Source organism: Hemiscyllium ocellatum, chromosome 5 (assembly GCF_020745735.1).
Source record: "Hemiscyllium ocellatum isolate sHemOce1 chromosome 5, sHemOce1.pat.X.cur, whole genome shotgun sequence".
NCBI lineage: Eukaryota > Metazoa > Chordata > Chondrichthyes > Orectolobiformes > Hemiscylliidae > Hemiscyllium > Hemiscyllium ocellatum.
Genome location: NC_083405.1, coordinates 118,258,031 through 118,402,209, shown reverse-complemented (window position 1 = coordinate 118,402,209; position 144,179 = coordinate 118,258,031). Strand labels below are relative to the sequence as shown.

General features: G+C 41.4%; 2 protein-coding genes across 3 annotated transcripts; one reads left to right on the top strand and one right to left on the bottom strand.

The window, feature by feature from the left end:
* The first annotated feature begins 41,445 nt into the window (after nt 1–41,445).
* LOC132816145 (homeobox protein engrailed-1-B-like) lies at nt 41,446–45,083 on the top strand. Its single transcript, XM_060825616.1, has 2 exons — nt 41,446–41,944; nt 44,767–45,083. The coding sequence occupies exons 1-2, from the start codon at nt 41,446–41,448 to the stop codon at nt 45,081–45,083; spliced, it is 816 nt and encodes a 271-aa protein (XP_060681599.1).
* Nucleotides 45,084–54,561: 9,478 nt separating this feature from the next.
* Nucleotides 54,562–143,701, bottom strand: cnpy1 (canopy FGF signaling regulator 1). 2 transcript variants are annotated; one of them, XM_060825614.1, is made up of 5 exons: nt 143,114–143,701; nt 99,241–99,356; nt 57,396–57,602; nt 56,947–57,043; nt 54,562–55,014 (listed from the first exon to the last, which is right to left on the bottom strand). In XM_060825614.1, exons 1-5 carry the CDS (start codon nt 143,217–143,219, stop codon nt 54,971–54,973), a joined length of 570 nt encoding a protein of 189 aa, XP_060681597.1. In that variant the 5' UTR covers nt 143,220–143,701; the 3' UTR covers nt 54,562–54,970. The 2 variants fall into 2 exon arrangements, with proteins under 2 accessions (XP_060681597.1, XP_060681598.1); XM_060825615.1 differs by lacking the exon at nt 143,114–143,701 and adding an exon at nt 142,963–143,085.
* Nucleotides 143,702–144,179: the final 478 nt, after the last annotated feature.

Sequence of the window (144,179 nt, the reverse complement as noted above, 5' to 3'; positions counted from 1 at the left end):
AATCCCTACAATATGGCTGTAGGCAATTCAGCCCATCAAGTCCACACTGACCATTGGAAGAGCCACCCAGACCTACTCCCCTTCCCTGCCCCTTTAACCTTGCATTTCCTGTGGCTAATCCATGCAGCCTGCACACCCCTGTACACTATGAAGCAACTTAGGTTGTATCACGTCTAGCTGATCTGCACATCTTTGGAGAACTGGAGAACCCAGAGGAAACCCAGGCAAGCACAGGAAGAATTTGCAAACTCCACTAGGACAGTCACTGAGGCTGAGGCAGTCACTGAACCTGGGTCACTGGTGCTGTGAGGCAGTAGTGTTAACCACTGAGCCACTATGTCATCCAGTTCAGCTTGTTTTGTTAATTCTTTCATGAAGTGTGAGTATCATTATCATTTTCCATCCCTAATTAGCAATGAACTGAGTAGCTTGTTCGGCCAGTTAAGAGTCAACTGCATTACATGGATTTGGATTCACATGTAGGACAGATCAGGGATGATAGATTTCCTTCCCCTCAAGCACATGAGTCAACCAACAATTCTTTTCTTTAACAAATATCGGTAGTGGTTTCTTGGTACCATCAATGAGTCTAGATTTATATTCAAAATTTATTTATTGAATTTACATTCCACCCCATTATCTTGGTTGAATTTAAACCTATGACTCCATCTCCTCCGACTGGTCACCCACTGGATATGACTAGTATGGAATTCAGTGATGGCAATGTCATTAAATATCAGGAGTGATGATTGGATTCTCTCTTGCTGGAGGTTGTCAGTGACATAAATGTTACTTGCTACTTATCCTCCTATTGTTCTGGTATCACTGCAATCAGAAATGAGAAGGCATGAAAGGTGCTGAACATTTTGTAATGATCTGCAAACAACCCATTTATGACTTAATGATGCAGGGAAGGTCATTGATGAAGCAGCTAAAGAGGGTTTGATTTGAGACATTACCCTGAGGAAGTCCTGCAGCTGAGATGCTAGGACTTCAACAACCATAACTACCCTTTTTTAGAATCTCTAGAATTAGAATTAGCATCCCGACAGTCCGGAAACAGGCCCTTCAGCCCAACAAGCCCATGCTGACCCTCCGAAGAATATCCCATGCAAACCCATTCCCCATTACTCAACATTTTTCCCCTGACAAACACATCTAACCTACATATCCCTGAATACTATGGATAATTTAGCATGGCCAATTCACCTGACCTGCATATCTCTGGATTGTGGGAGGAAACCGGAGCACCCGGAGGATACCCACGTAAACAAGGGGAGATATTCCACAAATACAGTTGCCTGAGGCTGGAATCGAAGCCGGGTCCCTGGCGCTGTGAGGCAGCAGTGCTAACCACTGAACCACTGTGCAACTGTATGTTCTTTGTTGTCAGAATGTATCTTGCCTATTTTCCCTGATAATTAACTCTAGATTTGCAAAAGCATTTTGATGCCAACCCCAATAAAATTATGTCTTGATGTCATCCTCATTTTCAAGTTCTGCTCTTTTATCCATACATGGGACAAAGTTGTAATGAGGTCAAGAGATGAATGGCCCTGACGAACCCAAATACAGCTTTGATAAACAGATCAATAGCATTATTAAGAATACCTTCTGTAACGTTACTGACGATTGAGAGTGGACTGATGGGGAGATAAAATGCCTCGTTTTGTGTACAAGCCATTCCTGGGCATGTTTCCACAATGTTGGGTAAATGCCAGTGTAGTAACTGCACTGGAATAGCTTGGTAGGGGTGTAGCAAGTTCTGAAGCACACGTCTTCAGGACTATGGCTGGTATGCTGTCAGCATTGCGGTATCCAGTACCGTCAGCTGTTTCTTGACGTCTCACACACAGGAAATTGAATTGGCTGAAGGCTGACTCCTGTGATGCTGGGGCCAAGAGGAGGAAGCTGAGAGGATCAGCATCTTGGCACTTCTGACTGAAGGTGGATGCAATTGCTGCATCCTCACCTTTTGCACCGATTAACTAAAATAGGTGCAGCAACCATTACCCAATCCAAACATCACATGTGATCCTGGCATAAATTCTCCATAGGAGAATTCTCCATCTCGGGCGTCTCAGACTCCTCCCTCCCCTTCCTAGACCTTTCCATTTCTATCTCGGGCAATCGGCGCTGCCTCGTGCTCCCATGAGGAGGTTGAACAGTTCATCCACTTTACCAACGCCTTCCACCCCGACCACAAATTCACCTGGGCTGTCTCAGACTCCTCCCTCCCCTTCCTAGACCTTTCCATTTCTATCTCAGGCGACCGAATCAACACGGACATTTACTATAAACCGACTGACTCCCACAGCTACCTAGACTACACCTCCTCCCACCCTGCCCCCCGTAAATACGCCATCCCATATGCCCAATTCCTTTGTCTCCGCCATATCTGCTCCCAGGAGGACCACTTCCAATACCGTACAACCCAGATGGCCTTCTTCTTCAAAGACCGTAATGTCCCCCCAGACGTGATTGACGATGCCCTCCACCGCATCTCCTCCACTTCCGGCTCCTCTGCCCTTGAGCCCCGCCCCTCCAACCGCCGCTAGGACAGAACCCCACTGGTTCTCACCTACCACCCCACCAACCTTCATATACAGCGTATCATCCAATGTCATTTCCGCCACCACCAAACGGACCCTACCACCAGGGATATATTTCCCTCCCCTCCCCTATCAGCATTCCGAAAAGACCACTGCCTCCATGACTCCCTCATCAGGTCCACACCCCCCACCAACCCAACCTCCACTCACGGCACCTTCCCCTGCAATCGCAAGAAATGCAAAACTTGCGTCCACACCTCCCCCCCTTACTTCCCTCCAAGGCCCCAAGGGATACTTCCAAATCCACCACAAATTCACCTGCACCTCCACACACATCATTTATTGCATCTGCTGCACCCGATGTGACCTCCTCTATATTGGGGAAACAGGCCGCCTACTTGCAGAATGTTTCAGAGAACACCTCTGGGACACCCGGACCAACCAACCCAACCACCCCGTGGCTCAACACTTCAACTCCCCCTCCCACTCCACCAAGGACATGCAGGTCCTTGGACTCCTCCATCGCCAGACCATAGCAACATGATGGTTGGAGGAAGAGCGCCTCATCGTCCGCCTGGGAACCCTCCAACCACAAGGGATGAACTCAGATTTCTCCAGTTTCCTCTTTTCCCCTCCCCCCACCTTGTCTCAGTCAAATCCCTTGAACTCAGCACCACCCTCCTAACCTGCAATCTTCTTCCTTTACTCTCTGCCCCCACCCCACTCTGGCCTATCACCCTCACCTTGACCTCCTTCCACCTATCGCATCTCCAATGCCCCTCCCCCAAGTCCCTCCTCCCTACCTTTTATCTTAGCCTGCTGGACACAATTTCCTCATTCCCGAGGAAGGGCTTATGCCTGAAACGTCGATTCTCCTGTTCCTTGGATGCTGCCTGACCTGCAGCAATTTTCCAGCAACACATTTTCAGGATAAATTCTCCATAAGTGAACACTATTTGGCGGTACACTTGCTGTGTCATTCATAAATGTCTGTGAAATGGTAAATTCTTATTGAAGGGACGTTCTCCTCACAAGGAAATGAAGATACATCATTCAGACAGTGTGCCAAACACTTGCTGTGCATCAAACTTTGTTCTGTTCTAAGAAGCATTGATGCAAGTGTTGGCTAGTGGAAAGAGAAAAATTGCTCCGCTTAAGATTCCAGACATGTATAAGCATCTTCCTTTCCTCTTTACACGCTCTCCCACCCCTGTCTTCAGCTAAAATACCACTTTTCCTAGTTGCTACTAAGTCTGAAGAAGGGTCGCCTGATTTGAAATGTCACTCTGTTTTCTCTCCACAGATGCTACCAGACCTGCTGAATTTATCCAGCAACTTCTGTCAATAACATACCTCTGGCAACCAATGTAGGAGCAGTATTCCAAAATCCAGGGATCACACTGCAATAACTGTGGCAACAAATACTGTATGGCACAGACTGATCCTGCATGGCACAGGAACATGATGCATGACGCAGGGAGTTATGGCATATACTTAGTACATGATAGTGGAGAAACTATGCAAAATGGGGAGAGAGGCAAAGGGCACAATTTAAAACCTTTGACCTTTCCCTTGGCTTTGTGGATAAAACCATGGCCCTGTTAACACAAAACCATAAATGACACAAACTAAATGATGCAGAATCCTGATCTGAACCAAGTTACTGGGCCTCAGCTGGTCAGCACTTGGCTTGGTGCAATCTGCCTTACCGAGTCGATAACTCTACGATATGTCCTCTTCGCAATTGTTATTCAGTGATTGTAATCTGTGAAAGTGACATGGTGGGAGAATGCAGTATTCAACTGTAAGACTCAAAATATTAAATATTCTGTTGATATTAATTGTTCTGGGTTGCTCATAAAGAATGGTGACTAGAGTTGAAGGATCTGTTTGTATCAAGGGTGAGATGAAATGACATTGGAACATAAGTAGGCCATTCAGCCCATACAGTCTGCTCTAACATCCTGCCTTCTCACTATGATTCCTGATTTCCTTCCAAATTAAAGATCTGCCTATTTTAGCCTTGAATATACTTAATGATCCAACCTTAACAGCCATCTGCAGTAAAGAAATCCACAGATTCACAATGCTCTGAGAGAAGAAACTCCTCCTTATCTCTGCCTTAAATTGTATTCCTCAGTCTGAGATTATGCTCCCCGGTCCTAGACTCTCGCACAAGGAGAAACAAACATCGATCCTCTTACGTCCCCCTGTGGAGCTTGTATGAATCTTGCATGTTTCATTAAAGTTGTCTCTCATTCTTCTAAATTCCAACAAGAACAGGAACAGCCCACTCAACCTTTATTCTTAAGACAGTCCCTCCATACCTGCTTTCAGTGCAGTGAATCTCATCTGGGCTATCTCCCAGTTATACACTATGAGTTACAAGTTACCACTTTGAAACTGTCCCCCTTATTTTAATTCTCTGTTTTCTATTAGTTAGCCAATCCTCCAGTGATGCTAATTTACTACTTCCAACACCATTGGCTTCATCTTATATTAAATAGCCTAATGAATGGTACCTTATAAAATGCTTTCTGAAAATCCAAGTACATTATACCAACTGCTTCCCCTTAATCTATCCTGCTTGCTACCTTCTTAAAGAATTCCAGTAAAATTGCTGGGCATGATTTTCCCTTCATTAAGTCTTGCTAACTCTATTTGATCATGTTATGTATTTCTAAATGCTATTACATCCTCAATAATAAACTTCACATTTTCCCAATAACAGACATTAAGCTAATTGGTTTATATTTACTTCTTTTGTGTCATTTCCTTTTTAAATAAAGCTGTTACACTGGTAGTTTTCCAAGCCTCTGGATGCTTCCAGAATGTAAGAATTCTTGGAATATTACTACCAGTGGATCCATTGTTACTGTAACTGCTTCCTTTAATATCTTAGGATGCCTTCTATCAAGTCCAGGTGACTTATCAGTCTTTAGAACTATTTGTTTCGTGAGCACTAGGTTCATAGGTCCTTGAAAGTGGAGTCGCAGGTAGATAGGATAGTGAAGAAGGCATTTGGTATGCTTTCCTTTACTGGTCAGAGCATTGAGTACAGGAGTTGGGAGGTCATGTTGTGGCTGTACAGGACATTGGTTAGGCCGCTGTTGGAATATTGCGTGCAATTCTGGTCTCCTTCCTATCGGAAAGATGTTGTGAAACTTGAATGTGTTCAGAAAAGATTTACAAGGATGTTGCCAGGGTTGGAGGATCTGAGCTACAGGGAGAGGCTGAACAGGCTGGGGCTGTTTTCCCTGGAGCGCCGGAGGCTGAGGGGTGACCTTATAGAGGTTTACAAAATTATAAGGGACATGGATAGGATAAATAGGCAAAGTCTTTTCCCTGGGGTTGGGGAGTCCAGAACTAGAGGGCCTAGATTTAGGGTGAGAGGGGAAAGATATAAAAGAGACCTAAGGGACAACTTTTTCATGCAGAGGATGGTATGTGTATGGAATGAGCTGCCAGAGGATGTGGTGGAGGCAGGTACAATTGCAACATTTAAGAGGCATTTGGATGGGTATATGATTAGGAAGGGTTTGGAGGGATATGGGCCAGGTGCTGGCAGGTGGGATTAGATTGGGTTGGGATATCTGGTCGGCATGAACGGGTTGGACCGAAGGGTCTGTTTCCATGCTGTACATCTCTATGACTCTATGAATCTAGTTATTGATAGTTAGACTATTGTATAGGATTTCCTCTCCTCCTTTTCCCGTTGATTATTCACTAATTTTGGAATGATTTTAGTGCCTTCTACTGTGAAGACTGATGAAGCACATTTATTCAATTCCTCTGCCATTTCCTTGTTCCACATTGTTATACTGCAGCCTCATTTTCTGAGGGAATGATATTCACTTTAGCCTCTCCCTTTCTTTTTATATATATTAAAAAAGTTCTTCTTGGCCATCTTGATATTACTCACAAGTTTACCATCAAATACTGTTTTCTGTCTCTTCTTTTTAGGTCATCTTTATTGGCTTTTTGAATTTTCTTAATCCTCTGGCTTCCTATAAGAATCTTTGCCACATTGTGCACTGTCTCTTTCAATTTAATGCTGTCTTTAACTTCCCAAGTTAGCCATGGTTGGCTCATCTCTTTTCTAGAATCCTTCTTCCTAATTGGAACATACTTCTTCTGTGAGCCATAAACTATTTTCTTAAATATCTACCATTACTCCTCAACCATATTTGTTGCGAAACTCATTTCCCAGTCCCCTCCAGCCAGAACTGCCCTTATTCCTTTTGAATGACCCTTATCTAAGTTTAGCACAGTTGATTCTGCCCAAAGTCAGAAGATGTTGTGAAACTTGAAAGGGTTCAGAAAAGATTTACAAGGATGTTGTCAGAGTTGAAGGTTTGAGCCAAAGGAAGAAGCTGAATAGGCTGGGGTTGTTTGCCCAGGAGCATCGGAGGGTGTCGGGTGACCTTGTAGAGGTTTATAAAATCATGAGGGGCGTGGATAGGGTAAACAGACGAGCTCTTTTCCCTGGGGTGAGGGAGTCCAGAACTAAACCGCATAGGTTTAAGGTGAGAGGGGGAAAAATTTAAAAGGAACCAAAGAGACAACTTTTTCACGCAGAGGGTGGAGCGTGTATGTAATGAGTTGCCAGAGGAAATGATAGAGGCTGGTGCAATTACAATATTTCAAAGGCATCTGGATGTGTATATGAATAGGAAGGATTTAGAGAGATGTGGGCCAAATGCTGGCAAATGGGACTTGATTGCTTTAGGTTAATTTAGGAACCAAAGTTGCTGTACAACTCTATGACTCCAAGTTACTGATGCCGTGTGGATCTTTCATTCTGACATCATTCAATCAAGCTGCCTCATTGCACATCTCAAGTTCCCAAATAGCCTGAATCCACTACATATTGTTTCAGAAAACAGTCTTAAATACACTCTATGAATTCTTCCTCATGGTTGTCTCTACTAATCTGACTATCCCAATCCACATGAGGATTAATAGCACTCTGATTACTGCACTGCCTTTGTCATCAGTCCTCACTATTTCCTGATTTATTTTCTGCCACACCATATTAGCTCCTGTTAGGGCTCCTGTAGGCTATTACCACCATTTTTGTCTGCAGCCCATTTTTATCTCTTAACTCCACTCATATGGATTCTGCACCTTTTAATCCAAGCTCATTTCTTGTGATTGCAATTATTCCATCTTGTACCAACAATGCTACCCCACCCTCACTTTCCTTTCTGTCTGTCCTGTTGAAAGGTCTGATACCCTGGAATATTTAATATTTAAAACCCAGTTTTGATATCATTGTGACCAAGTCTCTGTAATGACTATGTAACCACATACCCATTAATGTCTGTTCGTGCAGTTAATTCATTTATATTTTTCTGAACACAATACATTGTGTTCATTAATTTACAAAAAGCATTAATTTTGCCTTTTTGCTATTCTTTCTCTTTTGGCCCTGCTGTTTTTCAATGCCTATAAACTTTACCCCTTCCTGTCCCACTCTGGGTTTCATAACCCAAATAGCTGCCTTGTAATATTCTTATCCTCCTTCTTTGAAAGCTTATATTTCCCCATTTGCAATCCCTCCCCAACCCTTCTGATTAGTTTAAAGCCTTCTCTACAGCCCTCAATATTCAATTTGCAAGGACACTGGCCCCAGCTCTGTTCAAGTGAAGCCCTTCCTACCAGAACAGCATCCTTCTACCCCAGCACTGGCATCAGTATCCTTCTGAATTACAATAGTTTTCAATCCAGACAAATGTGAGGTGATGCATTTAGGCAAGACTAATTCTAGAGCGAATTATACAATGAATGGAAGAGCCTTGGGAAAAGTTGATGGGCAGAGAGATCTGGGACTGCAGGTCTGTTGTTCCCTGAAGGTTGCTGCACAGGTAGATAGAATGGTCAAGAAGGCAAATAGTATGCTTGCCTTCATTGGACGGGGTATTGAGTATAAGAGCTGGCAAGTCATGTTAAAGTTGTACAAGACATTTGCTCGGCCGCATTTTAGAATACTGTGTACAGTTCTGGTCGCCACATACCAAAAGGATGTGGACACTTTGGAGAGGGTGCAGAGAATTTTACACGGATGTAGCCTGGTATGGAAGATGCTATCTATGAAGAAAGTTTGAGTAGGTTAGGTTTATTTTTGGATTGAGGTTTACAAAATCATGAAGGGTATGGAAAAGATGGATAGAGACAAACTTTTTCCCAGGGTGAAGGATTCAGTAATAAGGTGTCACGCTTTCAAGGTGAAAGGTGGAAACTTCAAGGGGGGGTGCACACGGCAGAGGGTGGTGGGCATTTGGAATGTGTTGCCAGCAGAGGTAGTAGAGGCAGGCACGGTAGATTCATTTAAGATGCATATGGACAAATGCATGAATAGGTGGGAAGCAGAGGGATACAGATGCTTAGGAATTGACCGACAGATTTAGACAGTACATTTGGATCAGCTCAGGCTTAGAGGGCCGAAGGGCCTGTTCCTGGGCTGTAACTTTTCTTTGTTCTTTGTTCTCATACCCATTCTACTTGCACAATCTTTAAGCCATGCATTTAACTCCTTGACCTTACCTACACTAGCCATGGGTCAGGTAGCAATCCAGAGATTGTCACCTTGGAGGTTCTGCTTTATAATTTAGCTACTAAATGTTCAAAACTAATAGCAAGTTCTTCTTTATAGTCCTACCAATGTCATTGGTGCCAATGTAGATGTTCGGCTAAAGTGAAGACTATAGATGCTGGAGAATAGAGTCAAAAGTTTGGTGCTGGAAAAGCACAGCAGGTCAAGCAGCATCCGAGGAGCAGGAGAATCAAAGTTTTGGACAAAAGCCCTTCATCAGGAGGGCTTTTGCCCAAAACATCAACTCTCCTGCTCCTCCAATGCTGCCTGACATGCTTTGCTTTTCCAATGTAGATGTTGATAAATGGATCTCTCCCCTCTCTCTCCAGGTTCTTCTTAAACACAAAGGAGATGTCCTTAACCCTGGCACTGGGCTGACAATGCAGCCAGCGGGACTTCTGCTTATGGCTGCACAGAATAATATCTATGCCCCTAATTATATTGACCCTACCACATTCTTATTTCCTCTCTCCCTCAACTTGAATGGTTCCCTTTACCAAGGTGCCATGGTCAGTACACTCACCAGTCCTGCAGACCCACTCTTGTTCACACAACTTGCAAGAATCTCGCAACTGCTGGACAGTGAAGGGAGTTGGAAAATAAATTTTAAACATTGGACTAGTAAATGTGATTGTCAGTTCCTTAATATCAGGATGGACAGATTTTCGGCCCTTTATTATCCTTCCATCCAGTTTATGTGCTTAGTTTTATTCAATATGGTTTTGTGATGAAATTTCACCACCAGGTTTATTTTAATATCAGCTAAAATTATAATATTCTTTCATTGTGGTTTCTCAAGAAAAATGCATTAAGAATGTTTTTGTTACTGTAATGCGAGCATTGGTTATAGCTCAGAACAGAATCCGTACCTTAATTTATAGAATTTAATTACTGAAATTGGACACCATTATTCATTCATAATATGACATGTTGACATGGTGGTAGAAAAGTGGAAAACTGAAACTACTCCTTTCTACAATTCTCTGGGTAGCAAGCTCATCATCTTAGTTAAGTCTCCAAAGACAAATCTTATTCATGAGGAAGGGAGGGTCACTTAGCACTTTTTTACTTCCTCCCAGTTCATTGAATGCTTGTGGAGTTCTGTAAGTAATGTGCCCTCCCTGAATGGGTAGCACACGATATTGTGAAAAAAGGAAAATAGCCAAAAAGTGTTGGATCTATACTTTAAATTTCCGGTTGATATTCATGATTTGAAATACAATGACAGAATTAGATACCAGTCATGGTTCTCAATTTGTAGCAGCTAAACGCCTGTGTGGATTGAAGTCCATGTTAAAGATCTGAGCACATAATCCAGATTGACATTCCAGCATAATACGGCAGAAGTGTTATGTGGTTGAAGATGATGTCCCATCTTCCCTCTCCATGTAAATGGCCCTGAGTTATTATTTCAAAGGAGAGCTGGGCAATTCTCTAAATGGTTAGCAAAATTTATCCCTCAGACAATATTACTAAAACTGCTGATATAGTCATTACCACATTGCCAATGTCAGACTTTGCTGTGCACAAATTGACTGCTATGCCTCTTATATTGTAAGAATTAACTTGGATGTAAATTATTTTGGATCCAGTAGTGGAACAGGATTAATAATCTTAGAGTGAAGGATTCTCTGGGGGAGAGTGGTCATGCTATGATGGAATTTCATGTTATGTTTCCAAGTGATTTTTTTTGGCTAAGAGCAAAACAATGCTCTTAAATTTAATCAAAACTATATACGCTGAAATGAGCTGTGAGTTAAATGTGGTCATTTGAAAAATAAAATCAACAACATGATGGTAGAAAAAGAAAGGAAAGCATCCATTTAAAAGTCATAACCCCCAATGAGTATACATACAGGAGTAAAGACCTTACAGGAAAACATGATTAATTCTACTAGTCTAAAATGATTTAAAATTGAAATGCCAGGTTTACAATGTTGCTGTAAGGATTAATGAACTTGAATATTTGGAAAGTCTTAAAATCATCAGGAAATGACCACACTCCAATGAGGAAGTAAATGGAATATGAGAGTAAACTTTGAAGAATTTGAAAAAGTTATGAATGCTTTGATAGGATGAAGTAGTAAAAAATGAGGTCTGCAGATGCTGGAGATCACAGCTGCAAATGTGTTGCTGGTCAAAGCACAGCAGGTTAGACAGCATCTCAGGAATAGAGAATTCGACGTTTCGAGCATAGGATGAAGAAAGGAAGAGATTACCTTGTGTGAAAATGGGATATGTAGAGGTAGCAACAGGGGAATGAAAAGAACCTATTATAATAGAGAACAAAAAAGTACAATAATGTAATCATACAGCAGATGGGAATGGCAAACCAATATTTTTTATTTTTGTCTATGAAGAAAATGCAAATAGTGTATTGGAATTTGCAAGGAATCCAGGGTCTAATGAGAGAGAGAGAGACTTAAAATAATTATGGGTAATAAAGAAAGCTTATGAAACAAATTAATGGGACTCACGTCATGAATCCAACACCTAAATAGTTTAGTTTTAAAAGAGTTTGCTACACAGAAGGTGAGCACATTGGTTTCAATATCCTAGAATATCCTAGATTCTGGAGCAATCCTCATGGATTTGAAGATAGTGATTGTAACCCCACAGTTCAAAACAGAAAGAAGAGAGAAAGCAGAGAATTCCAATTCAGTGAGCTAGAAATCAGTAAAAAGGCAAATGTTAGAAACTATGGGCTGAATCTTTTCTTTTGGTTTTGTGTGAATCATATTGAATTTTTATGGAGGAATTCTTGCCGTGAGGCCCAGCATGGTTTCTTGCTGCATTTTACCAAACATGTCCCCCTAAACGACCTCTCCATCACAAGGCACCCCATATGTCTGACTCTATACCTATCTTATCCCACTCTGTTCCCAAAACAACCCACCACTTACTGGAGACGATGGCCAAGTGGTATTACCGCAGGACTATTAATCCAAAAACTCAGCTGTGGTTCTGGAGACCAAGGTTTGCATCCCACATTGGTAAATGGTGAAATTTGAACTCAATTAAAAATAGAATGAAATTTGGGAATAAAGAATCTACTGATGACTATGAAACCATTGGCAATTGTTGGGAAATCCCATCGGATGCAATAATGTCTTTCAGGGAAGAAAACCTGACATCCTCATCTGGTCTGGCTTACATGTGACTCCAGATGCACAGCAATGTCGATCATTCTCAACCATCCTCTGAAATGGCCCAGCAACCATTCAGTTGTATCAACTGCAATGAAGTCTCAACAACGGACCACCAGGCATCAATCTAGGCACCAGAAAAGACAATGGCAGAAACAGCCTTATCAACAATACAAGGTCCTCTTCACTAACATCCGGGAGATAGTGCCCAAATTGGGAGAGCTGTCTCAAGCAACAACCTGACATATTTATACTCACAGAATCATACCCCACAGACAATGCCCCAGATACCATCATCACTATCCCTGGATATGTTCGGTCCCAGCCATGCAATAGATCCAGCAGAGGTGGCGGCACAGTAGTAGACAGTCGGAGGTTGTTCTGGGAGCCCTCACCATTGACTTCGGATCCCACGCATCTTCAGATTAAACATGGGCAAGGAAACCTCCTGCTCATTACCACACTCCATCCTCCCTTGACTGATGAATCAATGCTGCTTATTGTTGAGCAACCCTAAGAGGAAGTACTGAGGGTGACAAGGGTGCAAAATGTACTCAGGGTGGGGGACATCAATATTCACCATCAATTGTGACACAACCACAGTACGACTGATCGAGTGGTTGGACGCTAAAGGACAAACTGCTCAACTGGGACTGCAGCAGGTGTTGAGGGATCCAACAAGTGAGAAATAATTGACCTCATCTTTACCAATCTGCTGGCTGCACATGCATCTAACCATGACAATATCAGTAAGAGTGACCATTACACTTTCCTTAAGGTGCCAAAGTCCTCCCTGCACATTGAGAGTATCACCATGCTAAATGGGACTGACTTCAAATAGATCTGGCAACTCAAGTCAATGCATCCATGAGGCGCTGAGGGCCATCAACAGAATTAGATCCCAGCTCAATCTGTAATCTCATGGCCTGGCATAATCCCTACTCAACCATTACCATCAAGCCAGGGGATCAGCCCTGCTTCAAAGGAAAGATGCAGGAGGGCATGCCAGGAGCAGCACTAGGCAAACCTGCTAAAGCCACCAAACAGGACTACTTGCATGTCAAACAAGTAATAGACAGAGCTAAGCAATCCCACAACCAACGGATCAGATCTGAGCTCTGCGATCCTGCCACATCTAGTCGAGAATGGCTGTTGACAATTAAAGAACTCATTGGAGGAGGAAGCTCCACAAATATCCCTATCATGAATGATGGAAGAGCTCAACACATCAGCACAAAAGATAAGGCTGAATCTTCAGTCAGAAGTGCCATGTGGATGATCCATGTCAGCCTCCTCCAGTGGTCTCCTGTATTATAGTCTTCAGCCAATTCAATTCACTCCACATGATACCAAGAAACAGTTGGAGACACAGGATACTGCAAAGGCTACAGTCATGACAACATTCCATCAATAATATCAAAGACTTATGCTCCAGAACTTGCTGCTCCCCTAGCCAAGCTCTTCTCATACAGTAACAACACTGGCATCTGCCTGGCAACATGGAAAATTGTCCTAGTACATCCTGTACACAAAAAGCAGGACAAATTCAAACTAGCCAATTATTGCTCCATCAGTCTACTGTCAATCATCAGTAAAATAATGGAAGGTGTCATCAGCAATGCTATCAAGCAGCACCTGCTCAGTGATGCCCAGTCTGGGTTCTGCCATGGCTAATCAGCTCCTGACTTCATTACAGCCTTGGACGAGAGAGCTGAATTCTAAGGGAGAGGTGAGAGTGAAAGCCCTTAACATCAACTGAGTGTGGTATCAAAAGTCCTTCCAAAACTGCAAGCTCCCCCCCAAGCCACACGCGATCCTGATTTGATCGTATATATTGCTGTTCCTTCACTTTTGCTGGATCAAAATCCTGGAATCCCTCCTGAATGGCATAGTCAACTGACTGCACGGTTGAAGAAAGCAGCTCACTACCACCTGCTCAAGGGATGTGCAAAAAATACTGACCAAGCCAGAGACACCCAAATCCCATAAATGACTAAAAAGAAAGATAGCCACAGCATTCTTTATACCCACACCATCTTCAAGAGCACTTTGTGCACTGTCAGTTCAGAGCTTCCTAGCACAGTTCTGGATATTTGCTGCACATGTGCCACATGGAGAAAATTGGGAGCTACTTTGTATGTGGAAACTTGGAGGCTCTGCTGGACGGTGTGCTGCAGACGTGGGTCAGCCTCTTTTCCAGAGACCAACAGTAAAGGCCACAAGACCAAACCATGCCAGCCCACTCTGAACTTGCCATCCAGGTCAGTGCAGTCTCACCTATCTGAAGGAATACCCAGCAGCGCAGGAAGAAGACGACTGACTTTCTTTACTCTGCCAGAGTAAATGCTCCCACCTTCTCTCTGATATGGCCAGTCACTCTATCTCTGCTACTGTACCCACCGTCCATTCAAGGCTCATGCTTTACTAGCCTCGCTATTGCTTCCAACATCTTTGTGTCCTCAACAATCCCAGAGTGGGCGGCACGGTGGCACAGTGGTTAGCACTGCTGCCTCACAGCGCTAGAGACCTGAGTTCAATTCCCGACTCAGGCGACTGACTGTGTGGAGTTTGCACATTCTCCCCGTGTCTGTGTGGGTTTCCTCCCAAAGATGTGCAGGTTAGGTGAATTGGCCATGCTAAATTGCCCGTAGTGTTAGGTAAAGGGGTAAATCAAAGTTTGTGAGAAGATTTGTAGCTCAGGTGCTCGTTGTTGTAGTTCTATTCGCCGAGCTGGGAGTTTTTCTTGCAAACGTTTTGTCCCCTTTCTAGGTGACATCTTCAGTGCTTGGGAGCCTCCTGTGAAGCGCTTCTGTGCTGATTCCTCCGGCATTTATACTGGTTTGAATCTGCCGCTTCCGGTTGTCAGTAGCTGTCCGCTGCAGTGACCGGTATATAGGGTCTAGGTCGATGTGTCTGTTGATCGAATTCGTGGATGAGTGCCATGTGCCTAGGATAGCTAGACTCAGAGTGAGTGAGTGCTATGATACTGGGCGCACAGGCCAAAGATGCAGGCTGTTCCAGTTCATGAGCAAGGTGTGTGTCCCTAAGTGCACAGTGTCCTTACTGCAGCATGATAATGATTCTTGTCGTTACAGCCCGAGGTAGTGTTGACGTGTGGAGCTATACTGTAAGTGAATTGGAGACATTGGAATCTGTGGAAGTGGGATGCAATTGGCCGGTGCCCAATGTCCAACAGGAGGCCCTGCAGAGAAAACAGATAGTTGAAGTTGCCAGGTAGCCACTCTCACCTCTACGTGGAGATGGCTTATCAGTGCATTTAGCACAAACACAAAGCCAGGAACATTGTTGTGGTTGACAACAAGCCTCTGTGGAATGTGGGAAGATCACATTTGCACCATGAGTAGGGGGCACTCTCTGATACCAGTCTAGGAGATTGGGCATCATCAGTCAGCTGCTCCAGATGGTCAGGGTCAGATCCTCCCCTCGTTAGGGAGTGGGGTATGGTAGGAAGCTAAATGTTACTGAGCTAAGTTGTGGTGTTAATATAGTGTTTAACTCCCATAATTCCCACTTAACTGGCAGTCGCAAAAGATTAGTACGAAACTCTTGTGTCAGCAAATGCATAAAAATTACAGTGAGATGTTTGTTATTTTGAATAGACCTCACTGGACTTGTCCAATTCTGTCCTAAATTTTTCCACAACCCATGTTACTCAGACCCTCAATGATGTTCTGTCCTATTATTTGAAATATTGCAACAAGGCATCTGGAAAATCAAGCACTTGATTAGGCAGTACCAATAGGATATTATGAAAATAATGTTCAACAAATCTTCTAAAAACCTTTTGCTTGATTAGCTATAATGCTATGTGGAGAAAACCACTGCATTTGGATTTTCAGAAATGATTCATTATGATGCACACAAGAGATTCCCACACAAGATTAAGCTTCTTGGAGTCGAGGATACTATATTAACACGGATTCAGGATTTATTACTTGACAAATAAGAGACAGTAGTAATTGTAGTGTCCAATTGTTTGATAAGTGAGGCTGTTTAATACTGATGCTCATTGCGTTTGAGTGGATAAACCTGGGTTGCACTCGGAGAAGTGAACACTCTGCAGCAAGAGTTGAAATCCAGAGCTGAAGTATGGAGTGGATATTTGTTATCATTGTAAACAAAACCTACCACATGTATAGAAAATACTTTAATTCTATCCCAGATATAAACTATTCAATAGGAACAAAGGAGTCATTTTTCTGATTGCAGAGTGCAACTTGTGGAGTGCCAGAAGATTCAGTTGATGCGCTTCAGAAAATTATGATCTCTATTAATGATTTTGATATCAAGGATTCAATGATTATCATATAAGGTTGGCAAGAAAGTAAATGACGTACATGCAAAGAGGCTGCAAAGGAATTGAGGCCAAATAACTATGAGGAAGACTTAAACCATTGTCTTCAGACCCCAACAAAATCTCTGCTCCCTGCTCACCAAGTGCCTCTCTCCCCCTGGAAACAACCTGAGATGGAACTAGACTGGTCAGAACAATAGTGTCAGAGCAGATATGGAGATGAGCTGAAGAACCACAAATGTATGACATCACAAAGACCATCCATTTCCGTCTCCATGGCATCATTCTTCTGATGCTGAAACTCTCATTCATGCCATTGTTACCTCCAGATTTGCTTATTCTGATACTCTTCAAGAATCATAGAGTCATAGAAATATACAACATGGAAACAGACCCTTTGGTCCAACTCGTCCATGCCAACCAGATATCCCAAACTAATCTAGTCCCATTTGCCAGCACTTAGCCCATATTCTTCCAAACCCTTCCTATTCATATACCCATCCAGATGCCTTTTAAATGTTGCAATTGTACCAGCCTCTACCATTTCCTCTGGCAGCTCATTCCATACAAGCACCACCCTCTGTGAGAAAAAGTTGCCCATTAGGTCCCTTTTATGTCTTACCCCTCTCACCCTAAGCCTATGTCCTCTAGTTATGGACTCCCCCACCCCAGGGAAAAGACTTTGTCTATTTATCCTGTCCATGCCCCTCATGATTTTATAAACTTTTATGAGGTCACCCCTCAGCTTCCAATGCTCCAGGGAAAACAGCCCTCGCCTCTTCAGCCTCTCCCTAGAGCTCAAATCCTCCAACCCTGGCAACATCCTTGTAAATCTTTTCTGAACCCTTTCAAGTTTCACAACGTTCATATGATAGGAAGGCAACCAGAACTGCACGCAATATTCCAAAAATGACCTAATCAATGTCCTGTACTGTCGCAACATGACCTCCCAATTCCTACATTCAATGCCCTGACCAATAAAAGAAAGCATACCAAACATCTTCTTCACTCTAGTTTCTCCTTGCGACTCTACTTTTAAGGAGCTATGAACCTGCACGCCAAGGTCTCTTTGTTCAGCTACACTCCCGAGGACCTTTCCATTAAGTGTATAATGCAGCACCTCGCATTTATCTAAATTAAACTCCATCTGCCACTCCTCAGCCCATTGGCCCATCTGATCAAGATCCTGTTGTAATCTGAGGTCACCTTCTTCGCTGCCAACTACACCTCCAATTTTGGTGTCATCTGCAAACTTACTAACCATACCTCCTGTGTTCATTTATATAAATAATAAAAAGTAGTGGACCCAGCACCAATCCTTGTGGCATTCCACTGGTCACAGGCCTCCAGTCTGAAAAACAACCCTCAACCACCCTCTGTTTACTACCTTTCAGCCAGTTCTGTATTCAAATGGCTAGTTCTCCCTGTATTTCATGAAATCTAACCTTTCTCATCAGTCTCCTATGGGGAACCTTGCCGAATGCCTTATTGAAGTCCATATAGATCATATCTACTGCACTGCTCTCATCAATCCTCTTTTTTACGTCTTCAAAAAACTCAATCAAGTTTGTGAGACATGATTTCCCACGCACAAAGCCATGTTGACTATCCCTAATCAGTCCTTGCCTTTCCAAACACATGTAAGTGCTGTCCCTCAGGATTCTCTCCAACAACTTGCACACCACCAACGTCAGGCTCACTGGTCTATAGTTCCCTGGTTTATCCTTATCACCCTTCTTAAACATTGGCACCACATTAGCCAACCTCCAGTTTTCCGGCACCTCACCTGTGACTAACGATAATAAAAATATCTCAGCAAGGTGCCCAGCAATCACTTCCCTAGCTTCACACAGAGTTCCAGGCTACATCTGATCAGATCATGGGGATATATCCATTTTTAGGCGTTTCAAGACATCCAGCAATTCCTCCTCTGTAATGTGAACATTTTTCAAGTGTCACCATCTATTTCCCCACATTCTATATCTTCCATGTCTTTCTCCACAGTAAACATCGATGCAAAATACTTGTTTAGCATCTCCCCCATCTCCTATACCTCCACATAAAGGCTACCTTGCTGATCTTTGAGGGCCCTATTCTTTCCCTCGTTACCCTTTTGTCCTTAATGTATTTGTAAAAACCCTTTGGATTCTCCTTAATGCTATTTACCAAAACTATCTTATGTCCCCTTTTTGCCCTCCTGATTTCCCTCTGAAGTATACTCCTACTGCCTTTATACTCTTCTCAGGATTCACTCGATCTATCCTGCCTATACCTGACATATGCTTCCTTTTTTTTCTTAACCAAAACTTCAATTTCTTTAATCATCCAGCATTCCCTGTACCTACCAGCCTTCCTTTTCACCCTGACAGGAATATACTTTCGCTGGACTCTTGTTATCTCATTTCTGAAGGCTTCCCATTTTCCAGTCGTCCCTTTACCTGCTAACATCTGCCCCCAATCAGCTTTTGAAAGTTCTTGCTTAACACCATCAAAGTTAGCCTTCCTCCAATTTAGAACTTCAACAGTTAGATCTGGTCTATCCTTCTCCATCACTATTTTAAAACTAATAGAATTATGGTCGCTGGCCCCTCTGACACCTCAGCCACCTGCCCTGCCTTATTTCCCATGAGTAGGTTAAGTTTTGCACCTTCGCTAGTAAATGCATCCACACACTGAACTAGAAAACTTTACAGACTTAACAAATTCCTCTCCATCTAAACCCTTAACACTATGGCAGTCCCAGTCTATGTTTGGAAAGTTAAAATCTCCTACCATAACCACCCTATTGTTCTTGCAGATAGCTGAGATCTCCTTATAAGTTTGTTTCTCAATTTCCCTCTGAATATTAGGTCGTCTATAATACAATCCCAATAAGGTGGTCATCCTTTTCTTATTCCTTAGATCCACCCAAATAACTTCCCTGGATGTATTTCTGGGAATATCTTCCCTAAGTAGATAAGCTATCCTTTTTGATAAGCTATCCCTTATCAAAAATGCCATGCCCCCTCCACTCGCCTTCCTTTCTATCCTTCCTGTAGCATTTGTATCCTGGAACATTAAGCTGCCAATCCTGTCCATCCCTGAGCTACATTTCTATAATTGCTGAGATATCTTGGTCCCTTGTTCCTAACCATGCCCTGAGTTCATCTGCCTTCCCTGTTAGGCCCCTTGCATTGAAATAAATGCAGTTTAATTTATCAGTCGTACCTTGTTCTCTGCTTTGTTCCTGCCTGCCCTGGCTTCTTTCCTCAGCTGTACCAGTCTCAGATTGATCTTTTTCCTCAATGTCTCCCTGCATCCCAACTCATCTCCTTACTAGTTTAAATCCTCCCAGCAGCTCTAGCAAATCTCCCTGCCTATATATTAGTCCCCTTCCAATAAATGTGCAATCCATCCTTCTTGTACAGGTCATGTCTACCCCAGAAGAGATTCCAATGGTCCAAAAATGTGAATCTTCTCCCATAGATCAGCTCTTCAGCTACGCATTCATCTGCTCTATCCTCCTAGTCCTCCCCTCACTAGCTCGTAGCACAGGGAGTAATCCCGATATTACTACCCTCGATGACCTTTTTAGACAATCTTCTAATCGCTATATCTTAAAAACTTGAGATTATCCAAAACGGATAGATCCTCTTATGATGTACACTGTGTGATTGATAAAGACAGAGATAATATCATTTATTGTATTACATATTGTATGTTTGTGTTTTTGTTTTTTTGAGTTAGTGACATTTTTCCATATTTTCAAAGTTAATAATTTTAGCATAGTACCATAGGATATAAGAGGAGAATAAGGCCATTCAGCCCATTGACCCATTCCACCATTCAATCATGAATGGTACATTTCTCAACCCCACTCTTCTACCTTCTCCCTGTAACCATTCTTCTGCTTCCTAACTAAGAAACTATTGATGTCTGTCTTAAGTACATTGAATGACTTGGCCTCCAAAGCCTTTTGCAGCCATGAATTCCACAGATTCACTACCCTCTGGCTGAAAAGATTCTTCCTCCTCTCAGTTCAAAAGGAACATCCTTTCACTCTGAGGCCATGCTCTCAGGCTCTAGTCTCTCTTACTAGTGGAAGCATCTTCTCCACCTCCACTCTAACCAGGCCTCTGAATATTCTGTAAGTTTCAATCAGAAACCCCCTCATCCTTCTGAACTCTATCGAGTCCAAACCCAGAGTCCTCAACCACTCCTCATATGACAGTCCCTTCATTCCGAGGATCATTTTTGCAAATTTCCTCAGGGCCACATCCAACCCCAGCGCATCCTTCCTTGGATAAGAGGCCCAAATCTACTCACAATATTCCAAATGCAATCTAAACAGCCTGTACAGCTTCAGCATTAGTTCATTGCTCTTGTATTTTTGCCCCCTTGAAATGAATCCCACCATTGTATTTGATTTTTTAACCTACAACAGAACCTGCATGTTAATCTTAAAAGAATCCTGAACAAGGACTCATAATTCCCTTTGTGCATCAGATTTCCAAAGGTTTTCCCCATTTCCCAGTTAGAGAATCAAGAATGGGTGGCATGGTGGTTCAGTGGTTAGCACTGCTGTCTCAGTGCCAGGGACCTGACTTCAATTCCAGCCTTGGACAACTATCTGTGTAGAGTTTGTACATTCTCCCTGTGTCTGCATGGATGTCTGTTGGGTGCTCCAGTTTCCCCCTACAATCCAAAGTTGTGCAGGATAGGAGACTTGACCTGCTAAATTGCTCTGTAGTATCCAGTGATGTGTAGATGCACTATGGCAAATAGTGGGTAACAGGATTAGGGTGATGGGGCTGAGTTTGGGTGGAATGTTCTTTAGAGGGTCAGTGCAGACTGACTGGATGGTGTCTTTCAGCACTGTAGGGATTCTATGATTTAGAAAATAATCTACACCTCTATCAAAGTGCACAACCTTAACACTTTCCCACATTGTATTCTATTTGTCACTCGCTTAGCATATTCAAATCCTTCTGTAGCCTTCCCATTTCCTCAATGCTACCTGCCCCTCCACCTCTCTTTGTACCATCTGAAAACTTAGCAACAGTGACCTCAATTCCTTCATCTAGATTGTTAATGTATAACTTAATTAATTATAGCCCTAACACAAGCCCATGGAACTCCACTAATCATTAGCTGCCATCCTGAAAAGGACCCCTTTATCTTGACTCTCTGCCTTCTGCCTGTTGGCAATACTAGTCTTTATCAATACTAGTACCTTGCCCCTAACACCATGGACTCTTAATTTACTCAGCAGTCTCCTGTGTGGCACCTTGTCAAAAGCCTTCTGGAAATTCAAATAGATCTTATTCACTGACTCTCCTTTGTCTAACTTTTTCATTACCTCCTCAGAGAATACTAACAGATTTGTCAGACAAGACCTCCCTTGACGAAGCCACACTGATTCCATTCTACTTTACCATGCATTTCCAAGTACTCTGCAATCTCATCCTTAATAATGGATTCTAAAATCTTACCAATGACTGAGTATTGACTAACTGACCATAGTTTTCTGTATTTTGCTTCCATCCCTTCTTAAACAGGGGTGCTATGTTACCCATTTTCCAGAATCCTCCCTGACTCTAATGATTCCTGAAAGATCACCACCAATGACTCCACAATCTCCTCAGTTACCTCCTTCAGTACTCTGGGGTTTGGTCCATTTGATCAGGGTGATTTATTCACCTTCAGGCCATCCAGCTGTAAAAATTGATGCAATGTACCAATTCAGGTCCTCTGCCATCGTTTCATTTCCCAATTAACTTTTAATATTTCTGTAGCCATGGTGAGTTCTTTTAAAACAGCTTTGAACATCAGCTTCAGAGTTATGAACTTTTGTGTACCATTGTAGTGGTTTACCTCTGAACAAGATAAGTAAGGTTTAATTTATAAGGTCAGGAAAGGATTTTTTCAGCTTTAGTAAAACAGGAAGTAAAAATATTTTAGTTTTACATTGAGTTTTAAGCTGTTCTATGAAATCTTTCACTGCATTTATAGATCAGTGCTTCTGAGAAGGGAAAGATATAGTGAACTGGATTAGCTTAAACAGTGAAATGTTGGGATAAAACCCTGAAGAGCTTACTTGAAGAAGCATATATTTAAGATAAGGTGTATGAATGGCTTCAGGAAAAGGTTATCTGCAGTTCCAGCCTATAAGTTAAAGTCAAAAGTGACTTAAAGGTGTCAGAAACAGGAATTGTGTTTAAAACACAGATATAGAAAAAACACACCGAATCATCAATGCCACACTCACAGGAATCCGATTCACACGAGAAGAAGAAAAGGATAGCCAACTCCCATTCCTAGACGTGTTAGTAGAGAGAACACCCAACGGAGAATTCACCACAAGGGTACACAGGAAACCAACACACACAGACCAAGTCTTAAACTATGAAAGTAACCACCCCAACACACACAAACGAAGCTGCATCAGGACACTATTCAAAAGGGCCACAACACACTGCAGTACACCAGAACTGCGAAAAGAGGAAGAGGAACATCTATACAAGGTATTCGCCAAAAACGGATACCCACGCAACTTTATCACCAGATGCCTAAGAGATAGACCGAGGAACGAGGACATGCCACAACCAAAAGGACTAGCCACTCTACCATACGTCAGGAGCGTCTCAGAACTGACAGCCAGACTACTGCGACCCTTAGGACTCATAACAGCACACAAGCCAACATCCATGCCCAGACAACAACTCACTAGAACAAAGGACCCAATACCCAGCATGAGCCAAACTAACGTAGTTTACAAAATACCATGCAAGGACTGCACAAAACACTATATAGGACAAACAGGAAGACAGCTAACAATCCGCATCCATGAACATCAGCTAGCCACAAAACGACACGACCAGCTATCTCTAGTAGCCATACACTCAGACAACCAGCAACATGAATTTGACTGGGAAAACACCACTATCATAGGACAAGCCAGACAGAGAACAGCCAGAGAATTCCTAGAAGCATGGCATTCATCCCCAAACTCCATCAACAGACACATTGACCTGGACACCATATACAAACCACTACAGCTGAAACTGACACCCGGAAACGGCAAGAACATCCATCAACAGACACATCGACCTGGACCCCACATACAAATCACTGCAGCTGAAACTGACACCCGGAAGCGGCAAGAACAAACCAATATAAATACCGGAAGAAACATCAAAGCAGCGCTTCACACGAGGCTCCAACGGCACTGATTATGTTCCCTAGCCAGGGAACGAAACGTTTGCAGCAAAAACTTCCAGCTCGGCAAGCAGAACCACAACAACAGGAATTGTGGTCCAAGTACTGTATGAGTGGAGTTTTAGTTGTTGTACCAAATGTGCATGTTTTATATTATTTAAAAGCTATTGTTTTTTCTTTTCCATTTAAAAAGGAATGTTTTAGGATAAATTGGACTATATTTTTGCTGCATGTTTGAAATTCTTCAAGCTTATGCCAAAAGTAGATAATATGTTTTATTCTATTTTACCTTTACTTCTTTTGACAATAAAATTCTCTGTAAGGTAATTTTATACCATTCCATGTTTTTGTTTCAGTGAGAGACCACTTTGTCAAAACCAAAACCAACAAAATATGCTCCATGCATCCAACTGTGATCTGACCTGTGCAGTTATGCCAGTAGCTGGGATCACAAGACAGTAAAATTCAAGATTGCTAGATTATTACATTGAAACATATAAGAACCCGAAAAATGCGTTGCTGGAAAAGCGCAGCAGGTCAGGCAGCATCTAAGGAGCAGGAGAATTGGCATTTCGGGCATAAGCCCTTCTTCAGGAAATCCATTTCCTGAAGAAGGGCTTATGCCCGAAACATCGACTCTCCTGCTCCTTGGATGCTGCCTGACCTGCTGCGCTTTTCCACCAATACATTTTCAGCTCTGATCTCCAGCATCTGCAGTCCTCACCCTCTCCCATATAAGAACCTGACAAGAGAGTCAATCATGTGAATGAAAGCAAAAGAAGGCCATTTGACCCATCAAGCCTACTCTACCACTCAATGGATCCTTGTCCTCTGCAACCTGGCTTCTGTCTGCTTCTGCACATATTTCTAACATTATAATCCTCCATTTTATATCTGCACTTCTGTGATCTCTTGAGTATCTTAACTTTAATTACTCCACTATCAGTGACCATGTTTTCAGTTCCCTAAACTCTTGTCAACACAATTCTCTCCAAATCACTACCCTGCATTCCTCCTTTAAGATACATTTTGAACTCTACCTCTTTAACAAATTTTTGATCATCAGCTGAAATATCTCCTTTTGTAGCTCAATGTCATATTTTTGTTTTATGACATCTCTGTTAAGCACCTTGAAATGTTTGATTGCATTGTTAGTGGCTTTTGATCATTAGGCAAGAAGTTGACAGATCAAGTATAATGTGAAGAAAACAAAATATCTTTAAGAGGCAAGAGATGAGTAAATTGCAGGATTAAAGTGAATTTGAATGTTGCAACAAATGAAGCAGAGAAACTTCACATGAGGATGAAGCAAGCAAATGGAAAGGCAAATGTTATGTCATTTCAGTCAGGCTAGAGGACTGCAGTGAGCGAGTGTTACTGCATGTATTTAACTTTGATGAGACCACAACTAGAGTACAGTACTGTGATCAATTTTGATCTTAGGAAAAGACGATATACATGCCTTAGAGGGTGTGCAAGGTTCATTAGATTGCTTGCTGAAATGAGAGAGATGTTCTCTAAGGAGAGAGAGGAAAGCAGTCATATATTCATTAGAGTTCAAAAAGTTGAGAACTGATCTCACTGAAACGTTTCAAAGTTTTGAAGAACTTTACAGGGTAGCTGCTGAGTTTAAAATAAACTCCAACTCGCTTGGTTCGTGAGTCTATTGGCAATCACCATCTCAGGGTCAGGGTTAACTATTTAAGACTGTTTGGAGGACAGATACTTTCATTCAAATGGCAATGAACCCCAGAGAAGTGTGGGCACTCAGCCATTGAGTAGAGTACACAAAAGAGTAAGGGAATTGGGCAGTAAAGGAATCAAACACTACAAGGATTGGCTGGGAAAGTGGAGTTGATGTGAAAGTTCAGCCATGGTCATATTCAGACACAGAGCAGGCTTGATATACTGAACTACACTAGATACCCCTCTTGTGTCCCAAAATGACATTGTGACTTCAAAAGCAGTTCAATAGCTGGCAAGTGTCTTAGAATTTCTTCAGTTATGAAAGACATTGTAAATGTGTTTGCTAGTTCTTCTTTCTCTTCTGTATGTTTTCATCCAAGTAACTTAACCACAAAAAGAGTGAAAGGAGGGTTTGGTCAGAGGGAGTAAGGTAAATGAGAAACATTTGTAAAGGCACCCAAAATGTATGAATTGAATTAATGTATGTGATGTGAAAGTTCACAAAATAAGAGATATTCTCAGCTTCAAAATATATTACATTACACTGTATATTTTGCTTTGTATCCATGCTAAACACACACAGTGTAAATCTGGAGGCAAGATCCAAACTGACTGCAAAATGACTTGCTTCATGTTCCAAACATTATTGATTGATGAGAAACATTGGAAGGTGATAGCGCGCCTTCAGGACTGGTGTAAATCTAAGACCATATCAGAAGCTGCGGTCAGAACAGATAAAATGCATGGTTGAGTTGATATACCCAACAGCAAGGTTAAAAGGCATGTGTGGAAAAAAATTACTGAAGTATGTAGCATTAGTACTGGAGTGCATTGATACAAGTTAGAAATGTAAAGGTTACATTTCAACTGTGAAGCCAGTTCATTTTGCACTATTACAGGAGTTATGGTCCAAATGTCACCTCAATCATGAGTCATTAGAAGAAGAGATCAAAGCCTCACTTCAGAATTAGTTCAGGTTTGAATGCATGATTCATATTGCGCAAGTTTAGCATTGAAGGGAAAGGAAAAACCAGTTTATAATATGTTAAAATAGTAGTCAAAAAGCACACTAATGTGAAGCACTGGAGATTAGGGCAGCATGATTAGGGGGTTAGTGATGCTAAGAGGACTGATGTGTTATTAAAGTGCAGCGGACAGGATATATTGAAGTAGTTTACTGACACGGGGACTGGCTCAGATATGAAAGGCAGTACAGGCTGACTTGACGGTGCTCCCAAATATTTATTACTGGACCATGATGGATCTTCAGAGTATCTGCACTCCCACTGGAGGAGCATATGTTACTGTTTGTTGTACCAACTTTCTTTAAAAAAAGGGCTGCCCTCTATTATGGAATAGCTCCCCCAACAAACTTGCACACGGTCTAAATGTTTTGTCAATACACAAAAATGAGATTTGGGTTTTACACTCTTACAATGACTGACATCCTCTACGTGTTTATGCTCCCCAAAGCATTTCACAGGGCCGGATATTCAGCCAACTGTGTAGCAGCTTGGTTAAAGCGGTCAATTTCAGGGATCCTGTTTGCTTGAAAACAGAAGAGATGCAGGGAGAGAATTCTAATGCTTCGGACCTGGCTAACTGAAGGGGTGAGCACCAGTGCTGGAGTAATTCAATGGAAGGAGCCATGAGAGGAAAGCATTAGAGATGCATAAAGTTCTTGGAGGGCTAAAGGGAAGGTAAAGTTGCTCGTTTTACCAGAGCATAGGGCTGTCTGCCCATTACAGAGGGAGATGAGGGGTGGTGGTGGTTTAACCGGCGGGTCAACGCTTTTCAGGCAAGGAGAGTTGAGGAGGAGTCTCCTTCCTGGTGACGTTAGGCGGTGTGCGAAGTGAACCTGCGCTGTTGGCAGCACTCTGCATTGCAAACCAGCCGTCCAGCCACCTGACCCTCTTCTTGGAGGGTTACTGGGTTTGAGGAGAGTTGAGATGGGAATGTCATGGAAGCATTTGAAAGCAAGGGTGAGAAATTGAAATTGTTGCTGAGCTGGGAAGCCCAAAGTTAATTGTCTTTCAAAGTTACCTGCTAATGTTAGGACTCAGTTCTAGACCTGATTGGGCTCGAACTCAGTATTTCTGGAACAGTAGCATTCCGCCACAAGTACGCCAAACCTCCCCCACTCGCTTCAAAGTAACTGACGGCGTGAACTAAAATCAGAAATTGCTGGAAAAGTTCGGCAGGTCTGGCAGTGCCTATGGAGAGAAATCAGAGTTAACGTTTCGGTTCAAGTGACCCTCAAGAACTTCTGTGGGAACTGTCTGGGGAGACCCGCATTGCTTCCACACAAATGGGTTTATTTTTATCTTTTTTTTCTTAGAGTGCCAGGATGTCTGACACTCACAAATGGGTTTATTCCCAAGTTTTCAAACTTCCCCACACCTGTAGCTCCTGCGTGGGATGAGCCGGTTCACTCTGGGACCCCGCCGACTTCACGGCGGGATGATGACAGAACGATGGACCTTGTCAATGGGAAGCTGGGGCAGTGTGCATTGTGCAGGACAGCAGTGATTGACATCAAAGGGCCAGTCCTCCCCCGGGATAAGGACACGGGGGACGAGTCACTCCCGCCTACCCAGAGAAAGTGCCTCCTGTGAATGTCTCCGTACCGCTCCGAGTCCTGGTCACTGACTGTGACAAATAAACACAGACTGCAATTTTCTGCGCGTAAGATTACGGAGCACTGCTTCAGCCGCATTTAAAGCCCTAACTCTTCGGTTTATTCTATTTAAATACACTGAGGAAGCCGCCTTTTTTTATTTCTGGGAATGGAGATGCTGAACAGACCTAACCCGGAGATGTTTTGTTTTAAGAAACACCCAGAGGGTGGGGAAAGATAGCTTTAAGTCGATAACAGTGGGGGGAAAGAAAAGGTTTCGTCAAATTACCAGATTAACCTCTAGGGTGTAACTGGACCTTCTCGTGGTCACATTCCATCTTTATAACGAACTATCTGGTCATTCCATAACCCACAGGGGTAATTAGCATAGCTGCTAACTCCGGGAGGCTTTACAACTGGGGTCTCGCACCAAAAGCTCGAATTTAACTTGGATATTGGCTGCAAATATCTTTATATGTGTGTATATCTAAGGAACGGCCTGTTGTGGTAATGTTTTCTTTTAGCATGTTCCGTCTTTTAAACCTGAACTTTGACTTGTACACCCCTGAAAAATGTTTGGAAAGCTGGCGCCTATGATAATTAGGTTTATTGTAGCCCACAGCTGTGGCTGGAGGCGGTGCGAGAGGATTGTATTGTCTTGGCCTTTAATGAGTTTCTGAGAATTCATAATTGCTAAATATCAGGGATTAAAGCAAGCAAGGGCCGAGTTTTAAATACTGCACATTGTGGCTGGACGTTTCTAGATGGGGACAAAATAACAAGCGCCATTCCCCATAATTGTTTTGACTTATTCGGGGACGCGTTTTATAGCGAATGAGGAATAAGGACAGAAAACCCAGGGCCTGGATGTTGATAGGATCGAGCAGATTAAAGATGGGGAAACGTGCAGTGTGTGAAGTGAGCAGCAGAACCCCTGATGAAAGGCAATATGGCCTGTGATTACAAACTGTGGGACTGACTGACACTCTGCAGTGGCAATGCTATCTGGTAACTAGGTTGGGAATGGAGGAGGGTGAAAAATCAGGGCGGGGAGGGGTAGGGGTGAACGTCCCCTTTATAGCCGTGTCGGAACAAAAAAGGTGTCTTTTGTGGATTCATCAAATCGGGATTACTTTAGCCAGAACGGAAGTTCTGGGTAGCTGAACCAAAACTTTGCACGGACTGAAAGCTCCCTGAATGAACAAGAAAAGCAAGCCCTCGTGATTCTGAAAGTTACCGCTCGCTGCAGGGTCACAGTAATAATCCGGTTCCGCTGCATACCTTCTGCCTGGCATTAGGGGCACTGAGATCTTCCTTTACATCTATTATCAACGCTTCCGGTGTGCAGATATACAAGTCAAGTTTATTAACAGGGGTCTTTGGAAACTATTTTGTTCAGAATTCAAATTCCAGACGTTTGTTGTCTGTGGATCGATTGGTCATGGTGCCGGCTCCCAAAAGCTTGGGGCTCCACAGTGTCAAGTTTTCGATAGCAAGGTGCTGGCCAGACCTGGAAATGAAATGTGCAGACACATTTCATTCCCCAGTTCTTAAAAAAAAGCGTTAAGTCACTTTATTTTCCTCTCCCAAGAGAGGAAGAGGGCTAATGATTTGTGCTGGGCACTATTCGTTCTGTAGTTGTACATATACACAAAATATGTGCATGTTTCCACACCTCTGAAGGATTTCTTGTCTGATTAAAATGCAAAGGGTGAACAGTCATATTTTCGATGGATGTGACTTATTTAAAATGAGCCCGATGGCTTTTTTTTATTCTCTCGAATGTATCCACATGCAGTAACTTGGATAATGGTGTTTGATTTTCATGTTGCAGTTACCGTGGTTTGAACCGTTATATGTGTCCTATATCTGAACTCCACAGAGTTAACCTCTTTTTTACCCCCCCCCCCACCCCAAACTTTCTTTCAATCCTAAATGCATGTCGCTCTTTATTTGCCTCAGCTCCGGCAAGGTGGCAGTCCCAATTAGTTAGCCGTTTCACATATATAGGATGGAAAGGCAGCAAACACAGATTACCTCCCCCGCCACCCCCACCCTAGGCTCTGACTGCTGAATGTTTGTCAGGAATCTCATTTTCTGAACACTCCCAAGGTTTCTCAGCAATCAAACGGAAGCAAAAATCGGAACAATTACTTGAAGCTCAAAACCAAAAACTGAAGATTGGAAGCAAGCTGTCTTTGTTTTGGGCAATATTTATCGATATCATGACGAAACAGTGAAAAGTGAAAGCTGTGGGTGAAAGTTTTGGTCAGAAGTTTTTGTTTTGTTTGGCTCAAGCAGCACTTCCTCAGAAAGTGCTTCCTCTTTTCAGGATTGAATGTGGAAGCCCTCACGACGAAGAAACGAAGGCCAGGAATGTCAACAGATGTGGCCTAACTCGCCTTTGTGTGATTCCTGATCATTGCAATTTCGCAAATTTTCTTTTAATTTGTAAAGACTGTCTCATTTCAGTGAGACAGCTTCTTCAGAGAAGGAGCAAGCTCCAGGCGCCATTTGACCGGAGCTGACTGTTTCAGTTTGTTTCATCGAGAACACAATGTTAGGGTTTTGGGTCGAGTGCCTCATACTGAAATGTGTGCGGTGTCATTGATGCTTACATTATCTTGAATCGATCGTTTCTGCGTGCAGTGTACAATTAGCCCCTTAGAAAATAGTCTACTCCCTGGATTCCACCGTGTACACTGGGTGATCGTTCAGTTAACACCGGAATGACTATGCTTTTAACATCCAGAAGTAGCAAATCGTTCGATTCTGTGCAACATGGAGAATTTGGAACAGATATGGCGCTGGAACCTTAAAATAAGATCCTTCTGCATAGAATGATAAAGCTGTGAAATGGGAAATCTCTGCTGTCCCACTTATTAATCACCACCTCGTGTCTGTTCAGCGCAGAGAACTCCTTAATATCTCGGTGGACTTTGTGTGTGTGTGTTGTCACAGAGTGTGTTATGTGATCCCATATACATATATATGTATACATTTCAAACATTTCGTTTCTGGGCTCTTGTGTTCCCAGACCTGCTCCTTTTCATGCTGTAAACGTGTTCTCCCTGCAGTAATTCCAATGGAAAGCAACCGAGGCGAACACATTAGCGACTGTTAGTGTCTTCCTAATTGTTGTCATTTATTTCCCTCTTTGAGGTTATGATAATATCGCCTGGAATCCACGTGTGCATTTTCCTGAGCTAATGAAAATATCAGGCAATGGCATCCAAGAATAAAAACGGACCAGGACATCGTTAATTTGAAAGACTAATGACTGGAAATTGTTTTTCATCCTATTATAGCCTGCGCCGTCTACACCAAGACTTAAAGCAGGATAAATGACCAGGCTTCGGCTGTCAATGAAGCCATTTTACTAAACGGTGTCTCCAAAGACAAGAACCATCATTCAATTAGGTTTATCTACAGGTCCTTAATTGCGTTTTAGGATAGCGGACTGTGTAATACACTGCTGCAAAGGGCTCGATTAGGAGCTGCTAGCGCTTTTCAGACAGACCCATTCAGAGGGGATTTCTTCACGCCGCGGCGATCAGGCGGATTAAAGAGTAATTAAAACCCAGAAATTATCTTTCGCAACTTTTCTCTCTCTCTCTCTCGTCTCTCTCCCCAAAGTGTCCACTCCGCGGAACAGAAGCCCTTGATGCCTCCGTTTACCCTTTCAAAAGGAGTTGGATCAAACACTGAACCACAACAAAAAGAGAGAAAGGCGACAAACCACAGCTCGCGGGCGCCGAGTTGGACATCGATACTGTTGTAATTAAAATCCAATCATATCGAGAAGGCGAAATGAACAGTCAACTCTATCGTGAGAAAGCATTGTTAGCTTTCAAATGTTGGCTTTTCTTTGGAACAGAAAGAGTGCAGCATTGACTGGCTTGCTGCAGCTTTTATTGGTTTGGGATCAACGATGTATTCGCCAATTTGAGTGTTTTTTTCTATCATCAACCTCCCGATAGGGATTTCACGGGTCGCCAGAAAATGCAGTAAGTTGTTACAGCAAAACAAAATTGCCCTGCGTAAGATCACGAGCACAGTCCCTCTCTCTCTCACACACACACATAGTTTACTACAATTTAAATATATGAAGAGGAACTCCAGCTTTCAAACCATTGTCAGAGGGAAAGTCCATTTGGAAAGAAAAGCAGATGTTTCACGCTTTAGATAACGCCTGCATTTTAATAGAAATTGCGTCATCTGCTGAGCTCTCATAGGGGGCGATTTGAAATGTGTTTTGTTGACAGTACGTCCAGCTATAAGGTTTGCAAACAACTCACACAGGTCCTGGCTCACACCGTAAGCTCTCAATTTTCGCCCCACTCGCTCCCTCTCCCCCCCCCCCCCCCCTCTCTCTCTCTCTTTTAAAAGAAAGAATAAAATTACATTTAATGACTTCCTAGCAATCTGGCTTCTCCCATCCGCATGTTTGATGCTTAAGGATTCAGATTGTGACCCTTTGCATTGTGTTCGGACTGCTGTTGCGCCGATTCATTGGACCACATCCTTGTAGTCACTCGCCTCTATGATCTATGGGCTGGCAATTGGCAACGCCGTTCATTCATAAATACTTTTAAATACGGAGACAAGTGTGACACCCCTGACCTATAGCACTGAATTGTCAATGACATTCTGAATATTGTACAAGGCTCAGATGTGAAATCCCAGTGTGTGTGAAGATACATAAGGGCGAGATTTACCCGAGTATAGTCAGTCACTTTTGCTTAAGTAGTTTTGATGGAGAGAAATTTTGAGAAATTTAAATTCCACGCAAAGTTCATGCACTACTTCCGTGAGAATAGCGTTCGGCCCATTCATACAGGCTTAACACGGTGCCAAACGCCTTGCTGCTTCGGAAATTACAAGATCCTTTCACTTGAACTCTCAGCCAAACATGTTTAATTAAAGCTTGCCTTTCATTTTGTTTTAATAAGTCGCGGCGTCTATTTCTTTCACGGAAGGTACAAATTAAACTTGAACACCAGCGCATCTCTGGCAGTGTCAGAAAACGCTGGATTTATATTTAATGAGATTGACAGAAAGTGGAATGGGACGGGATGGGGGGGGGGGGGGCGGTGGTGGAGGGCGCGCCTTTAGTAAATTTCAGAGACACCGAAACCTGAGCATTTGGAACCGATTAGCTAATTTGTGGGGAACACGTTGACGTGTTTTCATTTCGCTTTATCTGGGCTTTCATTATTTTTTAACAGAAAGCTAACGTAGCACACCATTCACATTAATAAAGTTGAGGAAAAGGATTCCGGCAATACTTTTAAACTGAGTGAGTGCAATGAGAGGGAACTGTTCCATTTACAAGAGTCTCCAATCACCAAAAAGACAAGTGTCAACTATTGGTTTTATAAACATTAAATCCATATGCTCCTCAAATCTGCAATTAACAGTGTCTCCTTGGGGCAGTCCAACGTTTATTTTGTTACTATCTCAAGGTATATAAACACACGCACACATGTAATACGTGTGCATGTACACACCTAATTTGTATAAACCCCTTCACGTTTAAGTACCGACTTCACGTGAATTTAAAAGGATTGTTGAAAAGTGACCTTTCCTTACAAATGAGAATCGAATGCCCGAGTTCAAATTGTCACTTTAATTGAGGTTGTTTGCTGCACCCCCTGTTAGCAGAAAATTACACCGACGTGAAAATCCAAAAGAATTCGCCACTTTTTGTGTGTGTGTGTGTGTCTAAAGGCCGAGCGGATCTTGTTTCCCTCGCTTGGGCCTACGCTAATACCCGGAATCGGATAGTGTTGCAGGGGTTTACGGTCACAATACTCCTTGTTGTGTCTGCAAGGATTAGCAGCTCGGAAGTAGGGCGGTTTAAAAAACTCGAGGGTTTTCTTTGGGGAAAAAAGAGAGGGGTTTTTTTGCACATTTCGAATGCTGGAGAAAAAAAACACTGGAAAGAGAGGGAATTAATGCTAATTTGCAATTGACTTTCTCATCCCTGAGTTTGCAGTATGTAAGACTGCGTACTGGTTCCAGAGCCCCGGACAATAATATTGCAGCTTCCCCCGCTCATCCCGTGCCCTTTTTACCCAGCTGCTGAAATGAGGATCCTTCTCCATTTTTTGATGAATTCTGCAATCCCCCCAGTCTGCGTCCTTGCCTATCATTTCACACCTTTGGACTCAAATCACAGAAGGACCCCCTTATAAGTTGGTCGGCCATTAGCTCGCAAGCACCCAGGTTCTAACTGGTGTGGAGCTCAACTCAACCGATATGAAAAAGAAGTGCTTCTCTACCAGATATCTCAAACTGCCTTTCCTTTCACTTTAGATTTGTCTTGCAGTAATAATCCGCTTCCAACAACAACACTTCCATTATAAATAAAATAACACTCAACCATTCCCTACTAACTCCCTTACGCATGATCCGGAAAAGTATTTCTGCAACTAAATGCAGAGCTCGGGAGAGAGTAGAACTGGGATACCTAGTGACAGATTAGCTCCGATTTTTGATTGTCCTATTAAAATAATCCAATTTCTAGTCGTCTAAAAGCCATGCTATGCATTCCCAGGGCAGGCCGTAGAGAGATTCCAGAAGAACTTGGCTCATAACATCCCTTTACTATTTGTGTCTGTCACGCAAACTTTTGTTTAAAAAAAGTTTAAAGCATCTTCGTTTTGCTACCGAGGTTGGGAACTCTAAACTATCATCCACCGATGGCAACAGTCAGGGGGGAGCTGCGTTAAAGAGGGAAATGTCGCAATTTGGTTAATGCTTTGATGAAGTTTTCCTCCCTCCCTCTCTCCTCAAACAGAGAGAACGTTCTCACTGATATCATCACACAATCCTACACACACTAATTAATGATTAAACTGCCCGTTGAATGATTTCATTCGTACCTTGTCCAAGTTGTGAAAATTAAGTCCCCTGGCAGGGGATTAATAAAAAAAAGCAAGCAGACATTTGCTGGAAATGTTGTGTTGAACATCAAGACACCAGCAAATTTCAGACTACCTACCCGAATCATCCCTCAGTTGGAATGATCAGCAGCAGTATTGTGGCAGAACGAAGGGAACATGTTGTGCTTCTGTTGGGAAGTTGTTGAAGTTTACTCAGCACTTAGCTCTAGTTAATGCAATCGCAGTGCTGACGGGGAAAGAGCCCCCAATTTATCAAGTATATTCCCGAATTCTAAAAAAAAGCAGAAGAGCTGACTATGTTAGACGAGGTGAGGAAACACTCAAAAAAGAAACGGAGTGGGACAATATTAATGGCAATATTCTTTCAAATTAAGCGGATATTTTGATTTATTGTTGTCTCGTTGATTTAAGCATGCCAAAGGGAAAGCGTCTTTAGAATTATTGCCTTTTGATATATCAGCAACAGACTGGTGTTTCTTACCCAAGGTCTGTAGGGGCATATGGATTCTCAATACTCAGCATTTGAATCAATTTGTGAAGAAATATCAGACATGGCAAGAGACTAAGCAACGCTCATACTGAAATGTCCCTTAACCTTTCAGCCTCTTTAGAGGAGGTCAGTGTTTCGGAAAATGATATTGAACTCAAGGAGGAGAGAGAATGTCCGGTGAATGGGAAGGGCAGCTCACATAAACAATTTCCCCATGGAGCAGATGCTCAGATCGTAGGTGGTTCAATTACAGGAGAATGTACCGGTTCTCAGTATCCTTGTGCTGTATATGTCAAGGCACCAGGATTAGATTACCAGGTTGCTACTAAAGGACAAAATCAGTATAGTTGTGCCGTTAAACAGGCTGTTGGAGAACCTGGTAAAGAGAACAGCAGCATGACTGAATAAACCTGCATTCGGCTGGAATTCTTGTCCCAGTTCGTTTGATTGTTCTGTGCGGTAAACAAACGCTAACTGAATGGGCAGTGTCAACATCAACAGGTCTGTGTTCCAGAGTGTATTTGCTCAGAAATGTGTGACCGTTTCTGCTGGCGGGTAGTCAGCCTGAAGGTCCCTGGATGCTTAATGTTCTGGTCCCTGTAAGCGGGGTCAATGACTTTCGGTGTGAAATTTCAGCGAGAACATCTCCTCAGTACCACCACCCAGAACCCAACACACACACACACACACACACACATTAGGCTTCGGCCCGCCAGCTAATTCACCTCCCTCCTAAACTAAATACAAAGACCTGGGCCATTGTGCTTGACGTGTGGCGAGCTTGATTCAAGTTGTGGGTTTTATCGATTCCTGTTACTGATATTGGGGCAAAGTCTATCAACACACTTAGCCTTCAGAACTTCTTCGACTGAAATAACCAGCCTCAGGTTATAATGATCTGGTTCTTGTCGTGCAGTGGTAGAGTCCCTATCTCTGAGCTAGGAGGCCCGGATTGACGTCCCACCTGCTCCAGAGGCGTGAAATAACATTTTTGAACATGTTTAATCAGAAAGTATAATAATATTGCTGCGTGTGTGTATGATGAGAGTGGGAGGTGACTCAAACTCAATACAAAAGCCGGCAACACAGTGTATGAAAAGGGTAGGCAGAGAATCTCTGGGCTGTCATCGCTGGAAAAGGAAGATGGGCAAGGTTTGTAACATTCCCGAGCTCCTGTTGCCTTTCTCTTCTTCTCCTGAGCTGAAAATGTGTTGCTGGAAAAGCGCAGCAGGTCAGGCAGCATCCAAGGAGCAGGAGAGTCGACGTTTCGGGCATATGTCCTTCTTCAGGAATCCTGTTCCTTGGATGCTGCCTGACCTGCTGCGCTTTTCCAGCAGCACATTTTCAGCTCTGATCTCCAGCATCTGCAGTCCTCACTTTCTCCTAGAAGATTTTAACCTACTGCGAATCTTCTTCTCCTGAGCCGAACAGGGCATCACTGTCTGTGACAAACAAACCCTAACCCTACTCAAGACTTTCATCGTCTCTAGCGTTTTCCCCAAAACGTTAAACATCACACTACACCGAGTTATAGTCCAAGAGGTTTACTTGGAAGCACTAGTTGTCGGAGCACTGCTCCTTCATCAGGTAGCTGTGGAGCAGGTATGACAGAATTTATAACTAAAGATTACAGTGTCGTGCAACTGAAGTGATATATTGAACAAACAGGGATTGTTGTTAAGTCTTTCATTGCTAACCCGATGAAGAAACAGCGTTCCCAAAGCTAGTGCTTCCAAATAAACTTGTTGGACTATAACCTGGTGTTGTGTGATTTTTAACTTTGCCCACCCCAGTCCAACATCAGCTCCGCCATATCATTTCTCCCCAAAGGATGGCTTGGATTTGTATGGCGCCTTTGACGACTCGAGAGCGTCCTGATGGACCTTTGGAAGTATCTTCGCAGTGTACTCTTTGCAGCATAGGAGGGAGGCCTGGCGAATAAATACTCAGAATTAAACCTTCACCGTTCACATGGCTCTTCTGCACAGAATAACCGGCCTACATTAGCCTGTGTGTGGCAACAGAGACAAGAAATGCCAGGCTCACCCCCGAAACCGGGGAAAGGGTGCTTTCAGTATATTTGTATGAATTGTGGGAAATGGGGCATTTTACCCAGGATGCTCAGTGGAAAGAGCGCAGCCTGATTTACATTAGAATTATAATATCAACTTTAGCAAACTCATGGGGTGTGTGATGGGGTCAGGAGAGTGAAACAGAGCACATTCCAGCCACAAGTCGCAGTATGGTATGCGGAGGGTGCTGCTGAAGATGAAAGGCTATATTCCATCCAGAATTTTTTTAAAAATCCGAAACAAAACAAAACTGTCAGCATTACAAAAGCCTGGGACGTTCTATTGGTAACAATATGGAAAACAATGAATTATTGGCTTCATACGTGTAGGTCTGACTGCAGCTTTTCTTATGTATTTAAAAAACTTGGATGCAGACGAGGAAAGCAAATTATTTGAATTCACCAATTCAAATATCGCCCGGTGTAAAGTGGGAAATGACTCTCACCCCCCACTCCCACCCCCACCCCCACCTCTCCCCCCACCCCCACCCCCACACACGCACAAACAAAAGCGAGAGGGGAGGAAGGGAGAGAGATCAACGCAACCTAAGAATAATGGGGTAATAAATGGCATTAACTCTGAATGGGTCCATGATAGTTGACGAGAGTTTCCACAATAAAATTGACCCAACGTCTGAATGACACTGCCTGATCCGAACCAGCAAACAACCTGCATTCGTCAAGCGCCTTTCGGGAGCGCAGGATGGCCCCGACGACCCCAATGCTGTGGCGTGGCTTGACTTCCAAACGTGGCATCATTGCCATCGGAAGATTAAAGCCAAAGGCGAGGCATTTAAAGTGCACCCAATTAACACGCGACCCGGCTGAAACTATAACTTGCTTCAACTGGTCAAGGCCCCGCAAGGAAAATGCCTGTTGGCCAAACACCTTTGCAGCAGCTTTAAAGGGCTTTAATAAGTGGGTATTAGCGCGCTAGAGCGGCTAAAGCATCGCAAACTGCTTGGTGGAGTCTCTCTTAATCGCTTTGTCATGCTTTCCCGGGGCTCGGGGAAACAGGGGCGAGAGCAATGGACCGACAAGTCCCACCGAAGAGAGAGAGAGAGACAGAGAGAGAGAGATACAAAATGTTATGCAAAAATAAACACAAATCCGCCTTCTGTCCAAACTTGAGCGGATTGAGGGACCTGAAAGTGCTCAGGCGGAGGTGAAGTGGCTGTTGTGGGAGGACCTGAGGAGGTACAGAAATCAATGCGATCCGCTTTCGATGCGGAGACCGGGGGCTGCAGGCGGAGTGGGGCACATTGAGACTAACGCGGGCTGCCTTCAGCTAATCACATGGCATTCCCAACTATCCCACCGCTCCCGGTGCCTTTCCCGTCCCTTCCGCTCGCCCCCGGGGTTGGGGGGGTGGGGGAAACGGCCTTCCCATTAAAAATGTACCGCGAAAGAGGTCAGGGATGTAAAGAGAGAAGGGGAGGGCAGAGGAGCGAAGATAAACAAAGCGGGGTCTGCCTCACTACAGTTCGCTCTGTCCTATCTGCCAGTGCGCAGCAACTTTCCAATCGAAACCCATTCCCGAGTCACAGGAAGGGGAGAGGAGCGGGTAGGGCTCCGCTGGGAATGATTCTCATGGTGGCGCGGTCAGCTACAAACCCAGCCCAGGCCAGGCAGCCAGCGGAGCGGTGACCGCCTTGGCTTTTGTCCCGTGTCCTTCCCGCTGCTGAAGAGGGGTCACTGGACCATGTCCAAAGCGTAAACTCTGCTTTCTCTCTGCACACAGAGTTACTGAGTATCCCCAACAATTTCTGATGTTTCCTTTCCCTTCGCGCCCCTCCCCATCCTCGCAAGAGTTTTGGGACGTGGAGAACTGTTTGCCTACACACACACTCTCTCTCTCTCTCTCTTATTCACACGCACATACACACACTCACATACACACTCTCATTTACACACACGCTCACACACTGTCATTCACACACGCTCTCATTCACACACACACAAACGCACGCAACAGTCTCTCTTATTCACACACAGACTCTCTCTTACAGACACAGTCTCTCTCTCTCACACACACAGTCTCTCTCACACACAGTCTCTCTCTCACTCACACACATACACACAGTCACCCTCTCTCACAAACACAGTCTCTCTCTCTCACTCACACACATATACATACAGTCTCTCTCCCTCACCCAGTCTCTCTCTCTCACACACATACACATATAGTCTCTCTCCCTCACACAGCCTCTCTCTCACACACACACATACAGTCTCTCTCTCACACAGTCTCTCTCTCCCTCTCACACACAGTCTCTCTCTCACACACACAGTCTCTCTCTCACACACACATACACACAGTCTCCCTCTCTCACAAACACAGTCTCGCTTACTCACACACATACACATACAGTCTCTCTCCCTCACACAGTCTCTCTCTCACTCACACACATACACATACAGTCTCTCTCACACACAGTCTCTCTCTCCCTCTCACACACAGTGTCTCTCTCTCGCACAGTCTCTCTCTCTCAGTCACACACACACACTCTCTCTCTCTCTTTCCCTCTATCACACACACACAAAACAGTAAAATAAGGTGGTGTTGATAAATGCTCGGGAGCACCTCTCCAGTCCCAAGGCCCTAACCTCGCTCTGCAATCCACTTCCCCGCAAGTTGAGACTTTCTGTACACGGGGAAATCCTATCTAATTCCAGGCTGCAGCTTTTGCAGCGTCGGTGCAGTGATTGGACAAGTTGACGCTGGAATGGAGGAAGCTTTCAATTGTAAAAGGGAACTCTCTCTCTCTGCCTCCCCCACCCCCCAAATCCCTTAACACCCAATGAAATAAATATTTGTTATAAGCGAGCGGAGGATTGTGGGTAGGTGTGTGCAGAAACAGAGATGTCTATTGTACAGTGTCACTGAGCAGGAACCCCAATTGTCATGGTAGAGCTGTAGTATCTGCTGTTGGCTGCAATCGACCGGCGCTGGGCAGATATAAAACAGATAAAGCACTGATTGGAGAGGCAGTTACGGGGTGCTGTTTCCCCTTCTCCCCTCTCTGTGTTGTGGTCGTGCCTTGGAGAAGTATTACGGGTTGAAGTAAAAAGGGGTGTGTGTGTGTATATATATATATGAGAGGGGGGGAGGAGGAAAGTGGGGGAGAGATGGAAGGCACTGGTGTCATCGACTGGGAAAGTGTCATCGTCATGTGGTGAAAAACCCTCCCGTCTATTGGACGGAGGCACGTGTCCAGGATACCGGGGACCAGGGTCACGTGATGGGCCCTATTAAAAAAAGAACAAAAAAATCCAGCAGAGTGGAAGTATTTCTGGATCAGTTGGCGGCTCTCTGTAATATTTATTTGCCAGCGTACAGAGAGTGGCTGTGTATGTGTATAAAACAGCACGGCTGCTGCTGCTGTCTTCTCGGTGCTGCTGTACAAGTCGAGAGGAGGTCACAGGCTCGGAAAGTGAAGGCTGCTGAATAACAGTGAACTATGGATACCTGACTGTGCCACTGAGGAGCAAGAGAAAGTATGAAGATTCGTCTATAGAGCACGACAGCGAAGGGACAGAGACGGGGGGCGGGTGGGGGGTGGGTGGGGGGGGGTGAGAGAGAGAGAGAGGGCTTCAGAGCTTGATGCTGGGACGAAATTAAACGAGAGAGCTCTTGTAAATATCTTGCTCTCTCTCTCTCTCTATACATACATACAGACACAGAGGAGCAAGATACGGTGCCTTTGCTCTGCTCCTACCTCTCAAGCCAAGTTGGATATCGTTGTCCAGTGAGCGGACGTTCGGAACAAAGTGTGTGTTTTTTTGGGGGGGTGGGGGGTGGCGTGGGCAGGTGGTTGCAATTTGGAAGCAAGCTGAAAGAGTTGCGAAGCTTTCTACCATCCACAGTATGGAAGGAAATGATGCGAGTAACCACCGCGGAGCCAACCAGGAGTCGAGCGACGCGTCGAACCGTGCGATCATCCTGCCCCTCCTGCAGGGACCCGGTCATCAGCTCCCCCACCGCATCACCAACTTCTTCATCGACAATATCCTCCGGCCGGACTTCGGCAAGAGGAAAGACGGCTACCGGGAACCCGGTCATATCCCCGGGAGGGAGAACGTCAGCCCGTCCGGGCAGAGCGGGGGCAGTCCTCCTGGGCCAGGAGGAGGAGGAGGTGGTGGTAGTGCGGGCAGCGGGGTCGGTGCAGGGGCTCCGAGCAGCCCTTCCGGCCCGGAAAAGAAACGCGATGTGTCGGCTGAGGGGACGTTGAGGAACGGAGAGAGCGCCGAGCAGTCCCAGAACTCAGACTCGGACAGTTCCCAGAGCAGCAACAACGCGGTCTCGCAGCCCATGTTATGGCCTGCATGGGTTTACTGCACTAGATACTCCGACAGGCCTTCTTCAGGTAAGAGAGCACTCACACACACACACACACAAAAACACACACACACAAACCTCAGTAAAAACTTTAAACCGTGTTTCATTCCCTGCCTTTCAAAAAAAAATGCAACAAGGTTGTTTGTAAACTTTAAAGGCAACGTGAAAACGCCTCTTTTTTTTGCTGTTGTTTGTTTAACTTCATTGTGCCTGGCAAAAGAAACTTCGACTGTTTTCCACGTGACACTATTATACAGCCCCGCTCTGCAGTAAATCAATGTCAGAAAAAAAAGTTACTCCGAATTGATCAGTTCAACAGCAGTGACCGTGAGATGTGCGGCTGGCTGTTGTGAAAATGGGTTTCGATTTGCAAAATAACAAAAGAGATTTCTTCCCCCCCCCCCCCCCCCACGTGGGATATCCTCAGATCCAGTCCGTCTTTATAGTTTAATTTTTTTTTCCCCCAGTGAGGCTGTTTGAGTCTAAATTCCAGATTATATCTCTCTCCTTGGGAGGAAAAGGGAATATTGTTCAATCTTCACTTGATACACTTTGGAATCACGTCCAACTCCGTTATGGTTTCTCGTGAAAGCCAAAGGCTAGCTTTTCAAGTTGGCGAGGCTTGTAGGCAGAGGTGCTGTCTGATTTTTGTTTTTTAAAAAAGCCCTGGTTAAACTGCTTCCCGGAGCGGGGTTTGCTGTTCATATTTTTTTCTCAACAGAAGCATCTACTGGGTGAATTCTCACAAGCCCCATTGTTTCAGACAGAGCCCAAGCCATTGTTAGATTAAAATGGACGGTAACTCGGGGTTTCCGCTGCTGAAAATAAGATGTTTTTTTTCACCTCCGAATACAAACCAGTCTGATCGTTTTGAACACACACAAACGCTCAAGCTGCGCTCCATTGCCCGGGTTTGTCTGGGAGATAGATAGACCCTCTTTGTTGACTAGTCTTTAGTATATTTTTGTTATCAGGCAAGTAGGCCTCTGTAAACTAGATCGGCTTCCGATTTGCAGTTTTCAAGGAGCATACTGGACGACGGAATTCGTAAGAAGTATATTTTCTTTTTTTAAAAAAGAGAAACGCTCGCTGTAAATTCATTGCTAACGCGCTGCGTTGGAAGCTGAATCTGAAATTTCTAAACGGACTGAAAATGCAACTTCAGCCCTCGGCCAGATGAAAGACACGGCTAAATAATTTACCCTAAAATACTATACAATTTCCAGCAATGTTCTGATGTCGTATTTATTCCGTAGAAATATTGCCTTTAATTTGGGGGGTGACTATGTGCAGGAGGGAGGGGGTGAAGCCAGTGATGCGTTCACTTTATCACGGCCTTGCTTCATTTTAAATTACAACCAAGCGAGATTCTGGAAAAGCAGGACATGAGAAGAGTATGTTCTAAATAAAACTGTTTTTTTTTCCCATGTAGTTTTACAAATGTAATAGTGGTCTGTTAAATTCAGCATAGCCGAGGCGTAGGACAGACATTAAAAATTTCATCGACCCCAGCACTATGGCTGTCTGGGAGCCAAAATATAAAAACCAGGAGACCTTCCCTATCCAATAATTGTACTTGCTTCCCATTCTGATTCATCGTCTGCGATAACGGTTTTATTACAACCACAAATAGGTGTCAATCGGCTCCAAGTCCCCTTCTCCCAAACGGCCTGTTTTAAAATGCATTCCCTTCCAAAGTCCACTTGCCAGAGAAATGTGACTGTACCTTGAATGTGCATCTTGTACCGAATCAAACATTTGCTGAAGTGTTGCCTTTTCTACCATTTTAGGATATTTCCTGACTGCACGTTCAGGTAGGAGTGAATGGTTCACACACACCCCTCTCTCAATATTGTCTGCCCTTTATTCAAAAATATTTACCAATGGATACTCTCTCGCGCACGCCATTGGGTTTCCTGTTAATTCATTACTTTCCAATCTCGGTCCCTCCATTTTAGTGTCACTTTAAAAAATTTTTGGACAAATGGTGATTGACCATGGAGCCGTCCTGCTTACTATTTGATTCCTCACATGGATTTCAAATTGCATACAACAAAAAATGAGCACGCCAGAGTCACTTTTATTCTGTCTTTCCCTTTCTGGATTGCTCATTGAACGGGGGGAATCCCATCAACTCAAATAAATGTTACATCTTCCAAATCAAACCAACATGACCAAGCGGCAGACAGTCTGTGAGTTCAAATGCGGTCGTCTGCTCTGCCCTTTTTCTCAAAATTTCCCGAATTGTGTCACCTGTCCCAAAGAAGATGTGCCATACCGGAGTGGGGAGCATGTCAACTCGACGCCCAGTAAATTTCAGAAGCGGTAAAACAGCCTGAAGTAGGGTTTCAGAGTTTAGGAATAGAGTGAGCGCCACACGGGCAGCCCTCACTCGGTAGGTCTAATTTTGCAATAAGATGCACACTTACGCTGTACACTGTGGACCTGGATAAGTTTTGGATGACATTATCGGGATGTAATAAATAATAGCGTTTAATAGAGCAGAGGGAACTGTCAGTTCCTGTAGGCCGACCTCAGAAATCTAACCCACCGCAACTCTGACCTAAACTAGCGAATAATCTAATTTCCAAAAATTACAATTGAAAGCTGATGGCCGCGAGTTTTCATGTTGAAATTAGTTGATAAATCAGGAGGGACTGGTAAATGTGCAACCCTGGCGGAAACTCATACTGTTATCTTGTAAAGTTTTGACTTATTGTAGAGTATTTGGGAGCAATTGTATATTTTTTTCGTACAGTTTATTGTTAAAAATAGATTTTCTTTTGGCTTGTTAAAATCAACATTGACTGCCTTTTTTTTAAAAAAAGTGTTGATTTGATTTTTTTTTAGGTCCCAGGTCACGAAAACCAAAGAAGAAGAATCTTAATAAAGAGGACAAGCGACCGAGAACAGCGTTCACCGCGGAGCAGTTACAGAGACTGAAAGCCGAGTTTCAGACTAACCGCTACCTAACCGAACAGCGCCGGCAGAGCCTGGCTCATGAACTCAGTCTCAACGAATCCCAAATTAAAATCTGGTTTCAGAACAAGCGAGCCAAAATCAAGAAAGCTAGCGGATCAAAGAACACCTTGGCACTCCACTTAATGGCACAAGGTCTATACAACCACTCCAGCACGGGGAAAGAGCACAAGGAAGAGAGTGAATAGCGCAGAGCGGACAACAGAAGTTAAAAGAAAAACTACAATGCAATAATATAAATCGAAATAAAGGCCAGTGTTACTAAGAGAGAGAAAAATATACCAGCATAGTTTTTAAAACAAAAAAAGTTAAATTGTATGAGATATTATTCCGCAATATTCTTGTGTATATAATTCAGGTAAGGCGATGTAAAAAAAACTGAAATATTTCAATATATGATGAGATTTTTGTTTCTGGGATCTCAGAAGCAGTGGATGCTGTTGGCTGCAAATTTCTATTCGGCGCCGACTGGATGTTGCAGGCGCTCGGTGAACTGTCTGGTGTGAAATTTAAACCCACCTGCTAAAGTCCAAAGAATTTTCCTGCCGTTGTTGTTTTACAGAAAAGAAAATGTTAAATTAAATAAATATCAAATGTTTGATCTACTAACGAGGTTTACAGCTTTTTTGGGGGGGTTTGTTTTTCTTTAAAAAAACAAAAACAAAAAGTTAGACAAACGCAGACAAAGCAGTTTGCTGGCGAGAACACTTCGACCTGTCCCCTTTAAACCCGCAAATATTTCTGAGGAAGCTGACTTTTCAATGGACTGGACTTAGTTGCAGTTCAGATGATTTTCAGGCGGGGAGGGGGAGCTATATTTTTTCCAATATTCGCTTAGATGTTTAGACGCATTGCTGAAGACAACTTGGAAGGTTAAACCCCCTTTGGTCTGGTCACATATGAAACATCTGCACCATTTCATGCGCTGGAAAGGTGCAGAGGGTTCGAGGAACTCCCCCAGAGATGTTTAAACACTGAAAGTTTTGTTTTATTTTTTAATAAATAACAAGAAGGGGTGGTTATAAAGCAAAACTTAGCCACGGGCTTCCGCCTCTGGAGCGCCTTCCTGTGGCCGAGGGAAAGAGCTGGGGAAATGGAAGTCTCATAATGTCAAGTTCAAACTCACAAAACTCGGTTCCAGATGCAAATGACCAAAAGTCCGTAAGCGGTTCTGGAAAACAAAAAGCCTTTTTTTAAAGAAAGGAAACGGACATTGAATATGGAAAGCCACTCGTTATTAACGTTAATTTAGATCCTGTCACGATAGCTCTGTTGTTGAATGAAAAATAAATACTGTGCAGCGTAAAGCCACCCGAAAGTCGTCACATGTTTGTACATTGTATCAATTAACTTAATCCAAGCGGCGAGTATCTCTGTATCTGCGCTCTAACCTACAAAAAACACTGAGATTACAACACGCTGACCGATTCACCGAGCCCCAAGTTTAAAGACAGCACAGATGTATAACACGTTTTCTGCGACTTTGCTTTGTTTACCGTTCGGCATTCCAATTATCGTCCTTTTTTAAAAAAAACTAAAGGTGGAATATGGAATTTTATCAGGCTGTAATTTCAAAGCCCCCTTTTTAGTGTCTCGTTTCGCGAATGTAGCCTTACACGCACACATGGTCATCGCTTTCTGTATGTCGAAGGGTAGGTGCATAAACATGGGTTTATTTTTAACTATTCAATCGCAAACAATCTAACATCTCGGACAAAAAAAAAGATACGCTGTGAGCACGTTTGTTATATTCTGTCGCAGTTATCTCAATGTGTAGTAAAGGGAAACATTTGTTCAGAGATGTGGAGGTCCCTCACTGTCTAGTGTCATACCTGGCAAAATGACACTTGCTTTCGCTGTGTTAAACTTAGTAAAATTGGTGTAACTTTGTCCGCAATAGACGCAAACCTGGGAACGCGAACTATATTTTAAAACGTCCTGTGTTGCCTTCAACTTCACACATTACACATTTTACTTGGTCTTGGTTAAATAAGAGATAAACAACAGACTGGACCCTGGGAAATTCCGTGATTTTTGTTAGATGTTTGATTTCTGTGAAACCTGCGCGAGTACAATGACAGTGGATAAACGTTTAACAGAGGACAGAAATTAGCAGCAAGTGCCTAGAATAGAAAGTACTCATAGGGAAATAGGAACAGCAAGATACAGTAGGTAGAAATACAAATCGTGTAGGAACGCTTTGCCAACTAGATATCAAAGAAAAGTATTCAATCTGTATACATTCTAAGTTATAATATTGTGACTGTGATTTTATTTGTATTATTCCAGACTTAAAACGGTGAAAATTTTATATATATATATATGAACTATATATATCATTCGTTCAAATTTGTCCTGTACAAGTGTTTTGTTCCGACTATGGAGAAATAAACAATTGTACGCTCCCAGGCATAGCATTTATTCAGTAATATTTCATTTAGAACCGAATGCGGATAATATGGAAGCCCTTTGCTCCCATAGAATACAGGCAAAAAAAAATCCGGTTCTTAGCAATTGACTCACTTTTTAAAGTCTAGATTATGAGCATCAAAGGTTGTGTTTGCAATTTTGCATCCATTCGCTCTAAAAATAAGCTTCGCTTTGGCTGGTTTCTCGCAGTGTGTAATATACAATAGTCACGTGCAACACGATTATGAACGATGAACCGTTTTATCGTTTCTTTCGGAAACAGACTGCAACATTAGGTTCGAATCTAATTCGGTGCGAGCAGGTTATGCCATTATGGCTATAAGTACCAGACGGGAATTATACAGATAAAAACAATCCTTATTTAATAAGATCACAGTTTACAAACACTGGGTACTTTAATCCAACGATTGCGTACTCTTCAATCATTTCCGAAAGAAAACCTAGTTGTAAATGACTTATAAATTGACTGCATGCACTTGGACATTCATTCGCATGTGTAGTAAATATATAACCTAAGCTCTCTCAAAATTACCCACCGTGTATTTAAGAATCTGTACCGAGGTACCTTTGTACCTAAAATGGCGCCGTAAGTGGCGACTTGTAAACTTTTCATTGTACTCACGTGAGTACATGTGACAAGAAAGCCAATTCTAATTCTAAAGATAAAGTGACAAGTTCAAAATACCGCCTTTGGCGCCACGCTGTGCATTGACGTACTGGGTTAAATCTATGTTGTCTGTATGTGAACATATATAGAATGTTATTTAAGAACAAGAAATCAATTGTTAAGGCCCGTAATGCTCATAAAAGATTCAACATAGTATTCTAGAACATTTTATCAGTTAGGCAAAGTTTCAGAAAGCAAAAGGATTTGCGAAAACAGCTAAATATCTTGGTTAAACTGCTTACAGTAGTAAAAACGGGCCCTGTGTTTAACAATCGACCGTGTCTTTTCTATATTATGCTTCCCAAAACAAATATGGGTGAAATACGAGAGTAAAGCCACGTTGTTGAAAATGGAAGGGAAACTCAAGTAAAATTTTTTTTAAGTTTAAGAAAAGATTTATAAATACTTGGAAAGATAATGGAAAATAAAGTCCAGAACTCAATTATTTTGGTTAAGACTCACAGTGTTCTTTAAAGTTAGAAAAAAAGGATCAATAATAAAGGTTTAGCTGATGTTTTTCTCTAAAAAGCACAAAGGCTTGATTTCAGATTATAGTTAAAGGGACCTGCACCCTAAAAGAACCTGGGGCAACTATTCCGGTAGAAATCAGCAGAAATCCTTTTCATGATCACAAGCAGCTGCCACCGTTTGACAGGAAGAAATTAACTGAGCATTTGTGGGGGGACCGAAATGCAGTTGTGGATTGCGTTTCTATCACCAATTCCTAATTGTCCTGATGGGAGTAAATTACATTGAGGCTTCCCGTTATGTTTTTGCTGTATAAATAATGAACATTCACACGTGGTGTTAGGCAAAATAAAATTTCTCCCAAAAGCTAAAATGAATTAATCACAGAGATCTGAAAATTAGCCAATTTTATTCTGAAAGAAGAATTCATCTTCAAAGTTCTGTAGTTTTCATGTGTACCCAACATTTCTGGCTATTTATTACTACGCCAGTAATATTTGTGGATTCTCTTTGGAGTTAAGAAGTGCAAATTTAAAGCATGTGAATCTAATTGTTGATTTCGGACTATGTAGTATTTAGGAGATTTGTAGACGATTTGTTCTCGGACAGAATCCGTATTCTTTAGTCAGTAGTCCTATACGTTTTTAGAGAAAACGTTATTCTTTGAGAAGTACTCATTTAAATGTAGTTTATCAATTTTTGAGGTATAATTGGAAATGTTAACCGTTCTTAAGAAAGATTTTATTTTTGGTTTATTTGATACTATTAATTAAACGAGTTTAAGAAATATCACAATAACATTGCAATTAACCATGGATCTCATCAATAATAATGGACTTATTTTGTTGTTCTGGATTGTTTGGGGAGCTTACTATTGAAATTTTAACGCCATCACATTTTGTTACCTGAACCAAAGATACAAGTGATCACTCGTCAACCAAATAGATTAAGTATGATGGCCGGTGTTCTGCGTTAAGTGAATAAACATTAGGGGCGTGTGGGTTTAACAATACCTTAAATGCTTTTCTCCTAAATGTCCTGGCTCCTCTCACCACCTAAACGTACATTTATCGATGTGCATTAGACGAATAAAGAAGCATAGGTCTGTAAGTTTAAGAGGGCAAAGAAACAAGCATTTGACTCCGATTCTCTCAAGCTCTGGAGTTTTATGATCTTAGTTACAACCACATATATCACACTGAGAGAATAAAATTTATGGTTAAAAATAAACAGTCCCCTGGCAGGGTACATTAAACGAGAACGCATTACAAAGAAATTATAAATTTGCACAATCTCTTTCTAATTTTCAAACCATTCTGATGAATCATGACCAGACAATAGACCAATTATTCAACGGATTTGGTGATCATAAAATTAATTTTCGAATCAAATGGCTTCTTTCTACCAAAGTATTGCCAGCATTTAAATACTGAAAAAGAGAACAACTGTGAACTATTACTATAGTCAGAAGCTTCAAAAGAGAAAGTTTAATTGGATTGTTTTTAGGTAAACAAGTCACAGAAGGGGCAAGGAGGTGAAGAGAGCTATGGTAAATGCTTGGAGAGATGTGAATTAACATAGCCGCTCAAGTACCCAAGAATGTACAAATACTCTTTCTGTACTCTTGGGTACTGCTGAGATTTAAAAACATTCCAGGAATGGACATGAAGAAAAGTTTTCCATACGTGGAATTTCATTGTTAGCAAAATAAAGCGCCGCTTCACATTGCAGTCCACGTTCAAACGTCCTATCACTGTTCAATTCTGAATACTTCGACGTTTAACGGATAACAACAAAGTACTGATGATGCTGGAAATCTGAAATAAAATCAGAAAATTCTTAAGAAATTGGAGTTCTTAAATTGGAGTCTTTGGATTCGAAATGTTAACACTGTGTCTCTCTCCACAGATGCTGCCAGATCCGCTGAGTTTATCCAGCATTTTCTGTTTTTATTGCACATTTAACGAGACGTGCAGCAAGTTTGAAGATCTGTGGCAATTATTACCCTAATTAAGTGGGGGAAGTATATTCATTCAATAGAACAATTTCAGGGCCCCGTTCCTTAAGAATGAATGCCGATATTTAGATTTTGGGAGCCTGTGTAAAATGCCGACAAGTAAAGTTCGGATTGCGGCTGGCGCTTATCATACCTGGAAACATTACGACGACTGAAAAATCTCATTTAAACCAATTATGGCGAATGAATTATCATTTGAGTGACAAGTTAATATTCTTGTTGTTAACGGACGGTACATTTTCTTTTAAAGTACGCAATTATATTGACGACTTTGCAATACTTGTCAAAATGCTGACATTCACGTTAATTCAAATGGATTAAATAGAAAATCTACTTCTTTCTTTGCTACCCCACTAAATGTGATATTTTATGACAAAAAAAATCCAGCAGAAAAACATAATATTGCGGGACCAAATATTTGGAAATGTCAACAGAAAGAACGAAGAGGAAATAGTTCTAGGAGGCGGTAACCATAGGACACCACTTTGATAATCCACTTTGAAATCCTCAATATTTTATTGTCCTGACATTGAAAGGCAGCAAATATAGATTCTAATATTTTACAACTATTAATTTACGTGATCGTATTTCAAATTTCTCTCTCTGTGTTTAAAAATATATTCCAAATAACTTTTAAGATTAAACATCTGAACAGTTACGGCACGTGTAATGTCTATTTGATGTCATAAATTATACGTGTATATTTGATGGAGGTTTTTCTTTTACAAAGTTTTGGGCCAATTGCTTTCAGCATTTTCTCCATTTTTTTTGTTTGGTCTGAGGCAGGAAGTTCTGATCATATGAATTTTCTATTCGCACCATAGGGTAGCTCCAGTCAGGAAAATAGGAGGTGCCGTTTGCCCTTCACACCATGAGTACCTCTATTTCCTCGCCAAACCACATTAAGTTCCACTCGTTCCTACCTTTCTCTACTAAGTACAGAGACTGGGAAACGTTACAGAAAACCTCAGACAATACAAGCTGTCAGAGCAGAGCATTTCCCAGCATTGACCCGGTATCAAATGCTAAAGAAGTAATCTGCATTTCTATTCTTGCTTAGCTTGTATGTGGAAGTTACGCCCAATGGCCACTGCCTTGATGAGCCTGGTCCTGTACAAGTGGGGAGCAACTGTGCCTCTCAGACACTGTGAATGGAATCAGTGGCCAGGAGACTGGGGTGAAGGTCAAAGCTCCTGCCACAACTGCAGGTGGTTCGTTTCCTCTCATCCCCGCGCCTCTAAATAAAACTCGCGATCTCTTACAGCTTCTCGTCAAACTGTCGAGCTGACATGTTCCTATCAATCCCTCTTTAACCAATCTAAACCCGCGGTGATGAACTAAAATGGATTATTCCCAGTGACTTTCCAAACAAGTATTGCAAATGGCGGTGCGTAAGAAAACGTTTCGGTTAAGAACTAAAACGGGCCATCTTAAATTTTTTTTTGGTTGACGACATCTCACGCTCACAGGAAAGGTAGTGTTATAGCTATAAAGCATTCGGGGTGGAGTGTATTGGGGGCGGGGAAGTGAAAACAAAATAAATAGCAGGAAAGTTTTTTCTGGGTCCCACTAGCTGTCTTCAACACAAAAGCGATCCCTTCCCCCCTCAGTTATTTCACCCACACTTTTTAATGCTTCCTTGTCCAACTTGAATATGCAATGAAGCGCCAGTCTTTTGTGGCGGAAATATAATTAAACTGGTGAAAGATGTAAAAGTGAAGAATAGGGATGACATCAGGCCGATTTCACACTTGGCACTCGGATGGCCAGGACCAAGCCAGACTCTTGCCATGCAACACAGATCAAAGAACTGCCACCACCAAAAAAGGGGAAGGGGGATTTAAGTATGCTAATCCCCAGGACAAATATATTTTAATCTTGTTAGAATACAAGTTAATGCTGCAGCTCAGAGGCTGAACTTTGTCAGACTGTAGAGAGCCACTTTGCTGCAGTTCTGATTGAGGTGGACCTCCTGGTTCAATGATATTGAATTTAGGTTATTTTACAAAATAGTCCTTCATACAGACTAGGCCAGTCTAAAGAAAGATACTCCCTCTCTTCCACCCAAAGCCTTAGCAGCTGTGTCACTGACCTTGCTAAGCTCCCCTGCCAAGGCGTATAGGAACAGAAGGAAATAAGCATCTATCTATCTAGTTTGCAGATGCTAAACTAAGTCCATTCCACCAGTTTCACAATCGGGCCTTTCGACTATTGTTTTTGGTGATTGGGAGAATGGGTAATAGCTGTTTCAATGTAACTGTAGTGACAATGTGCTTTAAAAACTATATATTATCATTGCTTCAACTACACTCAGAAGGCGGTGAAAGAGAAGCTAAGAACCCGGAGTATCTTGGCTCGGGAAGGAGGGTGGGGGTGGGTGTTGGGGGGAGGGGGGGGGGGTGAAGAGATCGAGCAATTAAAACAAAAGCCACAATCTCACAAGTCTACTTATTTCTAATATGAGAATTCATTTGTATGTTCACAGTATATTGAGAAATGTATACTGTGAAAATGCACAATGAAGAGTAGCCGTAACCTTGTTCTCTGGAGTTGTTTAACATAAAAGAGTCTCATGGAAACTTACAATTATCCATTTAAAAAGCATCAAACATACACGAAACAGATTTCGGCCAGTAACCCGGATTGAGACGATTTCTTCGACTTAAAAGCTATGACCACAAAGCCACATGTCACAACAAAGGTTTAATTCCTCATTAACGCCGAGAATTTCCAGAATGGAAGGCCTCGCGGGCTATCGTCCAGCCAGCACAAAAACATTAGTAAAGACCATTTAACCAAAAAAAAACTGGATGTTTCGTTCGGAATGATCACAAACGATGGCCTTATCCTCACAAAGTTCATTTAGGGGGGGAAAAAAAGAACGAATGGTCAAATATGCGTTTAAAAGGGACATCGTGAACAAAATTCCCACGAGTTTACCCTTCCCAGCAGGACTCTGCATTGAATTACAAGTATGTGCTCTCCCCCAAAAAACACACACACATGAGAACGTACACACCATTAATGGAGTCGTGCACAATTCCAAATATAAACGCGGTAGGAAAAGTTTACCGCGATTATCAAAGAATTGAAAAATATTTCAAGTTGTCTGCATAATAAACATTTACTTACTAGGTCGTGAGCTGGTAACAACTAAATAGACCATTTATCAGTTTTCAGCTTGTTCGGTGATTTCAAAATTGAAAGTTCCTGTTTAAACTGGACATTCTTTAAGACTTTGACCTCCTGACCATAGATTATGTGTCAATTTCAGCATTATAAAGAAACAATTATGGAGCCAATGACAGCAGCTTCACGTTTTAAGGGATCTTTGGTTTCACTAAGTGACAATGAAGTTTACTTGTAGATCTGCTAAAAAGTCATCGATTTGAACATAAAAACACATTTACTGACACTTGCACATTGTCTTCCTTTTATTCTAATCCATTGAAGAGTGCATTTAAAAAAATCCGCTCAAGATGTGTGCATAATTGAAAACGAATCTAATTTGAAGGAAGCTTTTCTCTTAAGACATATTCTGGTTCAAAATGAACAGTGTGAACAGCCTAAACATCAATTTAAAATAATTTAAAAGTTTAAAGGCACTAAAATTCAAAATGAATGCAGATTTTTATTTACACTAAAAATGTTAGAACTATATTAAAATGTACTAAGCAGACAGTAGATTTAAAAATATTTTGAGCTAAATACATTAGTTTCAGTTTGATATCACAAAAATGTTCATAAACGATACAAATTGGAAATAAATGAGTTAAGGCAACAAAATATTTTTAATTGAGAAATGAAAATTTGTGCTCCTTCAGTAGGATGAAAAGACTTCTACTTCATGTGCTGTAAATATCATGTCACATTAACAGTTATTTAATTTTGACCAAGAATATCAAACAGCCAAGCTGAAATGGGCAAACCCAGTCTAAAAGTTTGCAGAACAATCAAAGGAAAACACAAAAGTTAGATTTGGGATTCACGGAGACTGCTGTGCACCCTTTAAATATTTAATGCATAAACTGCAAGGAAAACGACAATCCCGATAACTAGAATAAAACTCAAACAAATCCACTGCTTCAGAGGAAAATTGTATTTTTATTTGGAGGCATAGATTATAAAATTGGCAATAATCCTAGTGAAAAATCATCACATAATTTGTTTGAAGAAGAGAGGAAAAGTAATAAGTATTATTTTCTGGTTCCCGTGTCAAGCTAAAAATCTTTCCAAATTTAGATTATTGATTTAATCCAAAACTCCTCGTGGTTATAAAATCTGTTTAATAAAATTGAGGGTAATGAGAACACGAGAACAAATCAAGAGTTATCAAAAGAACAACCATAATGAAAGTATCTGAATTAGTAGTTATTGAAGAGCGGACAACAAATTCAGAGCAGCAGCCTGGTCCAGTGTAAATTCACCAGCTGTTGATGCAGTCATTTATAATTCTCCTAGTCCAACTTGATATGCACCAGTTCTTTGCAGGATTATAGATCAGAGTGGAAACTTTGTCCAGATAGATCACATATCTCTGGATTAAGGAAAAGACAAATAAATAAGTATTTCAAGTTTATATTTTTGATATTATTCATGAAATAGTATGAAATATTCCACTATCCATGATACTTTAACAGCTTAAGTTTTGCATGAGGTTAAGTTAACTTTAATAATATATTTAAAAGGATCAACATAAAAAGATTTAGCTTGGGCAAAAGGCAATTTTTAAACAAAAGTCTTATTGCGTCTTGCATTAAGTAGTAGTTTTTCCAAAGTCAATTGTTTTGATTTTTTGAAGCTGTGAAAGCCTGAGGTAACAGTGGAACAAGACACTTATTAACCACCTGTTACAAACAATCCAAAATTTAATGTCATTTGGTACTATTTAAAGAAGTACTTCAGTAAAATTATCATTACATTGGAGGTAAACAGACCTTCACATTTAGTACCTCTACAATGCCTTAAAGGTGATTCAAAACATAAATCTTAAAGTTAATTCAAAACCCAAATTTTTGGTTGATATGTTCTGCAGTTCTTGCATTAAATGTCACAGCAAACCTCTGAACACAATTTTCTATTTTTATGTGAACCATGTTGGGGAAAAAAGCTGTTCTTTTAATTTTAAAATGTTTTAAGCACACCAAATGTTCCAAAACCCATGGAGATAATTTAAAATTATATTGGTGTGGGACTCTGAGTTCAAAGTACAAATCATTTTTAAACTGTACAGTTTTAGCTATGCAGAATATGAAAGGACATTTCAGTCTGCTATGTTCGTTTAATAGCTTGTTAAACATACAAAATAAAAAGAGGTTCACCATAACTACATTTACAGAAACAGACAAGGGCTGACTTGAAAGATCAGACTCAATTTTTATGAATTGAAGATCTTATCAGACAGTATATAGAGACCTATTTAAATATTCCTACTATATTACTAATTAAGCTCATTGAAAATAAACAGCATGAAAAAATCAGTTTTTGAGATTCTGAACTACAAAAGAGAATTATTTTTCATTTTCAATGTCAGGTGCACTTTATGTGACTACAGCTCACTTTAGTCCGTTACAAATACCTACCAACGTACCTCTTCATTTGTGCAAATTGAATTGGAAATTCGAACATCAAACTAGTGATCAACAGTGTTTTGCAGGAGAACTAATTCTCCCAAGCTATAATGTTTTTCAAACTTTATTTTTGCTGATTCTGGTATACTAACCTAGATGTTTAGTTAAAAATTAAACAGCAAAATACATAACTAAATTTTAAAGATTATTTAGATTCTCAAGGTGATTTAACCAGAGCTTGAAATAAAAAAAACAATGGCACTAGTGAGAAACATAAGAAATGGCTTGAAGAATTAGCAAAAAACAGCTATTATCAGACATACTAAAACACATCAAGTGAAATGTTGTTGAACTTAAAGCTTTGCAGCTTTTAACTGTTTGAAATTAACATTACGATTCATCACCTTTTCATTACCAACACCACGGATGGAAAAGTATATTAGTTATTAACGATAGACTCTAATCAAAAGAAAATTGAGATTTTAGCCATTTATTCCCTAAAGAATCTCATTTCAGCTAAGGGGATTTTCAGCAGGCAGCTTTTCTGAATACTAATGGAACCAGTCACAAACAGTGGGATACAATTATCTAAACACACAGTATATCTACTTACCAGTAAACTATAGTTGATTCTGTTTATAAAAAAGAATTTATTGAAACAGACCGGAGTTTTAAGTTGCATATCAAACAACATGGTTTGAACTGGCTATAAATATCAAAAATTAGGCAAAAGTTCCATTTGGCTAATGGTACCTTAACAGAAGAAACTTACATGTGCAAGTAATGACCCAAACTATTTAATCAGATTAAAATATTTCTCTCCCATTCAACATAACCAATACAATATAGCTACAAGAAACTAACAAAAGGAAGTATAATATGCACACAAGATGCAGTACCTGACTTCTCACTGCACAGCTTGTCAGCCACATGGTCTGCTTCGTGGGCAAATAGAGAAATTATTTCCTCTTCATATTCTTCCAGTATACTTTCACACTAAGACCAGAAACAGTAAGATCACATTAAAGTACAATTTGTTTTGTTCATTTTGAAATGAAACACATAATTCTAGGTGTTCCTTTGTTACCTGCTGCCATTTTCTATTCCCTACAAGTAACCAATATAGCAAAAACCATCTTGTAATATTTTCACATTAAAATAACAGAACATGAAACTGCAAAAATATGATCACCATCTAATAGGCATTCAATTATCACACTTTTTTTGGTTTACTTTTAATAAGATTTGAAACCTTAATAGCATAATTTTAAATGCAGATTTCATGAGCTGAAGTTCTGGTGCCCTCTGCTGTAATAGCTGCCTATTCACATTTTTAAAAAATCCTTACCACAAACTTTAGTGATTTAGAATTTTCAGGATCAAACTTGAAATTCTTAAAATCTACTGAACCCAGTTTCTCAGAATCCCTCGGAGCAAATCTCATGTAAGTCTTCTTCTGGGTCTCTGGATCCACGTATAATGCATAATCATCCATGTTTGAACATATAGTTTCAAAGAGTTCAAGTAAGTGAGTCTCTGACTTAGCATATGGAATCTGCAGGAAAACAGAGAATATGAACAATGTGTTACGCATTTTATAAAAAAAACCTCAAAACTAAAACTAACAATGCAACTCAAGTTGAAAGATGTCCTAGTATTTGCTTTTGCCATATTTGTTCATTTCAAATACATTTTTGGTCCAATCAAAGTTTGCAAAAAAATGTGAAGAAAAGTCTCACTTCAGAAAATTAAGTTAGTAGGTCACCACAACTAGTTTGCTCAATGACTGGTCAGTCTAGACACTGTTCATTTGCTTGCTAGCAGCTGCTTAATCCTTGTTCAGGATTCAGTGGAGAAAACAAGGCCCAAAAGTCAGTCAGGTCTACAGTCTCAGTTTTCATTTCCTGGAATAAATGCTGCAGAATTGTCTCATCTCCTCCCCCTTCACCAAATTTAAGAAAACCTCCAGTCAACACCTATACTCCTAGGGTGAATTGCCACAAAGAGTGCATAAGAGGTCAGAATAGCCTTTTAGCTTAGTAACTGGACAAAAAGTTTTAACTGTCTAGACAGGTCAAGGTGCAAAATGAACCCCGTTGCTTTCTCCGGAAGGGTTTCAATTGAAGCCAAGTACAGGGTAAACAGCAGAGATACATCCGCAGGCCTATGCGAGTCCCTCCTGCCACCCTCTGCTGATCAAAGTAGGAAGTTTGCATGACAACCGCAGTCAAAGGGCTGAATCGCTGATGAACTCTATTTCAGCAATGTAGATATGGCCAGATTCCATTGTCTCCTTTCAAACACAGTATGGCCCCTTCCGGTCCCAGTGATTACATTATGGATGCATTTTCACATAAGCAGTTCATTCACACAAAAGGTTTCTCCTTGCTTCACTGCCATCTGATCACAAAGCAAATACATCAGTGCCTAAACATTAAAATAAGTGTTTTTCTGACTATGTTACTAGATCAGAGTTTCCTTCTGTTTTACTGACTTAATATGATTATTCGAGCAGAACGATGCAACTTATATTTATATAACTTTGTTTGCAAGATCTATCACAGATCGGATTTTTGGTAAAAAGATCAAGGGAAAATTATATGAACATTTGGATCTTACGCTATATCTGCATAAAACAACATTGCTACCATCACTATGGATGACATCAATTCTCTAGTGGCTTTGTAACAAATCAACGTTACAGAGCACCATTTAGCTAGGTCCAGAAAAGAAACACTTTCCCTCAACACTGTCATAGTAGCTTAAATTCACTATATTACTAGAAGCACTCCTTGATGTGACAGAGGGGAGGAGAAAAAAAACACATACATTGCACTCTGCCAATAGAAAAGATGTCTGAGATACTGCCCTGTAAATTGCGGCTGCCATTGAAATGAGAATGAAGAGACTGCCATTATTAAAATGTGATGGAAGAGAGTCACAATCAATTTTGCCTGTCTGCCTGGACAAAAGTTTCTTATCTTACGAAAAAAATAAGACTGATGCTCTGCAAAGAGGTGATAAAGGTGAAGTGCTTTGGATTTTTCTAATGTTGAAACACAATAGAATGAATTCCCACCTTCAGGATAACAAAAACAATTTTTAAAATACAGATAGCCAAACTGCTATCAAAAATGCATTTGGAGAACTTTTCATGAAAAAAAATTGTTTACACCAGATAAATATGACAAAAGAAAGACAAGAATGACTGCCTAGAATAGTAGAAATCTGCAACTTGGAAGAAAACAAACCTAAAATGTTCTTGCTTACAGAGTAGATACAAACAATTTGAATTTTGAAAGCACTTCTTTTAAGTTGCAGTTTTATTTTAATGATTGCCGTTCAGCTCCCATGGCTGTGTTCAACTGTTAAGTTCACAAACCAATGTTTCCTACCACAATATTTTTTGCAGTGATATATCAAAAATGTTAATTTTGTTTTGCTTCAGTTAGAGGAATATTTTACCTTAAAAAGTTAGCATTCCAAATGCATGGCCACAGTGCTTAACCACTACCTTTTCTTCATAAGCAGAATTTAAAGAATCAGATTGAGATAGAATACAAAGCTATATTGCTACGTGTTAGCATTTGTTTCTGTCTAAAGATGACCCAGATTTAAAAAAGAAGATCTTCTGCAACAATTTGTTTAAAATGAGAAAATCTTGTAGGTTAATTACAAGCCTGTATTATGCATTACAAGCCCATCTGTCCGACTGGGTTCCATACATGTTTGCTCTAAATTGCTTATTTTTAAAAAAACTGAAAACATTAGATGGAAATTTTCTATTCAGGTTAATAGAAAGAATGGCTAAAGTGATGGAAATATTCTATAAATTTAAAAGCACACTTAATCTATTGTAGTATATTTTTGTGCAATTAAATACACTTTCCATGCTATCTAATATATCAACTTTAACTTTTTGGAAATTAATAGTATTACTCTACTGAACAGAACAGAAACAAAAATATAGAAGTGTAAAAATTGGATGAAAGAAAAACTAGAGCTGTTTACAGCAAACCAATCTCCTCAATGCTTTGAAAAATGACCCTGGTGAGGTTCAAATCAAAACCATATTGTCCATGGTTTACATAGTAACTGTCAGATGTCAGTCTTCAGCCTCAAGCCACCTTTTAATGAAACCCCTTCAGTCATTTTTTTAAAAACTGAAGGTGAACAATAAAATTCCACAGAGTATACTTGACACTTATTCAGTGAGTAAGCTTTAATATTGGTCACAGAGGATCATCGGAACATGGCACCTCTAACTTAGTCAAGTAACGACAACTAGCAAGACAATTGGCGTGCCAATCTAAAAAGTAGTCATATGTAAGTTATATGAAATTCCATCAAAAGCTTTAAAATAAAAATAATTAAGCATGATTAACTTTAGTATTTAATACATATGCAATTTTTAAATTAAATATTTCACAATATTTAGGCAGGAAATAGCTGCACTGATGAAACAAATGGACAGAGGGGAGTGTGCAGACATGGTACAAAATTAGATCACAACCTAAAAAAGCGCCTTTACCAAGGTCGTACTTTACCTTGAAATTGTGGATTTAAGTTTTAGGTCAGTAAAGAGGTCAAATATTCAGATGGTGAATACTCTATAATGAATAAAGTAAAATGGAATATGAGCAAACTTTACTCAACTGACCCATTGCGGGACTAAGATCTTCTTCAGAAGCAAGACATACTTTCTATATTTTCATAAAACATAACAGATGGAAAATTCCTTTAAAAAATGACACTGCATAAAAATAGTTTGAATGTTTTACTCTAACAACCAGTCTGTTTGGTTTTCTAAACCTACGTCAATCCATCTGTAGTGTAGTATAATAAATTTCTTGGTAGTGACTGGAAGAAAAATGTCAAATAGTTAATAAGATACTGATAAATGTATTCAGTTAAAATGACTTGCAATCACACCCTTGCAACAGCAGTCTCGGCCTTTAAGAATAATTTCAATTTGTTTATTAAGAAATTCTACATCATTTTTTCACCAGAAGGAAACAAATGGCCTGCCTCCATACTGGCCTCTGCAGGTCTTGAATTGTTAAGGAGGGTACCAGGAGCACACCAGCTTGGCCTATCTTTCCTTACTCTCCTGTTCTCGTAGCCATACCTCCCTGCTGTAATATGGAGACACTAATCTCTTCTGCTAGGTACCTTACCTATACATATGATTTGAAATCCAGATAAATAAAAATGATTAAGTACAAGCCTTGGTTTGAAACCGATATCTCCAATAGCATTGTTACTATTCTCTAAACATACATATAAACCAAGAAGTGTACAGGTATCAGCTATGCAAGATATTTCATACGAATCCCTTGACTGATAAACAGTTTGCATTTGAGAAGCAATCTGGCCATTTATAAGCAAAGCCTGCACTATGCAATTGATTATAATCAAGCATGTTCAGTTTTGTATCACCAAAAAACAAAATATTCAAAAATCCTTAAATATTATACAAGTTGGGCATATAGTTCATGAACTAGAAGACTAGCAAATTTAAATTTCCCTTCATTCCCACCCACACCAATATGTAAGGATGCATTTGAAAATATGGCTATTCAGAGGAAGCTGATTATTTTCTTGTTGAATTGTACCAAGTAGACTGAATATTTTATGTTCTGCTAATACAAAAGGAATTTGTGGAAAAATGGAAGAAACTGAAACAACGTTAATTGTACTTTTTGGTCTTTAGCATTATTGAATAATAAAGAAAAATCATTAAATTATGATCCTTAAACAAGATCATTTCACATTTCTGTTAACAGAAATGCTGGAAGTTGAGGAATACCCCTGCCATTGCTCACAGTGAGCATCAGTTAACGTAGGTGGGATTCTTACAACCTGGGAGGTAGGGGAGGGGTTGTTGTTGGTGTGGGGGAATGCGAGGAGTGGGCCTGTGATAATGACAGAACAAGAATGTACTTGTCTTGCAGTCCAGATGGAATGCACTTTAGTCCGTTGAGATAGTCAGGATGGAGACACCAAAAGATTGCAAATCTTTTAGTAAGTTAACAATGGAACACATCAAGTCCAGCCTCCCAGATTGCCTTGATCCACTACAATTTGCCTACCATTGCAACAAATCCACAGCAGAAGCCATCTCCTTGGTCCTTCACTCATCCATGGAACATGTGGCGAACAAGGACACCTACATCTGACTCCTATTTATTGATCTTAACTCCACCTTCAACGCACTATAATTCCAGCCAAATTCATCTCCAAACTCCAAGATCCAGGAGTCTGCTCTCCACCCTGCAATTGGATCCTCAACTTCTTGAGCCACAGACCGTAAACAGTAAGGATAGGAGACAACATCTTCTCCACAATAATTCTCAACACTGGTGCCCCACAGGGCTGCGTACTCAGCCCCTTACTATATTCCTCATACACTCATGAGTGCTTGGCCAAATTCTGCAATAACTCCATTTACAACTTTGCTGGTAATATCACCATAGTGGGTCAGATCTTAAACAATAACGAGACAGAGAACAGGAAAGAGTTAGAGAGCTTAGTGGCATGGCGTAAAGACAACAATTTCTCCTTCAATGTCAGCAAAATGAAGGAAATGGTCATCGACTTCAGGAAGAGGAGTGGAGAACACGCCATTGTCTGTATTAGTGGTGTTGAGGTGGAGATGGTCAAGAGTTTCAAGTTTCTAGGAGTAAATATCACCAACAATCTGTCCTGATCCATTCACCAGAGAAGGGATCTGACCATTCAAAAGCAAAATCTACATAATGCAATTGATTATAATCCAGCACGTACAGTTTTGCAACACCATAGTTAAGAAGCTATGGTCAAGAAAGCACACTCATGCCTCTACTTCCTCAGGAGACTAAGGAAATTTGGCATATCTACAATGACACTTACCAATTTTAATTGATGCACCACAGAAAGCATCCTATATGGATACATCACAGCTTGGTATGGCAATAGCTCTGCCCAAGACCACAAGAAATTACAGTGTTGTGAATGCAGTCCAGTCCAGCATACAAACCAGCCTTCTACCCATTGACTCCATCTATACTTCCCACTGCTTCAGGAAAGGAACCAACATAATCAAAAAGACCTCCTCCCACCTTGGTTATACTCTCTTCCATGCGCTTCTAATGGGCAGAAGATAAAAAAGCTTGAAAAAGATTTAAGATCACCTTCTTCCCTGCTGTTATCAGACTTATGAATGGACATCTCATATTAGAACTGATCTTTCTTGGCACCTTCTTTGTAGCTATAACACTATATTCTGCATTCTGTTCTAGTACAGAATGTAGTACTGACCTGCTGATGGAAGGCATGATTTGTCCGATTAGCATGCAAAACAATACTCTACACTGTATCTCAGTACATGCAACAAAACAAAATCAAATACCAAGAAAAGGAATTCATGGAATGTTGACAAGATAGTTTTTTTGGAGGAACGTGTGATAGAGCCCATTAGGGAACAGGCAATTTTGGACTGGGTGATGTATAATGAGACTGACTTGATTAGGGAGCAGAAGGTCAAGGAACCAATAGGGGGCAGTGGCCACAATACAATAGAATTCACCCTGCAGTTTGCGAGAGAGAAACTAGAATCAGATGTAATTACATTACAATTGAGTAAAGGTAACCAAAATACATGAGGGAGGAGCTGACCAAAGTTAATCAGAAGGGGAGTCTAACAGAGAAGATAGTGAAGCTGTAATGGTGGGATTTTCAGGAGTGGGGGTGGTAGGGGAATGATAATTTGGAAGGCACAGAAGAAATTTATCCCTAAGAAGAAGAAACATATTAAGGGGAGGATGAGGCAACCAGGCAAAGAAAAGAAGCAAGAGAAAAATGCATGCAATGTGATAAAGGTTAGTAGGAAACAGGTATTGGGAAGCCTTTAAAAACCAAAAGATAACTAAAAAAACCCAATAAAGGTGCAGAAAATGAATTACGAGGGCAGCCAACTAGTAACAAAAAAAACTAAGAACTTCTTAAAAGATATATAAAAGCTAGCAGAGAGAGAAGAGTAAACATTGGACCACTGGAAAATGAGGCTGGAGAAGTAATCGGGGAAAAAAGAAATAGTGGAGAATTTGAATAGATATTTGACATCAGTCAGAGTCAGAGATGTACAGCATGGAAACAGACCCTTCGGTCCAACTAGTGGACCCCATTGTGGTTCCCCGTGACCATGTTTGTACTAAACGTTGATTGCTGGAAGAACTTGGCTCAGAATTGATGAGCTGGACTCTGAGTTTCAAACATTGCAACACATCAGGGAGGGGGAGAGCTACCTGGATGCTGTGTTTCAGGAGACTATCACACTCCTTAGACTAACTCAAATTCAACCAGTGGTCAGGGACAGGAGGGTATGGCTGTGAGTGAGGCAGGTAGAGGGATCCAGGAGGTAGAATTGCAAGAGCTCAGTCTCTGTTCTTGTCCAACAGGTTCAACAGTTTTGTTCCTTGTGTAGACGGGAATGAGGACGAGCCGACTGAGCGCAGCCATGTGGTGCAGGGAGCATTAAAGTGGGGAGACAGAAGAGAAATGTTGTGATTGGGATAGCATAGTTAGAGGTATAAACACTGTTCCCTGTAACCATGATTGAAGAGTCCTAAATGTTGTGTGGCCTGCCTGATGCTTGGGTTTGGGATTTCTTATCTGGGCTGCAGAGGAACTTCGAGTGGGAGGGTAAAGATCCAGTGGTTGTGATCTACATAGGTACCAATGACATAGACAAAACTAGAGCAGAGGTTCTGTTAAGGGAGTATGAACAGCTAGGAGATGGCTCCAAGATTGGTGAGGGAGAAATGGGTTTGAATTCATGAGACATTGGTACTAGTATTGGAGAAGAAGGGACCTGTTAGACAATAGACAATAAGTGCCAGAGTAGGCCATTCTGCCCTTTGAGCCTACACCACCATTCATTATGATCATGGCTGATCATCCTCAATCAGTATCCTGTTCCTGCCTTATCTCCATAACCCTTGATTCCACTATCCTTGAGAGCTCTATACAACTCTTTCTTAAATGAATCTAGAGACTGAGCCTCCACTGACTTCTGGGGCAGAGCATTCCACACACCCACCACTCTCTGAAGAAGTTTCTCCTCATCTCTGTCCTAAATGGCCTACCCCTTATTTTTAAGCTGTGTCCTCTGGTTCGGGACTCACCCATCAGCGGAAACATGTTTCCTGCCTCCAGAGTGTCCAATCCTTTAATAATCTTATACATCTCAATCAGATCCCCTCTCAGTCTTCTGAACTCAAGGGTACACAAGCTCAGTCACTCCAATCTTTCAACATAAGATAGTCCTGCCAGTCCAGGAATTGATCTCGTGAACCTACGCTGCACTCCCTCAATAGCCAGAATGTCTTTCCTCAAATTTGGAGACCAGAACTGCACACAATATTCCAAGTGCGGTGTCACCAGGGCCCTGTACAGCTTCAGAAGAACCTCTTTGCTTCTATACTCAATCCCATTTGTTATGAAGGCCAACATGCCAATCGCTTTCTTTTCTACCTGCTGTACCTGCATGCTTACCTTCATTGACTGGTGTACAAGAACACCCAGATCTCTTTGTACTATCCCTTTACCTAACTTGACTCCATTTAGGTAGTAATCTGCCTTCCTGTTCTTGCACTAAAGTGGATAAGCACACATTTATCCACATTAAACTGCATCTGTCCAATCACCTAACCTGTCCAGGTCACCCTGTAATCTCCTAACATCCTCCTCACATTTCACCCTGCCACCTAGCTTTGTATCATCAGCAAATTTGCTAATGTTACTATTAATACCATCTTCTATATCATTAATATATATTGTAAAAAGCTGCGGTCCCAGCACTGATCCCGGTGGTACCCCACTGGTCATCGCCTGCCATTCCGAAAGGGAGCCGTTTATCACTACTCTTTGTTTCCTGTCAGCCGACCAATTTTCAATCCAAGTCAGTACTTTGCCCCCAATACCATGCGCCCTAATTTTGCTCACTAACCTCCTGTGTGGGACTTTATCAAAGGCTTTCTGAAAGTCCAGGTACACTACATCCACTGGATCACCCTTGTCCATCTTCAGAGTTACATCCTCAAAAAATTCCTGAAGATTAGTCAAGCATGATTTCCCCTTCATAAATCCATGGTGACTCTGACCTATCCTGTTACTACTATCCAGATGTGTCGTAATTTCATCTTTATAATTGACTCCAGCATCTTTCCCACCACTGAGGTTGGACTAACTGGTCTATAAATTCCTGCTTTCTCTCTTGCTCCTTTCTTAAAAAGTAGTACAACATTAACCGCCCTCCAATCCACAGGAACTGATCCTGAATCTATCGAACTCTGGAAAATAATCACCAACGCATCCACGATTTCTAGAGCCACCTCCTTCAGTACCCTGGGATATAGACCATCAGGCTCCTGGGACTTATCAGCCTTCAGACCTAACAGTCTCCCCAACACCAATTCCTGGCAAATATACATTCTCTTCAGTTCAGGTCCTTCAGCCACTGTTACCTCTGGGAGATTGCTTGTGTCTTCCCCAGTGAACACAGATCTGAAGTACCAATTCAACTCTTCTGCCATTTCTTTATTCCCGTTTCTGTCTTCAAGGGCCCAATTTTAGTCTTAACTATTTTTTTCCCTTTCACATACCTAAAAAAAAAGCTTTTACTATCTTCCTTTATATTTTTGGCCAGTTTACCTTCGTACCTCATTTCTTCTCTGTGTATTTCCTTCTTAGTAATCCTCTGTTGTTCACTAAAAGCTTCCTAGTCCTCCGTTTTCCCACTCATCTTTGCTACGGTATACTTTTTCTCTTTTAACTTTATATGTTTCTTAACTTCCCTCGTCAGCCACGGCCACCCCTGCCTCCTCATAAGATCTTTCTTCCTTTTTGGAATGAACTGATCCTGCATCTTCTGCATTATACCCAGAAATATCTGCCATTGTTCCTCCACTGTCATCCCTGCTAAGGTATTGCATCATTGAACTTTGGCCAGCTCCTCCCTCATAGCTCCATTGTTCCCTTTATTTAACTGAAATATTGTGACTACCGATTGTACCCTCTCCCTTTCAAATTGCTGATTGAAGCTTATTGTATTCTGGTCACTACCCCCTAATGGCTCCTTCACTTCGAGGTCCCTGATCAATTCTGATTCGTTGCACAATACCAGATTCAGAATTGCCTTCTCCCTGGTAGGCTCCAGCACCAGCTGTTTCTAAGAATCCATCTCCGAGGCACTCTTTCTTGAGTCTCTTTCTTGAGGTCCAATACCATCTCCCAGTCTACCTGCATGTTGAAATCGCCCATAACAACTGTAGTAACATCTTTGCAACAAGCCAATTTCAGCTCCTTATTCAACTTATACCCTACATCCATACCACTGTTTGGGGGCCTGTAGATAACTCCCAAGCGGGTCTTTCTACCTTTATAATTTCTCAGCTCTATCCATACTGACTCTACATCCCCTGATCCCAGGTCACCCCACCCCCTCTGCCCGTCAGTCCGTCCTTACAATAGTACGTATAGCCTTGAATATTCATTTCCCAGGCCCTGTCCACTTGAAGTTATCACCACAATATCGTAGCTGCCAATTTCCAAAAGAGCCTCAAGCTCATCCATCTTATTTCTAATACTTTGTGCATTCATATATAGTATTTTTAATTTGCTATTGCCTTCACCCTCCCTATCAACCCCTATTTCACTCAAACTTACGGCATGATCCCTTTTTGAGTTTTCTGCTTCATTGATACCGTTGTCTTTCTTGACTTCCCTTGTTCTAACTTTCCCTTCAATTTCCTTCTTATACTTTGAGTTTGCAATGAGATGGTCTTCACTTGAAATGTGCTAGGATCAGAGATCTAGCGAATCGCATAACTTGGGTATAGACAGGGCTCTAAACTAAATGGGGGTGGCACGGGAGGGCTTGGTTATAAGGGAAAATCAGAAAACTGGAATTAAAGGAGGAGACAAGAGTGCAGAACTCAGGAGTGTTTATTAAAATCGCCAGCACCAACACAAATAGGACAGTGTGTATGGAAAGGGTTAGCAAACAAACCTCAAGCACAGTGGACAAACGAATGACAATGAGAAGAGCAACGGTTAATACAGGACTGAGGGCGTTATATCTGAATACACACAGTATATGGAAAAAGGTAAAAGAGCTTGTGGCGCAGATTGAAATTAGCAGGTATGATGTGGTGGGGATCACGGTCAGGTGGCTACAAGGGGATCAGGATTGCGAGCTGAATACTCAAGGATGTACATTCTGTTGAAAAGATAGGCAGGTGGGTAGAAGGGGTGGAGTTGCCTTATTAGTAAGAGATTAAATTTAATCAATAGTAAGAATCAAAGTAGGGTCAGGTGGTGTAGAATCCACGTGGGTAGAATTGAGAAACCGCAAAGGCAAAAACCATAGTTGGAGTTATGTACAGGCCTCCAAATACTAGTCAGGAGCTGGCATACAAGATATACAAGGGGAGATTAAAAAAAAGTGTACGAAAGGCAAAGTTACAGTGATATGGGGGATTTCAATATGCAGGTGGACTGGAATAATCAGGTGGCAAGAAAAAATAATTTGTGAAATGTCTATGAGATGGCTATTTGGAGCAACTTGTGGTGGAGCCCACTAGGGAACAGGCAATACTTGATATAGTGCTGTGCAATGAGGCAGACTTGACAAGGGAGTTTAAGGTGAAGGAACCTTTAGGAGGCAGTGATAGTAATATAATTGAATTTACTCTGCAATTTGAGAGGGAGAAGATAGAATCAAGTTAACAGTATTAAGCTGAATAAAGGCAACTACAGAGGCAAGAGGGAAGAGCTGGGTAGAACTGACTGGGAGAGGAGGCTAGCAGGAAGGACAGTGGAACAGCAATGGCAGGAGTTTCTGGGAATATTCAGGAGGCATAGCAGTAATTCATCCCGAGGAAAAAGAAGTATGGTACAGGGAGGATGAGGCGACCATGGCTGACGAGGGAAGTCAGGGACAGCATAAAAGCAAAAAGAAAAAGCACATAATGTGGTGAAGGGCAGTAGGAAATCACAGGATTGGGAAGCCTACAAGGACTAACAGAGGGCAACAGAAAAAGAAATAAGGAGGGAGAAGATAACTAGGATGGTAAGCTAGCTAGTAATACAAAAGGCTGTACAAGTTCCTTTAGATATATAAAGGGCAAATGAGAAGCACAAGTGGACATTGGGCCACTGGAAATGGTGCTGGAGAGATAGTGCGGAACAAGGAAATGGCTGAGGAACTGAATAATTACTTTGTGCCAGTGGAAAACATGAAGTAATATCCCAAAAAAAATCAAAAAGAGTAAAGGGGCAGAGCTGAGTATGGTGGCCATCATCAAGGAGAAGGTGCTAGAAAAAAATGACTGGCCTGAAGGTGGATAAACCATCTGGACCAGATGTACTACACCCAGAGTTCAAAGGAAGAGATAGTTGAAGCATGAGTGGTGATCTTTCAAGAATCGCTTAGAATCAGAGAGAGTCCTAGAGGACTGGAAAATCGCTAACGTGACACCTCTGTTTAGAAAGGGAATAAGGCAAAAGACAGAAAATTACAAATTGATTAGCCTAACCTTGGTCATGGATAAGGTTCTGGAATCCAATGTGAAGGATGAGATTTCTAAATACCTGGAAATGTAGAAAATAGAGTAAAGTCAACATGGTTTCCTCAGGGGGAGGTCATGCCTGACTAATCTGCTAAAATTCTTTGAGGAAGTAATGAGCAGGTGAGACCAAGGAGAGTCAATGGATGTTATCTACCTGAACTTCAAGAAGACCTTTAACAAGGTGCCACACAGGAGGCTACTCAGTAAGATAAGGGCCCACGGTGTCAGAGTATAGAATGGATAGAAGCTTGGCTGTCTGGCAGAAAACAGAGTGGGGATCAAAGGGTCCTTCTCAGGATGGCAGCCAGTGACAAGTTGTGTTCCACAGGGCTGTATTGGAACCACAACTTTTCACTTTATACATTAATGATCTAGATGAAGGAACTGGCTAAGTTTTCAGATGATACAAAGACTGGTAGAGGGACAAGTAGCACTGAGGAGGTGGGGAGGCTGCAGAAAGATTTGGACAGGTTAGCAGAGTGTGCAAAGTGGTGGCAGAGGGAGTACAATGTGAGAAAGTGTGAGGTCATGCACCTTGGTCAGGAGAAGAGAGGCATGGTCAATGTTCTAAATGGGGATAAAATTCAGAAGTCTGAAGTTCAGAGAGACTTGAGAGTTCTAGTCCAGGATTCTCTCAAGGTAAACTTGCAGGTTGAGTCAGTAGTTAAGAAGGCAATTGCAATGACAGCATTTATTTTGAGAGGAGTGTAGTAATAGAGAAGCTTTTTGAAGAATGGTATCTGGTGACTCGTAGAGATCTGCAGGGGTTAATGTTTGGACCATAACTACTCACATTACACATTAAAGATCAAGGATGAAAGATTTGTCATGAGGAGTGGTTGAGGACTCTGGGTCTGCATTTGATGGTGGGCTTGAATTTCAATACAACTTACAGAATACTGAGAGGCTGGAGAGACCGGATGTAGAAAAGATGTTCCGACTGGTAGGGGAGACTAGAACACCAGAGCACAGCCTCAGAGTGAAGGGACAACCCTTTAGAACTGAGAGGAGTAGGGATTTATTTTCAGCCAAAGGGTCGCAAATCTGTGGAACTCATCCCTGCAGAAGGCTTTTGATGCTAAGTTTCAAAGTATTTACGAATTGGTTGGTAAAGGGAGCAAGGTTCCAGGGAGAAGGCAAGAGAATGAAATTGAGAAACATATCAAAGTTGATGGGCTGAATGACCTAATTCTGCTCTTCTATCTTATGGTCTTAGGAGAAGGAGATATATTCAACGTTGTTTGAAATTATGGTGGACTTTGATAAGTTTAATATGGAAGGACTATTTCCTTGGGAAGTCAGTGAAGAAGTGTCATAATTTAAAAATTGTCAGAAGGTGTATATGCACTCGGAGAATCATCTTCATGCTTGTGACTGGACAGCATGAAATGCTTTGACATTGAGACGATCGAGGCAGAAATTGGATCCATCACAGCTGCTTTGTTGCAGAGGAACTGATGGCTTTGGTACAGCATCAAGCAGTTTTCATATCTGCTTCCAGCAAAAAAACAACATGGATTCAAACATTTCCTGAGAATGCCCATGACTCAGCTCATCTAGAAATAAAAAATTGCATAAAATGAAATGAAGGGAGGTTCAGTAGCATTTTCTAAGTTGATGGACATCCTTGAAGCAGTTGACCATTTGCGACTTACAATGTCTGCATGAGCTTGAGAATAACAAAACATTATTTTAAGAAAAGGAGTGGTGGGACATGAAACACCAAAATGGCATAAGCAGAAAACTGGTTGACAGTAAGTGTTGAAATTGATGATAGTGCCTTCATTCATGTGAATTGGATGGCCCAAAAACCAGTTTGCATAGTCAGGGTGGTGTATTGTAAAACAATCTCATTATAAATCAGTTCTACAGAAGTGTCACTGGACTCAAAATATCAAATCTTCTTTCTCCCCATGGACGCTGCTAGACTTGCTGAGTTTTTGTTTCAGCTCTTCAGCACTTTTTTAATTCCAGTACAGTGCAAAACATTTGAACAACCCTCCCAATTTTAGAAAGAAGCACAACCTATTAAAAAAAATCAAAATATTGCAGTAGTTGCAAATAAAAAACAGAAAGTGTTTGAAATGTTGTTTCAAGGCTATTCCAAGTTGGTTTCAACTAAGATTTCACCTTTCATGTTTCAGATACAGCCACTTTTATAAATATCAAGATGCTCGGTGTTCCACAAACCACTGTTTTTATTGCATCGAGACGTCCATACTCAACAGCACACAGCATGGTGTGCATTTGTGACCATTCAGTGTCTACTCAAAGCTGGCTTGGCCAACAGTTCATCCTTCGCCTCATCTAATGTTTTAATGGAACATGTACTTCCTTTTTTGCTGTCAGGGATCACAATGTTAACATTGCAATTAGTTAAACTGAAATGGGGAAAGAGAAACGATACACTTTCTTGAAGTTAATAAACATACCATCAAAGAGAAGCTTTGAGTCTTTGTTTTGAATTCATCTATAAGCTTGGATCTAGTTAACAATGATCGTAGAGAATGATTTGTTAAAGTGAAAGATGTTGACTAGGGTTACATTTTAAGAAGAATGACTGAAACCACATGTCAAATATTGGGATCCGATTTCCCACTGTACTGTGAACTGAACCTATGATCAATGGAAAAATGAAATGAACTGGATGTTTGGACAAAAGTTAAGTTTTTATCAAGAAAAGAAAGATTTGGCCTTGGCACTGGTAATTCTTATTAGACGCAGTATCAGATGTGAATATTTTTGGTGCTAGAGGATCCAACAATTAGTCACATTTGGAAAGTTTGGAAATGTTGTTAAAATTTGTAAGAAAGGTATTAACAAGAAAAGACAGGGTAGATAAAGATAATCTTACTCCCATTGGTCAGGGATTCTGGAACTGGTCTGAGAATTATTGCCAAGATTAGAGTGGTGCTGGAAATACACAGCAGGTCTGGCAGTGTCAGAGGAGCAGGAAAATCGACATTTCGGGCAGATCCCTTCATCACGACCCTCATTCCTGATGAAGGGCTCCTGCCCAAAATGTTAATTTTCCTGCTCCTCGGATGCTGCCTGACCTGTTGTGCATTTCTAGCACCACTCTAACCTTGGCAATAATCTACAGCATCTGCAGTCCTCACTTTCAACTGAGAATTATTGCCAGACCATTCAGGGGAAATGTTAGGAGGTACCTTTGCACATAAAGAATGGCAAAGGTTTGGCACTCTCTTCCACAAATGGCAGTGGACGCAGGATCAACTGCTAATTCTGAATCTGAGGTGGATAATTCTTTTAAGAGATATGGGCCAAAGGCACGCACATGGAGTTGGACTACAAATCAGCCATGATCTCACTGAATGATGGAAGAGGCTTGAGGGCTGAATGGCCTACTCTTGTTCCTATAGGAGCCCTATAGTTGTATTAGAGGCAATTCAGAGGAGGCCCACTAGATTGATTCCAGAGATGAAGGGTTTATCTTATGAAGAGAGATTGAACAGTTTAGGCCCATACTGTCTGGAGTTTAGAAGAATGAAAGGAGATATAATTGAGGCACAGATGATGCTAAAGGGGACTGACAAACTAGAGAAAGGTTGTCTCCTCACATGGGCCAATATAGATTGAGAGGTCATAGTTTTAGGATAAGGGATAGCAGATTTAAAACAAAGATGAGAAATTACTTCTCTCAAAGGTTCATGAATCCGTGGAATTCACTTAACCACATAACATTCCATCTGGCAGTGTGAAAATCCTATTTGTTCCTCTAGTCTTCTAGAGTCTGCACACTTGAAAATTATGACAGAGTGAACAACTGCAAGTCCAAACACTGATCCTTGTGGTACTCCACTAATCATAGCCTATATAATGATCCATTTAACTATGTTTGCATTATGTCAACTGATCGTAAATCCATGTCAGTATATTGTCTCTATCCCAACTGCCATAAATTGCCTATGAGCAATGGCTCTCACCCATCTATTCTGCAAATAAGATTCGTAAAAATCTCCAACAGGTTTGCAGCCTCTATTCCAACAGAGGTCCATTTGTCACATCTTTTATAATAGATTCTAGTCTCTTACATAGTACTGATGTCAAGCTGACATCTGTAGTTCCTCACTCTTCCTATCGCTTTTTTCTTAAATAGGGTCCTATGTGCATCCTTCCAATCTACAAGCACCATTCCAGGATCTATGGACCTTTGAAAGATGACAACCAATGCACCCACACTCTCTATAGTAACCTGTTTCAGCACCCTGGGATATAAACTATTGAGTCCCAAGGATTGTCAAATTTCAGTCCTGTTAAATTCTTCAACACCACTATTTTAAAAAATTTTTCTGGTCCTCATTCTCATCACTCTCTTGGTCTCTACTTCCAAATTTCTTGCATCTTCCTCTATGAATAAAGTTTGCTCTTTCCCTACTCCTGCCTTAATGGAACCAAATTTGTCGTTGCTAATATTTTGTTTTTACATATCTACACAAAGTTGTACTTTTATGTTTTTTACTTGCATGCATTCATGTTCTATTGTCTCTTTCTAAAGCAGTGTCTTTGTCTTCCTTTGCGGTCGTCAGGTTACTGTACTTGTGACAATTTTATAAGCTTTCTCCTTTGATCTCATACAATCCCTAATCTCCCTTCTGTTGACTCACTTTAACCCACTCCTCTTGAGCTTTGGTATCTTGAAAGAATTATATATGTTTGTTATAAACTGTGTATTATTTAAATACTAACCATTGCCTGTCTTTATCATATCTTTTAATGTAGCTCACAAATCCACCATAGCCAACTTGTCCTTCATATCATCATTGTTTCTTTTGTTTAGACTGAAGACTCTAGTTTCGTATTAAATTGCATTTCTTTCAAACTTAAATGAAAAACTGTATATTATGGTCACTCTTCCCTGAGAGGTTATTTTACAATGTGATGACTTAATCCTTTCACATTACGTAGTACTAGATTTCAAGTTGCCCATTCCGTAGTTTTCTGAAACAATACCAACATCTCATACACATCTAGGAATTCTTACTTCACGGCATTAGTGCACAGTAAATTAATCCAGTCTAAATGTAGACTGAAGTCACCCATGACTATCGCATTTTCATTGTTACATGATGTACACAATGTACACTACATTACCACTATTATTTGGTGGCCTATAAACAATCTCTAGGAGAAAGTGAGGACTGCAGATGCTGGAGACCAGTGTTGAAAAGTGTGGTGCTGGAAAAGCGCAGCAGGCCAGGCAGCATCGGAGGTGCAGGAGAATCGATGTTTTGGGCATAAGCCCTTCTTCAGGAGGGCTTGTGCCCGAAACATCGATTCTCCTGCTCCTCGGATACTGCCTGGCCTGCTGTGCTTTTCCAGCCCCACACTTTTCAACTATAAACAATCTCTACCAATGTTTGCAGTCACTTGTTTTTTCTCAACTCCACTCAAAGGTATCTTACATCTTGTTCTTCCATTCTAATATCTTCACTTGTGCTTAGACTCCATAGCTGGTTATCTCGAAAGGTGGTAAGCTGCCTTCTTCAACAACTGTGACCTATTAGCACAAACATGCACAATGACGTTAGTTCATAATTTTGACCTAGCAATTTTTAAGGACTGGCAATAATTTCAACAACTCCATTCAAACCCCTTCTGCGTGTAGCAGTTACAAGGTTGGTGAATTGATTGCACTCTGTAATTGTAATAGAGTGCGCAAGGATCTGAATATTCAAAAGATAGTCAACATTTCTTTTATTAATTCACAGGATATGGCAGTCACGCGCTAGCATCGGCCAGCATTGCCCAGAGAGCAATTAAGGGTCAACAAGATTACTATGGGTCTGAAGTTCGTGTAGAACGAACCAGGTAAGAGTGGCAGTTTCTTTAGAACAAGATAGATTTTTCCAACAATTGACAACTGTTTCCTGGTCATTATTAGAATTAGAATCTCACGTGTACTCAAGTACAAGGTAGAAGCATACAGTGAAAAACGTACAATGTTACCTAGTTACAAAATGTCAGATACAAATTAGAAAAATAAAGATATAAAGCTAAATGTTCAGCATTAGAGGACTTCGAAAACAGGAAGTCCATGCTCGGCTTCATCTCAGAGCTAGGAGTCCATCAAGTCAGACCCTACTAGGCATCACCTCCAGGACGGGAGTCCCTCCAGTCTGCGTTGGCTCAACTCTCCACTACTGATGCCGTCTGAGGATTGGAGGTAAGTCGAGAGAAAATAAAGAAAAAGAAAATAAAACAACAAAGAAGAAAAAAATGAAAAGGAATGGACGAGCTCCGTGTTTGAATCCTGTTGCACCACCAACTTGCTTCGTGTTAGAAGGGCTTAGATTCTTAATTCCAGATTATTTTTTGTTGAATTCAAGTTCCACTATCTGTCATGGTGGGATTTAAACCAAGGTCCCCAGAACATTCCTGAGTTTTTTGATTAATAGTCTAGCAACAATACCAGTAAGCCATTGCCTTCCCTTTCAGGGAGGGCAGGCAAAAAAGTAAGTTGATGGAGTAGTGCTGATAAGTTAGGATTGCAATTGTTGACATTTGCACATATTTGTTGCCCTTATTCTTCTAAATGGTGGCAGATTTGGAATGTACTGTTAAAGGATCTGGTACAATTGTTGAATTGCAATTTGCTGACAGTAGACATTGTGTCACCGTGCATTGGTGGCGGAAGGATGAGATGTTAGAGGTGGTGGATGGGACTTCAATTAAAAACATGGTGTTTTGTTCTGGATGGTGTTGCTGGAATAATCCAGGCAAATGGAGATTATTCCATCATGCTCCTCTCTTGTGCCTTGTAGACAGCTGACAGGCTTTGAGGAATTAGGAGAGTTAGTCACTACTGAATTCCCACTCCTGACCTGTTCTTGTAACCGCTATATATATGATTGATAACAGGGGGTTCAGTGATGGCAATGTCCATCAAGCATCGAAGGATGAAATTTAGATTTCTCTGTTGGAGATGGTCATTGCTTGGCATATGTGTGGCACAAATGTTATTTGCCCTCATCAGCCCAAGCATTAAGGTTGTCAAAGTCCTGCTGCATATGTACATTGATTGCTTCAGTATCTGAGGATTCACAAATGGTGCTGAACACTGTGAAATCATCAGCAAAAGTCTTTATTTCTGTCCAGATAATGGAGAGAAGGTCATTCATGAAATAGCTGAAGATGGTTGCGCCGAGGACACTATCTTGAGGAATGCCTTAAATAATGCCCTGTGATTAAGATGACTGACTGACTCAGCTGCCATGCTGAATGGCTAGCAGCTTTCTTTTCTGTCAGTGGCATCAATGCCTCTGAGCTTTAGGGGCAAACTTAGAATCATAGAATCCCTACAGTGCAGATGGAGGCTATTCAGCCCATTAAGTCTGCACCGACCCTCCAAAGAGTATCCTACCCACACCCACTCTCCAGCCTATCCCCATAACCCTGCTAATAGTATGGCCAACCCACCTTGCCTATGAACTCGTGGACACTAAGGGGTAATTTAGCATTGTCAATCCCACCTAATCTGCATCTCTTTGGACTGTGGGAGGAAACTGGAGCACCCGGTGGAAATCCATGTAGACACAGGGAGAACGTACAAACACCATACAGGCAGTCACCGGAGACTTGAATCCAATCCAAGTCCCTAACACTTTTAGACTGCAGTGCTAACCACTTGAGCCTTAACACCTTTCCCATTGGCTGGCATTTGAGTGCTGGCTTTTGAAATCTGAATATAATGGGAGAAAGTGAGGGCTGCAGATGCCAGAGGTCAGAAACAAAAAGTGTGGTACTGGAAAACCACAGCGGGTCAGGTATCAGCCAAGGAGCAGGACAGTCGGTGTTTCGGGAAGAAGCCCTTCATCAGGAATGTCATCCATCAAGGCTGGTTTGGGGAAATGGCAATCTTGCTGGGTGCAGTTTCTCAACAAGAATAGATATGTGATAGCCAATTTTATAGGTACATTTTCTAGCTCCTGCTTTGTTTGGGTTGAGACAGAAGACATGCAAAAGAGGACGGCTGAGTTATGGATACAGCAGCTCAAGGTAACCCAAAAGCAAAAGTCAAAAACCATCATGCACCTGCCCCCTGCTTGCAGAACCTTGGCTGGCGGCTTCCAAATCAAACACTCTATTGCCATATGAATTGCCTGATAGAACCCAGTGTGACACTGGTGCACCAGAGTCCCCATGCTGAACAGTCAGGCTTCATAGGATCTTGATGGTTAGTGCCCGGGTTGAGTGGCACAATGACTCAAGATGACAAGGTCACTTCAGGTAGTGCTGTTGACTCCTTGGATTGTTCTTTCTTTGGAAACTCCACCTTGACTTTACTGCCATGGGGGGGGGGGGGGGGGGGGGGGGGGTAAAGAACTGGCCCTGCCATGAGGTTGGGATTGGAATAACATCACTTTAAAGGTCATTGGGACATGCAAACTTTACCACCTCAGTAAGGTGATGATCCTCACAGAAAACATATAGAACACCCACCGACTCCTCCTGCCAGCCTGGCTGAATATCCTCTCAGCCTACTGCCTGCAAGGAGACTATTTCATTGTTTCAGTTTGTTTCTCCTTGCATCAGTCTGGTGATAGCATCTTCCATAGCAATATTCACGATAGAGGAGTTCTTTCATCTGAAGATTCACTTGCAACATGGTTGACCAGGCCTTCTACCATTTCTGCCCTCACCCGGTCCCTTCCAGAATCCTTGTCTTCCATCCCCTCAGCTTCTAATTTAACAGGTTATCCTCTATCATTTCACCACTTCCAATATGACGACATCAGCAAAAACATCTTGCTTCTTTGTTGAGAGTTCCAAAGGAACTTTGCAACATCCTGATCCACTCTTCAATGACCCATCAACACCTTTTCCTTCTTAAAACAATTTGCAAGCAAAGAAGCTTGTCCTTTTACCACCTTAATTTTCCTCCAACCATACATCCCTTCCAAATGAAGGAGTGATTTAGTTGTACTTTTTCCAATTTAGCATAATATATTCACTGCACAAGATGTGGACGCTCTTCATCAAGAAAATGAAGATGAGTGATCACTACATGTAATATCTCTGTCCAGTCTGCAGGCAGGGTGAAACTTCCAATAGCTTGTCACATCAATTCTCCATTGCAATCTTATTTTGACTTCTGGGAAGCATTCAGAAATGAGATAATGAGAGTCCACAAATAGTATATTCCTGTTAGGGTGAAAGGAAAGGCTGGTAGGTATAGAGAGTGCTGAACGACAGAAGAAATTGAGGGTTTGGTTAAGAAAAAGAAGGAAGCATATGTCAGGTACAGATAGGATAGATCAAGTGAATCCTTAGAAGCTCACTCTCTCGGCGGAGCAGGTAACGGCTGTCTGGTGGTGTTTTTTTTAAATCGCGGTATAGTCCAGTTATTTTTTTTTAACGGCTAAAATTTAAAGTTTTTTTAAGCGCCTAGTGAACCCGGAAGCTGGTGTCGCGCTAGTTTACCTGGGAAGGTTTTTTTTCTTATAAAAGCGCGCAGGCGAGGAACCCGAGGCAGTACAGGGGTAGAGCCTCCCACCTGCCCTCCTCCTCTAACCTAATAATAAGACCCATTGTGGTAAGCAGGTAAGTGCTGCATTTTGCTTGTTTGTTTCTTTAGATCTGGTTTTTAAAGTTTACCTTTTAGAGGGATGGCAGCGAAGGCAGTGCAATGTTCCTCTTGCAACATGTATGAGGTGAGGGAAGCCATTAGCGTCCCTGCTGATTACACTTGCAAGAAGTGCACCCATCTCCAGCTCCTCCAAGACCGTGTTAGGGAACTGGAGCTGGAGTTGGATGAACTGCGGATCATTCGGGAGGCAGAGGTGGTCACAGATCAGAGCTTTAGGGAAGTAGTTACTCCGAAAGTTATAGAGAGATGGGTGACAGTGAGGGGGAGTGGGAGGAAGCAACCAGTGCAGGGACCCTCTGCGGTCATTCCCCTCAAGAACAAGTATACCGTTTTAGATACTTGTGGGGGGGATGACTTACCAGGGGTAAGCAACGAGGTTCAGGCCTCTGGCACGGAGCCAGTCCCCGTTGCTCAGAAGGGAAGGGTGGAGAAAGGTAGAGCGATAATTATTGGGGACTCAGTAGTGAGGGGCACAGATAGGCGGTTTTGCGGGGGCGACAGAGACTCACGATTGGTATGTTGCCTCCCAGGTGCAAGAGTACGTGATGTCTCTGATCGTGTTTTCCAGGTCCTTAAAGGGGGAGGGGGAGCAGCCCCAGATCGTGGTCCACGTTGGCACTAACGACATAGGTAGGAAGAGGGGTGAGGATGTTAGGCAGGCTTTCAGGGAGCTAGGTTGGAAGCTCAGAGCTAGAACGAACAGAGTTGTTGTCTCTGGTTTGTTACCCGTGCCATGTGATAGAGAGTCGAGGAATAGGGAGAGAGAACAGTTAAATGTGTGGCTGCAGGGATGGTGCAGGAGGGAGAGATTCCGGTTTCTGGACAACTGGGATTCTTTCTGGGGAAGGTGAGACCTCTATAAACAGGATGGTCTACACCTGAACCTGAGGGGCACCAGTATCCTTGGGGGAGGTTTGCTAGTGCTCTTTGGGAGGGTTTAAACTAACTCTGCAGGGGCATGGGAACCTGGACTGTAGCTTTAGGGTACAGGACCTTGAGTGTAGGGAGACTAGGAACATGGCATCGATCTCGAAGAGGGGTGCCTGTAAACAGGAAGGTGGCTTGAAGTGTGTATACTTCAATGCCAGAAGTATAAGAAATAAGGTAGGTGAACTTGCAGCATGGGTTGGTACCTGGGACTTCGATGTTGTGGCCATTACAGACACGTGGGTAGAACAGGGACAGGAATGGCTGTTGCAGGTTCCAGGGTTTAAATGTTTTAGCAGGGTCAGAGATGGGGGTAAAAGAGGGGGAGGTGTGGCATTGCTTGTCAAGGATAGTATTACAGCGGTGGAAAGGACGATGGAGGAAGACTTGCCATCTGAGGTAAGAAATAGGAAAGGTGAGGTCACCCTGTTAGGAGTTTTCTACAGGCCTCCTAATAGTCCGAGAGAAGTAGAGGAAAGTATTGCGAGAATGATTCAGGAGAAGAGTGAAAGTAGCAGGGTGGTTGTTATGGGGGACTTTAACTTTAACATCTCTTGCTGAGATGTTTATATCACTGATAGTCACAGGTGAGGTGGCAGAAGATGGGAGGTTGGCTAACGTGGTGCCACTATTTAAGAAAGGCGATAAGAAAAAGCCAAGAAACTATAGACCGGTGAACCTGACGTCAGTGGTGGGCAAGTTGTTGGATGGAATGCTGAGGGACAGATTGCACATGTATTTGGAAAGGGAAGGACTGATTAGGGGTAGTCAACATGGCTTTGTACGTGGGAAATCATGCCTCACAAACTTGATTGAGTTTTTTGAAGTAGTAACAAAGAGGATTGATGAGGAGAGCGGTAGACATGATCTGTATGGATTTCAGTAAGGCGCTCGATAAGGTTTCCCATGGTGGACTGGTTAGCAAGGTTAGATCACACAGAATACAGGGAGAACTAGCCATTTGGATACAGAACTGTCTAGGAACGTAGAAGGCAGAGATGGGTGATGAAGTGTTGCTTTTCACTGGGGAGGCTTGTGACCAGCGGTGTGCCACAAGGGTCAGTGCTGCGTTCACTGCTTATAGTCATTTATATAACTGAATTGGATGTGAACATAGGAGGTACAGTTAGTAAGTTTGCAGATGACACTAAAATCGGAGGGGTAGTGGACAGCAAAGAAGGTTACATCAGAATACAACAGGATCTTGATCAGAAGGGCCAATGGGCCAAGTATGAGTATAATTTTGATAAATATGAGGTGCTGCATTTTGGAAAGGCAAATCAGGCAGGACTTATACACAGAATGATAAGGTCCTGAGGAGTGTTGCTGAACAAAGAGACTTTGGAGTATAGGTTCATAGTTCCTTGAAAGTTGCAGGTAGATAGGATAGTGAAGGCGGCATTTGGTATGCTTGCCTTTATTGGTCAGTGCGTAAAGTACAGGGAGTTGAGAGGTGATGCTACGGCTGTACAGGACATTGATTTGGCGACTATTGGAATATTGCATGCAATTTTGGTCTCTATGTTATCAGAAGGATGTTGTGAAACCTGAAAGGTTCAGAAAAGATTTACAAGGATGTTGCCATTACTGGAAGATTTGAGCTATAGGGAAAGGCTGAAAAGACTGGGGCTGTTTGGCCTGGAGTGTCAGAGGCCAAGGGTGACCTTATGGAAGCTTATGAAATGAAAGGCATGGATAAGGTAAATAGACAAGGTCATTTCCCCAGGGTGGGGTTATCAAAAGCTGGAGGCATAGGTTTAAGGCGAGAGGGAAAGATTTAAAAGCGACCTGAGGGGCAACATTTTCACACAGAGGATAGTGCATGTTTGAATGAGTTGCCAGAGGAAGTGGAGGAGGCTGGTACAATTACATCATTTAAAAGGCATCTGAATAGGCATATGAATAGGAAGGGTTTAGAGGGATATGGGCCAAATGCCAGAAAATGGGACTAGATCTATTTAGGGCATCTGGTCAGCATGGATGAGTTGGCCCAAAGTGTCTGTTTCTGTGCTGTATATCTCGATGACTCTATAACTCCTGCATTCAAAAGGCAAAAAGGAGGAAGCCATTGGCCAGTTAACTTAACATTATCATAGAGACAATGTCAGAAACTACGATGTAAGATGTTATGATAGGTTATTTTGATAAGTTCAAGATAACTAGGTACAGTTAATACTTTACCAAAGGAAAATCATGTTTAATCCATTTACTGAAATTCTTTGAAGTATTAACATGTGCTGTAGATAAAGATGAATGAATGGATGCATAGTACTTAGATTTCCAGGAGGCATTCGATCAGGTGTCACATGAGTAGACAGTAGAGTAGCTTTCATTTGTCATTTCTATCATACACAACTGATGCAGTTAAAAAAAATGAGACAGCGTTCCTCCAGGACCAAGATGCTACATGGACAGCACAAACTACACAATCATAGAAGGCATAAAGTGCAAAACATGTGAGTTACAGTGTAATAGAAGAATGATTAATTATATATTTTTCTAGCAGCAATTCTAAGTTGCGCAAAGAATTTCAGATGGGAAAGAGTCCGATCATACTGTGATAAGGAACCTGATGGCTTGGGAGAAGAAACTGTTGCACATTCTGACTGTGAGAGACCAAATGCTCAGGCATCTTCTGCCAGATGGCAGTAGAGAGGAGGTTGAGTGAGGGGTTTGTTGGGTCTTCCACAATGCTCTTAGCCTTTCTGAGGTGTAAATGTCTGTAATGGAGGGAAGAGAGACTCTGATCATCTTCTCAGCTGTCCTCACTCTCCAATGTAGGGTCTTATGATCAGAGTTGGTGCAATTCTTCCACTCCTATATCTTATGGTCTTAATTCCTGAACCAGTCAGTTATGCAGCAGCTCAGGGTACTATCAAGAAACCCTCGTAGAATGTAGTGAGGATGAAGGGTGAGAGATGGGCTTTCCTCAGCTTGCGCAGAAAGTAGAGATGCCCCATGGTTTTCTTGGTTATGGAGCTGGTGTGGAGGGTCCAGGTCCAGATCAAAGGTTCTTGCAGAAAACAAAAGCTCACAGTATAGGGTGTAACATATTCACATAGATAGCATATTGACTAGTTAACAGGAAGCATATAGGAATGAATGAGTCAATTCCAGACTAACAAGATATCATATCTGGTAGGCCACAGGGGTGTGGTGCTGGCGCTTCAATACTTTACAATTTATATGCATGATTCAGATGAAGGGATTGAATAAATTGTAGCTGCATTTGCACAAAATAAGGTGGGAAAATGAGTCGTGAAGAGGGCATAATGGACATAGATAGGATAAGTGAGTAGACAAAGATCTGGCAAATGGAGCACAAATAAGAAGTGTGAAATTACCCATTTTGGCACAAAGAATAAATAAAGCATATTACCTAAATGGAGAGAGGTTGCAGAGGTCTGAGATGCAGAGATCTGGGTGCCCTAGTGAATGATTCACAAAGTTCACATGCAGACACAGCAAGTATACTGGAAAGCTAACCAAGTTTTCTTTTATTGTGAGGGGGAATTGAATACAGTAGGGATGTAATGCTTCTGGTATATATGGCACTGGTGAGAGTGCATCTGAAGCACAGTGTACAGTACTGGTTACCATATGTATGGATGTATGGTAATGAGTTGAGAGCAGTTAAGAGAAGGCTTACTGGGTAATACCTGGAATGATTGCCTTATGCAGAAAAGCTAGACAAACCTGGCCTATATTCTCTGGAGTATAGAAGAGAAGGAGGTGACTTCATTAAAATACACTAGATTTTGAGGTGACTGGACTGGCTGAATGTGAAAAAGATGTTTCTGCTTATGGAAGAATCTAGAACCAGGGTCATAAAATCATAGAATCATTACAGTGTGGAAGCAGGTCATTTGGCTGATCAAGTCCACACTGACCCTCTGATAAGCATCCCACCCAGACCCACCCACCTACACTATCCCTGTAATCCTGCATTTCCCCTGGCTAATCCACCTAGCCTGCAGATCCCTGGACACTATAGTCAATTTAGCATTACTAATCCACCTCAGCTACACATCTGTAGACTGTGGAGAGGAAATCCATACAGACATAGGGAGAAGGTGCAAACTCCACATAGACAGTCATCCAAGATTGGATCAAACCTGAGTCCCTGGCATTGTGAGGCAGCAACAGTGCTAACCACTGAACCACTAAATTTAGTAAATTTACTAATTGAGCTTTTTTTTTGCGGGGGGATGTGGAGGAATGTTGTGCAGATTGGTAGCTTGCATTTGGATTCATGTCATCTGGGATACTTGTCCAACATCTTGCAGCTTCATCAATCTACACCGTGTTGAATTTAGTTTGCTACTTTAATATGAGAGGACTGTTTACCATCAAACAGGGGAGTCAGATCATCTCAGATTACTGTCACTGTGGATAATTGAGTTCTATGCCCTATTTGCAAAAACTAAGATCAATGCAAATTTTATCTGAAATTTCATTTCAAATATAAAATCCATTCATAAATGATATAAAAATATAAATCAAATCTAAATAAATGGATACACTGCCTAGGGCAGAGCCATTGTACATCATATTGTCAGCTTGAAATTTGTACTTCTCAGCTGATATAATCAGTTTATTCACAACGCAATTACACTGCAAGTTTGCCAAAGCAAGCTTGTAAAGAAAACAATAGCAAAATAGCTGCGTATTGCAGGAAGAGTCTTCTGCCAGTCTATGCACTGAAACCCACAGGTCTCTCCATTCAGGATGACAAACGATTTTGCTGTTTTGCCTTAGTCTGTACGGATTTTCTCCAGCCACTTTGGCAGGTTCATCAATGATGACCATTTGTGCCATTAAAAGAACTATATGAATGCAGAATCTTCAGATGTACAACTTGAAGCAACTGACATTCAATATAATGAGGAATAACCTGCATAAATAGAGAGAGACAATTGAGAGAGAGAGAGAGCGACAATTGAGAGAGAGAGAGAGAGAGAGACAATTGAGAGAGAGAGAGAGAGAGAGAGACAATTGAGAGAGAGAGAGACAATTGAGAGAGAGAGAGAGAGAGACAATTGAGAGAGAGAGAGAGAGAGACAATTGAGAGAGAGAGAGAGAGAGACAATTGAGAGAGAGAGAGAGAGAGACAATTGAGAGAGAGAGAGAGAGAGACAATTGAGAGAGAGAGAGAGAGAGACAATTGAGAGAGAGAGAGAGAGACAATTGAGAGAGAGAGAGAGAGAGACAATTGAGAGAGAGAGAGAGAGACAATTGAGAGAGAGAGAGAGAGACAATTGAGAGAGAGAGAGAGAGACAATTGAGAGAGAGAGAGAGAGACAATTGAGAGAGAGAGAGAGAGACAATTGAGAGAGAGAGAGAGAGAGAGAGAGAGAGACAATTGAGAGAGAGAGAGAGACAATTGAGAGAGAGAGAGAGACAATTGAGAGAGAGAGAGAGAGAGAGAGAGAGACAATTGAGAGAGAGAGAGAGAGACAATTGAGAGAGAGAGAGAGACAATTGAGAGAGAGAGACAATTGAGAGAGAGAGAGAGAGAGACAATTGAGAGAGAGAGAGAGAGAGAGAGAGAGAGAGAGAGAGACAATTGAGAGAGAGAGAGAGAGAGAGAGACAATTGAGAGAGAGAGAGAGAGAGAGAGACAATTGAGAGAGAGAGAGAGAGAGAGAGACAATTGAGAGAGAGAGAGAGAGACAATTGAGAGAGAGAGAGAGACAATTGAGAGAGAGAGAGAGAGAGAGAGAGAGACAATTGAGAGAGAGAGAGACAATTGAGAGAGAGAGAGAGAGAGAGAGAGACAATTGAGAGAGACAATTGAGAGAGAGAGAGAGAGAGACAATTGAGAGAGAGAGAGAGAGACAATTGAGAGAGAGAGAGAGAGAGAGACAATTGAGAGAGAGAGAGAGAGAGACAATTGAGAGAGAGAGAGAGAGACAATTGAGAGAGAGAGAGAGAGAGACAATTGAGAGAGAGAGAGAGAGACAATTGAGAGAGAGAGAGAGAGACAATTGAGAGAGAGAGAGAGAGACAATTGAGAGAGAGAGAGAGAGACAATTGAGAGAGAGAGAGAGAGAGAGAGAGACAATTGAGAGAGAGAGAGAGAGAGAGAGAGACACAATTGAGAGAGAGAGAGAGAGACAATTGAGAGAGAGAGAGAGAGAGACAATTGAGAGAGAGAGAGAGAGAGACAATTGAGAGAGAGAGAGAGACAATTGAGAGAGAGAGAGAGACACAATTGAGAGAGAGAGAGAGACAATTGAGAGAGAGAGAGAGAGAGACAATTGAGAGAGAGAGAGAGAGAGAGAGACAATTGAGAGAGAGAGAGAGAGAGAGAGAGACAATTGAGAGAGAGAGAGAGAGACAATTGAGAGAGAGAGAGAGACAATTGAGAGAGAGAGAGACAATTGAGAGAGAGAGAGAGAGACAATTGAGAGAGAGAGAGAGACAATTGAGAGAGAGAGAGCGAGAGAGAGAGAGAGAGAGAGAGAGAATTGAGAGAGAGAGAGAGAGAGAGAGACAATTGAGAGAGAGAGAGAGAGAGAGAGAGACAATTGAGAGAGAGAGAGAGACAATTGAGAGAGAGAGACAATTGAGAGAGAGAGAGACAATTGAGAGAGAGAGAGACAATTGAGAGAGAGAGAGAGAGAGAGAGAGAGACAATTGAGAGAGACAATTGAGAGAGAGAGAGAGACAATTGAGAGAGAGAGAGACAATTGAGAGAGAGAGAGAGACAATTGAGAGAGAGAGAGACAATTGAGAGAGAGAGAGAGAGACAATTGAGAGAGAGAGAGAGAGACAATTGAGAGAGAGAGAGAGAGAGAGAGAGAGACAATTGAGAGAGAGAGAGAGAGAGAGAGACAATTGAGAGAGAGAGAGAGACAATTGAGAGAGAGAGACAATTGAGAGAGAGAGAGAGAGACAATTGAGAGAGAGAGAGAGAGAGAGAGAGAGAGAGACAATTGAGAGAGAGAGAGAGAGAGAGAGAGACAATTGAGAGAGACAATTGAGAGAGAGAGAGAGAGACAATTGAGAGAGAGAGAGAGACAATTGAGAGAGAGAGAGACAATTGAGAGAGAGAGAGACAATTGAGAGAGAGAGAGAGAGAGAGAGAGACAATTGAGAGAGACAATTGAGAGAGAGAGAGAGAGACAATTGAGAGAGAGAGAGAGAGAGACAATTGAGAGAGAGAGAGAGACAATTGAGAGAGAGAGAGAGAGAGAGAGAGACAATTGAGAGAGAGAGAGAGACAATTGAGAGAGAGAGAGAGAGAGACAATTGAGAGAGAGAGAGAGACAATTGAGAGAGAGAGAGAGACAATTGAGAGAGAGAGAGAGAGAGAGAGACAATTGAGAGAGAGAGAGAGAGACAATTGAGAGAGAGAGAGAGACAATTGAGAGAGAGAGAGAGAGAGAATTGAGAGAGAGAGAGAGAGACAATTGAGAGAGAGAGAGAGAGAGACAATTGAGAGAGAGAGAGAGACAATTGAGAGAGAGAGAGAGAGAGAGAGAGAGACAATTGAGAGAGAGAGAGAGAGAGAGAGAGACAATTGAGAGAGAGAGAGAGAGAGAGAGAGACAATTGAGAGAGAGAGAGAGAGAGAGACAATTGAGAGAGAGAGAGAGAGAGAGAGACAATTGAGAGAGACAATTGAGAGAGAGAGAGAGAGACAATTGAGAGAGAGAGAGAGACAATTGAGAGAGAGAGAGAGAGAGAGAGAGACAATTGAGAGAGACAATTGAGAGAGAGAGAGAGAGACAATTGAGAGAGAGAGAGAGAGAGAGAGAGACAATTGAGAGAGAGAGAGAGAGAGACAATTGAGAGAGAGAGAGAGAGAGACAATTGAGAGAGAGAGAGAGACAATTGAGAGAGAGAGAGAGAGAGAGAGACAATTGAGAGAGAGAGAGAGAGACAATTGAGAGAGAGAGAGAGACAATTGAGAGAGAGAGAGAGACAATTGAGAGAGAGAGAGAGAGAGAATTGAGAGAGAGAGAGAGAGACAATTGAGAGAGAGAGAGAGAGAGACAATTGAGAGAGAGAGAGAGACAATTGAGAGAGAGAGAGAGAGAGAGAGACAATTGAGAGAGAGAGAGAGAGAGAGAGACAATTGAGAGAGAGAGAGAGAGACAATTGAGAGAGAGAGAGAGACAATTGAGAGAGAGAGAGAGACAATTGAGAGAGAGAGAGAGAGACAATTGAGAGAGAGAGAGAGAGAGAGAGACAATTGAGAGAGAGAGAGAGACAATTGAGAGAGAGAGAGAGACAATTGAGAGAGAGAGAGAGAGAGAATTGAGAGAGAGAGAGAGAGAGACAATTGAGAGAGAGAGAGAGAGAGACAATTGAGAGAGAGAGAGAGACAATTGAGAGAGAGAGAGAGAGAGAGAGACAATTGAGAGAGAGAGAGAGAGACAATTGAGAGAGAGAGAGAGACAATTGAGAGAGAGAGAGAGAGAGAGAGACAATTGAGAGAGAGAGAGAGAGAGAGAGAGAGACAATTGAGAGAGAGAGAGAGAGAGAGAGAGAGACAATTGAGAGAGAGAGAGAGAGAGAGAGAGAGAGAGACAATTGAGAGAGAGAGAGAGAGAGACAATTGAGAGAGAGAGAGAGAGAGACAATTGAGAGAGAGAGAGAGAGAGACAATTGAGAGAGAGAGAGAGAGAGAGAGAGAGAGAGACAATTGAGAGAGAGAGAGAGAGAGAGACAATTGAGAGAGACAATTGAGAGAGAGAGAGAGAGACAATTGAGAGAGACAATTGAGAGAGAGAGAGAGAGACAATTGAGAGAGAGAGAGAGACAATTGAGAGAGAGAGAGACAATTGAGAGAGAGAGAGACAATTGAGAGAGAGAGAGAGACAATTGAGAGAGAGAGAGAGACAATTGAGAGAGAGAGAGAGAGACAATTGAGAGAGAGAGAGAGACAATTGAGAGAGAGAGAGAGACAATTGAGAGAGAGAGAGAGACAATTGAGAGAGAGAGAGAGAGACAATTGAGAGAGAGAGAGAGAGACAATTGAGAGAGAGAGAGAGACAATTGAGAGAGAGAGAGAGAGAGAGAGAGACAATTGAGAGAGAGAGAGAGAGAGAGAGACAATTGAGAGAGAGAGAGAGAGAGAGAGACAATTGAGAGAGAGAGAGAGAGAGAGAGACAATTGAGAGAGAGAGAGAGACAATTGAGAGAGAGAGAGAGAGACAATTGAGAGAGAGAGAGACAATTGAGAGAGAGAGAGAGAGAGAGACAATTGAGAGAGAGAGAGAGACAATTGAGAGAGAGAGAGAGAGAGAGAGACAATTGAGAGAGAGAGAGAGAGAGAGAGACAATTGAGAGAGACAATTGAGAGAGAGAGAGAGAGACAATTGAGAGAGAGAGAGAGACAATTGAGAGAGAGAGAGACAATTGAGAGAGAGAGAGAGAGAGAGAGAGAGACAATTGAGAGAGAGAGAGAGAGAGAGAGAGACAATTGAGAGAGACAATTGAGAGAGAGAGAGAGAGACAATTGAGAGAGACAATTGAGAGAGAGAGAGAGAGACAATTGAGAGAGACAATTGAGAGAGAGAGAGAGACAATTGAGAGAGAGAGAGAGAGAGAGAGAGAGAGAGAGAGACAATTGAGAGAGACAATTGAGAGAGAGAGAGAGAGACAATTGAGAGAGAGAGAGAGACAATTGAGAGAGAGAGAGAGACAATTGAGAGAGAGAGAGACAATTGAGAGAGAGAGAGAGAGACAATTGAGAGAGAGAGAGAGAGAGAGAGAGACAATTGAGAGAGAGAGAGAGAGAGAGACAATTGAGAGAGAGAGAGAGAGAGACAATTGAGAGAGAGAGAGAGACAATTGAGAGAGAGAGAGAGACAATTGAGAGAGAGAGAGACAATTGAGAGAGAGAGAGAGACAATTGAGAGAGAGAGAGAGAGACAATTGAGAGAGAGAGAGAGAGAGAGAGAGACAATTGAGAGAGAGAGAGAGAGAGAGACAATTGAGAGAGACAATTGAGAGGGAGAGAGAGAGACAATTGAGAGAGACAATTGAGAGGGAGAGAGAGAGACAATTGAGAGAGAGAGAGAGACAATTGAGAGAGAGAGAGAGACAATTGAGAGAGAGAGAGAGACAATTGAGAGAGAGAGAGAGAGAGAGACAATTGAGAGAGAGAGAGAGACAATTGAGAGAGAGAGAGAGAGAGACAATTGAGAGAGAGAGAGAGAGAGAGAGAGAGAGAGAGACAATTGAGAGAGAGAGAGAGACAATTGAGAGAGAGAGAGAGAGAGAGAGAGACAATTGAGAGAGAGAGAGAGAGAGACAATTGAGAGAGAGAGAGAGAGACAATTGAGAGAGAGAGAGAGAGACAATTGAGAGAGAGAGAGAGAGAGAGAGAGAGAGAGAGAGAGAGAGACAATTGAGAGATTATACATTGCTTAGTAGTCAGGGTGGATGCAACTGATGCCTTCTACCATCCTGCTTCATTGTATGTCCATATGTTACTTTGTACCCTACTTATATAACAGCACTGCCTTCCAACAATGCAGCCTCCATCCTTTCTATCTGACTGCAGGGAGGCTGAGGCCTCAGGTTAACAATGTAGTATTTGCATTGTTCTGTGTGCAGTGTCTCCCAATTGAACAGAGTGTTAACCAGTCAGTCAGGTAAATAGTGTGGTACAGGTACACATCAGAGACTGTGTATTCTGAGCAAGTAGGCCATGGCTTTAAGAAACTCAACACAATCCATAATAAGGCAGTTTACTTGACACCAACCCATCAAAAACTTTAAGCATTCATTCCTTCCATCACCAGCATGCAGTGGCAGCAGTGTGTATCACTAGAGGATGTATTTCAACAGGTCACCAAGGCTCCTTCCAAACTTGTGTTCACTACCATCTAGAAGAACAAGAGTTGCCATTTGGTGGAAAGGCAACTACCTCCAAGTTCTCCACCAAATCACATACTTTTACGTCAGGATGGTATATCACCATTCTTTTGACAGTGGTGGATTAAAATTCCAGACTTCCCTCCTGAGCAGCATTGCAGGTATGCATACACCAGGTGGACTATAACATCTCAAGATGGCAGCTGATCACCATCTTCTCAATAAATTCTGGCCTTGACAGCAATGCTAACCATGCCCTATGAACAGTTAAAACCAAAATCTCTAAATATTCCCCAAGATCATTAATCGTAGGAGCAGAAATAGGCTATTTAGCCCATTGATTTTGTTCCACCATTCAAGATGATCATGGCTGATCCAATAATCCTCAACTACACTTTCCTACATTTTCCCCATAACCCTTAATTCCCTGACTGATTAAATATCTGTCTATCTCAGCCTTGAATATACTTGATGAGTGACTAAGCTTGATAATCTCCTGTGGTTAATAAAACATCCACAGAATTACTCCACTCATAGAAAAAAATTCACCTTCATCTCTATCTTAACACAGTATCATTAAATGGATGAGTAAAACGACAGCTCTTGCAACTTGATTATACAGTGTCTTTTTTTCACCAATTAATAAAATAACACAACTCCTCCTAGAGATTTTTCCTGCCTGGTTGATGCTGTAGGTCACAACTTTAAAAAAAAGGGTTGCTCGTTTAAGAAAGAAATGGCTTTAGAAACATTTTTTCTCTGAAAGGCTTGAGTGTCTTTAGAATTCTTTTTCTCAAAAGGCAATGGACGTAGAACCTTTAGATATTTTTAAGGCAGAGGTGGATAGCTTCCTGATTACCAAGAGATGAAAGATTATTGGGAGTAGCAGGAATAGAGAGTGAGTATCTTGAAAAGCTGAGAGACCTACTCTTGTTCCTTGTTCATATATTCATCAAAGTTTGAGGAACAGTAACTAAGATTAGACACTTTACAGTGATATGAACTTGTGTTCAACAATTTCAATAGCTGATTTCCGAAAAAATGGAGCAATATTATGATTCTGCTGTCGTTGCATGCATCTCCTGGAAACCCAACTTTTGTTTCTTTTTCTATCACATTACCCTCATCCTTTCTTCCTTCCTGTCTTTCCTCTTTTGCTGTTTCCTTCCACCTCTCTTTGTACTCGCTTAAAACCATTTACTGGTGAAAGCTAACTTGGCTTGTATCTCTACAGACTTTGCGCAAATTCATGGAGCTGCTTCTGATACAATAAACTTCCCTTGTCCCACCAATGATAGGCTATGCTTTAGTTGTCAAAGTTGTAAACTCTGAGCTTCTTTCTTTCAACTTCTCTGTATCTCTCCTTTACTTTTAGACAGTTCATAAAATGCCTGTCTGACCAAGCTACTGGATGCCTTGGGATGCTTTGCCACATTAAATGTACTATCAAATATGCAATTTATTGTTAATAGATTCCTGATGAAGGGCTTATGCTCGAAACGTCGAATTCTCTATTCCTGAGATGCTGCCTAACCTGCTGTGCTTTGACCAGCAACACATTTGCAGCTGTGATCTCCAGCATCTGCAGACCTCATTTTTTACTCAATTTATTGTTAATAGTCTATACTACACTTTGTAATACAGGAAAATCATTATCAATGTGATAATAATTTAATCACTTTATATTATATCAAGGTTTCAATTTTAAATGGATAATCACCCACCACTTCTCCATGCCAACGCAAAGTTCTACAAATCTCAAAACAAAAATGGCAAACAACGATCAGCACATTGCACCAGCAGATGGAGCTATAATGGAGGAAAATAGAAATTTCTATAGGAAGGAGTTGTACTGAACAATATTGTTTAACTCAGCTGAAATGATCAAACCCAATGTACACCTTGTTTAAGCTAAACTGTTTTGTCTCACGTGGCTCAGTGCACCACAATATGATGGAATTACTGCTAAGTCACAAGGAAGCAGTATCATACTATTTTCCAAAGCACATTGTTTGATATTGCTCATATACGTGTATAAAAAGTGATTTTGATGTGTATCCTTTATTTGAAGACCAAGACATGTTCACTATCTGCATGCTTTATCATTGAGTAACACAAGGGCACAAAATGCGCCCTCAAGGTGGAGTGACTCTGTCTGTCTGGTTATATAAACTAAAATTCCCATTTCTGGGGAAAAAAACTCCAAATATTAAATTGGAGCTGCAGTTCTCCACTTACTGGGCCACTGTGAGGAAATTAGTTTTATACCTTTAGTTGAGGAAAATATGAGGGGAAGCTTCTTCTGCCAGTTCTTTGTGATACTGGCAATGTTAATCCATCAGCCTTGTGAGCTGCATGGTAAATGCACAATGAAGAGAGAAGAACTGCAATAAAAAGTGTCCTGTATAAAATTTGTTTGTCATTAGAGTCATAAAATCCTTAGTGTGGAAGTAGGCCATTCAGCCCTTAGAGTCCACACCAACCCACCGAAGAACATCCCACCCAGACTCACTCCGTACCATGTAACCTTGCACTTCCCATGGCTAATCCACCTGGCCTAACACTATAGTCAATTTAGCATGACTAATCTACCTAAGCTGCACATCTTTGGACTGTGGGAAGCAATCAGAGCACCCAGAGGAAACTCACATAGACATGGGGAGAATGTGCAAATTCCAATCTTTCTGGATCACCATTCTGATCACTTTCTAAAAATGACCAACTGTGAAATATTCATTTTGAGGGATCATCAACTAAATTCAATTAAGTGCTCAACAATGAAATGTCCAACTTACCCCACATCAGTGAGTGAGAACCATCATCTATTTAAATTACAAAAATTTAAACTGACTTTTTCGACATAGCATTTTTACAGTGATATACAAAAACAGTATGGTACTACAGTGTGTGAAGCTTGAATGATCATCTGAGAAAAGTGGATTGTGTGTTTTCAAGGTGAATTTTCTCTCGCAGAAGTTATATGGTTTAAATTCACCCTGATCAAAACCACTTTTATTTGTCTCTAAGATATAATGCAAAAGTACTTGTGCAAGAACACAAACTCTCTGTAATTATTTTTGACTACTCAGTTGGCGTTCAGTTAGCTCGCTTGTCTGGATGACTGGTTTGTGATGCAGTTACGCCAAAAGCGTGGGTTCAATTCTTTTATCCATGGAAAGTCCTCCTTTTCAACCATTCTACTTGCCTGAGGTGTGGTGACCCTCGGGTCTAACCACCACTAGTTGTCTCTCTCTAATAGGAGAGCAGCCCTATGGTCATCTGGGATCATGGCAACTTTAAATTTTTCTAAACTTACATTTCAGAACAATGATATCTGGTTAATTACATAGTTAACTTGCTAATGTTTTTAATTTAAGGTTATGGAAAAATAGGTGATGATCATTAGTTTTCTGAGAACACATAAATAGGGAGAATATGTAACATCGAGGGTGGAATGAGAGGGTAAAGATGAAGAAACTCACCATAAAAGATATATGTGTCACAATTTCATTCTTTTCATCTGGCTGGGAATCTACTATCATTCTTGTGCTTCAGCAAAATTCCCTTTCCTATTAATATTAAAATGACATTTTTGTTTGTTTGGCCTATCACTTTTTTTCTCCCTTGGAAAACAGCTTGCAGCTTTGAAAGAATTCATAGGCTGATCAACAAGCTGTTGAGCAATGTCATCAACACCTACTGGTCAACAAGTCCTGGAGTGGCATTTGAACCTGGGGCCTTTAGCTCAGCAGCTGATGTTAACAATTCAGACTTCAAAAGTTCCTCATGTCTTTTTGAAAGAAAAATAAAACTTCCCTTTTTTTAAATAAAGGAAAATCACAGTCAAGCTTTAGTTCTGAATTTGTCACAATTAGTTTCTTAGCTTAATTCATGCTGCACTCAGGTTATTTTCCTTTGTTTCAACATCCTTGTCTCCAACATAAGGTCATAATTAGAATTACTCTGATGATTCGACGTTCAACACTTCACAATTTTATAGTTCCTGTTGCAGGCTGACATCTCCATGAAACTATGAGCAAGAGAAAACTCAGCCATATCCACAAGGTTTTCAAAAGCATTGCTTATTTTCCATGATCAACATCTCAAAGTATGTGTGGACTTGCAAAATATACTAAGTAAAATGCCATATAATTAGCTTGTTAGCAAAGTTGAGTTCCATGAAATAAGAGTGACATTGTGGCATGGAAACCAAGTTTGCTCAGTCACAAGAGACAAAGTAGCAGTAAAAAGCAGGTTTTCCAACCAGAGGTTTTCTTCCAGCAGTTGGTACTAAGAGCACTAAGTTATTTATTTTATTTATTAATTTATTTTAATGACTTAGATCTAGATTAAATTTAATGCAGAGAAGTATGCAGTTTATCGGTAAGAACAAAGAAAAAAGTAATATGAATAAAAAGATATAACCCAAAAGCCATTGTATAATGAAGAGATTTGTAAAAATCATTGAAGATTGCAGGGCAAGTTAAAGAGTGGTTAAAAAGGATCTGGGGCTTTAAAAACTGAAGTACATGGTACAAGAGCTAGAACATTACATTGAACATTTATAACACACTGGTTTGGTCTCAACTAGACTATTGTTATCAATTCTGGGATTTTAGGATATATGTGAAAGGCTTAGAGAATGCACAGAAAATAATTACAAGAATAGTTTCACAGATTAGACTACTTTAGTTATGTGGTGCAACTGGAGAACCTGGGGTTGTTTTCCTTGAGGAAGGTTTACGGAGATCTTAATGGAAGTATTCAAAATTATTAATGGTCTGCATAGATTAGGTAGCGAAAAACTGTTCCCTTTCATGGAGGAGTTGAGAATCACAGGACATGGATTTAGTGTCATTGGCAAGGGAACCAAAAGGAAACATTAGAAAACTTTGTTTTAAAAAATGTAGCATTCCTGAGAAGGTTGAAGAGACAAATTCAAATAGCAATTTTCACAAGTGAATTGGATAAACTCTTGAAGATAAGGAATTATCAGGGTTACAGCAATGGGGGATAGGAAACTAGCTCAACTGCTTTTGCAAACAGATGGTGCAGACCTGATAGCTGATTGGCCTTCTGCATTGAAACTGGTCCATGATCCGAAAACTTCCCGTCTGGAACTTTTAGGAAAAAGTCATTTCTGAATGTTATGCATTATAGAATGCCTAACACAAATGCTTAAATAGAAAAACATTGTAGATATACAAATCAGTAATAGTATTTGAATAAATAAAATAAATGTTATGTGGGCCAATGTTTTTGCTTTCAATGCACAACAGTCAACTGATGAATTGCTTGTGTCTGCACAATAAAAGAGTTTTGGACAACTGGTGTTTCTGAACAGTAGAACTGTCTGACAGGAGAGGTTGTACCATATTGAATGAGAAGCCAGATGGGGAGATGATGTTTTGGTATCTTGTAGTGCACATCTGACAGTAATATCTACTATTAACTGCACATTATATTCAGCTAAAGTTGCTGTTGGGGTTTCACATTAATAAGTCAACATTTTTAGCCACCCTTACTTTTACAGTAAATTCTGGTCCATTGTAATAATTATATTTTTAATTCAATTTGGTGAAAAGCCAGAAACAAGGTTAGAATAATTGTTGTCTAACATAGATTTTTATTATGCAATGTCAAATGATGATGATTACACAATCCCACAATTTTTTGAACATTAGGGGGTTACAAGTCCTTGTGTATTTCCAGGACAAATATTTTTACCTTCTGATCACCAATTTCAATCCAAAATCCACATTAGCTTTTATATGCTTTTCAGACACCTCCTGCTGCAAACAATTAGCATGATTAATGATACATAAATGTAAACTACTCCACATAAATGATGTGATAATAAGAGTGTAATAGCGTAGTCGTCAAGTTACTGGCATAGCATACCAAAATTCAAATTGAAATCCAAACCTCGCTGTAAAAACATCTAAATTCAATTAAAGAAAAATATTTTATATTAAAAAATAATAACAAGTCATTTACCTCTTAACTGCTCTCTAAAGTGGCCAAGCCAGGTGAATCATCAGCTCACCACTTTTAAGCAGTGCATATCTAAGGATGGGTAATAAATTAGCAGAAATCCCAAGCTTAAAATGTTGAGAAGTCAAAGAAGCCAATGAACACACAAGATTATTAAAATGAATGAACAGTTGAGACTGCTTTTCTTTTGAAGATGTCTTTGGCTGAGAATATTGGCTAAGATACCAGGAAAGGGAGACAAAACACCAGCTTAACATCAAATACAAAGAACATAATTTCTGAAAATGTACTTCTGCCTCATATGTTTAGGAATTATGTCCTACATAAGTTTAAACTCACACGTGCTAATCCAGTACTGGAAGTCCCCATCTCCAAGCCTAGCTCGCATACAAGTTAACAAAAGTACACAACATGTGCAGTCTACTCTAAGACAATTGTTTATGTATGAAGTATCAGAGTGATACAGCACAGAAGGAGCCCATTCAGCTCATCTTGCCTGTTTCAGCTCCTTGGTAGAATAATTCAATTAACCCCACTTCCCTGCAATTTCTGCATATCCCTGTAATTATATTTTCTCTTCAAGTATTTATTCAATTTTTCTACATTTGCAACATCATCTTCACCAGTGAAGCTAAATGGAAAGAAGCCATTAAGTACCTCAGTCAAAATTTGTGCCTCCAAAAGATCTCATTGTTAGTCCCTAACTGGAACCATTCTGTCTTTGGTATGCCTTTACTAGTTAAGTGTTCCAAGATACTTTTTATTTTAGTTTTTACATTAGATATAAATTTATTCTCACACCCTCTCCTTGATCTCATAGAGAAGAGATCCTATTTAAAATAAAAATTTCTATATTTCACTTTATTATTTTCTCTCAAAACGTCATGAAGTCACTAATCCAGAGTACAGTGGATGCTAGGACATTGAATACATTTAAGGAGAAGATAGACAGATTTATAATTAGCAATGGATTTAAGGGTTATAGATAGCAGGCAGGAAAGTGGAGTTGAGGCAGAGAGGAGGTCAGCCATGATCTTAATCAATTGGTGGAGGAGGTTCGAGGGGCTGAAATTCCTGCTCCTGTTCTTAATATTACTGTACCCACCTTATGGCTATTGCAGAATTACAGAATTCCTACAGTGGAATGGTCATTCAGGCCATTTAACCCATTGAATCTATACTGACCCTCCGAAGATTATCCCTCCCAGACGCACAACCCGTATCGCCATAACTGCACATTTACCATGTGTAATTCATGGCCTGCACATTCCTGGACACAATGGGATAATTTAGAATGGTCAATCCACCTAACCTGCACATCTTCAGACTTGTTATTCACCTCCCTATTGTCAGTCTCATTTCAACTATCTTTAATCATCCAGGAAGATGTGGGTGTAGTCATCCCTTCCACAAGAATTCACTTACTCTGTAACAAAACTATCTCCTCTTTGAAAGTGTCCTAAAGGGGAGTACATTCTAAAGTTTAACAGCCTCATTTTGATGTGAGGAGAACAACACTTGATTATGAAGACCAGAATTTTGAATTAATTCATTTACCTCTCCCGCTCCCCCCTTCAGTAATTAGTTTCTTCTTTATACAATATTTCATTTTAGATTATACAGAAATTATTGTTGAAAGAATTTTTGGCCTAAGTCATTTGTGTGAGCATTTGATTTTCCCATACTGTCTCTTTAAATATATCAGTAGGACTGATACTTCAGAGGAAATTTAATTTGCAGAGAAACTGATATAATAAAATTAATCCTCATCATTTAATGAGATAGAGTTTGTACTCAATGTAGTAGCTATTAGATACATAATAAAACTGGAAGTTAAACATTACTCTAAACAAACAGAACATGTGAATCCCAGTTAAAATTATCAGCACACCACAATCAATATGCCAGCACTTTGAGAATAAGTCATCATGCTGCCTCAGTTATTTCATTAAGCTCAGAACTACCAACAAAAGCTACAAACAGCAAAGTGATGGTAAATTTGGTATTTCTGTTTTCTGAATTTCATGAAGATTCTTAGAATACTTTAATTACTTAATATATTAAAATCCATCCTAGATATTACAAAAAGATTACTTCGATTTCCCAAGGGTAGATTCAATTTATAATCTATTACCCTATAAGATTAAGGTTACTGAATTCGTGGACCACTGCTGTTTGAATGAGTGGCTTTAAAATATGCTTATTAAATAACATGCATACCTCATTTGGTTTCTGAGAACCATCAGGACTAATTCGGAAAGACCCCACTTGAATAGTTTTCTTTGGATCCACTTGTTTAATTGCCCAGTCTAGTTCAGCCACCAAGGCCCTGCAAACTTAAAATTAAAACAAAATCAAGTCAAATAAATACAAGACGACAGTTTTTACAAAAGATCAAAATGATTTTACAAATTGGCAGAGTGGCTTTCTATCCTCCATAAACTGAACCTGAAACATGCAGCTACCTCATCAACTTAGTGAGCTTTTCTACCATCTTTGGGCATATAAGCATATGAAAAATTGCTAAAAGTGAAATCTCAAATTATGAGAATTCCAGCTCATCTTAAACAATGAAAATATGACCAATACTTAAATGGCATAGTTGCTTAGAGACATTACAAATGTTCGGATTTATAAAATGGAACAGAGAGAGGAAAATAGATTGGTTTAGTACTGATGTAATATCAAAAACAGAGATTAAGACAATGAGTTCATGAAAGATTGAGAAAACTCATTGCATGTAGGTATTTATAGATATTGAGAAGGTTTAGCACTTCTGATCAGATTGTTTTAATAATTCATTCACAGAATGTGGATATTACTATTAAGCCATCCCTAATTGACCACAGGGCAGTTAAGAGTAAATCCTTTTGATATTTTTAAAGGAGTCACATGCAGGCCAAACAAGGCAAGGATGGCAGTTTCCTTCCCAAAAAAGGACATCAGTTAACCAAATGGATTTTCTGACAATCTACTTTGTCATCATTAGACTCTTAATTCCATAATTTTACTGAATTCAAATTCCATCATCTGCCACGACAGATTCAAATCAGGTTTCCAGAATATTATCACGGTCTCTTGATTAATTATTTAGCTATAATACCATAGTACCACCTGAATTGGTGTAATGAAATTGTGAAAAGAAAAACCAATGGTTGTAGTAGAATGTTTAGCTGTCCAACAGACGAGTCAATCAACAGCTTGACATTATCACTAAGTTATAATTATGCGAGTGTGTCTGCCTCAGTCACCCACCATCATGCAGAGGTGGTAACACAGTGACTTTACAATTGGGTGGGGAGCTGACGGAAGAGTCTGCCCAAGTGATTACAGACCCAATGGACATTTATGGATATACAGTTATGATATTATTGTACTTATGTTGACATGGCTACAGGGTGACCAAGGATGGTAACTAAATATCCAGGGGTATTTGATATTTAGGAGGGACAGGCAAACAGGGAAGAAAGATGTGATAACACTGCTAATTATGGATGAAATCAATTCAATCACGAGGAAGGATATGGTTCAGAAAATCAAGATGTGGAATCTGTATGGTTAGTGATAGGAAATACCTAGGGGCCGAAAATATTGGTGGTACTTGTTTATAGATCCCCAAACAGTACCGGCGATGCAAGCGATGGCAATAAACAGGAGATTCAAGAAGCAAGGAGAATACAATAGTGACCATGGATGACTTAAATCGACATATCGACCAACCTAGCGATAATACTGTGGAGGAGGATTTCCTGGGGTGCATGAGATTTTTTTTTAGGCCTATTATGTTGAAGATCCAACTGCCGCCTGTGGCAAGGCCTAAACAACATAATGGGCTACAAATGAAGCTGAGCAAGATAGCAAACAAAGTTACATCCCACCCTGATGCACTCAATGCTTTCTATGTTCGGTTTGAGCAGAATGCCAGTGACATGGTGTCACCTATCCAAATTGCCCTGGATGCACCTGTTCCCTCCATCAATGCTGCAGACGTCAAATTGGTCTTCCCGGGAGTGAACCAAGAAAAGTCATGGACCCAGACGGAGTCCCCGGCTGTGCATTTAGATCCCGTGCAGACCAGCTGCCAGAAATATTCAGTGACATCTTCAACCTCTCCCTCCTACAAGGTGAAGTCCCCATCTAATTCAAGAAGACCACCATCATTGTAGGAGATAAGAAAACGTATACAGCATGCCTTAATGACTACTGCCCAAAGGCTCTGACCTCCATACTTATGAAGTGCTTTGACAGGTTGGTCATGGCCAACATCAACTCTTGCATTCCAGCCTGCCTTGATCACCTGCAATTTGCCTACCAATGTAACAGGTCCACAGCCAACGCCATTTCCCCAGCACTGCACTCATTCCCGAAACATCAGGAAAACAAGGAGACCTGTCAGACTCCTGTGCATTGAATACAGCTCTGCATTCAACATTATCCTTTCCAGGCTGATCTCAAAACTCGGAGACCTAGGTCTCGGCTCCACCATCTGCAATCAATCCTCAGCGTCCTGACCCATAGACTGCAATCAGTGTGAATACACAACTGCATCTCCTCCATGATAACACTGAAGCCACCCTACCCCCCCCCCCCCCAGAGGACTGAAGGTTTTATGAAAAACCTAAATACATCATCTGAGTTGAGATACCAGCTTTTTTTTAAAACTAAAATCTTAAGTTATCCCAGGAATATGACTTGAAAGAAGTTCTGGGACTTGCATATTAATGTATCGAAACCTGTAACCCATTCGAAGTGATTAAAGACTTAAAAGCAATCTAGGTTTGTTGAATATATCGCATCAGATGTACGACACTTTGATCTGCTTCCTATGATCCAGCCCCAGTAGCTACCTGACAAGGGAGCATCGCTCTGAAAGCTTGTACTTCCAAATAAACCTGTTGGACTTTAACCTGCTGTTGTAAAGTTTTTAATTCTAGAAACAGGAAGGGAAAAATGCTTTTCTCCCAGGTGGCCTACAGCACTAGTGGTGTATCATAGGGATCAGCTATTCAATACTTAGATGAAAGAATAAAATGCAAGTTTTCCATGTTTGCTGAGGACACAACACTAGCTGCTGTTGGGATTTGTGAGAAGGATGCAAGGCAGCTTCCAGGTGATCTAGGAAGTTGAGAAAGTGGCAGAAAACATGACAGATGTAGTACAACAATGGATAAATGTGAAGTTAAACACCGGTGTGAAATAAAGAAAGGCAGAGTGTTATTTAAATCATGATATATTTGGAAGTGGATGTATGGTGGGATCTGGGTGTTCTTGTACACCAGTCAATGAAGTTAACCAGGCAGATGGGCAGCAAGGAATCAGGAAGGTAAATCGTATATTGGCCTTCATTGCAAGAGACATTGAGCTCAGATTAGAACATACTACTAGAGCTATACAGGATCTCAGCAAGTCCACCTCTGGAATATTGCTTGCAGTTTTGCTGTCCACACCAAAGAGAAAATATACTTTCCATAGAGGGAGCGCAGTGAAAGTTCACCCAGATTGATTCTAGGGATGGCAGGACTGTACTGTGAAGAAAGCTTGGTACAACTATGCCTGTATTCACTAGAGTTGAGATGAATGAGAGATCTGATTCAAATGTAACGAATTCTCACAAGGTTAAGCAGACAAGTGTGGAATGATGTTTCCCCTGATTAGGGAAACCAGAACTAGAGATCATAGTCTCAGGTAGGCCTTTTAGGACTGAGATGAGGAAACATTTCTTCATTCACGAGGTGGACACTCTGTGGAATTCTCTACCGCATAAGGTTGGTTCGCTGAGTACATTCAAGAAAGAGATTGATACACTTTGAGATTTTAAAGGCATGAAGAGGTAGTTGAGAAAATAGGAATATGGCATTGAGACAGAGATTAGCCATAATCATATTGATTGGAAACACATGCTTGAAGGGCTAAAAGGCCTACTCCTGGTTTCTAAGTTTTGAAACACAATTTGTAGCCTCATGCCCTGGCATATCACCCACTTTACTGTTATGAACCAGCCAGGGGATCAACCCTAGGTCAAATGAAGAATGCAGGAGCAGCACAAGGCAGATTGAAAAAAGGTGTCAACTGCTGAAGATCTAGGACAGGACTACCTGCATGCCAGAAAACAGAGCAAATGAGAGTTATGCAATTGCTTAGCTATGTCTAAAAACCCAAAATGAAGCTATGAAGTGTTGCCACATCTACTTGTGAATAGCAGAGGACACGTAGTCAATTGAGGTGGCTCACAAATGTCTCCATCCTCAATGGCAGGTACACCCAGCACATCAGTACAAAAAAAAGGCTTAAACATCGGCAACAATCTTCAAGCAGAAGAGTGGAATGAAAGATCCATTACTGCATCTTCCAGAGGTTCCCAACAACAGAGATGCCAGTCTTCAGCTAATTCAATTCTTACTAGTCTTTCAACTCTAATATTTTGCCACTAGCATTGAAGACATGTGCTCCAGGACTTGCTGCATCCCAGTCAAGATGTTCCAGTTTAGCAATGACATGGGCATCTCCCTGCCAATATGGAAAATTGTACATAAAAAGTAGAACAAATCCAACCTGGCAAATTATTATTCCATCAGTCTATTCTCAATCATGTTGAAGAGCACTTGTTGGAGGCATTGGCAAGGGTACAAAATGTTCTTTGGGTGAGGATTTCACTGTCCACCACCAGCAGCACTATTGATTGAGTCCTGAAGGACATAGCTGCTGGATTATGTCTGTGGTGGTGAGGGAATAATAGGGAAAAATCATACTTGACTTCAACTTTACCAACCAGCTGGTATCATCTATGTCCCATAAGTGACTAAAATAAAAACACTTGACTGTCAATGGCATTACTGTCACAAACTCCCCAAATATTAACATTGACCAAAAACTCAACTGGACTTCCTATATAAATATTGTGACTGCTGGTGCAGATCAGTGGCTAAGAATGCAAATGAAATGCTATGCCCCAGAAGGCAGTGGAGGCAGAGTCTCTGGGTACTTTAAAAAAAAAGAGATGGATAGAGCTCTTAAAAGGTAGTGGAATCAAGAGTTATGGGGATAAGGCAGGAACAGGATACTGATTGTGGATGATCAGTCATGATCATAACGAATGTTGATGCTGGCTCGAAGGGCCGAATGGCCTACTCCTGCACCTACTGTCTACTGTCTAAGAGTCCAGCAGCAAATAACTCACCTCCTGAGTTTGAACCAAGGCTGTGATAAGGTCAGAAGCAGAGTGGCTCTGGTGGAACCCAAACAGTGTACATTATTGTAAAGCAAGTGCAGCTTGACAGTTCTGCTGATGACGAGGAAAAAGTGAGGTCTGCAGATGCTGGAGATCAGAGCTGAAAATGTGTTGCTGGAAAAGCGCAGGTCAGGCAGCATCCAAGGAACAGGAAATTTGATGCTTTGGGCATAAGCCCTTCATCAGGATTCCTGATGAAGGGCTTATGCCCGAAACATCGAATTTCCTGTTCCTTGGATGCTGCCTGACCTGCTGCGCTTTTCCAGCAACACATTTTCAGTTCTGCTGATGACCCCTTCCATCATTTATGGATTTATAGGTTAGCACTTGGGTGGGTTGGATATACCCTACTTTTTGTGTACAGGGCATATCTGGGCAATTTTCTATACGGTCAATAGACATTCCAGCTGACCTGGAATAGCTTGTCTAAGAGCACATCAGATTCTGGAGCACCAAACTTCAATACAATTGCAAGATATTGTGAGGGTCTATAACCTTTGTAGTATCTAACCTGTTCAGTCATTTTCTTGATATCACATGGAGTAAACAGAATTGGCCCAAGTCTGGCATCTTTGACGTCAGGGACCTTCAGAGGAAGCGGAGGTGGATCTCTATTTGGCACTTCTGACTGAATATTGTTTCAAAAGCTTTAGCCTTATTGTTTGCTCGGATGTCCTATGCTTCCCCATCTTTGTGGATGGGCTATTTGTGGATTCTCCTCCCCCAGCAAGTTTTTTTAATTGTTCACCATCATTCATGACTGGATGAGGCTGCACTGAAAACATAACTTCCGAACTTTGTATCCTCTGCACATTTAGCTACCATGCCTTCACTTGTCTCCTCTCAATCATTCTTGTAAATTGTACAAGGTGAGGTTCCAGCACAGGCCCCTGCAGGACTCCACTTGTCATATCCTACCAATCAGACAAAGAACTACGCTTACACACAATCTCTTTTCTGTCTACCAGCCAATCTGCCATCCATGCTAATATGTTACCGCCTACAACATGTACTTTTGTTTTCAAAACTAAACATCAATGTGGTAACGTATCAAATGCCTTCTGGAAATGCAGTGTTGAGTGGTACCCTGTTAGCCACAGCACATGCAACTCCTTCAAAAAAAACATAATAAACGAATAATTAAACATGATTTCCTTTTCACGAAACATGCAAACTTTTCTTGATTGCCTTGTGCATTAAGTTTCCAGTTATAATTCTCAAATGATCAATTCTGATACCTTTTCAAAAGATAAGCATCGAGATAACTTGGCAATAATTTTCTGTTTTCTACTTCCCTCCATTGTTGAATTGAGGGGTCATGTTCTAGTGTTCTTCATCTTCTAGTTTGATTGAACCTTTCCTGAATCTGTGGAAGTTTAGAAAATTAAATACCAAAGCATCTACACATTGATAAACCATGTCCTTTTTTAACACCTGAGGATGAAATTTATCAGGATTCAGGCACTTGTCATCCCTCAGATCCATCAGTTTACACAGTACTCATTGTACTGAAGGAAATCAACGTTTGTAGGGAAATTGTGTTGGGGATATTGATGGGATTAAAGGCCAACAAATCTCCATGGCCCGATAATCTACATTCCAGGGGACATAAAGAAGTGGCCCAAGAAAAAGTGGATGGCGGTCATCTTTCAAAATTCTAAAAACTCTGGAGCAGTTCCAATTGATTAAAGGATTGCTAATGTAACCCTATTATTTGAAAAAGGAGGTTGAGAAATAACATTATAGACTACTTAGCCTGACACTGGCATTGTGAAAAAAGCTAGAGCTCATTGTAAAAAAACAATTAATAGCATAATGCTTGGAAAACAGTGACAGGATTGGACTCAAGAATCACAGGAAACTTGTGCTTGACAAATCTATTGAGCATTTTCTGAGGAAGTAACTATTAGAGTTTTCAAGGGAAGCCAGTGGATATAGTTTACTTGGATGTTCAGAAGGCTTTTGATAAAGGTCAAGTGACAATAAACTGCTGTTGTATTCTGTTGGGGGGAGAAAGAGAGAGAGAGAGAGAGAGAGAGAGAGAGAGAGAGAGATAGAGAGATAGAGAGAGAGAGAGAGAGAGAGAGAGAGAGAGAGAGAGAGAGAGAGTGTGAGTGGGCGGAGAGAGAGAGAGAGAGAAAAAACTTGTTTTCCTTGGACACCCCAAGGAAAAAGTACACCGATGCAGCAGACAGTGAAGACAGCAAATGCTATTTTAACCTACATAACAAGAAAATTAGTGTAAAGGAACAGGTGCGTCTTGCTATAATTGTACAGAGCTTTGGTGAGACCACACCTGGAGCAGCGTGTACTGTTTTGGTATCCTTGTCAGAGGAAAGACTTTCTGGCTATGGATGGAGTGCAACAACCATCCACCAGGTTGATTCCTGGAAAAGCAGAATTGACCTAAGAAGAAAGACTGGATCAGTTAGGACTCTATTCACTGAAGTTTGAAAAAAAAAAGGCTCGCATAGAAACCAATAAAGTTCCAACTGGACTAGGTAGGATAAATGCAGGAAGTATAATCCCCATTACCAGGGAGCCCAGAAACAGAGGATACATGCTGTTAGGACGGTTCTACCGTCCCCGTGTTCGTTTCGGAGGAATGAGACACCGGGTCAGATTCTAAGAAACAGACTGCTTTATTCGAGAGAGAATCGAGTTACAGCAAGGTATCAGGCTTGCTGGAGAAGGCGCGTTCTAATCCTTTGTTCTAAGTTGTCTATTCTTATACCCCCTTATTCCTGCACCGTTCCCTTATTTGGTAATGGTCGGTTCTATAGTTTGCCATTGGCCCCAGTCTCTTATCAGTGTTCTAACATGCCTTATTCGGCTATCAGTTAGCTCAACTTGCTATGTACCAGATGGCCCCTTTGTTCTGTTTTTTCAAGTTTTACTGCTCTTTCAGTACTTTTCCACTGGTTCAATTATCTTCCTCAGATCTCGTGTCTGTTTTTTCCCCTCTGGGGCCCCCTGGCCACATCATCCTGAGAGCTACTTCTATCTAACATTTTAGTGTTACTTCTATCTCACATTTGTCTGAGTGCTACTTCTACCTAACATTCTAGTGTTACTGCTTCTATCTAACATTTAGTGATACTTCCATCTCACATTTGCCTGAGTGCTACTTCTACCTAACAATGCTAAGGATACAATGTAGGCCATTTGGGAGCGAGATGAGAAACAATTTCTTCACGCAGAATGTGCTAAGCCTGTGGATTTTGCTGCCACAGAAAATAGTGGAGACCAAAACATTAAATGATTTCAAGGAGTTAAATATAGTTCTTTGGGTTAAAGGGATCAAAGGATATGGGGTAACAAAGCAGGAACAAGTATTAAGTTGAATGATCAACTATGCTCATAATGAATGTCAATGCAGGCTCAAAAAAAACCAAATGGTCTACTTCTGTTCCTATTTCTGCGCCATCCGAGGAAAAACGCTCTCACTGTCCAATCTATCTAACCCTCTGATTATCTTATATGTCTCAATTAAGTCACTTCTCAACCTTGTTCTCTCGAACGAAAACAGCTTCAAGTCCCTCAGCCTTTCCTCAAAAGATCTTCCCTCCCCTACCAGGCAACATGCTAGTTAATCTTTTCTGAACCCTTTCCAAAGCTTGCACATCTTTCAATGCTTTTTGTATCTTTGACAGAGGAGAGAGAAGCAAAACATTTGTTCATTTCATCCGTCATTCCCTTACTACCAAGTAATAACTCACCATTCACTCTCTGTCTATGGAGGACCATTCATTTCATGTACTCTTTTCCTCTTTAAAATACCTCTAGAAACTCTCGCTATCCATTTTTACATTTCTAGCTGGCTTCCACTTCTGTGCTAACACATTCATCCCGATTAATCTTTTAGACATTGTCTACTATTCCTTATATTCTGACCACTCACTCACCTTAAAGTATGCTTTTTCCCTCATGCTCTTCAGTTAACCACAAATAATGGGTTCTTCGCTTGGAATTTTTCGACATAATAGAAATTTATCCCTTTCAATATTTGCCACTGTTTCTCAATTGATCTGTTGCCTAGCCTAATAAACCCAGGTCACTTCAGCTAAACTCAGCCTCTCACGCCCACATTGTTATCTTTGCGTGCATCCAAAATACTAGCCTTTGCATGTTACCCTTACTGCATCCTAAATACTACCCTCCTTCCTTTCAAATGGGATGCAGTGAGATGATCTCTCACTGATGGTGCCCTTATTCTGAGGTCATGGATTCTGTTATGTTACATAATACCAAGCCTTGAATAGCCTGTTTGCTGATTATTTCCAGAATGTGCTGCTGTAAGAAACAATCACAAAGTATTGTATGAACTCACTTAGACTACTTTGGCCAATGTGATTTTTCCACTTTAATGTAGCTTAAAATCACCCATAATTCTTGCTGTCACTTTATCACAACTACCCAATATTCCTTATTCAATACTTTGCCCCACAGTGTGATTACTGTCTGGGGCATGTAGATGACTGACATGAGTGATTTATTTCTCCAACTAGTCCTCATCTCCATCCAAACCAATTCTACGTTTGATGCTCTGAACCAGTGTCATCTAACTATTGTACTAATACCATCTTGGTTTAGGACATGAGCAATATTTTTGGAATTATAGCACTCATATCCAAGTTCAGCTTAGCATCAAAAATAAACAATGAAAAAAAGTTGTGACCATTTCTTACTGAAATACAATAAGTCATATGGAACTTATGTGATGCATCTTCAGATATTAAAGGAAGTAGCCATAGAGATAGTGGATGCCCAGGTAGTAATCTTCCAAGAATCCTTTGATTCTGGAAAAGTGCCAGAGAATTAGAAAACTGCCATTGTAACACATTTTTAAAAAGGGAAGGAGACAAAATAGACAGGTAGCTATAGTTAGGTTAACATCTGCTCCTGTGCAAAAGTAAGAGTCCATTATAAATGCGTAATGTGATCAGAGTCAGCATGGTTTTAATGAAGGCAAAATCATGCCTGGTAAATTCATTACAATTCTTTGAGGAGTTAACAAGCAGGAAAAATAAAAGAGAAGCAGTGGAATTAATATATTTGGATTTTCAGATGGTGCGTGATAAGGTGCCACACATTAGATGACTGAATAGAATAAGAGTCCAAAGTTTGGCAGTAATATATTAACATATTTAAATAATTGGTGAATAAAGAGATGGCAGAGAGTTGGGATGAGGGAAGCATTTTCGGTTTGGCAACTTGTAACTAGTGATGCAAGAGAGATCAATGCTTAGGCCATAAGTACTTACAAAATATAATTTATGACTTGGGTGATATAATTGAATGTATCATAAGCTGGTTTGCAGATGAAACAAAATAGGTGGGAGGTGAATTGGTGAAGATGAAACAAAGTGTCTACAGACAGGTGACATGGGTAGGCAAAGACTTGGCAGAAGGAATATCATGCGTGGAAATGTGAGCTTCTGCAACTGGCAAGGAGAGTAGAGAAAGACTGCAGAAAACTACAGAACAGATGAATTTGGGATTCCTCATCCACAAATCACAAAATGCTAGCTAATAGGAAAGGCAAATGTTTTTTATTTCAAGGGGAAGAGTGTAGAAAAATACGGAGCTTTTGTTAAAACTGTGCAAGTCACTAGTTCAAGTACAGCTGGAATACTGTGGACAGTTTATGACGCTTTATCTAAGGAAAGTATTGGAAGCAATCCAGATGATGTTTACTAGGTTAATACCAGGTTTGGAGGCAGCGACTTATGAAGAGAGATTGAGCAGATTTCCTTGCACTCATTGGAATAGTCAGAGTCATACAGCATGGAACAGACCCTTTGGGTCTACTTGCCTGCGCTGACCAGATATTCTTAACTATCTAGTCCCATTTGAAAGCATTAGGCTCATATCCCTCTAAATCCTAATCATGCACACACTCTCTGCATCACAAATTTGTCCCTCAGGTCCTCTTTAAATCTTTCCCCTCTCCCTTAAACCTACACCCTCTAGAATTGGACTCCCATACCTTGAGGGAAAGACCTTTATTATTCACCCTATCAATGCCTCTCATGATTTAATAAACCTTTAAAAGGTCAGACCTTGGCTTCCGACACTCCAGGGAAAAATGCCCCAGCCTATTATAGAAGAATGAGAGGCAACCTTACTGAAACATTCAAGATTCTTGGAGGATTTGGCAAGGTAGATGGGAAAAAATTGTTACTCTTGTGGGAGAGAGTAGGGCCCGAGGGAATAATCTCAGGATAAGGGGGTCACACATTTAAAATTCATTTTCAAAAGCGTATAGTGGATTTGTAGAATTCTTTCCTGCAGATGGCTGTTGACACTGGGCTATTAAGTGTATTCCAGGCTGAGATAGTAAGATTTTTAAATTAGAAAGGGAATCAAGAATAATAGGGAAAAGACAACAAAATGGAGTTGAGGATTTCAGATCAGCCATGATCTCACTGAATGGCATAGTAGACTCAATGGGCTGAATGGTCTACTTCTGCGTTTCTGTCTTATGGCCACATTATTTCATCCAGTTAGAAAAAAAATCAACCATTCACCACTACTCACAGCCAATTCACAATCATCCACATAGTACCACTGCCCCATATTTCTATGATTTGGAGATGCCAGTGTTGGACTGGGTTGTACAAAGTTAAAAATCACACATCAGGTTATACACAACACACACACACACACACACACACACATCCTCTCACAGACTTAGACACTTTACACTCACACACATATGCACACTCTCACACTCACAACCTCCCACCCCAGACAGACACACACACACAAACCCACATGTACACATACACGTTTGTGGGATGAATTTGTACTTGCACAGTTACATTGTACTTTGCTCAAAAACTGCATGAATCCATGTAAGACTCTGTTATCTCACTTTTTAGATTAGAATCAGTCTAAACATTATGGCACAGACAGGGAACACGGGGGCTAACACCTTCAACATTACCTGGCTGACGCCAATTGTTACAGTTAACCTGAGAATGTAACTTTTAAAAAAAGTTTTGTGATTTACATTTGAAAGAAGTGAAATGATCATGGTCATTCTAACAGATGAGATTCTGGATCAGTGGTGCTGGAAGAGCACAGCAGTTCAGGCAGCATCCAACGAGCAGCGAAATCGACGTTTCGGGCAAAAGCCCTTCATCAGGAATAAAGGTAGAGAGACTGAAGCGTGGAGAGATAAGCTTGGGGAGGGTGGGGGTGGAGAGACAGTAGCATAGAATATAATGGGTGAGTGGGAGAGGAGATGAAGGTGATAGGTCAGGGAGGAGAGGGTGGAGTGGATAGGTGGAAAAGGAGCTAGGCAGGTTGGACAAGTCCAGACAAGTCATGGGGAGAGTGCTGAGCTGGAAGTTTGAAACTAGGATGAGGTGGGGGAAGGGGAAATGAGGAAGCTGTTGAATTCCACATTGATGCCCTGGGGTTGAAGTGTTCAGACTCAACAAACAATCAAGGTATTTCTCAATGTATAATTTCAGTTACATCACACTAAACTTTTGCTATAAATTCCGTGTCTTCTAATTGTGTACTCCACAATCACCTGATGAAGGAGTGGCGCTCTGAAAGCTAGTGCTTCCAATTAAACCTGTTGGACTATAACCTGGTGTTGTGTGATTTTTACCTGAATTATTCTAGAAATCAAATTGATCATCTTATAGTCATGCAGCACATCATGGAGTGACAAATGTTTTATGAAATTGTTGCGTGATAAATTCAACTGGAAACGCATCTTTATGATGTGTGACTATTAAAAGTTAACAGTCATTTAAAAATGGATGCAAAGGCTATCAGGCAATGGATGCTGATCGACAGCAAAACAGTATAATTTCGCTCCACAAATGATATTTGGTTATTCTAACCAATTAACTAGGTTTATTTATCCTTTTTGTTTGTCCTTTAGTTGTGGTGACTTTTTGTTTCACATTGATCTGGTCACACAAACCATCTTTGTTGTGTTGTCAGTTTTTGAATGAATTAAAAGTTGCTATTTAGTCAAAGACCATTCACAAATTGCTCCAATTTCCAAGTAAAAAGAGCCAGGAATGAAATAGCTAAAATATCACTAAGATTGAAAATGGGGGAAAAAAGTTAACAAAATGTTTATTTTATTTGAATTTCGGCATGTTCATCTTCTTCTAATATCTTCGTTTGCTAACTTTTCTTAGTATGTCACATTATAGAATACAGAAAGCTTAATATGGGCAGAAAAAGTCTAAAAATAGTTGTTTTTGAAAAGGCAGAGATATAGAAATACATTTCTATAAAACCAAGAGAGACTGTTGTTAATGTAAGCAATTCTTTGGGTCTTCATAGCACGTACAAGACAAACGACTTGGAGGCAGACAGGTTAATGAAAAGAAAAATGGCTGGATTATACCCTCCAGAGGAATGTGTAAGGCAGTTTGTGGCTTTATAAGAGATTGCAGAATGTCACAAGGCTCAGGGGAAACCAATTTAAATTTGTTTCAGCGATTTTTGTGAAGCTTTGACCTACTATCTTGTGCAACCATCATGAAGTGGATAAAGCTATGGGAATACAAGGCCAAATCTTGGATTTTTTCCTGAGACCTGTATTGTGGCTCCAAAATAAACAAAAACGTTGATTATAAATATTAAAATTACCAGTGCAATTAAAATTCCATGCTGTAAAATTTCCTGAAGGACTAAAAAGTCTGTATTATTTACATATATTTAAGCAGATTATTCATATTGCAATAATGCATTGTTATCTAATTTTATTCAATTTATCAAATCATATGTTGTCTGGCCTCTGGTCTGCCACAGAGAGCTTCAAAAGGACAGAAATATGTTACTTATTCCTGTATGGTTTCTTGACGGGATACAATGTGAATTCTATTGATAACTAGCAGATACAGAGATAGGAAATTAATTTGAAAAGAGGAAACAATGAGATTACAATGAGATACAGATAGCTTAAGCAAGTGGCAAAGATGTGGCCAATGGAGGATAACGTGGGAAAATGTGAAATTGCTCATTTTGGCAGAAAGAATTGAAAAACTAATCTAAACTAACCTTGACTAGGGGGCTTAAGGTGAAGAAACACCGAGGGGACAGTGACCATAATATGATAGAATTCACCCTGCAGTTTGAGAGGGAGAAACTGGAATCAAATGTAATGGCATTACAATTAAATAAATGTAATACAAAGGCATGAGGGAGGAGCTGGCCAGAGTTGATTGAAAAAAAAGAGATTAGCAGGGAAAAGGTGGAGCAGCAATGGCAAGAGTTTCTGGGGGTAATTTAGGACGCACAGCAAAATGTCATCCGAAGGAAGAAGAGTCAAATGAAGAGGAGGATGAGGAATGGTTGATTAGGGCAGTCAAGGACAGCAAAAAAAAAGCACACAAAGTGGTGAAGATTATTGGGAAGACAAGAGGGTTTTAAAACCAGCACACGATAATTGAAAAAGCATTGAGAGAAGCTGAATTATGAGAGTAAGCTACTAGTAATATTAAAAAAACTTAGAGGCTTATAACATCATGAGGGGTATAAATAGGGTTGATATTAGGTGTCTTTTCCCGAGGATGGGAGATTTTAAGACGAGGGGTTAATATTTTTAAGGTGAGAGGAGACAGCTTTGAAAAAAAGGACATGAGGGGCAAATCATTTTCACCAAGGGTGGTTCACGTGCAGAATGAATTTCTTGAAGTGGTGGATGCAGGCACAATTATAACATTTAAAAAACACTTAAATAAGTCCATGAATAGGAAAGATTTGGAGGGATATGGGCCAGGAGCAGACAGGTGGGACTAATTTAGTTTGGGATAGTGTTCAGTGTGGACTAATTGGACCAAAGGTCTGTTTCCATGCTCTACGACTATGGGAGATTTCTTTTCAAATCGAAAAGACTTCGTGGTGGAGGAACTTCTGATATATCAGAACTTTAAAAGAGTAGAGGCCAGTACAAAAGGAGGAGTTGGGGAAATTGAAAGGCTTGAAGGTGGATGAATCACCTGGACTGGATGCACTGCACTTGGAGTTTTGAAGGAGATGGCTGAGGAAACAGCTGAAAGATTACCACCAATGTCTTTCCAACCACTGCAATCAAGGAGGGAGGTAGAAGATAGAAAACTTTAGGCATCAGTGATGGGTAAGATTTTCGACTCCATTATTAAGGATGAGATTACGAAGTGCATAGTAAAGTAGGGTTGAGTCAGCACAGCACCACCAAGGGGTCTGTCAGAATTCTCTGAGGTGGTAATGAGCAAGTCAGACAAAGGGGAGCCAGTAGTAATCGCTTTGGATTTCAGGAAGGCCTTTGACAAGATGCTGCACAGGAACATAAACTCTGTGTAATTTTGTTTATTCTTTCGTAAATCAAGATGGCACCAGATTATGGCAATGCAAAATGTTTGCTGTTTCTTTCCAGATATATGTGACAATAAACAATTCATATAACATAAAATAAAGTAACTATCCTGAACACTGTGGGCTAGATACTGACATAGAATTGGCTGCCTGGGAGAAGGCAGGAGTAGGGATAAAGGGGTCTTAAACGCCAGCTCGCGGACGCCTCCTCTTATCGCCCCCTTGACCACGACTCCACCTCCCACCACCAAACCATCATCTCACAGACCATCCAGGACCTCATCACCTCAGGGGATCTCCCATCCACCGCCTCCAACCTCATAGTCCCACAACCCCGCACCGCCCGTTTCTACCTCCTGCCCAAAATCCACAAACCTGCCTGCCCCGGCCGACCCATTGTCTCAGCCTGCTCCTGCCCCACCGAACTCATCTCCCAATACCTCGACACGGTCCTGTCCCCTTTAGTCCAAGAACTCCCCACCTACGTTCGGGACACCACCCACGCCCTCCACCTCCTCCAGGATTTTCGCTTCCCCGGTCCCCAACGCCTTATTTTCACTATGGACATCCAGTCCCTGTACACCTCCATCCCCCATCACGAAGGACTCAAAGCCCTCCGCTTCTTCCTTTCCCGCCGCACTAACCAGTACCCTTCCACTGACACCCTCCTTCGACTGACTGAACTGGTCCTCACCCTGAATAACTTCTCTTTTCAATCCTCCCACTTCCTCCAAACTAAAGGAGTTGCCATGGGCACCCGCATGGGCCCCAGCTATGCCTGCCTCTTTGTAGGATATGTGGAACAGTCCATCTTCCGCAACTACACTGGCACCACCCCCCACCTTTTCCTCCGCTACATCGATGACTGTATCGGCGCTGCCTCGTGCTCCCACGAGGAGGTTGAACAGTTCATCAACTTTACTAACACCTTCCATCCCGACCTGAAATTCACCTGGACTGTCTCAGACTCCTCCCTCCCCTTCCTAGACCTTTCCATTTCTATCTCGGGCGACTGACTCAACACAGACATCTATTATAAACCGACTGACTCCCACAGCTACCTGGACTACACCTCCTCCCACCCTGCCCCCTGTAAAAACGCCATCCCATATTCCCAATTCCTTCGTCTCCGCCGCATCTGCTCCCAGGAGGACCAATTCCAACACCGCACAACCCAGATGGCCTCCTTCTTCAAGGACCGCAGATTCCCCCCAGACGTGATCGACGATGCCCTCCACCGCATCTCCTCCACTTCCCGCTCCTCCGCCCTTGAGCCCCGCTCCTCCAACCGCCACCAAGACAGAACCCCACTGGTTCTCACCTACCACCCCACCAACCTGCGCATACAACGTATTATCCGCCGCCATTTCCGCCACCTCCAAACGGACCCCACCACCAAGGATATATTTCCCTCCCCTCCCCTATCAGCGTTCCGCAAGGACCACTCCCTTCGTGACTCCCTTGTCAGATCCACACCCCCCACCAACCCAACCTCCACCCCCGGCACCTTCCCCTGCAACCGCAGGAAATGTAAAACTTGCGCCCACACCTCCACACTCACTTCCCTCCAAGGCCCCAAGGGATCCTTCCATATCCGCCACAAGTTCACCTGTACCTCCACACACATCATCTATTGCATCCGCTGCACCCGATGTGGCCTCCTCTATATTGGTGAGACAGGCCGCTTACTTGCGGAACGCTTCAGAGAACACCTCTGGGCCGCCCGAACCAACCAACCCAATCACCCCGTGGCTCAACACTTTAACTCCCCCTCCCACTCCACCGAGGACATGCAGGTCCTTGGACTCCTCCACCGGCAGAACACAACTACACGACGGCTGGAGGAGGAGCGCCTCATCTTCCGCCTGGGAACCCTCCAACCACAAGGTATGAATTCAGATTTCTCCAGCTTCCTCATTTCCCCTCCCCCCACCTTGTCTCAGTCGGTTCCCTCAACTCAGCACCGCCCTCCTAACCTGCAATCCTCTTCCTGACCTCTCCGCCCCCACCCCACTCCGGCCTATCACCCTCACCTTGACCTCCTTCCACCTATCCCACCTCCATCGCCCCTCCCCCTAGTCCCTCCTCCCTACCTTTTATCTCAGCCGGCTTGGCTCTCTCTCTCTTATTCCTGATGAAGGGCTTATGCTCGAAACGTCGAATTCTCTATTCCTGAGATGCTGCCTAACCTGCTGTGCTTTGACCAGCAACACATTTGCAGCTGTGATCTCCAGCATCTGCAGACCTCATTTTTTACTCTTTTTCAGGATGGCAACTGGTAGTTAGTGGAGTTCTGCAGGGGTCCATGCTGGGACCACATTATTCACATATGTTAATGATTTAAATGAAGGAATTGAGGGTATTGTTGCTAAGTCTGCTAATGGCACAAGATACACGGAGGGACCAGTAGTGTTGAAGAAACAAGGAGGGTGCAGAAGGACTTTGACAGGCTTGGAGCATTGCCAGATGGAATACAACGTGGAAAAGTGTAAAGTTATACACTTTGGTAGGAAGAATAAAGGCATAGTCTATTTTATAAATGGGGAAAGGCTTTGGAAGTATGAAGCACCAAGGGACTGGATAGAGTGGATGTGGAAAAGACATTTTCATCAGTAGGAGAGACCAGGACCCAAGAGCAGAGCATCTGAGTGAAGGATAGACTTTTTAGAACTGAAGAAAGGAGGAATTTCTTCAGCCAGGGGGTGATGAACCTGTGGAACTCATTGCCGTAGAAAGTTGTGGAGGCCAAGTCCTTGACAGAATTTAAGACAGAGTAAGGTTGGTTCTTCATTGGTAAGAGGATCAAGGATTACGGGGACAAGACAGGAAAATAGGACTGAGAAACATATCATCCACAATCAATGGTGGAGCAGACTTGATGAGCCCCCACCCTCCTCTAGCTTCTCTCTCCACGCTTCAGGCTTTCTGCCTTTATTCCTGATGAAGGGCTTTTGCCTGAAACATCGATTTCGCTGCTCCTTGGATGTTGCCTGAACTCCTGTGCTCTTCTAGCACCACTAATCCAGAATCTGGTTTCCAGCATCTGCAGTCATTGTTTTTACCACCTTGTTGAACAAATGGCCTAATTCTGCTCTTGTGTCACATGGTTTTATGAGGAGAGATTGCAGACATAGTTTAAACTAATCTGGCAGGGGAATTAGAATCGGAGCTACAGATCAGACAATGGGGAAGCTGGTGAACTGGCAGATACAGCATGCAGACAGTCCGTGAGGAAGGATAGACAGTTTATAGGTCAAGGCTGCAGTTAGTGTAATAGGTTACAGTGTGTCTATTTTAATGCAAGAAGTCTCAGGAATGAGGGTGGTGAACTTAGAGCACGGATCAGTATTTGGAGCTACAATGTTGTGGCCATTATGGAGACTTGGATATCAGAGGGGTGGGAGTGGTTGTTGGATGTTCCGGCGTTGAAGGTTTCAAAAGGAATAGGGAGGGAGGTAAAAGAGGTGGGGGAGTTGCATTGGTATCAGGGATACTATAATAGCTGCAGAAAGGGAGGTCATTAAGGAGGGTTTGTCTACTGAGAGACTATGGATGTAAATCAGAAACAGCAAAGGAGCAGTCACTTTATTGGGAGTTTTCTGTAGATCCAATAGCAATAGAGACATGGAGAAGCAGACTGGGTGGCAGATTTGAGAAAGGCACAGAAGTAATAGGGTTGATGTCATGGGTGACTTCAACTTCCCCAATATTGTTGCAAATAGTTTGGATGGAGCAGATTTTATCAGGCGTGTCCAGCAAGGATTCCCGACTCAATATGTATATACGCTGACTAGAGGGGAGGCCATATTGGATTGGGTGCTTAGTAATGGAACAAGTCAGGTGTCAGATTTCTTGGTGGGAGAACATTTCAATGATAGTGATCACATTTACCTGCCCTTTACTATAGTTATGGAGAGGGATAGGCGCAGATGGTACGGAAAAGTATTTAATTGGGGGAGGGGGAATTACAATGCTATTTGGCAGGAACTGTGGAGCTTAAATTGCGAACAGATATCCTCAGGGAAATGCACAACAGAAATGTGAAGGTTGTTTAGGTAGCATTCACTGATAGTGCTGGATAGGTTTGTCCCACTGAGGCAAGGATGAGATGCGAGGAACAAGATGGTCAAAATGGGGATAGGGTCGAGCAGGATTATGGAGGGAACTTGTGCCTGGAGTTGGAGTTGGTAAGGGAGGTCCTTAATGAATGCCTCACCTCAGTATTCACCAGTGAAACAGACCTTGTCATTTCTGAGGACAGTGTGAGACAGGCTATATGCTCGAACAGGTTGATGTTATTAAGGAGAATGTGCTGGAAAGTTTGAAAACCATGTGGATAGATAAGGCTCCCATGCCAGACAGGATATACGCAATGTGACAATGGGAATTGAGGGAAGAGATTGCTGCACCTTTGGCAAAGATCTTTGCACCCTCACTGTCCACTGGAGGAGTACCTGATGATTGGAGGGTGGCAAATGTTATTCCCTTGTTCAAGGAAGGGAACAGGTACAACCCTGGGAATTACAGACCAGTCAGTCTTATATCGGTAGTGGACAAATTATTAGACAGGATTCTGAGAGACAGGATTTATGATTATTTGGAAACCCCATAGCTTGATCAGAGATAGTCAGCATGGCTTTATGAAGGGCAGGTCATGCCCTACAAGCCTTATTGAGTTCTTTGACAATGTGACAAAACACATTGAAGAAGATAGAACAGTGGATGTGGTCGATATAGATTTCAGCAAGGTGTTTGATAAGGTTCCCCACGGTAGGCATTTTCAAAAAGTAAGGAGATGTGGGATACAGGGAAATATGGTTTTCTGGATACAGAATTGGCTGGCCCATTAGAAGATAGAGGCTGGTAGTACATGGAAAGTATTCAATCTGGAGCTCGATGACCAGTGGTGTTTCACAGGGATCTGTTCTGGGACCTCTGCTCTTTGTGATTTTGCTAAATAACTTGGATGAGAAGTGGAAGGGTGGGTTAGTAAGTTTGCTGATGGCATGAAGGTTGGTGGAGTGGTGGATAGTGTGGAGGGTTGTTGTAGGTTGCAAAGGGACAATGACAGGACACAGAGCTGGACTCAGAAGTGGCAGATGGAGTTTCAATCTAGAAAAGTGTGAAATGATTCATTTTGGAAGGTAGAACTTGAACGCAGAAATACACAGAGTTAAAGACAGGATTCTTGGCAGTGTGGAGGAACGGAGGGATCTTAGTGTCCATGCCCAAAGATTCCTCCCAGGTAGATAAGGTTGTTAAGAAAGCATATATTGGCTTTAATTAACAGGGGGACTGAGTTTAAGAACCGAGAGGTCACAGAGTCATAGAGATGTACAGCATGGAAACAGACCATTCGGTCCAACCTGTCCACGCCGACCAGATATCCCAACCCAATCTTGTCCCACCTGCCAGCACCCGGCCCATATCCCTCCAAACCCTTCCTATTCATATACCCATCCAAATGCCTTTTAAATGTTGCAATTGTACCAGCCGCCACCACTTCCTCTGGCAGCTCATTCCATACACGTACCACCCTCTGTGTGAAAAAAGTTGCTCCTTGGGTCTCTTTCATATCTTTCCTCTCTCACCCTAAACCTATGCCCTCTCGTTCTGGACTTCCCCTAGCCCAGGGAAAAGACTTTGTCTATATATCCTATCCATGCCCCTCAATTTTGTAAACCTCTATAAGGTCACCCCTCAGCCTCCAACACTCCAGGGAAAACAGCCCCAGCCTGTTCAGCCTATCCCTATAGCTCAAATCCTCAAACCCCTGGCAACATCCTTGAAAGGGTTCAGAAAAGATTTACAAGTTTCACAACATCTTTCCGATAGGAAGGAGATCAGAGCTGCATGCAATATTCCAACAGTGACCTAACCAATGTCTTGTACAGCTGCAACGTGACCTCCCAACTCCTGTACTCAATACTCTGACCAATAAAGGAAAGCATACCAAACACCTTCTCCACTATCCTATCTACCAGTGACTCCACTTTCAAGGAGCTATGAACCTGTACTCCAAGGTCTCTTCGTTCAGCATCACTCCCTAGGACCTCACCATTAAGCGTACAAGTCTTGCTAAGATTTGCTTTCCCAAAATGCAGCACCTCACATTTATCAGAATTAAACTCCATCTGCCACTTCTCAGCCCATTGACCCATCTGATCAAGGTCCTGTTGTAATCGGAGGTAACTTCCTTCGCTGTCCACTACACCTTCAATTTTGGTGTCATCTGCAAACTTACTAACTACACCTCTTATGCTCGCATCCTAATCATTTATATAAATGGAAAAAAGTAGAGGACCCAGCACTGATCCTTGTGGCACTCCACTGGTCACAGGCCTCCAGTCTGAAAAACAACCCTCCACCACCACCCTCTGTCATCTACATTTGAGCCAGCTCTGTATCCAAATGGCTAGTTCTCCCATGTGATCTAACCTTGCTAATCAGTCTCCCATGGGGAATCTTGCTGAACGTTTTACTGAAGTCCATATAGATCACATCTACCGCTCTGCCCTCACCAACTCTTTTTGTTACCTCTTCAAAAAACTCAATCAAGTTTGTGAGACATGATTTCCCATGCACAAAGTAATGTTGACTATCCCTAATCAGTCCTTGCCTTTCCAAATACATATATGTCCTGTCCCTCAGGATTTCCTCCAACAACGTGCCCACCACCGACATCAGGTTTACTGGTCTAAAATCACCTGGCTTGTCCTTACCACCCTTCTTAAATGGTGGCACCACGTTAGCCAACCTCCAGTTTTCTGGCACCTCACCTGTGACTATTGATGATACAAATATCTCGGCAAGAGACCCAGCAATCACTTCTCTAACTTCCCACAGAGTTCTAGGGTCCACCTGATCAGGTCCTATCACCATCTATTTCCCTACATTCAACACCTTCCATATCCTTTTCCACAGTAAATATTGATGCAAAATACTCATTTAATATCTCCCCCATTTTCTGTGGCTCCACACAAAGGCCACCTTGCTGATCTTTGAGGGGTCCTATTCTCTCCTTAGTTACCCTTTTGTCCTTAATATATTTGTAAAAACATTTTGGATTCACCTTAATTCTATTTGCCAAAGCTATATCAAAGCAAAGCAAAGCTATTTTGCCCTCCTGATTTCCCTCTTTAGTATACTCCTACTTCCTTTCTACTCTTCTAAGGATTCACTCGATCTATCTTATCTGTACCTGATATAGGTTTCTTTCTTTTTCTTAACCAAACCCTCAATTTCTTTAGTCATCCAGCATTCCTATAGTTACCAGCCTTTCCTTTCACCCTGACAGGAATATACTTTCTCTGGATTCTCTTTATCTCATTCCTGAAGGCTTCCCATTTTCCAGTTGTCCCTTTACCTGCGAACATCTGCCCCCAATCAGCTTTTGAAAGTTCTTGCCTAATACCATAAAAATTGGGCTTTCTCCAATTTAGAACTTCAACCTTTAGATCTGGTCTATCCTTTTCCATCACTATTTTAAATCTTTTAGAATTATGGTCGCTGGCCCCAAAGTGCTACCCCACTGACACCTCAGTCACTGCCCTGCCTTATTTCCCAAGAGTAGGTCATGTTTTACACCTTTTCTAGTATTTACATCCACATACTGAATCAGAAAATTTTCTTGTACACATTTAACGAATTCCTCTCCATCCAAACCCTTAACACAATGGCAGTCCCAGGCAATGTTTGGAAAGTTAAAATCCCCTCCCATAATCACCTTATTATTTTTATAGATAGCTGAGATCTCCTTACATGTTTATGCTGCAGCTCTATAAAGCCCGAGTTAGACCACTCTTGGAATATTGTGTTCAGTTATGGTCGCCTCATTATAGGCAGGATGTGGAAGCTTTAGAAAGGATGCAGAAGAGATTTCCCAGGATGCTGCCTGAACTGGAGAGGATGTCTTTTGAAGAAAGTTGAGGGAGCTAGGGCTTTTCTCTTTGCAGCAATGAAGAACGAGAAGTGACTCAATAGAGGTGTACAAGATGATGAGAGTAGATAGCCAGAGAGTCTTTCCAAAAGCAAAAATGGCTGTCACGAGGGGGTGTAATTCTCAGGTGATTGGAGGAAGGTTTCGTGATGATGTTAGTGGTGGGTGCTTGGATTGTACTGCCAGCAGTGTTAGTAGAGTCAGATGATTTGAGGACATTTAAGCGACTCCTGGATAGGCACATAGATATAAAATGTAGGGTATGTAAGTTAGTTTGATCTTAGAGTATGATAAAAGGTCAGCGCAACGTTGAAGGCCGAAAGGCCAGTACTGCGCTGTACTGTTCTATGGTCTGACATGTGGTGAGGTCTGCTGTTCAATTGTATAAATTGCTGAGGTTAGGATGCAGATGGAACAACTAATTAGGAAAGTTCATACAATTTTATCATTCCTCAAGGGGAAATGAAAACCAAGTATGAACTTATGCTTCAGTTATACAGGGTACTGAAGAAACCAGATCTGGAATACTGGAGACTGTAATGGTCACCTTATTTAAGGAAGAATTTAATGTATTGAAGGCAGTTCAGAGAAGATTTACTCAACTAATATCTGGAATGGACAGGCTGATTTATAAGGAAGGGTGAGATAGGGGAGGCTTGTACTTGCTGAGTTTGAGAGAGTTGGGGCAACTTGATTGAAACAAAAAATCCTGAGAGGTCTTGGCAGGGTAGATGTAAGGGAGATATTTCCTCTTCAAGGAGAATCTAGAACTTAATGACTTTAAAAATCAGAGGTCACTGATTTGAAAATAGATTGAACAAAATATTTTTCTCTCTGAAGGTTATATATCTTTAGAACTCTCTTCCTGAAAAAGCTGGTCAAAGCAAAGTTTATAAGACCATAAGAAATAGGAACAGAAACAGAAATTCAGCCACTTGAACCTGCTCCATCATTCAATGGGATCACAGCTGATCAGATATTCTTCACATCCATTTCCTTGCCCTTCCCTGATAACCTTGATTCCCCGATGGCTCAAGAAATTACAAGTTGATCTCAGTTTTAATCATGCACAAGCTCTGCCCCCACAACTGCCTGACACCCCTCAGAAAAAGATTTTCATCATTCCGGTCTTAAAGTGGCATATCTTTATTCTGAGTCTGGGCCTAGTCACTTCCATGAGGTGAATCAACTTCTCAGCTTTACTCTGTCAACACCTATGGAAATCTTTACAACTCAATGAGATCACTTCTCATTCTTCTAAATTCCAATCTCTCCAAACTGAAGATCATTCTCGTGAACTCTAATATTTTCAAGTTTGAGATAGATAAATCCTTCATCAACCAAGGGATTAAAAGATTATTGATGTAGGTGGAAATGTGGACTTGAGGTTGCACTTAGATCAACCATGATCTTATTGTACAGTGAATCAGCTTTGAGGGGCCAAATGGTCGATCCTGCTCCTGATTTGTACATCTATAAGTATAATTTTAATCATGGCTCCCTATATTGTTGTCCACTTCTAATAGCTACAATTTCAACTTGCTATACTTTATATTTCAGATACATTAGTTCAATAATTCTTCCTGTATCAAGTTCCAATCTTTATATAAATCATTTTTTGCATCACAAAACACTTTCCTGATATGAAGAACAAAAAAAATGAGATATAAACTTACAATCTTAGAACATTTTGTGCATGCAACGTGAGAATTTAATTACATGACCTTGATTAGGTTTCAAACTAGCCCTGATGTACTTTGGGAGGTACACATCTGGTCTGTGCTTGTTGACTTACTAATAATGTTATGTTGATGTAGTGTACTAGAATTGGAGTATTTGACTGATCAAGACATGATTCGTTTACAGAATCATGAAATTTTACAGTACAGAAAGAGGTCATTCGACCCATGTCTGTATCAGCTCGCTAAACTCACTTTAAAATATATATCCACTTACGTGGCTGCTGCATATATGCTGTGCCAGTGGCCTGAAGAGGGAGATAGACTCAAATTTTGTGGACGATATCCCTTGCATATCCATTGGGAGAAAGGCAATCAAAGCAGTACGTCAGCTTTGTTCAGGCTTTTATTGCAACATTTAGGACCAAATATGGAACAAGTAAATAAGACAGAAACAGTGTCTCTTTCCCTTCTCACTGAAGTTAGTTTTAAAATGGTCTTAACATTTTTTTATTAGAATTAATATTATGAATATTGAAGAACCAAGTGCATCAGTGGAGGAAAATGATGTACATTTTTAGTTATTCAGACCTGAAAGCATACTGGGATATAGGAATATTGAAAAGAGGAAAATTAAACATTTGAAGAAAAAAAAAGTTGGGATGAAATCTTTCCCCAGTGTAACCACAATTCATGCAAAAGCAAAACAAAACTGCACCACTTTGCTGCTCTCCAAACCGAGGCAGGATTTCAGAGAAATCTGTGCAGATAGGAGAGAACCCAGGAGCAGGATTGACTATTTAGCCCCTCAAAGCTGATTCACTGTACAATAAGATCATGGTTGATCTAAGTGCAACCTCATTTAAAAACATCTACAACAAAAAAAATTGGACAGGAAACAACTAAAACATTGACTAAGTACAGGCTCCTCTTTCACACAGAATCCTGGCAAGTTAACCAAGGAATGACCATCTATAAAATGTCCTCGAGTTGCACTATTTAAACAGGCAGTTCAGAATAACAAACAACAGAATGGAGGAAGTTAAAAAAGAAATCCAAATCCTGCCTGGAGCAATATTTGGTACATTTATTTGACAGCAATCTGCAGTTGCTCTGGGTCTTCCGAAGTAGCTGTGCAAAATTCAGAGAAATGTACCTGAAAGAAATATGGCTAGCAATATAATGTATATCGTATTCACGATTCCTCAATAGCTAAATTCCTGATTTAATTTCCAACTTGATGTATACCACTTATCTAACAAGCACTTTTAGCAAACTGCTGATCGCTACAAGAGGTATACCAATTGTTATCAGATGAGACTGCATTGTTGATGAATATAGAGAAGTACTAGTGGCTCAAACAGACGGCCAAAACATTTCTGCGTTTAAACTTTGTCAGCTGGTAAATAGATTTTAAAAGTAAATTGTATAGATGAAGAAATGAAAATTAAAAGTTAAAGGCACAAAACGAATAGAGATTCTGTGTTCACTACTTATCACAGGAAGCCTCCTTGCACCATCTGGTAACAAAGTCAGTTAAACCAGATAGCTCAAGGGCTAAATACACCATGTGGTGTGCCATTCAGCCATGCATTTTTTCAATACCAACTGAAAGGGTTTTTCTTTCCTCAATTTTCAATGTGCATATGTTTTGTATGTGTAATGTCAAAGTAAACAAATATATAAATATAAATATATAAACAAATATATAAACAAATATAATATATACGTGTCTGCGTGGGTTTCCTCCGGGTGCTCCGGTTTCCTCCCACAGTCCAAAGATGTGCGGGTCAGGTGAATTGGCCATGCTAAATTGCCCATAGTGTTAGGTAAGGGGTATATGTAGGGGTATGGGTGGGTTGTCGCTTCGGCGGGTCGGTGTGGACTTGTTGGGCCGAAGGGCCTGTTTCCACACTAAGTAATCTAATCTAATCTAATATTTTATAATAATGGCCAAAATAATAATTGGAAAAACTGGAGAATAATTACACTAAACTAACAAACAGCCATATTTGCTATATTTCAGCTGAAGATAAACAAGAAAGAAGTTTAAGGGTGATTATTTTGTTTAAAAGTTAATAAAATACCATGTCATATATCACGACCGTTATTTCGTTGGAACCCTACACCGATTTGATATTCTGTAAGTCATCCTCAGAGCAGAAAACACCTTCAAATAAGTATTGTGAAGAGTACAGTCACAGCCTTTGGCACCCACTTTACACTCTACTCAGTCAACATTGATGCTAACACTCACCGAAAGGATAAAACTAACCCTGATGTCCTTTAAACCTTGAGCTGAACTTCTAAACCGAAATCCTCTCCATTCAAAGACTAACTGTTTTCCCATTTGTAACACCATGCCTATCTCTGCTTTTAGCCCTGCTTGTCATCTGATGAAATCCTGTCCACGAAATTATTCTCTTTAGACTTGGCTATTCCAATTGTATATTGGCCAGTCTACAATGGGCTTGCTCTGTAACACCTCTAACCACATTTGTCCTGCAATACTCCACAATTTCTGCACTCTAGTTCTGGCATGTTGTGTAGTCATAATTTCAATTGCTCCATCAACTGCAAGCTTATACAGACTCTCTATGCCTCCCTTTATGACACTCCAACTTTTAACTAAGTTTTTGAATGCCTATCCCAACAGCTCCTTTAATTTGCTTGCTGACACTCCTGTAAAATGTCTTGGGGTAAAAACTGTTCTTGTATATTATGCAATTTTATAGAACAAGTAATTTTTATGATTTTCATTTTATATTACATCCTCATTGTTTCACACTCTGAATTCAATCTTTGCATGTTGTATAATTTTCTCCCCAAGTACAGGCAGTTCTCAGTTAACGTGCATTACGACAGCACGATTTACTTCTAACATCAGAGGTATTAGGGAACAGTATTTTCAAAAGCACTTAGCTCTGTTCACAATAGCGTAATTCCAGTGGTGATTGTTTCGTGCGCTTCCTTCTGCAAAAGTGTCAATGTCGCGGCGAAGTCTCTGTCGTCTGCGCATGTGCTGATGGCAGCACCTGTCTTCCATTCTGCGCATATGCTGAGGTCAGCTGCCGACAGAGCAGCTTTCTGAGAGGGGTACTGTACAAAGAGCAATGTATCTGAGAGAGATACATTGAGCTGCATCCTGTGAAAGCTACACTACTCCTAGATTATCCGCTTTTCTGAAAAGAATGGAGAGCACAGTGACAAGAATGTCAGCAAGAAGCATCCTAGTGTTAAAATTACGAGTGGTGAATACATTAGAAAATCTATAACACTGGAGGAGAAGCTAGACATCATAAAGCATTTTGAGCGCAAGGAGAGAATATGTTATATAGGTCACTTAACAGGAATGAGGGAGTCTACTACGCATCATGGCGACCCTCTGTTCGCTGCATTAACAATATTTTTGAAATGTACTGTGTTAAATTTATTTTTGTTTGATTGATAAATATGATTTATACCTTCATTCAGGCTGTGCTATACTTTTGAGCAATCATGAGTGATATTTGCTGGTCTGCCCGAACTGCACTTTTTTCCTTAGGTCCCATTATTTCTAGTAAGCCAGCGTTCACTGAAACATAACTATGGCATTTTAAGAGAACGACCAGTACCCCAAATTTTCTTCCAATAATGGAGATTATCTTATCTTATTACTCAACTACATGCCATATTTATAATATGGAATAGAGACTAGATTTAAAACTGGAAAGAAAAACGAAGCGTGAGGCATACACAGCAGGTGAGTCAGCATCAGATCGAAGTCGAAAAGTATAGTGCTGGAAAAGCACAACAGATCAGGCAGTATCTGAGGAGCAGGTCAGATGACGTTTTGGGCATAAGCCCTTCATCGGAATATTAGGCCAGAGGCAATAAGATAAACAGTTCCGTTTAAGGCGATCATGGAAGTATTCAATAAATTGCTTAGCACTAACTCTTGCAAAGTCAGAGGGTTGTGGATTCCAGAGGAATGAAAATCTCTCAGATGAGACACGAAAACGAGATGCTCCCTTCCCATTCTATTGGCATTAGCAGGATTCCAATGGCACTATTCTAAATATTTACAGGATACATTTCCCTGGTGTCTTGGTTGATAGTTATTCCTCACTTGACTATGTAACAGACAAATCTGTCATCATTTTGTTTTATGTGGTGCAATTTAAATCATATTATTTATGTCACAATCACAAACGTACCAAATTAAGCGTAAAGTGCTTGGAGTAATTTTGAGATTATTAAATGCATTATATGGATGTAAGATTTTGTCTCTCTATAGAATGATAAGTTAATCCACTAAAATATCTCCAATTTGCGAATACAAAACGAAATATTAAACATTGAGCTAAAGCAGACATTGAAACAACATCCAAATTGTGGAAAAAGAAAAGGCAAAAGAAAGAGATATCAAGTGAAAGAGTTGGAGAGGTTGTGTAATTGAACCTAAAACAGAAAATGCAAAGGAAACATGATGAATTCACTAACTTCAAATTTAAAAAAAATAGGTTTGACCATGGGTTCAGACTTCCATATTCTGACAAATGCCTCCAAAGATCAGTCCAATCCAAATTCAATCAATGAATGCCTTTTTCCACTGACAGATCTTTCCTATATCACAAGTACCCAATGTCATGAAGTCACCCTTATCGAGCCTTTAATTTCAAAATCTTTATTTCAGTTCAAATTTAAATTTCACAAACTGCTGTGATTGAATTTGACCCACTGCTGCCACAGCATCAGCAGGGACAAATAGATCACTGATTTATAAAATTATCATGTGAATCTCTCTTTAAAAAAGTTAAAGATTTTAAAGAAAGATTTAATTTCCAACCTTACAATTCTACACAAAATTCAGATTTTTTTCACTTCCAACAGAAAAACATTTATATAGCTTCTTCGAAGTAGCTAAGTGTCCCAAAGTGTTTCACAAGAAGTTGTCAAATAAAAATTTGACATCAAATGGGAAGAAGAAATTAGATCAATTAGAAGTAGGCTTTAAAAAATGTTCAAAGGAGATGGCACATGTTAAGAAATAGTGAAGGAATTCCAGAGCTTAGGTAGCCGAAGGTAACATTAATATCAAGGATTCAGAGATCTCAGGAGCATTGTAGGGTTGGATGAGGATACAGGGTTAAAGAGGGCCAAGGAAAGAAGCGAAGGAGGAATGTACAAGCAAGGAAGTGAATTTTAAAATCTAGGCACCACTGCATGAGAAACACATCAACATAGGGTGGTAAGTACAGGGGTAATGCATGAACAACAGTTAGCGCAAACTAGAGCACAGATTTATTAAATGTGTTTACTTAGTGTCTGATTTTGTTTTCTCCCAGGGGATTTCAGTATCACTGGCAAAGTCAGCATCATCTCTAACTGACCTTTAATAGAGTGGCATGGAGCATTTCAGAGGGTAGTTGGGAAGAAAAACCACATCATTACCTAGGCCAGACTAGGTAAGAAATGTAGATTTGCTTCCCTAAAAGGATGCTAGTGAACCAGATGAGGTTTCTTTGGGTGGACAAATGACTATTTCATGATACCCTTGCTGTGATTAACTTTCACTTCCAGATTTTTCTAATTAATTTATATTTAATTTCACTAACAACTGTGGTGGGACTTGAACCCATGCCCTGAGAGCATGAGCCTGAGCTTCTAGATTACTAGCCCATTAAAATTTCCACCACATCCCTTTCTCTGCTTTGATAATTTGCTAAAGTTGAATACAATTAGATTAATCTATGTTTGACACAAGGACAAGTGGAACACACTGAATTTGATTATCTTTGTGCTTGTAAAATTGAGACTGAATAGCTGAACTAAGCAACACATATTTCTATTCTCAAATCAGTAATTCACAACAGAAGTAAACATCTTCCTTCAGAATCTTAATGCAGAAAGCCTATTTCAATTTCAGCTTCTGTTCTGAGAAAAAAAGGTGCCATATTAATTCTTTCTCTCACTCATACTAAGGGACAAGCTACAATATTTCAACAAGAAAAAAAAAAGTGTGGAACAATAAACATTTCTACCATTTGCAGTTTTAGCATTTAAGGTGTACTGGGAATATGGAATTCAAGTCTTAAAAGCTGCAAAATCATTTGTATTTATGGAGTTAATTTGATTAAGCTAAAATCTTGAAGGACATAGAGGGGCAAAAAACTGGGTTGAAAGGAACCAAGAGAAATCCTCAGAAGTGCCAGGATCTAATTGACCTGTTGACCTTGTCTATTATTCCATGCCTCAGCTGTTTAATGTTAATCTTTGTTGGCCAACAAATTTTGAGAGCTTAAATTCTAAATTAGTCATTGTCCTTTTTTTCCAATAAGGTTATTCTCCAACAGGAATTTTCTTACCCTGGAATTTAATACAAAGGTCAAACCCTAAAACAATGGTTTTGGTAGAAAATCTATTAGGTCTTTTTAGACACTTTCAGGAGCTTAAAAGAAAGCCTCCAAAAAGGTAGCAATTTCAGCATTACTCAAAATGTCAACTGAGCACTGAAAGATGATTACTGTACCAGAAAATAGTGCTAAGAGTAGACTTATGCAAAAATTTCTGATATGTGCACAGGAAAACAAATCAGTCCCACAAGGAAGGAAGCAGTGTTCGATCTAATCTACAGAAAATAAGTATGGTAAGAGGTATGTCACTGATGGAGGTCAGCTATCCAACAGTGATCACAACATATTCTGAGTTCAAGTGATTAAGAAAAACTGAAAAATATCTAAATGATAAAATGCTCAAAAGTAGAAGAGCTAAGGAGGATCAAACACAGGTCACTTTACAAAGATGACTGCAGAGTAAAGCAGTGACAGGGTAATGAAAGACTTTCAGGGAAAAGATAATTCTAGTACAAACTAGTTATAATCCTTTGAAGAGAAAAAGTCAACAATTCAAAACTAATGCCCTTGAATGCTGAAGTTAAAGTGAAAATGAAAAATAAAGGAAGCTTAAAACAACAGATCAGGAGCAAAGTTCAGTTAATGAATGATTATGGAAATGACATGATGGACTCATAAATATAGAGGCAAAAACAGGCCATGAGAAAGAGGCCATCTGCAAACCATAAACATTAACTCTAAGTCATATAAAGAATGTGCATAAACAAATAGTTCATATGAATACCATGCAATGTTTTTCACAGAATCACTTCTAATACTTGAAAAATTTGATGAAATGTGATTTTGATGAAGCAGCTTTCAAATATTTTATTTTCACCTTAGGTACAAAATGAATGAACTCCTTTCTGATGGGCTCTATTCCAGTTATGGCACTTCATTGGATTTTTAAACCTCCCAGATCAGAAACACGAAATTCTGAATTGAAACTGATCCAGTTAGGTGAAACATTGTACAGAAAACATACGAGGGTGTGGTTAGGTGAAAAGTAGAGGTTGGAAGAATTTGTTCTCATTTCAATTGTAGCTCATGCTAATCATGATGGCCTTTCTTGAACAGTTGAGAGGGGTTTTGCAGCTTAGGCAAAAGCCAAGAGTCACTGGCACCACTAGACATTCATATCCAGCTGCAACCATCTTTTCGATCATAGCACAACTCTGCACTGTCAGGCAGTGCATTCCAGATTGCAGAGAAAGATCTTTGATTTGGACTTTTCTCAATCTATTCTATCAAATCTTCATCAAACCTTGAAAACATCTATTTGGTCTTTCAAAGTGCCAGCTCAATTACAAATGGGCCAAATGGCCTCCTTCTGCACACTAAGTTTTGATGATTCTGTTACCTGCACAAGAGTAGGTAGTTGAGCCAAATCTCCGAGCAGGAGTCTTGAACCACTTAAAAGCAGTAATGGTAAATTTGTAATGTTCTGTCTAGTGTTGGGTGAAAACAATGTGCGTGTGCAGCCTCAAATCCAAAAACACATTCCAGAATCTCTTAAAGACGTCAGAGACAACACCTCCATATTTATAATAAATGGATTTCTGTGGCACTGCACACAGTAATTCACAGCATATAAACTGCGGTACACTGGCTCGGTGGTTAGCATTACTGTCTCATAGTGCCAAGGACCCAGGTTCAACTCCACCCTCAAGCAACTGTCTGTGTGGAGTTTGCATATTCTCTTTGTGTCTGCGTGGATTTTGTGCGGCTGCTCCAGTTTCTTCCCACAGTCCAAAGATGTGCAGGTTAGTGGATTGCCCATGCTAAAACCTTCCCTGTAGTGTCTAGGAGTGTGCAGGCTAGGGGATTAGCCATTGAAAATGCAGGGTTACAGAGATAGGGTAAAGGGATTGGTCTGACTGGGATGCTCATCAGAGGGTTGATGTGGATTTGATGGGCCGAATGGCTTGCTTCCACACTGTAGGGATTCTATGATTCTACACTTTTGTGCATCTCTTGCCTTCATATGGCTGTTTATCCTTTCTGCTTCTCTGAGTGTCTTTGCTTCCCTCTCTCGTTCTGGCTTTTTCTTCCATGTGGCAAGAGGTCAGAGGTCTCCACACTCACCCAGTTCCTTTTCTTCCACTTATCAATTTATCTCTAAAAGGCTTGCCTGCTTGCTAAATTCAATTTACTTCTTTTAAAATGGAAATCAATTCAAGACAAAAACATTATCTGTCTGTTGCCTCATTGGTGTCTCACAGCACCAATAATTAGCATGCTTACACAAACTGATTGTTCATAAAGTATATATGATTCAACTCATTTATCCTAAAAGTCCAAGAAATGTCATCTTCTACCCTCTGCTTTATAAATTCAACTTGCTCCAAAATAGATATCAACTTGCTACAAAGTCATTGTCTGCTTCACTATCTGGTGACAACTGTTAGGAATTGCAATTTAGATTTTCTAGTTGTCAGTGGTGCACAGTGAGACAATTAGATGATTTTTCACTTCAATTTTCTTCGTGCCAAACTGAATTATATCATTTTCCCACATTATACTCCATTAGCCAGATCTTTGTCCACTCATATAACCTGTATGAAACACTTTGTAGCCTTTTTTAATGTTTTCCACACAAGTTTTCTATCCCGAGCCATCAAGAAATTTATCATCATACCTAGAGTTCCTTCATCAATGACATTTATATAAAACTGTCACAAGTTGAGACCCAGCACTGATCCGTGGCACACCATTCATTACATCCTACCCATTTATGTTTTCTACATTTGCAGTTAGTTCACGAACCCTCTATCCACGTAAATATGCTACCTCCATACCATGAACTTGTACTTTAATATGGTAACTCATCAAATGCTGTCCAGAAATTTAAATACAGTATATCCACTGGTTTCCCTTTATGAACATTACATGTTACTTCTTCAAAGAATTCCAATATCTTAGACTCAAATCATGTTTAACAAAACAAGAATTGGATTTCTCTTGATAAAACTATGTTAACTCTGCCAGATTACTCCGAGTTTCTCAAAATGCCCTGCTAGAATGTCTTTAAGCATAGCTTCCGATGTCTTCCTGATGACAGATGTGAAGTTAACCAGACTATAGTTTCTAGTTTTCAGTCTACCGATTTCTGAACAAGGAGTAATATTTTCTAATCTAATGCAGCCTTCTCCAAATATAGCTCTGGGAAACTAAAACCAATACTTCTAACATCCCATTAGCTACTAGATTTTTGAGAGTCTCTGATGAAATTCATAAGAATCCAGGGATCTATCACCCCAAAGCTTTAATAATTTTATCAATACCAGTTTTATACTAATTGTGGTTTTCCTTCGTTCCTCCCTCCCTTTCATTTCCAGAATGTTACTTGTATCCTCTTCGGGAAAACTAATGCAAAATGCCTGTTTATCCGCTATCTCCTGGTTTTCAATAAATTCTACAGATCTATTTCAACAGGACCAATACTCACTTGGTTAGCTCATTAGTAGCCCTTTTTATATTTCTCATTAGGGCTCATACATTAATTTTTTGCTCATTAATCTTAGTTGTTCTTCGCTTTTATCAATATACTGTCCAATCTTTTAACCTGCCATACACCTTTGTGCAATTATGGGCCCTGACAACATTCTGGCAATAGTACTGAAGGCATGCGCTCCAGAAGTTGCCAAGATGTTCCAGCACAGCTACAACAATGGTATCTACCTGATAGTGTGGATAATTATAGTCGAAGAGTGTGATGCTGGAAAAGCATAGCCGGTCAGGCAGCATCTGAGAAGCAAGAGAATCAACGTTTCGAGCGTAAGCTTTTCATCAGGAATGAGGGGGTGGCACAAGGGGGCTGAGAGGGAGGGGCTGGGGCAGGGGGGGCAGGAAGGTATATGAGAATGCAATAGGTAGATGAAGTTGGGGTGAAGGTGATTGGTCAGACAGGAGGGTGAAGCAGATGGGTGAGAAGGAAAAATGGACATGTGGGACAGATCAAGAGGTGCCAAGTTAGAAGGTTGAATCTGGGATTAGGTGAGGTGAGAAGAACTGGTGAAATCCACATTGATCCCATGTGGTTGCAGGATCCCAAAGTAGGAGATGAGGTGTTCTTCCTCCAGGCATTGGGTGGTAAGGGTTTGACAGTGGAGGCGGTCCAGGACTTGCATGTCCACTAATCTCCAGTGCTCACTTTCTGCCAGTGAGGATAATTGCTCAAGTATATCCTCTACACAAAAAGCAATCCAGCCAATTACAGCCCCATTGATCTAGTCTTGATAATGAGGAAAGTGTTGGAAAACAGCATTAACAATGCCATCAAACAACATCTACTTAGCAATAACCTGCTCACTGACACTCAGTTTGGGTTCCACCAGGGCCACTCCACTCCTAATCTCATGACAGCTGGCACAAATGTCAACAAATATGAGAAACTCACGAGGTGAAGGGAGACTACCTTCTCTTAAAAGCAAGACTGCATTCGACCAAGTGTGGCATCAAGGAACTCCAGCAAAACTAGAGTCAGTGGTTAGACATATACGTGGCACAAAGGAAGATAGTTGTGGCTGTTGGAGATCAGTCATCTCAGCACGAGGATATCTCGGCAGAGGTTCCTCAGGGTACAGTCCTTGATCAAACAATTTTCCCTCCATCATAATATCAAGTTGTAGATAGTTGCTGATGGCTACACATTATTTAGCACAATTTGCAATTCCCCATAGACTGAAACAGTATATCCAAATGCAGGAGGACTTGAACAATATCTCGACTTGGGGTGACTAGTGAAGAGTAACATTTGTGATACAAATGACAGGAAAATACCATCTCCAATGACAGAGAAGCCAATCATTGCTTCTTGACATTCAAAAGCATTAGTATTGTTGAATCTCTCACTATCAAGATCCTGGTTTTCATCATTGACCATAAACTGGACTGGACTAGCCATGTTAATACTATAAGGTATGACTGCAGGCCACAGGCTAAGAATCCTGCAACAAGTAACAAGTCCGAAAATGTCTGTCCACCATCTACAAAGCATAAGTCTGGAGTACGATAGACTTCTACCCACTTGCCTGAATGAGAGTAATTCATTTAAAATTCAGAAAACCTGACATTGTCAAAACAAAGCAGCCCACTCAATTGTCTGAGGACGTGTTGTAAGTCATTCCTTCCACCACCAATGCTCAGTAGTGCACATTACTGCTATCTACAAGATACACTGAAGGAATTCACCGAGGATCTTTAGACAGCACTTCCCAAACTCATGACCACTACCAACTGGAAGGACAAGGGCAGCAAATACGTGGGAACACGACCACCTACAAGTTCCCCTCCAACCTATTAAATACTTTGATGTTACAAATATTTGTTGTTTCAGTATTTCGGAGTCAAAATTCCAGAACCTGTTCTCGAACAGCATGGTGTACCTACACCAAATGACTGCAGCAGTTCAAGAAGGCAGCTCAACATCACCTTCTCAAGTGTAACTAGGAATGGGAAACAAATGTTATCCAGTGATGTCCACATCCCATACGTGAATTATATTTTTTAAAACTAGCCTTGTTTCCAACAGTCATTGGATCCTTGCTTCTAAAGTTCTTTGTCTTTATTATTTGTAGTCCCCATCCAAACACTTGCACATTGTTGGCATTTGGAAAACAAAGAACTATCACTTTACTTCCTGCCCATCCTAAATGTCACACACCCTTCAATATTCAAGTCTCAATCGGTTTCTAAGAGCTACATAAATACACAAATACTTGCCTAGTTCACAGGTCCAAATCTCTCAATGGCACTCTGATGAACATTTTAGTTGCTACAAATTCCAATCCAAAAACTCACAAAGTTGTGCATAAATACAAATGTCTCACACTTTTTGACACAAACTCTGACCCATGTTAAGGAAAAACAATTTCCCCATTTTAAACAAACAGCAGATGGAATTCTTGCCAGAAATCATCAAAAGAAGAAAAAAACAAAGTTTCTACCAACAGATGGATAAATTATCAGAGAACACAGATTGATGATAATTGACAAAAAAAAACTGAACGATCTAGAAAGTACTACCAGCAGATTCAGATCCAGTCACAGGAGTTAAAAGAGGAATTGAATATCTACCTGAAAAGAAAATACAAAGTGAAATTGGAAGAGAGGAGACTAAGGCTACTTGATAGCTTTCTCACAAAACCAGTATAGGAATAATAGTTCTTTAATGAGCAATTTATTTTGAGGTATAGAGAGGGAGTAAGGCTCAGCTCCACACACAACAATTTAAACCATCATTGCGTTAAATAAGATCATAGGAATTTAGGGTTGAAAAAAGTCAGCAAATATATGATAAAAAGAATAATAGGAGGTAAGTTCTGTCATTAAGCACGCACACACAGTAAAGATCTTTACAAGATAGTACTTGATATTCCACATTATTGCAAGTGCAAGTCAAAACAGCTGTGCTTTTCAATAACTGGATAAAGGCATGAAGACAATGTGACTTCAAAATGTGGGCTGAATTATATTCTTATTTCTAGTACAGCTTATTATACCCATATTTATAACAGAAATGCAAGCCTATTGCATTGCAATAACATCAGAGAAAATCCCAAGTTTACATAGAAAGATTCCATTATGAATATAAACATGGGAACTTAAAGTTGAAAACATCGGAAAAAGTGCACACACAGAAAAACATTCTTAATAGATTAAGATAACTATTGATTTTAGCATTATAGTGTAGATGAGTACCATTTTCACCATTAGTAAATATGATCAAATGTGATCCAGCTGTCCAGCACACGAACCACGTCCCACATAGTCAGATATTCAGTTCTGTATAAAGATATAACAACATCCTCCACTTCTGCACCCGAAAGGCTGAAAGAATAATCTTCAGCCTACCCCCTCGTGTGAACTCTGTACACTTAGCATAGATTACATTCCCCTCCAGAGCCATTGGTTCATACATCCTGTACCAGAGAATCAGGTTTACTGTTGCTGGTTGCTAATGATATCACACAAAACATTTATATGTCCACATCAGGAGGAAACTGATTCCATTTCAGTTTTAGATTAGATGACTTTACAGTGTGGAAACAGGCCCTTCGGCCCAACAAGTCCACACCGACCTGCCAAAGCGCAAACCACCCATGCCCCTACATTTACCCCTTACCTAACACTATGGACAATTTAGAATGGCCAATTCACCTGACCTGCACATCTTTGAAGTGTGGGAGGAAACCGGAGCACCCGGAGGAAACCCACGCAGGCACGGGGAGAACGTGCAAACTCCACACAGTCAGTCGCCTGAGGCGGGTCTCTGGCGCTGTGAGGCAGCAGTGCTAACCACTGTGCCACCGTGTCGCCCACCAGGATGGCACAGTTGAGGTATGAGAAACTTGAAAATATTTTCTGTAATTTCAGACAAGATCTAATGCTATTTTCAATTGATCAATTTTATACAAATCTTTGTACATATTTTAGTTGAAAGCTAAAAATGTTTTGAGTAAAGGAACAAACCAGGCTCTTTCTCTCAAACAAATTATTAAAAGATGTTTGTTAGACCAGACACAGTAGATAGGATGTTTCCCCTTACAAGAAATTTAATATTTGGGACCATAAATATAAAACAACCAAATAAAACTAAAGGAAGGGATTCGGGAGACATCTCTTTCTCCAGGAGTGCAGTGGTGAGAATGTGAACTCACTTTCATTGACTGGTTGAGATGAACAGCACAGATGCAGAAACAAGAGCTGAAAATTTGTTGCTGGAAAAGCGCAGCAGGTCAGGCAGCATCCAAGGAGCAGGAGAATCGACATTTCGGGCATGAGCCCTTTTTCAGGAATGAGGAGAGTGTGCCAAGTAGGCTAAGATAAAAGGTAAGGAGGAGGGACTTGGGGGAGGGACGTTGGAAGTGCGATAGGCGAAAGGAGGTTAAGGTGAGGGTGATAGGCCGGAGTGGGGTGGGGCGGAGAGGTCAGGAAAAAGATTGCAGGTTAGGAAGGTGGTGCTGAGTTCGAGGGTTGTGACTGAGACAAGGTGGGGGGACGGGAAATGAGAAAACTGGAGAAATCTGAGTTCATCCCTTGTGGTTGGAGGGTTCCGAGGCGGAAGATGAGGTGCTCTTCCTCCAGCCGTCGTGTTGCTATGGTCTGGTGATGGAGGAGTCCAAGGACCTGCATGTCCTTGGTGGAGTGGGAGGGGGAGTTGAAGTGTTGAGCCATGGGGTGCTTGGGAAACTAGGCCAAGAACACAAAGGAGAATGGAAAAGAATATGGTGATAGTGAGATGAAATGCTGTTGAAGGAGACTCTTAGAATAGAATGAATGGCATAGGCCTGTTGCTTCTTTTGGTGCTGTAAAACTAGATAATCAACACCTAATTGTTCCCAGACTAAACATGCCATATCATCACTGTTCCAAATTAACTAAGTGTGGAAGGCACAACGAGGAGTTAGTTGCAGTCAAAATGCCAATTAGTTCAAATTTGCTCAAGTTAATGTTTATGACAATTATAACCATATCACGTGCTGTACATCTAACTTTTCATAGTTTGAATGGACATGATAACAATTTTAATAAATGTGCAAATATTTTTGTGCTTAAAGTACATCATATGAGAGAGAGAGAGAGAGAGAGAGAGAGAGCGAGCGAGAACGAGTGAGATGGGTGACACCAAGTACAAGTACACAGAGTGGTGGGGTTGCAGCACAGAGAAGAGGCAGGCACAAACAAAGACAGTGAAGGGTGCAGATACAGAGAGAAAAAGAGGCAGGCAGAGAGAGAGAAAGAGATGCATGCACACGCAGAGACAGAGAGAGAAAACAGGCAAAGTGAGAGAGCATGAGCACACACGTGAGTGAGACAGCGAGACGAAACCTCACCTCAATATCAATAATAATGTCAAATTCATGCGGATTGTAACATTGGAGGTTCTGCATCAACTATTAAGTGGAGTTAATGTTAAAAATCACATTTAAAAATGGGCAATAATTATGACCTATTTTCTTCCCAACTTTGGTCCTCCCAATCCACAAAATTAATAATTACATGTTGATTAAGTTACATAACGTTGAGAGTTTTCATTCACTACAGGCAGAGGGTACTTCTGCCTAAGCACAGGGTACATTGTTCACAACTTCTGTTCATTTAACTTCATATCAATTTATGTGAATAAAGTCCATTTGATTAAAACCAACATCAAGTGGCAGCCATTCCACAATTGTGAGCCATCTCAGTTAAGCTGCTAAAAAGATTATGACTTCAAGTTCCACTCCAGAGGCTTTAACATAAAATCGAGACTGACAATGACAACTCTTTGGCGAGAGGTAGCATTGTTTTTGGATGATATATTAATCCAAAGCCAAAAAGCTTTCTCAGGTGTACATTATTTTGAAAACAGACAGGGTAGATATTGCTGGATGTCCTGGTAATTAATTTTGCTGAAACTAATACTTAGAAAATCAGATTATTGTTTGTGGGATATTGGTGTGCATTAGATTCTATTAAAACTTTGTTGCCTGTATCTGTTCCAAGTGCCATTCACTCATCCCAATGCATACTGGCTCCAAATCTAACTACAGCAGGTCAGGCAGCATCCAAGGAACAGGAAATTCGACGTTTCGGGCCAGAGCCCTTCATCGGGAATCTGATTCCTGATTAAGGGCTCTGGCCCGAAACATCGAATTTCCTGTTCCTTGGATGCTGCCTGACCTGCTGTGCTTTAACCAGCAACACATTTTCAGCTCTGATCTCCAGCATCTGCAGACCTCACGTTTTACTCCAAATCTAACTAATCAACTTAAATCCTCATCTTTACTTCCAAGTCAGCCTCAAACCACACAAACTAAAGACTGGTGGACCTGATGCCAATGGTGGGTAAGCTGTTGGAGGGGTTTCTGAGGAACAGAATTTACATGCATTTGGGGGAAGTTCCTTCAAATTGGAGTCGTAGGTAGACAGGGTGGTCAAGGTGGTGTGTGGCACATTTGCCTTCATTGGTCAAAGCACTGAGTACAGGAGTTGGGAAACGGGACGCCTTCTCACAGAGCGTTTCAGAGAACATCTCTGGGGCACTGGCACCAATCAACCCCACCGCCCCGTGGCCAAACATTTCAACTCCCCTTCCCATTGTTGAGAACATGCAGGTCCTGGGCCTCTTCCATCGCCACTCCCTCACCACCTGATGCCTGGAGGAAGAATGCCTCATCTTCAGCTGTGGGACCCTTCAACTCCAGGGCATCAATGTGGACTTCACTAGTTTCCTCATTTCACCTCCCCCCAACTTTACCTCAGTTTCAACCCTTCAGCTCAGCATCGTCCTCATGACCTATCCCATCTGTCAATCTCTCCTCCCACCTATCTGCTCCAGCCGATCACCTTTACCCCCCACCTCCATCCACCTTTTGCAATCTCAGCTATCTTCTCCCCAGCCCCATCCTCCTCCCATTTATCTTCCCTCCACCCCCCGAGGTACCCAACCTCATTCTTGAAGACGACTTTTGGCTGAAATGTTGATTTTCCTGTCCCTCGGATACAGCCTGACCTGCTGAGCTTTTCCAGTACCACTATAATCTTGACTGTAATCTCCAGCAATTGCAGTACCCACTTTCATCTATAGAAGTTGAGATGTCATGTTGTTGCTGTACAGGATGCTGGTTATATCATTTTCGGAATACTGTGTTCAGTTCTGGTCTCCCTGCTGTAGGAAAGATGTTGTTAAACTTTAAAGCATGCAGAACAGATTTACAAGGATCTCGCTGGGACTGGAGCATTTGAGCGATAGGGAGAGGCTGAATAAGCGAGGGCTATTTTCCCTCAGCTGTTGGAGGCTGAAGGGTGACCTCATAGACATTTATAAAATCATGAGGGGCATGTTTAGGTTGAATAGTTAAGGTCTTTTTCCAAGGGTAGGGGAGTCTAAAACTGGAGGGCATAGGTTTAAGGTGAGAGGGAAAGATTTAAAAGCGATCTGAGAGGCAATGTTTTCATAGAGAGAGGTAGTGCTTGCATGCTGCCAAAGGAAGTGGTGGGCTCTAGAGGGATATGGGCCAGATGTTGGCAAATGGAAGATTACTTTAGGATATCTGGTTGGCATGAAGGTTCTGTTTCCATGTTGTATAAAGCTATGACTATTTGTAATATCCTTCAGCTAGACAAGTATCTCCTTTAAATTCTGGCCACTTGCACATCTCAAACTTGATTTCCTCCACCCTTGGGAGGTGCCAAGTCTGGCATCCCTATGCTAAGACTTTTGTTGAAGTTATAATCATCTGCCCTGACATCTATGGATAGATCAGCAGGTCACGTGGCACCTGTGAAAATGTACAAATTTAATATTTCAGATCAATTTTTATGCACCCTTCTCTTTCACTCTTTTCTCAACTTTTTCTTTTCTTCATCTTCTGGATGTTGTGTAGAACCTGGAGCAGTATTCAGCGGGTTGTTGGCTGCGGCGGTGGCAGTGCCTGGTGCAAGGACTCATGGTGTCATAGGCCTGAAGCATGGACTCAGCAGGTCGTCACCCCCGGCAGAGGAGTACCTGGGGTGGGAATACTTGGCAGCAGTGGGGCACTGCGGCAGAAACAGTGCTCAGAGCAGGAACTCCTGGCTGCATTTGGCCTGAAATTTGGGGACTCCTTGAGGCCCAGGACACATTGCACAGACTTTTCAGAAGCTCTGGAACTGTGTTTGACAACCCTTGTACAGACGATGAACTCTATTTATGTAACTTTGTTTTAGTCTTTTTGTAACTCAAAATGGCACCATATTGGGGCATAAAAACACTCTTCACTGTAGCTTTCTGTATGCAACAGTAAATAACACCAAGAAATTTTACTGATCTGGAACATTTTTCTCTCTACAAATACTGCCTGACCTGCACAGATTGTCCACCACTTTCAGTGTCAGACTTCTAACACACATAGTAAAGGGAAAATAAAGCTAAAATCACCATAGTCCCAAAGAACCATAATACTGATCGCTCATTATACAGAGAACATTTGGGTGAGTTTTTAACCCGAGAGTCATCACGCCTGAAATGATCGACATGGTTGAGAAGGCAGGACTTTCATGGTAATCTCAGTTAATACGGGAACTGAACTCGCGCTGTTAGCGTCACCCCACCTTACAACCAGGCGTTCAATCAATTGAGCAAACTGGCAGAAAGTAGTTAGCTTTTGTATCTCCTGCCACAGCTCAATATCACAATGTGTTTTATTTAAGCACGGAGAGATGTTATACCACGTCAAAATATGATGTTGTACGGAAGTTAATATAACAAAGGCTAGGATTCTTTTTATTTCAGATTTCCAGCGTGTCACTTACGACATCAGTGCCAGCTACAGATTGCATGCAAGTTTCATCTTCTTTTCAAACGACCTGTTCGTGTGAACGTTGGTGAAGTGTGCGTGCTTGGTGGGACCGCGGATAACTTACCTTCCGTATCTCTAAGTAAACTTTCTCTGGAGGTCAGCCTGCCCCTTCCGCAGGTTTTTGAACTAGTTTTTGACAGCGCTCTCGATGACATAAGCAAGTTGGTGCAATAAATGACAGTGCAACGCCATGTACAGTCCCCTCACTCACTCACCTCCGCAATGCAGTTCCGGGTTCTTCTCCCCGTGCACCTGGAGACCCAGTGCCAGCAACGCCACCAGCAAAAGCGCGAGCGCCCCGCGCCGCCGCCTCGAGCCCATGGTCAATTCACGCGCTTCCCAACCGTCACCTCAGCCTGGGGCTGGTGGGAAACAGATGAGCACCAATGCTAACTCCGACAAACCTTCCTCGGCCCGATCCACCAGCCCCCACTCTTCACACCGGCTAATGTCTATATATATATATATATATATATATATATCTTTTTTTTCTGAAAACGGAGAGTGAGAAGACTGAAGGTTTCTCTTCAAATAGATAAATGGGGCCGAAACGGAGTCCTGGGTGCTCTTGAACTACAGCCGAACTTGTCTGACGGAACCCTGGACACCTGTCTCCATCGTTCCACCTTCACTTCGTGTTAATGTTTAAAACTGACCGAGTGAACTTTACAGCCCACGCAGGATTCTCACAACAGGATCATTCCAGGAAAAGGAAGACAAGCGAGGTATTAGCTCGGAGGTGAGGGGGCAGGAACAGCTGGATACCCCGCCCCCAACACCCAAGTCTCACCGACTGCACCATTAGTCCCGCCCCTTCGGGTGCAAACCCCGCCCTCCGGCGCCTTAGGCGCGCCCACTACGTTGTCAACCTCGGCTCGAGACCCGGTCTCCACTGTTAGCCACGCCTCTTACAGCGCAAACCCCGCTCTAGCTCCCGCCCCTTACGCCGCAAGCCCTGCCTCCTTCCTCCCTAGACCCGCCCCTGCCCTCGACCTTAACCATGCTCAGCGCCTCGACGCCGTCACAGCCCTTTTCCTTGTACGCCCCGCCCCTTGCCCTGGCTCCCCGCCCGTCCCCTGAACCTTTCTTCCCACGCCCCCGCCTTCACACGTCGGGATCCGGGGAGCGTCACGTGATCCTGAACTCCGCCCTTTTCTCGATCCCTCAGCCATTGAGCTTTCTACACGTGTTGCGCCCAGTGAATGCAATCTAGGGAGAGTTAGGAATGAAGGAGAGTTGGATTTGTGATTTATCACTCACACATGCTTCAGTGGTCCAATC

Coding starts and splice junctions, on each gene's coding strand:
- LOC132816145 (XM_060825616.1), top strand. CDS start 41,446: ATGGAAGGAAATGATGCGAGTAACCACCGCGGAGCCAACCAGGAGTCG. Junction 41,945..44,766: donor CTCCGACAGGCCTTCTTCAG/GTAAGAGAGCAC, acceptor ATTTTTTTTTAG/GTCCCAGGTCACGAAAACCA.
- cnpy1 (XM_060825614.1), bottom strand. CDS start 143,219: ATGGGCTCGAGGCGGCGGCGCGGGGCGCTCGCGCTTTTGCTGGTGGCG. Junction 57,603..99,240: donor GTTCTCAGAAACCAAATGAG/GTATGCATGTTA, acceptor GTTTTCCTGCAG/ATTCCATATGCTAAGTCAGA. Junction 57,044..57,395: donor CTAAATCACTAAAGTTTGTG/GTAAGGATTTTT, acceptor TTCTGGTCTTAG/TGTGAAAGTATACTGGAAGA.